Below are 144,179 nucleotides of genomic sequence, written 5' to 3'. Positions count from 1 at the left end.
CCGTTTCCAAAAAGTGACTTAACATATATATTTGAGGAGGGTCTATCTGCTGACCGCAGACTGGGGGGCCACGGCATGTAGTGATTTTAATGTAGTGATGTTTTACTACACACCGTGACCCCCAATAGAGCCATGTGAGAGTTGGGTTGGCTACACCAAAGATTATGGATATACTGACAAGATGTCTCTCCGTCCTAACAAGGGGAGTCGTTGTCCACAAAGCTGCACTGTGGGTTGTCTATCTCCCACCTATCCTGTCTTTGGATTGGTGGATACATCTTATTATTGTAATCTATTGTTTATATTCTATGAGGGTTGTTGACGTCAACCGCCTGTATTCAATGGAGAGAGATGCTAAGCTACTAGCATGAATATGCATAGCGATCTGGAGACAAATCCTATAGTGTTTTATCAAAGTTGTCGGTATGTCACGTGTCCACGTAACAACTTAATCATTACGAAACTTCTGTTAGATCAAGTAAACCTCACGTAGCAAATAAGCCATTCATTTTGTTGATGACCAAATTCAACACTTTCCACATTCGGTTGATATTTGTTTCCACTTGGATACAGTCTACTGTAACCTACTGGCATGACCTAGAGAGATACAACCTTCTGTAACCTACTGGCATGACCTAGAGAGTTACAACCTACTGTAGCCTACTGGCATGACCTAGAGAGATACAACCTACTGTAACCTACTGGCATGACCTAGAGAGTTACAACCTACTGTATCCTACTGGCATGACCTAGAGTTACAACCTACTGTATCCTACTGGCATGACCTAGAGTTACAACCTACTGTAACCTACTGGCATGACCTAGAGAGATACAACTTACTGTAACCTACTGGCATGACCTAGAGAGTTACAACCTACTGTAACCTACTGGCATGACCTAGAGAGATACAACCTACTGTAACCTACTGGCATGACCTAGAGAGTTACAACCTACTGTAACCTACTGGCATGACCTAGAGAGTTACAACCTACTGTAACCTACTGGCATGACCTAGAGAGTTACAACCTACTGTAACCTACTGGCATGACCTAGAGAGTTACAACCTACTGTAACCTACTGGCATGACCTAGAGAGTTACAACCTACTGTAACCTACTGGCATGACCTAGAGAGATACAACCTACTGTAGCCTACTGGCATGACCTAGAGAGATACAACCTACTGTAACCTACTGGCATGACCTAGAGAGATACAACCTACTGTAACCTACTGGCATGACCTAGAGAGTTACAACCTACTGTAACCTACTGGCATGACCTAGAGAGATACAACCTACTGTAGCCTACTGGCATGACCTAGAGAGTTACAACCTACTGTAACCTACTGGCATGACCTAGAGAGTTACAACCTACTGGTAATTCTAAACTTTCTCTCACTTTTATGGGGTATTGTCTGAAGATTGATAATTTAAAAAAAAAAAATTCCGTTTTAGAATAAGGTTGTAACGTAATGTAACAAAATGCTTAAAAGGGGTCTGAATGAGAGCATGTTGTATGTTCTAGGGCAGATTAAAAAATACATATTTTCTTTCTACCGATTGATTGGTTGAAATGTTATGACGTGTATTTGTTCATATAGACACACCCCATGTGTTTAATAAAATCAACTGTATGTGCAGAACTTGAACTGTACTGATGCTTCAACTGTTAGTCTGTGTTAGTCCGTGTTAGTCCGTGTTAGTCCGTCTCAGTCCGTGTTAGTCCATAACAAATTGATGTTTATAATGTGTTATTGTCTGCTTGATTTACTGTAGGGTCTCGTTAGTCTGTCTGGACACAGAGATACTTAGCTCATAATGTGTAGAGAACTGTTCTTTGATGGATAGGCTATTGTTTAACACACAGAGTTATTTTCCTTTATTCAGGACATTTAGAATGACAACACATTACAGAGTAGGTTTGTGGGATTATTCACAAAATTATCTGGTTATGAAATGTCATGACAAAGACATTTTAGTTTCCTTGTTCCACCTGAAATATGAAATGATTTATAGTCCTAGGTCTATGTTGTTGTTAGGTGAAGTTATGGGTCCTACAGTAGGTCTATGTTGTTGTTAGGTGAAGTTATGGGTCCTACAGTAGGTCTATGTTGTTGTTAGGTGAAGTTATGGGTCCTACAGTAGGTCTATGTTGTTGTTAGGGGAAGTTATGGGTCCTACAGTACGTCGATGTTATTGTTAGGTAAAGTTATGGGCCAATTTGTTAAACACTTAGTGTACAAACCCTTATTGTCAGGCTGATGGCAAAGCTAGCCAAAGAGCATGTTACTGGTTGAAGTGTTTTTTTAAGTATAAAGCAGTTGATTTGCGACAATAACACAAACATATTAAGCAGGTGATTCAAGCGAGCCTTACAATTATAATCTTAAAGTAGTGGGAAATACACTCATAATCAATGGAGACTGGAGACTGTTTTTGCTATCAGCCTATGAGAACTCCCCTGAGTTTTCCCCACGGTGGTGAATTAGTGAGTAGACACAGAGCTTAATGTGAGTTTCCTTGAGCAGCACTCCTGATCTTGTGCTGTGATATTCAGAATACATTGTGAAAATCTAAAATCTTTGCTCACCATTTTTGCTCCAGGCAGATATACTACATCCATAACTAGTGGTTTCATCATTACCAGATATACTACATCCATAACTAGTGGTTTCCTCATTACCAGATATACTACATCCATAACTAGCGGTTTCCTCATTACCAGATATACTACATCCATAACTAGTGGTTTCCTCATTACCAGATATACTACATCCATAACTAGTGCTTTCCTCATTACCAGATATACTACATCCATAACTAGTGGTTTCCTCATTACCAGATATACTACATCCATAACTAGTGGTTCCTCATTAGCAGATATACTACATCCATAACTAGCGGTTTCCTCAATACCAGATATACTACATCCATAACTAGCGGTTTCCTCATTACCAGATATACTACATCCATAACTAGTGGTTTCCTCATTACCAGATATACTACATCCATAACTAGCGGTTTCCTCATTACCAGATATACTACATCCATAACTAGTGGTTTCCTCATTAGCAGATATACTACATCCATAACTAGTGGTTTCCTCATTACCAGATATACTACATCCATCACTAGCGGTTTCCTCATTACCAGATATACTACATCCATAACTAGCGGTTTCCTCATTACCAGATATACTACATCCATAACTATCGGTTTCCTCATTAGCAGATATACTACATCCATAACTATCGGTTTCTTCATTACCAGATATACTACATCCATAACTAGTGGTTTCCTAATTAGCAGATATACTACATCCATAACTAGTGGTTTCCTCATTACCAGATATACTACATCCATAACTAGTGGTTTCCTCATTACCAGATATACTACATCCATAACTAGTGGTTTCCTCATTAGCAGATATACTACATCCATAACTAGTGGTTTCCTCATTACCAGATATACTACATCCATAACTAGTGGTTTCCTCATTACCAGATATACTACATCCATAACTAGTGGTTTCCTCATTACCAGATATACTACATCCATAACTAGTGGTTTCCTCATTACCAGATATACTACATCCATAACTAGTGGTTTCCTAGTTAATATATAGTTGAGGAAATAATCCAAACCTAGTTGTGCCTAGTTAGGACATAACGTTAGCTAGCTAGCTAACGGTACTGTACTGTAGCTCATACAACGCCGACGGTCAAACCCGGCTTTCTAATATTTACGTTCATTAACTATAGTAACGTTATGGAAGATATTCACAGAAAACCATCATTGTCTTCGTTATTCATTATTAGTATGTTATATTATTATAATAAATGATTTCGAGACATATTCAGAGCCAAACATCAACCCAACTTAACCTTTTTAACTGTTGTCGCATCCAAACTTGTCACCATCGTTTTCAGTTGTAATTGCAAAGTTCCTGGAAGAAGTCCAGCAACAACGGAGGTTCCTCGATGAACCCACCTTCTAACAAGTTCTTTGAAGAACCTTTTGGGGCTGTTTTTCATTGACCAAGAACCGTACGGTTCTTAGGGGATCTGAGAACAACTCCAGTTGAACCCTTCATTTTTAGAGTGTAGTCGGCTCTATTTACTCTCAGATTAAAACATGATGATTAGCATCAACGATCAAGTCAGCTGCTGCTGCTCCAATACAGTATGAGGTGAGACGGTGAACTGATGTTGAACTGGGCAGTCAGCTGCTGCTGCTCCAATACAGTATGAGGTGAGACGGTGAACTGATGTTGAACCGGGCAGTCAGCTGCTGCTGCTCCAATACAGTATGAGGTGAGACGGTGAACTGATGTTGAACCGGGCAGTCACCTGCTGCTGCTCCAATACAGTATGAGGTGAGACGGTGAACTGATGTTGAACCGGGCAGTCAGCTGCTGCTGCTCCAATACAGTATGAGGTGAGACGGTGAACTGATGTTGAATCATAATGATTAAGTTAATTAAAATGAATTAGTGAAACTGTTAAAAAATAGTATATGTCATATTCAATATTTGACTCTATTGTTATCATATAGAAACATAATGGAATATTGTACATCATATTAAATATATTACTGTATTGTTATCAGATAGAAACATCATGGAATATTGTACATCATATTAAATATATTACTGTATTGTTATCATATAGAAACATCATGGAATATTGTACATCATATCATTGTACATCGCATCAACATACATTATTGTTTCATTCAATTTCACATAATAAAGATATTTAATATTTTCAAGTTCAGAAGTCAGAACCCATCACCTGCTATGTAAAAGAGACAGAAGAATGCACAATGGTCAATGCTATCTGGGATCCTTGGGACATCCCTACCCTAAACCCTAACCTTAACCCCTAACCTTAACCATTTTAAATGTCAACTTCAATGGGCTAGGGATGTCCCAAGGATATATCTCTACCTGAAAATACATGATCTAAGTGATTGATAGTTGGTATTCAGCAGTCATAAAGCCTTATTTCCACCTCACTAATTCTCTCTCTTTTCAGGGTTCACTAGATAGGCATGTTGTTGGATCGGGGCCCAGTCCCCAATGTCATGCTCTTGTACATTTGGTTTGGCACATCTGAGAATGAACCCTGATATTCTAAAAGCAGGGCAACAATGTCAATGTAATTGTACCCAAAAATTGTCAGTTTGTTGCATAAATAAAGATTACTAAATGTTACATGAATTATAAATATGAAATATCAAAAGCAAATGTACACCCCTTTGTTAATATGTATTGGCAATAATTAACTTAAGGGTGAGGCATGTAATAATAAAACATGTATCTTTTGTCAGGCTGAATGTTTGAAATATGAGGTGATTTGAATCATGCTTCTTCAGTAGTGGAATAAAGACAATTAGCACTTGGATGTTGTAAAGAAATGCTGGAGTGATGTAGGATTGTTAATAAAATTGATTATAGACCAATTTATTATACTGCGTCCATGTGTATAGGCTGCAAGTACATTGAAATGAAGCTGTTTTCAAGTCATTGAAAAAACGACCAGAAAAGACCTCTTTTCAACTTTCACTTTCAACTACAACCGAACATATATTGGACATCAGGCATAGTCTTATTTTCAACGTCTTTTCAATGATATTTTGCTAAATGAGAATAGTGCAATGTCAAAACACAGTTTTAACGTGTCCAAATCAATAACCAATAAGCAGAAACAGTTGGCGATATATTGAAAACAAACATTTTGAAGTGTTGTGTTTTGATTCAAGTTTTATTAAATCTCATAAATAGTACTCTTCCATTTCAGAGCCTGGATTTTCCCCCTGAGGCTAATATCCATATCATGTTGAAATCAATAGAACAGGGGACAAACGTTTAGGGTTCTACATTGTGACATCATTAAAATACTCCTTCTACAATGTTTAAACAATCTACATTGTGACATCATTAAATACTCCTACTACAATGTTAAAACATTCTACATTGTGACATCATTAAAATACTCCTACTACAATGTTAAAACATTCTACATTCTGACATTATTTAATCGATATCATGAAACAACTCCTTCATGTATTTTCTGATGTTTAATCAGAGATCTTTTATCAGAGTATCTCTTCCCACATTGATCACAGCCATGAGATTTCTCTCCTGTGTGTGTTCTCTGGTGAATAGTTAGACAGCTAGATGTAGTAAAACTCTTCCCACATTGATCACAGCTAAAAGGTTTCTCTCCAGTGTGTATTCTCTGGTGTGATTTCAGGGTTTGTAGGCCAATAAAACTCTTCCCACATTGATCACAGCCATAAGGTTTCTCTCCTGTGTGTGTTCTCTGGTGTATAGTTAGACAGCTAGATGAAGTAAAACTCTTCCCACATTGATCACAGCTATAAGGTTTCTCTCCTGTGTGTCCCCGCTGGTGTACTATCAGGTTGCTTAGCTGAGTAAAACTCTTCCCACATTGATCACAGCCATAAGGTTTCTCTCCAGTGTGTATTCTCTGGTGTGATTTCAGGGTTTGTAGCAGAATAAATCTCTTCCCACATTGATCACAGCCGTAAGGTTTCTCTCCTGTGTGTGTTCTCTGGTGTATTGTTAGATAGCTAGATGTAGTAAAACTTTTCCCACATTGATCACAGCCGTAAGGTTTCTCTCCTGTGTGAATTCTTTGATGTATTTTAAGGTGTGATGAAGAGTTGAATCTTTTCCCACAGTCAGAGCAGCAGTGAGATTTCTTCCCTGTGGGTCTCTGCTGGTGTTTCTTGAGTAGTTCTGATCTGGAGAGACTCTTCTCTGCCTCTTCAGCATCATGATGTTGTTGAGGCTCCCCAGAGGATCCAAGATAGTCCCGTCTCTCTCCTGTGTGAACAACAAAGTCAGACAGATGGTTAAAGGCCCACAACAGTGGAAATCCACTATTTATTTGAGGTAAAGGGTGATGCCCAGAGCATACCAATGAAGCTGTACAACAATCGACGTCTGTTAAATTTGAAAATTAAGACAGTCAAGATAGCAACAATAGTCAGATTTAGTCTTGTTTTCACAGAAGTAACATCGATGAATGTAGGCTAGAAATAAGTTATTCAAGTTGTTAAAATCCTAAAAAGTGTGCCAGACGACTTTTGGTCTCCAATAAAGGCCTTTATCTGTGTTTGCTAAAATTGCAGCACGAGGGCAAAGCACACACAATATGGTTGCAGAAACTCCTCCCTGCTAATGAGGAAACCGATAGTTATGGATGTAGTATATCTGGTAATGAGGAAACCACTAGTTATGGATGTAGTATATCTGGTAATGAGGAAACCACTAGTTATGGATGTAGTATATCTGGTAATGAGGAAACCACTAGTTATGGATGTAGTATATCTGGTAATGAGGAAACCACTAGTTATGGATGTAGTATATCTGGTAATGAGGAAACCACTAGTTATGGATGTAGTATATCTGGTAATGAGGAAACCACTAGTTATGGACGTAGTATATCTGGTAATGAGGAAACCACTAGTTATGGATGTAGTATATCTGGTAATGAGGAAACCACTAGTTATGGATGTAGTATATCTGCTAATGAGGAAACCACTAGTTATGGATGTAGTATATCTGCTAATGAGGAAACCACTAGTTATGGATGTAGTATATCTGCTAATGAGGAAACCACTAGTTATGGATGTAGTATATCTGCTAATGAGGAAACCACTAGTTATGGATGTAGTATATCTGGTAATGAGGAAACCGATAGTTATGGATGTAGTATATCTGGTAATGAGGAAACCACTAGTTATGGATGTAGTATATCTGGTAATGAGGAAACCACTAGTTATGGATGTAGTATATCTGGTAATGAGGAAACCACTAGTTATGGATGTAGTATATCTGCTAATGAGGAAACCACTAGTTATGGATGTAGTATATCTGCTAATGAGGAAACCGATAGTTATGGATGTAGTATATCTGGTAATGAGGAAACCGATAGTTATGGATGTAGTATATCTGCTAATGAGGAAACCGATAGTTATGGATGTAGTATATCTGGTAATGAGGAAACCGATAGTTATGGATGTAGTATATCTGGTAATGATGAAACCACTAGTTATGGATGTAGTATATCTGGTAATGAGGAAACCACTAGTTATGGATGTAGTATATCTGGTAATGAGGACACCGCTAGTTATGGATGTAGTATATCTGGTAATGAGGAAACCACTAGTTATGGACGTAGTATATCTGGTAATGAGGAAACCACTAGTTATGGATGTAGTATATCTGGTAATGAGGAAACCACTAGTTATGGATGTAGTATATCTGGTAATGAGGAAACCACTAGTTATGGATGTAGTATATCTGGTAATGAGGAAACCACTAGTTATGGATGTAGTATATCTGCTAATGAGGAAACCACTAGTTATGGATGTAGTATATCTGCTAATGAGGAAACCACTAGTTATGGATGTAGTATATCTGGTAATGAGGAAACCGATAGTTATGGATGTAGTATATCTGGTAATGAGGAAACCACTAGTTATGGATGTAGTATATCTGGTAATGAGGAAACCACTAGTTATGGATGTAGTATATCTGGTAATGAGGAAACCACTAGTTATGGATGTAGTATATCTGCTAATGAGGAAACCACTAGTTATGGATGTAGTATATCTGCTAATGAGGAAACCGATAGTTATGGATGTAGTATATCTGGTAATGAGGAAACCGATAGTTATGGATGTAGTATATCTGCTAATGAGGAAACCGATAGTTATGGATGTAGTATATCTGGTAATGAGGAAACCGATAGTTATGGATGTAGTATATCTGGTAATGATGAAACCACTAGTTATGGATGTAGTATATCTGGTAATGAGGAAACCACTAGTTATGGATGTAGTATATCTGGTAATGAGGAATCCGCTAGTTATGGATGTAGTATATCTGGTAATGAGGAAACCGCTAGTTATGGATGTAGTATATCTGGTAATGAGGAAACCGCTAGTTATGGATGTAGTATATCTGGTAATGAGGAAACCGATAGTTATGGATGTAGTATATCTGGTAATGAGGACACCGCTAGTTATGGATGTAGTATATCTGGTAATGAGGAAACCACTAGTTATGGATGTAGTATATCTGGTAATGAGGAAACCGATAGTTATGGATGTAGTATATCTGGTAATGAGGAAACCGATAGTTATGGATGTAGTATATCTGGTAATGAGGACACCGCTAGTTATGGATGTAGTATATCTGGTAATGAGGAAACCACTAGTTATGGATGTAGTATATCTGGTAATGAGGAAACCACTAGTTATGGATGTAGTATATCTGCTAATGAGGAAACCGATAGTTATGGATGTAGTATATCTGGTAATGAGGAAACCGATAGTTATGGATGTAGTATATCTGGTAATGATGAAACCACTAGTTATGGATGTAGTATATCTGGTAATGAGGAAACCACTAGTTATGGATGTAGTATATCTGGTAATGAGGACACCGCTAGTTATGGATGTAGTATATCTGGTAATGAGGAAACCACTAGTTATGGACGTAGTATATCTGGTAATGAGGAAACCACTAGTTATGGATGTAGTATATCTGGTAATGAGGAAACCACTAGTTATGGATGTAGTATATCTGGTAATGAGGAAACCACTAGTTATGGATGTAGTATATCTGGTAATGAGGAAACCACTAGTTATGGATGTAGTATATCTGCTAATGAGGAAACCACTAGTTATGGATGTAGTATATCTGCTAATGAGGAAACCACTAGTTATGGATGTAGTATATCTGGTAATGAGGAAACCGATAGTTATGGATGTAGTATATCTGGTAATGAGGAAACCACTAGTTATGGATGTAGTATATCTGGTAATGAGGAAACCACTAGTTATGGATGTAGTATATCTGGTAATGAGGAAACCACTAGTTATGGATGTAGTATATCTGCTAATGAGGAAACCACTAGTTATGGATGTAGTATATCTGCTAATGAGGAAACCGATAGTTATGGATGTAGTATATCTGGTAATGAGGAAACCGATAGTTATGGATGTAGTTTATCTGCTAATGAGGAAACCGATAGTTATGGATGTAGTATATCTGGTAATGAGGAAACCGATAGTTATGGATGTAGTATATCTGGTAATGATGAAACCACTAGTTATGGATGTAGTATATCTGGTAATGAGGAAACCGCTAGTTATGGATGTAGTATATCTGGTAATGAGGAAACCGCTAGTTATGGATGTAGTATATCTGGTAATGAGGAAACCGCTAGTTATGGATGTAGTATATCTGGTAATGAGGAAACCACTAGTTATGGATGTAGTATATCTGGTAATGATGAAACCACTAGTTATGGATGTAGTATATCTGCCTGGAGCAAAAATGGTGAGCAAAGATTTTAGATTTTCACAATGTATTCTGAATATCACAGCACAAGATCAGGAGTGCTACTCAAGGAAACTCACATTAAGCTCTGTGTCTATTCACTAATTCACCACCGTGGGGGAAAACTCAGGGGAGTTCTCATAGTCTGATAGCAAAAACAGTCTCCATTTACAGGTTGATTATGAGTGTATTTCCCACTACTTTAAGATTATAATTGTAAGGCTCGCTTGAATCACCTGCTTAATATGTTTGTGTTATTGTCGCAAATCAACTGCTTTATACTTAAAAAAACACTTCAACCAGTAACATGCTCTTTGGCTAGCTTTGCCATCAGCCTGACAATAAGGGTTTGTACACTAAGTGTTTAACAAATTGGCCCATAACTTTACCTAACAATAACATAGACCTACTGTAGGACCCATAACTTCCCCTAACAACAACATAGACCTACTGTAGGACACATAACTTCACCTAACAACAACATAGACCTACTGTAGGACCCATAACTTCACCTAACAACAACATAGACCTACTGTAGGACCCATAACTTCACCTAACAACCTAACAACAACATAGACCTAGGACTATAAATCATTTCATATTTCAGGTGAAACAAGGAAACTAAAATGGTGAAAAATAAATAATAAAATGTCTTTGTCATGACATTTCATAACCAGATAATTTTGTGAATAATCCCACAAACCTACTCTGTAATGTGTTGTCATTCTAAATGTCCTGAATAAAGGAAAATAGCTCTGTGTGTTGAACAATAGCCTATCAATCAAAGAACAGTTCTCTACACATTATGAGCTAATTATCTCTGTGTCCAGACAGACTAACGAGACCCTACAGTAAATCAAGCAGACAATAACACATTATAAACATCAATTTGTTATGGACTAACACGGACTAACACGGACTAACAGTTGAAGCTAACAGTTGAAGCATCAGTACAGTTCAAGTTCTGCACATACAGTTGATTTTATTAAACACACGGGGTGTGTCTATATTAACAAATACACGTCATAACATTTCAACCAATCAATCGGTAGAAAGAAAATATGTATTTTTTAATCTGCCCTAGAACATACAACATGCTCTCATTCAGACCCCTTTTAAGCATTTTGTTACATTACCTTACAACCTTATTCTAAAATGGAAACATTTTTTTTAAATGATCAATCTTCAGACAATACCTCATAATGATATCACAATACCCCATAAAAGTGAGAGAAAGTTTAGAATTACCAGTAGGTTGTAACTCTCTAGGTCATGCCAGTAGGTTACAGTAGGTTGTAACTCTCTTGGTCATGCCAGTAGGTTACAGTAGGTTGTAACTCTCTAGGTCATGCCAGTAGGCTACAGTAGGTTATAACTCTCTAGGTCATGCCAGTAGGTTACAGTAGGTTGTATCTCTCTAGGTCATGCCAGTAGGTTGTATCTCTCTAGGTCATGCCAGTAAGTTACAGTAGGTTGTATCTCTCTAGGTCATGCCAGTAGGCTACAGTAGGTTGTAACTCTCTAGGACATGCCAGTAGGTTACAGTAGGTTGTAACTCTCTAGGTCATGCCAGTAGGTTACAGTAGGTTGTAACTCTCTAGGTCATGCCAGTAGGCTACAGTAGGTTGTATCTCTCTAGGTCATGCCAGTAGGCTACAGTAGGTTGTAACTCTCTAGGTCATGCCAGTAGGTTACAGTAGGTTGTATCTCTCTAGGTCATGCCAGTAGGTTGTATCTCTCTAGGTCATGCCAGTAGGTTACAGTAGGTTGTAACTCTCTAGGTCATGCCAGTAGGTTACAGTAGGTTGTATCTCTCTAGGTCATGCCAGTAGGCTACAGTAGGTTGTATCTCTCTAGGTCATGCCAGTAGGTTACAGTAGGTTGTATCTCTCTAGGTCATGCCAGTAGGTCACAGTAGGTTGTATCTCTCTAGGTCATGCCAGTAGGTTACAGTAGGTTGTATCTCTCTAGGTCATGCCAGTAGGTTGTATCTCTCTAGGTCATGCCAGTAGGTTGTAACTCTCTAGGTCATGCCAGTAGGTTGTAACTCTCTAGGTCATGCCAGTAGGTTGTAACGCTCTAGGTCATGCCAGTAGGCTACAGTAGGTTGTATCTCTAGGTCATGCCAGTAGGTTACAGTAGCTTGTATCTCTCTAGGTCATGCCAGTAGGTTGTAACTCTCTAGGTCATGCCAGTAGGTTACAGTAGGTTGTATCTCTCTAGGTCATGCCAGTAGGTTACAGTAGGTTGTAACTCTCTAGGTCATGCCAGTAGGTTACAGTAGGTTGTATCTCTCTAGTAGGTTACAGTAGGTTGTATCTCTCTAGGTCATGCCAGTAGGTTACAGTAGGTTGTATCTCTCTAGGTCATGCCAGTAGGTTACAGTAGGTTGTATCTCTCTAGGTCATGCCAGTAGGTTACAGTAGGTTGTATCTCTCTAGGTCATGCCAGTAGGTTACAGTAGGTTGTATCTCTCTAGTAGGTTACAGTAGGTTGTATCTCTCTAGGTCATGCCAGTAGGTTCAGTAGGTTGTAACTCTCTAGGTCATGCCAGTAGGTTACAGTAGGTTGTATCTCTCTAGGTCATGCCAGTAGGTTACTGTAGGTTGTAACTCTCTAGGTCATGTCAGTAGGTTACAGTAGGTTGTAACTCTCTAGGTCTTGCCAGTAGGTTACAGTAGGTTGTATCTCTCTAGGTCATGCCAGTAGGTTACAGTAGGTTGTATCTCTCTAGGTCATGCCAGTAGGTTACAGTAGGTTGTATCTCTCTAGGTCATGCCAGTAGGTTACAGTCGGTTGTATCTCTCTAGGTCATGCCAGTAGGTTACAGTAGGTTGTATCTCTCTAGGTCATGCCAGTAGGTTACAGTAGGTTGTAACTCTCTAGGTCATGCCAGTAGGTTACAGTAGGTTGTAACTCTCTAGGTCATGCCAGTAGGTTACAGTAGGTTGTAAATCTCTAGGTCATGCCAGTAGGTTGTAACTCTCTAGGTCATGCCAGTAGGTTACAGTAGGTTGTAACTCTCTAGGTCATGCCAGTAGGTTACAGTAGGATGTATCTCTCTAGGTCATGCCAGTAGGTTACAGTAAATTGTAACTCTCTAGTTCATGCCAGTAGGTTACAGTAGGTTGTATCTCTCTAGTAGGTTACAGTAGGTTGTATCTCTCTAGGTCATGCCAGTAGGTTACAGTAGGTTGTATCTCTCTAGTAGGTTACAGTAGGTTGTATCTCTCTAGGTCATGCCAGTAGGTTCAGTAGGTTGTAACTCTCTAGGTCATGCCAGTAGGTTACAGTAGGTTGTAACTCTCTAGGTCATGCCAGTAGGTTACAGTAGGTTGTATCTCTCTAGGTCATGCCAGTAGGTTACAGTAGGTTGTAACTCTCTAGGTCAAGCCAGTAGGTTACAGTAGGTTGTAACTCTCTAGGTCATGCCAGTAGGTTACAGTAGGTTGTAACTCTCTAGGTCATGTCAGTAGGTTACAGTAGGTTGTAACTCTCTAAGTCATGCCAGTAGGTTAGAGTAGGTTGTATCTCTCTAGGTCATGCCAGTAGGTTACAGTAGGTTGTATCTCTCTAGGTCATGCCAGTAGGTTACAGTAGGTTGTGTCTCTCTAGGTCATGCCAGTAGGTTACAGTAGGTTGTATCTCTCTAGGTCATGCCAGTAGGTTACAGTAGGTTGTATCTCTCTAGGTCATGTCAGTAGGTTACAGTAGGTTGTAACTCTCTAGGTCATGCCAGTAGGTTACAGTAGGTTGTAACTCTCTAGGTCATGCCAGTAGGTTACAGTAGGTTGTAACTCTCTAGGTCATGCCAGTAGGTTACAGTAGGTTGTAACTCTCTAGGTCATGCCAGTAGGTTGTAACTCTCTAGGTCATGCCAGTAGGTTACAGTAGGTTGTAACTCTTTCTTGGTCATGCCAGTAGGTTACAGTAGGTTGTATCTCTCTAGGTCATGCCAGTAGGTTACAGTAAATTGAAACTCTCTAGTTCATGCCAGTAGGTTACAGTAGGTTGTATCTCTCTAGGTCATGCCAGTAGGTTACAGTTGATTGTAACTCTCTAGGTCATGCCAGTAGGTTACAGTAGGTTGTATCTCTCTAGGTCATGCCAGTAGGTTACAGTAGGTTGTAACTCTCTAGTTCATGCCAGTAGGTTGTAACTCTCTAGGTCATGCCAGTAGGTTACAGTAGGTTGTAACTCTCTAGGTCATGCCAGTAGGTTACAGTAGGTTGTAACTCTCTAGGTCATGCCAGTAGGTTACAGTAGGTTGTATCTCTCTAGGTCATGCCAGTAGGTTACAGTAGGTTGTAACTCTCTAGGTCAAGCCAGTAGGTTACAGTAGGTTGTAACTCTCTAGGTCATGCCAGTAGGTTACAGTAGGTTGTAACTCTCTAGGTCATGTCAGTAGGTTACAGTAGGTTGTAACTCTCTAAGTCATGCCAGTAGGTTAGAGTAGGATGTATCTCTCTAGGTCATGCCAGTAGGTTACAGTAGGTTGTATCTCTCTAGGTCATGCCAGTAGGTTACAGTAGGTTGTGTCTCTCTAGGTCATGCCAGTAGGTTACAGTAGGTTGTATCTCTCTAGGTCATGCCAGTAGGTTACAGTAGGTTGTATCTCTCTAGGTCATGTCAGTAGGTTACAGTAGGTTGTAACTCTCTAGGTCATGCCAGTAGGTTACAGTAGGTTGTAACTCTCTAGGTCATGCCAGTAGGTTACAGTAGGTTGTAACTCTCTAGGTCATGCCAGTAGGTTGTAACTCTCTAGGTCATGCCAGTAGGTTATAGTAGGTTGTAACTCTTTCTTGGTCATGCCAGTAGGTTACAGTAGGTTGTATCTCTCTAGGTCATGCCAGTAGGTTACAGTAAATTGAAACTCTCTAGTTCATGCCAGTAGGTTACAGTAGGTTGTATCTCTCTAGGTCATGCCAGTAGGTTACAGTTGATTGTAACTCTCTAGGTCATGCCAGTAGGTTACAGTAGGTTGTATCTCTCTAGGTCATGCCAGTAGGTTACAGTAGGTTGTAACTCTCTAGGTCATGCCAGTAGGTTGTAACTCTCTAGGTCATGCCAGTAGGTTACAGTAGGTTGTAACTCTCTAGGTCATGCCAGTAGGTTACAGTAGGTTGTATCTCTCTAGGTCATGCCAGTAGGTTACAGTAGGTTGTATCTCTCTAGGTCATGCCAGTAGGTTACAGTAGTTTGTATCTCTCTAGGTCATGCCAGTAGGTTACAGTAGGTTGTATCTCTCTAGTAGGTTACAGTAGGTTGTATCTCTCTAGGTCATGCCAGTAGGTTCAGTAGGTTGTAACTCTCTAGGTCATGCCAGTAGGTTACAGTAGGTTGTAACTCTCTAGGTCATGCCAGTAGGTTACAGTAGGTTGTATCTCTCTAGGTCATGCCAGTAGGTTACTGTAGGTTGTAACTCTCTAGGTCATGTCAGTAGGTTACAGTAGGTTGTAACTCTCTAGGTCATGCCAGTAGGTTACAGTAGGTTGTATCTCTCTAGGTCATGCCAGTAGGTTACAGTAGGTTGTATCTCTCTAGGTCATGCCAGTAGGTTACAGTAGGTTGTATCTCTCTAGGTCATGCCAGTAGGTTACAGTCGGTTGTATCTCTCTAGGTCATGCCAGTAGGTTACAGTAGGTTGTATCTCTCTAGGTCATGCCAGTAGGTTACAGTAGGTTGTAACTCTCTAGGTCATGCCAGTAGGTTACAGTAGGTTGTAACTCTCTAGGTCATGCCAGTAGGTTACAGTAGGTTGTAACTCTCTAGGTCATGCCAGTAGGTTGTAACTCTCTAGGTCATGCCAGTAGGTTACAGTAGGTTGTAACTCTCTAGGTCATGCCAGTAGGTTACAGTAGGTTGTATCTCTCTAGGTCATGCCAGTAGGTTACAGTAAATTGTAACTCTCTAGTTCATGCCAGTAGGTTACAGTAGGTTGTATCTCTCTAGTAGGTTACAGTAGGTTGTATCTCTCTAGGTCATGCCAGTAGGTTACAGTAGGTTGTATCTCTCTAGTAGGTTACAGTAGGTTGTATCTCTCTAGGTCATGCCAGTAGGTTCAGTAGGTTGTAACTCTCTAGGTCATGCCAGTAGGTTACAGTAGGTTGTAACTCTCTAGGTCATGCCAGTAGGTTACAGTAGGTTGTATCTCTCTAGGTCATGCCAGTAGGTTACAGTAGGTTGTAACTCTCTAGGTCAAGCCAGTAGGTTACAGTAGGTTGTAACTCTCTAGGTCATGCCAGTAGGTTACAGTAGGTTGTAACTCTCTAGGTCATGTCAGTAGGTTACAGTAGGTTGTAACTCTCTAAGTCATGCCAGTAGGTTAGAGTAGGTTGTATCTCTCTAGGTCATGCCAGTAGGTTACAGTAGGTTGTATCTCTCTAGGTCATGCCAGTAGGTTACAGTAGGTTGTGTCTCTCTAGGTCATGCCAGTAGGTTACAGTAGGTTGTATCTCTCTAGGTCATGCCAGTAGGTTACAGTAGGTTGTATCTCTCTAGGTCATGTCAGTAGGTTACAGTAGGTTGTAACTCTCTAGGTCATGCCAGTAGGTTACAGTAGGTTGTAACTCTCTAGGTCATGCCAGTAGGTTACAGTAGGTTGTAACTCTCTAGGTCATGCCAGTAGGTTGTAACTCTCTAGGTCATGCCAGTAGGTTACAGTAGGTTGTAACTCTTTCTTGGTCATGCCAGTAGGTTACAGTAGGTTGTATCTCTCTAGGTCATGCCAGTAGGTTACAGTAAATTGAAACTCTCTAGTTCATGCCAGTAGGTTACAGTAGGTTGTATCTCTCTAGGTCATGCCAGTAGGTTACAGTTGATTGTAACTCTCTAGGTCATGCCAGTAGGTTACAGTAGGTTGTATCTCTCTAGGTCATGCCAGTAGGTTACAGTAGGTTGTAACTCTCTAGTTCATGCCAGTAGGTTGTAACTCTCTAGGTCATGCCAGTAGGTTACAGTAGGTTGTAACTCTCTAGGTCATGCCAGTAGGTTACAGTAGGTTGTAACTCTCTAGGTCATGCCAGTAGGTTACAGTAGGTTGTATCTCTCTAGGTCATGCCAGTAGGTTACAGTAGGTTGTAACTCTCTAGGTCAAGCCAGTAGGTTACAGTAGGTTGTAACTCTCTAGGTCATGCCAGTAGGTTACAGTAGGTTGTAACTCTCTAGGTCATGTCAGTAGGTTACAGTAGGTTGTAACTCTCTAAGTCATGCCAGTAGGTTAGAGTAGGTTGTCTCTCTCTAGGTCATGCCAGTAGGTTACAGTAGGTTGTATCTCTCTAGGTCATGCCAGTAGGTTACAGTAGGTTGTGTCTCTCTAGGTCATGCCAGTAGGTTACAGTAGGTTGTATCTCTCTAGGTCATGCCAGTAGGTTACAGTAGGTTGTATCTCTCTAGGTCATGTCAGTAGGTTACAGTAGGTTGTAACTCTCTAGGTCATGCCAGTAGGTTACAGTAGGTTGTAACTCTCTAGGTCATGCCAGTAGGTTACAGTAGGTTGTAACTCTCTAGGTCATGCCAGTAGGTTGTAACTCTCTAGGTCATGCCAGTAGGTTATAGTAGGTTGTAACTCTTTCTTGGTCATGCCAGTAGGTTACAGTAGGTTGTATCTCTCTAGGTCATGCCAGTAGGTTACAGTAAATTGAAACTCTCTAGTTCATGCCAGTAGGTTACAGTAGGTTGTATCTCTCTAGGTCATGCCAGTAGGTTACAGTTGATTGTAACTCTCTAGGTCATGCCAGTAGGTTACAGTAGGTTGTATCTCTCTAGGTCATGCCAGTAGGTTACAGTAGGTTGTAACTCTCTAGGTCATGCCAGTAGGTTGTAACTCTCTAGGTCATGCCAGTAGGTTACAGTAGGTTGTAACTCTCTAGGTCATGCCAGTAGGTTACAGTAGGTTGTATCTCTCTAGGTCATGCCAGTAGGTTACAGTAGGTTGTATCTCTCTAGGTCATGCCAGTAGGTTAGAGTAGGTTGTAACTCTCTAGGTCATGCCACTAGGTTACAGTAGGTTGTAACTCTCTAGGTCATGTCAGTAGGTTACAGTAGGTTGTAACTCTCTAGGTCATGCCAGTAGGTTACAGTAGGTTGTATCTCTCTAGGTCATGCCAGTAGGTTACAGTAGGTTGTATCTCTCTAGGTCATGCCAGTAGGTTACAGTAGGTTGTATCTCTCTAGGTCATGCCAGTAGGTTACAGTAGGTTGTATCTCTCTAGGTCATGCCAGTAGGTTACAGTAGGTTGTATCTCTCTAGGTCATGCCAGTAGGTTACAGTAGGTTGTAACTCTCTAGGTCATGCCAGTAGGTTACAGTAGGTTGTAACTCTCTAGGTCATGCCAGTAGGTTACAGTAGGTTGTAACTCTCTAGGTCATGCCAGTAGGTTGTAACTCTCTAGGTCATGCCAGTAGGTTACAGTAGGTTGTAACTCTCTAGGTCATGCCAGTAGGTTACAGTAGGTTGTATCTCTCTAGGTCATGCCAGTAGGTTATAGTAAATTGTAAATCTCTAGTTCATGCCTGTAGGTTACAGTAGGTTGTATCTCTCTAGTAGGTTACAGTAGGTTGTATCTCTCTAGGTCTTGCCAGTAGGTTACAGTAGGTTGTATCTCTCTAGGTCATGCCAGTAGGTTACAGTAGGTTGTATCTCTCTAGTAGGTTACAGTAGGTTGTATCTCTCTAGGTCATGCCAGTAGGTTCAGTAGGTTGTAACTCTCTAGGTCATGCCAGTAGGTTACAGTAGGTTGTAACTCTCTAGGTCATGCCAGTAGGTTACAGTAGGTTGTATCTCTCTAGGTCATGCCAGTAGGTTACAGTAGGTTGTAACTCTCTAGGTCAAGCCAGTAGGTTACAGTAGGTTGTAACTCTCTAGGTCATGCCAGTAGGTTACAGTAGGTTGTAACTCTCTAGGTCATGTCAGTAGGTTACAGTAGGTTGTAACTCTCTAAGTCATGCCAGTAGGTTACAGTAGGTTGTATCTCTCTAGGTCATGCCAGTAGGTTACAGTAGGTTGTATCTCTCTAGGTCATGCCAGTAGGTTACAGTAGGTTGTATCTCTCTAGGTCATGCCAGTAGGTTACAGTAGGTTGTATCTCTCTAGGTCATGCCAGTAGGTTACAGTAGGTTGTATCTCTCTAGGTCATGCCAGTAGGTTACAGTAGGTTGTATCTCTCTAGGTCATGCCAGTAGGTTACAGTAGGTTGTATCTCTCTAGGTCATGTCAGTAGGTTACAGTAGGTTGTAACTCTCTAGGTCATGCCAGTAGGTTACAGTAGGTTGTAACTCTCTAGGTCATGCCAGTAGGTTACAGTAGGTTGTAACTCTCTAGGTCATGCCAGTAGGTTGTAACTCTCTAGGTCATGCCAGTAGGTTACAGTAGGTTGTAACTCTCTAGGTCATGCCAGTAGGTTACAGTAGGTTGTATCTCTCTAGGTCATGCCAGTAGGTTACAGTAAATTGAAACTCTCTAGTTCATGCCAGTAGGTTACAGTAGGTTGTATCTCTCTAGGTCATGCCAGTAGGTTACAGTTGATTGTAACTCTCTAGGTCATGCCAGTAGGTTACAGTAGGTTGTATCTCTCTAGGTCATGCCAGTAGGTTACAGTAGGTTGTAACTCTCTAGGTCATGCCAGTAGGTTGTAACTCTCTAGGTCATGCCAGTAGGTTACAGTAGGTTGTAACTCTCTAGGTCATGCCAGTAGGTTACAGTAGGTTGTATCTCTCTAGGTCATGCCAGTAGGTTAGAGTAGGTTGTAACTCTCTAGGTCATGCCAGTAGGTTACAGTAGGTTGTAACTCTCTAGGTCATGCCAGTAGGTTACAGTAGGATGTATCTCTCTAGGTCATAACAGTAGGTTACAGTAGGTTGTGTCTCTCTAGGTCATGCCAGTAGGTTACAGTAGGTTGTAACTCTCTAGGTCATGCCAGTAGGTTACAGTAGGTTGTATCTCTCTAGGTCATGCCAGTAGGTTACAGTAGGTTGTATCTCTCTAGGTCATGCCAGTAGTCTACAGTAGGTTGTATCTCTCTAGGTCATGCCAGTAGGTTACAGTAAATTGTAACTCTCTAGTTCATGCCAGTAGGTTACAGTAGGTTGTATCTCTCTAGGTCATGCCAGTAGGTTACAGTTGATTGTAACTCTCTAGGTCATGCCAGTAGGTTACAGTAGGTTGTAACTCTCTAGGTCATGCCAGTAGGTTACAGTAGGTTGTATCTCTCTAGGTCATGCCAGTAGGTTACAGTAGGTTGTGTCTCTCTAGGTCATGCCAGTAGGTTACAGTAGGTTGTAACTCTCTAGGTCATGCCAGTAGGTTACATTAGGTTGTATCTCTCTAGGTCATGCCAGTAGGTTACAGTAGGTTGTATCTCTCTAGGTCATGCCAGTAGGCTACAGTAGGTTGTATCTCTCTAGGTCATGCCAGTAGGTTACAGTAGGTTGTAACTCTCTAGGTCATGCCAGTAGATTGTAACTCTCTAGGTCATGCCAGTAGGTTACAGTAGGTTGTAACTCTCTAGGTTATGCCAGTAGGTTACAGTAAATTGTAACTCTCTAGTTCATGCCAGTAGGTTACAGTAGGTTGTATCTCTCTAGTAGGTTACAGTAGGTTGTATCTCTCTAGGTCATGCCAGTAGGTTACAGTAGGTTGTATCTCTCTAGGTCATGCCAGTAGGTTACAGTAGGTTGTATCTCTCTAGTAGGTTACAGTAGGTTGTATCTCTCTAGGTCATGCCAGTAGGTTCAGTAGGTTGTAACTCTCTAGGTCATGCCAGTAGGTTACAGTAGGTTGTAACTCTCTAGGTCATGCCAGTAGGTTACAGTAGGTTGTATCTCTCTAGGTCATGCCAGTAGGTTACAGTAGGTTGTAACTCTCTAGGTCAAGCCAGTAGGTTACAGTAGGTTGTAACTCTCTAGGTCATGCCAGTAGGTTACAGTAGGTTTTAACTCTCTAGGTCATGTCAGTAGGTTACAGTAGGTTGTAACTCTCTAAGTCATGCCAGTAGGTTACAGTAGGTTGTATCTCTCTAGGTCATGCCAGTAGGTTACAGTAGGTTGTATCTCTCTAGGTCATGTCAGTAGGTTACAGTAGGTTGTGTCTCTCTAGGTCATGTAGGTTGTATCTCTCTAGGTCATGCCAGTAGGTTACAGTAGGTTGTATCTCTCTAGGTCATGTCAGTAGGTTACAGTAGGTTGTAACTCTCTAGGTCATGCCAGTAGGTTACAGTAGGTTGTAACTCTCTAGGTCATGCCAGTAGGTTACAGTAGGTTGTAACTCTCTAGGTCATGCCAGTAGGTTGTAACTCTCTAGGTCATGCCAGTAGGTTACAGTAGGTTGTAACTCTCTAGGTCATGCCAGTAGGTTACAGTAGGTTGTATCTCTCTAGGTCATGCCAGTAGGTTACAGTAGGTTGTGTCTCTCTAGGTCATGCCAGTAGGTTACAGTAGGTTGTAACTCTCTAGGTCATGCCAGTAGGTTACAGTAGGTTGTATCTCTCTAGGTCATGCCAGTAGGTTACAGTAGGTTGTATCTCTCTAGGTCATGCCAGTAGGTTACAGTAGGTTGTAACTCTCTAGGTCATGCCAGTAGGTTGTAACTCTCTAGGTCATGCCAGTAGGTTACAGTAGGTTGTAACTCTCTAGGTCATGCCAGTAGGTTACAGTAGGTTGTATCTCTCTAGGTCATGCCAGTAGGTTACAGTAGGTTGTATCTGTCTAGGTCATGCCAGTAGGCTACAGTAGGTTGTATCTCTCTAGGTCATGCCAGTAGGTTACAGTAAATTGTAACTCTCTAGTTCATGCCAGTAGGTTACAGTAGGTTGTATCTCTCTAGGTCATGCCAGTAGGTTACAGTTGATTGTAACTCTCTAGGTCATGCCAGTAGGTTACAGTAGGTTGTATCTCTCTAGGTCATGCCAGTATGTTACAGTAGGTTGTAACTCTCTAGGTCATGCCAGTAGGTTGTAACTCTCTAGGTCATGCCAGTAGGTTACAGTAGGTTGTAACTCTCTAGGTCATGCCAGTAGGTTACAGTAGGTTGTATCTCTCTAGGTCATGCCAGTATGTTACAGTAGGTTGTATCTCTCTAGGTCATGCCAGTAGGTTAGAGTAGGTTGTAACTCTCTAGGTCATGCCAGTAGGTTACAGTAGGTTGTAACTCTCTAGGTCATGCCAGTAGGTTACAGTAGGTTGTATCTCTCTAGGTCATGCCAGTAGGTTACAGTAGGTTGTAACTCTCTAGGTCATGCCAGTAGGTTACAGTAGGTTGTATCTCTCTAGGTTATGCCAGTAGGTTACAGTAGGTTGTAACTCTCTAGGTCATGCCAGTAGGTTACAGTAGGTTGTATCTCTCTAGGTCATGCCAGTAGGTTACAGTAGGTTGTGTCTCTCTAGGTCATGCCAGTAGGTTACAGTAGGTTGTAACTCTCTAGGTCATGCCAGTAGGTTACAGTAGGTTGTATCTCTCTAGGTCATGCCAGTAGGTTACAGTAGGTTGTGTCTCTCTAGGTCATGCCAGTAGGTTACAGTAGGTTGTAACTCTCTAGGTCATGCCAGTAGGTTACAGTAGGTTGTATCTCTCTAGGTCATGCCAGTAGGTTACAGTTGATTGTAACTCTCTAGGTCATGCCAGTAGGTTACAGTAGGTTGTAACTCTCTAGGTCATGCCAGTAGGTTACAGTAGGTTGTATCTCTCTAGGTCATGCCAGTAGGTTACAGTAGGTTGTGTCTCTCTAGGTCATGCCAGTAGGTTACAGTAGGTTGTAACTCTCTAGGTCATGCCAGTAGGTTACAGTAGGTTGTATCTCTCTAGGTCATGCCAGTAGGTTACAGTAGGTTGTATCTCTCTAGGTCATGCCAGTAGGTTACAGTAGGTTGTAACTCTCTAGGTCATGCCAGTAGGTTACAGTAGGTTGTATCTCTCTAGGTTATGCCAGTAGGTTACAGTAGGTTGTAACTCTCTAGGTCATGCCAGTAGGTTACAGTAGGTTGTATCTCTCTAGGTCATGCCAGTAGGTTACAGTAGGTTGTGTCTCTCTAGGTCATGCCAGTAGGTTACAGTAGGTTGTAACTCTCTAGGTCATGCCAGTAGGTTACAGTAGGTTGTATCTCTCTAGGTCATGCCAGTAGGTTACAGTAGGTTGTGTCTCTCTAGGTCATGCCAGTAGGTTACAGTTGATTGTAACTCTCTAGGTCATGCCAGTAGGTTACAGTAGGTTGTATCTCTCTAGGTCATGCCAGTAGGTTACAGTAGGTTGTAACTCTCTAGGTCATGCCAGTAGGTTGTAACTCTCTAGGTCATGCCAGTAGGTTACAGTAGGTTGTAACTCTCTAGGTCATGCCAGTAGGTTACAGTAGGTTGTATCTCTCTAGGTCATGCCAGTATGTTACAGTAGGTTGTAACTCTCTAGGTCATGCCAGTAGGTTACAGTAGGTTGTAACTCTCTAGGTCATGCCAGTAGGTTACAGTAGGTTGTAACTCTCTAGGTCATGCCAGTAGGTTACAGTAGGTTGTATCTCTCTAGGTCATGCCAGTAGGTTACAGTAGGTTGTATCTCTCTAGGTCATGCCGGTAGGCTACAGTTGGTTGTATCCAAGTGGAAACAATTATCAACCCAATGTGGAAAGTGTTGAATTTGGTCAACAACAAAATGAATGGCTTATTTGCTACGTGAGGTTTACTTGATCTAACAGAAGTTTCGTAATGATTAAGTTGTTATGTGGACACGTGACATACCGACAACTTTGATAAAAACACTATAGGAGTTGTCTCCAGATCGCTATGCATATTCATGCTAGTAGCTTAGCATCTCTCTCCATTGAATACAGGCGGTTGACGTCAAAAACCCTCATAGAATATAAATAATAGATTACAATAATAAGATGTATCCACCAATCCAAAGACAGGATAGGTGGGAGATAGACAACCCACAGTGCAGCTTTGTGGACAACGACTCCCCTTGTTAGGACAGAGAGACATCTTGTCAGTATATCCATAATCTTTGGTGTAGCCAACCCAACTCTCACATGGCTCTATTGGGGGTCACGGTGTGTAGTAAAACATCACTACATTAAAATCACTACATGCCGTGGCCCCCAGTCTGCGGTCAGCAGATAGACCCTTCTCAAATATATATGTTAAGTCACTTTTTGGAAACGGAACGGAGAAAACAAGGGGTAGCTTGTTCTCTACATCGTCTGATTCTAGACATATCAGTCATCATCCCAGGACCCTCCGTTGAAGAGGTATTGACGAGCCAACTCCGAATATCCAAAGATAAAAACTAATTGAAGGCGGTACTTACTAGTGTTCATCAGATCTCCTGTCTCCTCCTCTTCATCTTTCAATGTGACAGTAATCTCTCCTTCCTTCTTCACTCCAAAAACAGCATCATCCTCTTCTTCCTCTTGTTTAACTGAAATGTCTTTCTCTTCATCTTTCACTGTAACAGCCTCACCCTCTACTTCTTGTTTTACTGAGACATCCTCATCTTCCTTCTCCTCTTTCACGACAATGTTCAGCCCCAGAGCTTCTTTCTCCGTCCAGCAGACCTCCTCTTCTTTAACAGGAGGGGAGTAGTTTAGGGAGCTCATGTTCGGGGATGTTAGCTAGCTAGCTATCATTAGCGACTAGGCTAATGCTAACTTAATCAGCCAGCTACTATAGCTGACTAATACAAAATAACGTAATATTAAATTAAATAGGTTAACAAGTAGATACGACAGAAGTGTGTCTGAAACACAGTAGCTAATATAGACCGAAAGCGTATAAATAGGTTGAATCTTTCGGCTATGTTGGCTAGCAAGCTACCGAGGTGGTTGACGAGCTGTTTATGAAGAACCGTCCACTAGATTATACTTCACGCTGCAGCATCGCCTGAAAGACGCACATCGCCGTCTGCTGACTGGAGGGAAACGCAGTTGAGGATCACATTTTATTTTCAGACAAAGACTATTTTACATGGATTTAATTAAATGATAGTATTATATTGAGACATACAAAGACAGGAATCTGGTGATTGATTAGTGCGAATAAAACATGTTTACTACAGCACATTTAAGGCAATTTTATTAAGTCAAACTAAATCTAAATAAGTAGCCAGCTACTGTCGGTCTATACTGCTCCTACATGGTGTAACAATACATCATGTAGATGTATATAATGAACAGACTAGGTCTATACTGCTCCAACGTGGAGTAACAATACATCATGTAGATGTATATAATGAACAGACTAGGTCTATACTGCTCCTACATGGTGGAACAATACATCATGTAGATGTATATAATGAACAGACTAGGTCTATACTGCTCCTACATGGTGTAACAATACATCATGTAGATGTATATAATGAACAGACTAGGTCTATACTGCTCCTACATGGTGTAACAATACATCATGTAGATGTATATAATGAACAGACTAGGTCTATACTGCTCCTACGTGGTGTAACAATACATCATGTAGATGTATATAATGAACAGACTAGGTCTATACTGCTCCTACGTGGTGTAACAATACATCATGTAGATGTATATAATGAACAGACTAGGTCTATACTGCTCCTACATGGTGTAACAATACATCATGTAGATGTATATAATGAACAGACTAGGTCTATACTGCTCCTACATGGTGTAACAATACATCATGTAGATGTATATAATGAACAGACTAGGTCTATACTGCTCCTACATGGTGTAACAATACATCATGTAGATGTATATAATGAACAGACTAGGTCTATACTGCTCCTACATGGTGTAACAATACATCATGTGGGGCTTTAAGGAGATGAACATAACTGTTTGTACTTATAGGTAACCAGATTGTGACTACAACTAGCTTAGTAAGTCTTTAACCACACTGTGTTGTTACACTGCTGAGTAAAAACTCATGCTTCCTACCCTTTAACTTGTTGTCTGACAATAAAATAAACATTTTACTCAACTGCGTTACCCACTCCAGTCAGCAGATGGCGGTCTGGGATTTTAAGGTAATGCTGTTGGTGTGACGTATAATCTAGTGGACGGAACGCTTCTTTCAACAGTTATTCAGCCACCTCGGTAGCTTGCTAGACAAAATAGCCGAACCAATAAAGCTCTTTAGACGCTTTAGTGTATATTAACCACAGTGTTTTAAACCCACTTCTGTCATCTAGTTAGTTATCCGATTTAATTTCATATTTACAGTGTTGTTGTTATTAGTCAGCTAGCGGGCTGGTTAAGTTAGCATTAGCCTAGCTAGCTAACATCTCCGACCATGAGTTCACTAAGCTACTCTCCTCCTGCTAAAGAAGAGGAGGTCTGCTGGACGGAGAAAGAAACTCTCGTCAAAGAGGAGGAGGAAGAGGAGGCTGTTGAATTACAAAAACAAGTAGAGGGTGAAGCTGTTACCGTGAAAGAAGAAGAGAAAGACGTTTCAGTGAAAGATGAGGAAGACGCGTTCAGAGTGAAAGAGGAGGATGTTACAGTAAAAGAAGAGGAGGAAGAGAAAGAGGAGGAAGCAGTTTTTGGGGTGAAAGAGGAGGAGGAGGAGATTGCTGTCACATTGGAGGAAGACGAGGATGAAACTGGATATCTGGGCCCAGTTTCCCAAAGGCATGTTAAGGCATCCAATGGTTCTAACGATAAACGGGCCCTGATTAACACTAGTAAGTACTGTCTTAAATACAGAGACACAAACTCTGCAGTTGTTGAACTGATGTTTGGTGTTAAAGGGGAAATATGCAATAGCTACATCCATATTTGGACTTTATATTATTTATTTATAGCCATTGATTCTTGAAGAATATAACACATGAGCTTAGTTCAACTGTTGTACCCCATCAGAACCCCAAATAAGCTTTTTTTACTCCAATGTTTAGAAACAATTTAAATGATAAACAAACACTGTAAACACTCAACATGGTTAAAACTATAATGTTGATATCATGGATGGTCAGTCCTTGCATCCGTAGGTCTGTCTATGAATTTGAGAGTAGTTACATTTCTCCAACCCCATCCATCATCTTATAACCAAACTAGTGGTGGAATGACAGCTTTGTTATTGTATGAACTGCAGATTGGTTGATAGATGTGCAGCTGTTTTAAAGGGACAACCTAGGATTTAAACAGCAACAAAATGGCTGCCCAGAGGCTTGGTTTGGTAAACAGCTGAGGGATGGGGGAAGGAGAAGTGTAACCACTCTCAAATTCATAGAGAAAACCATTGTAGAAACCGTAACCCAACACCTAGCGACCTCTTCAAGAAGTTCAGACATCTTGGCGTAACAGTTATAAGGTGTTGGCTTGACAGTCGCTGGACCCAGGTTTGAGTCCAGCTCAGGGCTACCCACTGAATTCACTACACTATGAATACAAGGACTGGCTGGCCATAAGGTCAAAATTATAGTTTTAAACAAGATTTCAAGGCTATACAGTGCTTGTTAACAAACAGTGGCGTTATACAAGCTTATGTTTTGGTTTCTGGTGGGGTAATAAAGTTGAAACATTTGAGGCATTTATTAATATTGAATTTACAATATTCTTCAAGAATCAATGGTTATATAGTAAATGGGTCTTTCTATAACTGCCAGTGTAGATTTCCTGTGGGGGTCAAATTGTTAGAGCTGTTGATAAGTCATTAGCTGTGTTAGAATACTCATACTAACCGTACTATTTGTGATGTTAATTGAGTATATAGTGTGCTTATTGGTCATAGTATGATATAGTTAGTATGCCAAAAGTTCCCGGATGTCGTACTAAATTCGCCATAATATGACGTAAACACGCAGTACGTTAGGGCCCATAATGCAATTCTTCAGGAAATGGGCGTGGCTTCACATTGTTTTCAGATTTGTAGAAAATGGCGGAAAATATTCAACCGAAGTCCAAGGAGAGCCGATACAAATTCATTGTTTTAACTAATTATGACAAATGTTAAGAAAATGTTGAGCAATGTAATAAAGTTATGACTTTTCAAATAAGTTACCTTACACGTTATTTTGGCTGACAATTTGTTAGCATGTTATTACAGCAGTATGGTCCGGTATGTTAACTAGCTAGTTGACGTTAGTTGGCTACTTATACATCAAACTCGTCAGTATATTAACTATATTCTATCTAACTAACTACCCAACGTTTATTGACTTGATTATTCCCGTCATTCTTAGCTTAACTAAATGGTATAGTCGTTGTGCTTTCTCAATGGACATTCGGGTGCTTTCATAAATTCACTCTGACTATCTACTCTGATTTCAGAGCACTCTCGTCTGAGTACCAGAGAGCAGAATAATGAATTTACTAGCGCTCAACACCCGTTGAATATGTCCAGGTGTCAGTAAACGTCGGCAACAAAAACCGTAATTAAATGTTTTCCAGCAGCACAGTTACAGTCACTCTGGATAACATGAAAACTGCCTAACCAGCTCTGCTAGGGCGAGTAAAATGGTCAAAGTCTCATTTGTGTCTGGAAGTAGCTAGCAAGCTAAGGTCAGAACGGTCAAATCAACCCAACTCCTCGGCCGGAGCGGCCAGTGGCTCCGAGAGCGAAACGGGCTGAATTTATAAACGGACAATCTGACAACGGTCTGAATTTATGAAGCACTCTGGTATTCAAGATTGAATTTAAAAACACACCCGAAGTCGTAAAATGTCTAACTAGTAATGTGTTATGATAACTAGCTAGCAAGAGGTTGCATAGCAACAGCATAAACTTCCGGTAGACAGGAGAAGAGCCTCAACTGAAAGGAAACGGTTCGGTTACAGTTTACTACAATTATCTAATAGTATGTAGTATATACTCATTAAGTATGTAGTTACAGTATACTACAATTAACTAATAGTATGTAGTATATACTCATTAAGTATGTAGTATATAGTATACTACAATTAACTAATAGTATGTAGTATATACTCATTAAGTATGTAGTTACAGTATACTACAATTAACTAATAGTATATACTCATTAAGTATGTAGTTACAGTTTACTACAATTAACTAATAATATGTAGTATATACTCATTAAGTATGTAGTATACAGTATACTACAATTAACTAATAGTATGTAGTATATACTCATTAAGTATGTAGTTACAGTATACTACAATTAACTAATAGTATATACTCATTAAGTATGTAGTTACAGTATACTACAGTTAACTAATAGTATGTAGTATATACTCATTAAGTATGTAGTTACAGTTAACTACAATTAACTAATAGTATGTAGTATATACTCATTAAGTATGTAGTTACAGTATACTACAATTAACTAATAGTATGTAGTATATACTCATTAAGTATGTAGTTACAGTATTCTACAATTAACTAAGAGTATGTACTCATTAAGTATGTAGTTACAGTATTCTACAATTAACTAATAGTATGTACTCATTAAGTATGTAGTATACAGTATGTTAGTATGGGTATTCAAACACATATTCGCCTTTTTCCATTTATTTTCAATGCCATTACATTAAAGGCGAAACATACCTACATTCCATAACATTTATAAATTGTTTCAAACCTTTGTTTTAAACCCTTCTCAAAGTTGGTGCCTTGCCGGATTTGTATTTTTTTTTTTTTTTATTTATTTAACACTTCTTGACTTTCCTTGTATTTATGGCAGTGTAGTTCCCTTAAGGGTCAGTCAACTTTGGTACAACATACTGTGGGGAGTCGCGACTTCGGTTGAAGGATCTAACCGTTCAACAGTTTGGGGTCACTTCGGAATGTCCTTGTTTTTGAAAGAAAAGCTATTTTTTTTAACAAAGCTTTTGTAAACAGTGTGCCAGCCTTCTTGTTCTTTAACAAAGCTTTTGTAAACAGTGTTTTTGCATGCAGCAATTCAACCTCCTCCTTCACATCTGACTCCAGTGATCAATCCAGAGCGTCTTCTTTTTTGGGGGAATCCCGATGGACGACGTCATCGAATAGGCCGTCATCTCCACCACCGCCCACTAGTTAATTGTCATTCAGGTTATCAATGGGAAGAGCATTGGCAATATGTCCTGTCTGGTAACTTGTCTCGTTCAATGGATTTACATTGGCAGGTGCACAGGGAGAAACCCCATTAAAACACTTTTGGAAGTCTTTAACAGTATCAAAGTTTGTGGCCTGTGATGTTGATGTTGTTCTTGAGAGAAGATAAGGTCAGGGACTCCTGACTGACTCTCTGTCATGTTGAAATAGGTTCTCCTGTATTTAAATGGTCAATTACAGGTTTAAAACAATTACAGGTGCACCGTACTATCTTATACTATATCATAAATGGTCTTAACTAGTAAACACAGATTCTAGTTCTCATCCAGTTTGACTGGGCCCTGTTTACACCTCCACACAGGAATACACACTCAGAGCCTACTGACTGGGCCCTGTTTACACCTCCACACAGGAATACACACTCAGATTCAACTGACTGGGCCCTGTTTACACCTCCACACAGGATACACACTCAGAGCCTACGAGGATTTTCTAAAAACTACACTTTGCGTGTTTTGCTCACCTCTTTTTTTATAACTACGTTGGAGATGTGGTATCCACTCGGCTCACTGCCTCTCAGATCAAAGGTGGGTCCATCTGCTCCGTTCCCGCAGTGTGGTCTCCCTGAGATCCCAAGTTAGAGGGATCCCTGGAGCACCATTTACACAGGTCACCAGGAGCGGTCACCAAGTCAAGATTCACATCCCCATCGCCAAATGTGGTGGTTAATATCAAATGAGACAAACTTATCACACAAGTCAGAGTTATTCTTAAACTAAATCTTTATTCACTTATAAGGGAGCAGGTCAATACAACACATAAAGTCAATCAATTGGGTGCCCTATGATAATGATGGCTGGTTGACGAATCACCCCCAGATGATTCATTGAGAGATGAATCACCCCCAGATGATTCGTTGAGAGCCACGAGACAAAAGTACAAAGGTCTTTTACAGCCAAGATACACCCCTTTCAACCTACATGACCAACAACAGATGTATAGAACGGGTCACAAGGTTAAGATTTGTATGAAAGATACTTAAAATCCTCAGCCGACAGTATCTGCTGTAAAAACAGTACTCTTTGTGTAGAGACCAGGGTCTGGCCCTGGGGTCATCTCTCCCTGGTACCATATAGAACAGAAACATTAACTCATGCTCTGGAATGCGGTCTCTTTAGGTTTTATCACCCAAAAGACATTGTAAATCTCCTGTCAGTGTTTTCTCCCAGAGGCCCATCCTCAGTAGAACACACAGACACAATAGTTCTAAGAACCCTCTATTCTGTTGCATAAAACAACCATTTGATGCAATAAAAGTATTATAACATAATCTTGCAGTTTTGCTCTCAGTGTCCACTGGAAGTTGACTAGTAACAACAACTGGGACCTAAAAGACACCCACCATGAGACCCACTAAATCTGCCCAAGAAGAGGCAAACAAAAGAAAAACCCACACCAAACTTAAAGACAGGAAGCAAACCAAAAAGGTGGAGCAACTAAAGGTGTTGACTCACCACATCTATCAAGACAACTGGAGCACTGGGCCAGACACTCTTAAATAGAACCTGGACCAGCTCAAGTGAAAAACCTTCCCACTAACGAGATGGACAAGCCAGCACAGGTGTAACACATACTGACTAACGAGGTGACACCAATCAGTGCGTCCTACGTGCTAACGGGCGAGACCTAAAGTCCAACCTCAAAACATAAATGGAAAAACCAAAGCCTGTAACACCTTCCCCCTTAAGACAAACATATCCTATATTTTTGTTGGACAAGTTTGCTCACCACCAACAGAAAACAACTTCCATTTCACATTTTAATCAACTACAATGCTTCACCTTCTACAATATAATCACTGGCTATCAACAATTAAAAACAAGAAAAAAAAACACGTATTTCTAAATAATAATATTATACAATAGTATTATTTTTCTCCTTTTTCTTTCTATAGAATCCTAAAACTCACTAGCTTCTAGAACTCTCGTCTTCCTAAATCCCACTAGCTTCTAGAACTCTCGTCCCCTTGGAACGAGCCCAAATAAAACTCATCTCCAATACAGAAAAACATGCAGTCAAAATAAATAAAGATCCATGGCAACGCACTGGCTAAACGCAAAACACAAATCTTATATCGATTTGGGGGGAAACCAGGTTGAATCTGCTCTTCAAACTAACACAACAAAACAAAAAACACATGGAAATGGAGATATATTTTACCTCACTGGTTAGAGGACAACCTACGGAAGTCAGTCAGCTACATTTCGGAGTGATGCATTTAAATTTAGGGATGGCTAAACAAAGGAATGCAACACTTATGTCATAACTCTTCGATATCATGCTAAAATCATTTGTGCGAGAGGAGGGAGATGAGGTTGCACGTCCTGTTAAAACTAACAGCTCAAAAACCACACGGAATCTGGGAATAATGTGTACATCACTGGTTAGAGGACAATTTATAGAAAACAGCTAGATACATTTTGATTCAAGTGCGTCACCAACGTGTGTAACACAACTCTTTTTTGTTAAATCTCATAAATAGTACTCTTTCAATTCAGAGCTTGTATTTTTCCATGAGGCTGATATCCATTTCATGCTGAAATCAATAGAACAGGGGGCAAACGTTTAGGGTTCTACATTGTGACACTATTAAAATATTCCTACTACAATGTTAAAACATTCTACATTGTGACATATCATTGATATCATGTAACAACCCCTTCATGTATTTTCTGGTGTTTGATCAGATGTCTTATCGGAGAATGTTCACAGCTATAAGGCTATAAGGTTTCTCTCCTGTGTGTGTTCTCTGGTGTGATACCAGATGGTCAGATCGACCAAAACTCATCCCACATTGAACACAGCTATAAGGTTTCTCTCCTGTGTGTGTTCTCTGGTGTGATATCAGGTTGCTTAGCTGAGTAAAACTGTTCCCACATTGATCACAGCTATAAGGTTTCTCTCCTGTGTGTATTCTCTGGTGTGATATCAGGTTGCTTGACATAGTAAAACTCTTCCCACATTGACCACAGCTATAAGGTTTCTCTCCTGTGTGTATTCTTTGGTGTAGAGTCAGAGAGCCAGATGCAGCAAAACTCTTCCCACAGTGACCACAGCTATAAGGTTTCTCTCCTGTGTGTATTCTCTGGTGTTGAGTCAGAGAGCTAGATGTAGTAAAACTCTTCCCACATTGATCACAGCTATAAGATTTATCTCCTGTGTGTGTTCTCTGGTGTGATATCAGGCTGCCTGACTGAGTAAAACTCATCCCACATTGACCACAGCTATAAGGTTTCTCTCCTGTGTGCGTTCTCTGGTGCATTGTCAGATAGCTAGATTGACTAAAACTCTTCCCACATTGACCACAGCTATAAGGTTTCTCTCCTGTGTGTATTCTCTGGTGTTGAGTCAGAGAGCTAGATGTAGTAAAACTCTTCCCACATTGATCACAGCTATAAGATTTCTCTCCTGTGTGTGTTCTCTGGTGTGATATCAGGCTGCCTGACTGAGTAAAACTCCTCCCACATTGACCACAGCTATAAGGTTTCTCTCCTGTGTGCGTTCTCTGGTGCATTGTCAGATAGCTAGATTGACTAAAACTCTTCCCACATTGACCACAGATATAAGGTTTCTCTCCTGTGTGCGTTCTCTGATGAATTTTAATGCCTGCTGGGGAGGTGAATCTCTTCCCACAGTCAGAGCAGCAGTGAGTTCTCTTCACTGTGGATCTCTGCAGGTGTTTATTGAGGTGTTCTGATCTGGAGAGACTCTCCTCTGCCTCTTCAGCATCACGAGGTTGTTGAGGCTCCCCAGAGGATCCACGATAGGTAAGTATCTCTCCTGTGTGAACAACAAAGTCAGACAGATGATTAAAGGCCCACAACAGCGGTAATCCACTGTAAAAGGTGATGCCAACAGCGTAGCCATGATCTTGTACAACAATTGACGTCTGTAATGAATGTTAAAATTATTTGACAATTGTCTTAAAATGACTTCTTTTCACATTAGTAGTAACATTGATGATTGTAGGCTATAAATAAGATATTCATGTTGTTGAAATCCTAAGCAGTGTGCCAGACGACTTTTGGTCTCCAATATAGGCCCCTTTCTGTGTTTGCTAAAATTGCGGCACGAGGGCAATTTGATTGCAGAAACTCCTCCCTGCTAATGAGGAAACCGAAAGTTATGGATGTACTATATCTGCCTGGAGCAAAAATGGTGAGCAAAGATTTTAGTTTTTCACAATGTATTCTGAATGTGAATGGGGAAACTCAGGGGAGTAACCTCCATTTCCAGGTTGGTTATGAGTGCATTTCACACTACTTTGGATTATAATTGTAAGGCTCATTTGAATGTCCTGCTTAATATAATGTTTGCTACAGTATTATGAATTATGTGTAATTATTGAAGAACCGTGTTAATGACAGTATCCATTTGGGTGTTGTCAATAAAGTTAAGTTTACAGATGGGCTGTGTACAGCTGCAGCGATCGGTAAGCTGCTCAGATAGCTGATGCTTAAAGTTAGTGAGGGAGATATAAGTCTCCAACTTGATTTTTGCAATTCGTTCCAGTGATTGGCAGCAGAGAACTGGAAGGAAATGCAGCCAAAGTAGGTATTGGCTTTGGGGATGACCAGTGAAATATACCTCCTGGAGCGCGTGCTATGGGTGGGTGTTGCTATGGTGACCAGTGAGTGAAGGCGGCCTAGCAAAGACTTATAGATGACCTGGAGCCAGTGGGTTTGGCGACGAATATGTAGCGAGGGCCAGCCGATGAGAGCATACAGGTCACAGTGGTGGGTGGTATATGGGGCTTTGGTGACAAAACGGATGGAACTGTGATAGACTGCATCCAGTTTGCTGAGTCGAGTGTTGGAGGCTATTTTGAAAATGACATCGCCGAAGTCAAGGATCGGTAGGATAGTCAGTTTTACAAGAGTATGTTTGGCAGCGTGAGTGAAAGAGGCTTTGTTTGCAAAATAGGAAGCCGATTCTAGATTTAATTTTGGATTGGAGATGCTTAATATTAGTCTGGAAGGAGAGTTTGCAGTCTAGCCAGACACCTAGGTATTTTTTGTTGTCCACATATTCTAAGTCAGAAACGTCCAGAGTAGCGATGCTGGACGGGCGGGTAGTGATCGGTTGAAGAGCATACATTTAGTTTTACTAGCGTTTAACCTGTTAGGGTATAGGGGGCAGTATTTTCACGGCTGGATAAAAAAATGTACCCGATTTAATCTGGTTACTAATCCTACCCAGTAACTACAATATGTATATACTTATTATATATGGATAGAAAACACCCTAAAGTTTCTAAAACTGTTTGAATGGTGTCTGTGTATAACAGAACTCATTTGGCAGGCAAAACCCTGAGACAGATTCTGACAGGAAGTGGATACCTGATGTGTTGAATTGACTTTAAGCCTATACCATTGAAAAACAAAGGGGCTGAGGAATATTTTGGCACTTCCTATTGCTTCCACAAGATGTCCCCAGCCTTTACAAAGTGTTTTGAGTCTTCTACTCTGAGATCTGACTGAAGAAGAGCCTTGGAACGGTGATGGCCCATTAGACACCTTGCGCACGAGTTGATGGTGGGTACTCTCATTCCGAAACGTTTTAAAAGAGAACCCAATGGTCCGCCTTGAATTTTATTCATGTTCTGGATAAAAAAGGCCCTAATGATTTATGCGATACAACGTTTGACATGTTTGAACGAACGTAAATACATTTTTTCCGTTCGTTCGTGAAGTGAAGTCCGGCTGGCTTAGATCATGTGCTAACAACACGGAGGTTTTTGGACATAAATGATGAGCTTTTTTGAACAAAACTACATTCGTTATGGACCTGGGATTCTTTGGAAGTGACATCTGATGAAGAGAATCAAAGGTAATGGATTATTTACATAGTATTTTCGATTTTAGATCTCTCCAACATGGCGGTTAGTCTGTATCGCAATGTGAATTTTTCTGGGCGCAGTGCTCAGATTATTGCAAAGTGTGATTTCCCAGTAAGGTTAATTTTAAATCTGGCAAGTCCATTGCGTTCAAGAGATGTAAATCTATAATTCTTTGAATGACAATATAATATTTTACCAATGTTTTCTAATATTAATTAATTATTTTGTTGTGATGACTTGACTGCCGGTATTGGAGGGAAACGATTTCCAGAACATCAACGCCATAGTAAAACACTGTTTTTAGATATAAATATGAACTTGATAGAACTAAAAATGCATGCATTGTCTAACATAATGTCCTAGGAGTGTCATCTGATGGAGATTGTCAAAGGTTAGTGCATAATTTTAGCTGATTTTATGGTTTTGGTGACGCCTGTCTTTGAACTGACAATACAATACACACAGCTATTGTCAATGTACTCTCCTAACATAACCTAACTTTATGCTTTCGCCGTAAAACCTTTTTGAAATCGGAAAACGTGGTTAGATTAAGGAGATGTTTATCTTTCAAAGGGTGCCAGATAGTTGTATGTTTGAAAAACTTGAATTTTGACATTTATTTGGTTTCAAATTTGCCGCTCTTGAAATGCACCTGCTGTTGATAGGGTGCGCCACGGGTGGCACGCTAACGTCCCACATAGCCCAAAGAAGTTAAGAGCAGTTGGAGGCCACGGGTGGAGTGTTGTATGGCATTGAAGCTCGTTTGGAGGATTGTTAACAGTGTCCAAAGGGCCAGATGTATACAGAATGGTGTCATCTGCGTAGAGGTGGATCAAGGAATCACACGCAGCAAGAGCAACATCGTTGAACAGAGAAAAGAGTCGGTCCGAGAATTGAACCCTGTGGTACCCCCATAGAGACTGCCAGAGGTCCGGACAACAGGCCCTTCGATTTGACACACTGAACTCTGAGAAGTAGTTGGTGAACCAGGCGAGTCAGTCATTTGAGAAACCAAGGCTATTGAGTCTGCCAATAAGAATACGGTGATTGACAAAGTCGAAAGCCTTGGCCAGGTTGATGAAGACAGCTGCACAGTACTGTCTTTTATCGATGGCGGTTATGATATCGTTTAGTACCTTGAGCGTGGCTGAGGTGCACCTGTGACCACCTCGGAAAGTGGATTGCACAGCAGAGAAGGTACGGTGGGATTCAAAATGGTCAGTGATCTGTTTGTTAACTTGACTTCCGAAGACTTTAGAACGGCAGGGCAGGATGGATATAGGTCTGTAATAGTTTGGGTCTAGAGTGTCAGCCCCTTTGAAGAGGGGGATGACCGCGGAAGCGTTCCAATCTTTAGGAATCTTGGACGATACTAAAGAGAGGTTGAACAGACTAGTAATGGGGTTGCCACAATGGCGGCGGATAATTTTAGAAAGAGAGGGTCCAGATTGTCTAGCCCAGCTGATTTGTACGGGTCCAGGTTTTGCAACTCTTTCAGAACATCAGCTATCTGGATTTGGGTGAAGGAGAAGATGGGGAGGCTTGGGGATGTAGCTGCGGGGAGCTGTTGGCCGGGGTTGGGGTAGCCAGGAGGAAAGCATGGCCAGCCGTAGAGAATTGCTTCTTGAAATTCTCGATTATCGTGGAGTTATTGGTGGTGACAGTGTTTCCTAGCCTCAGTGCAGTGGGCAGCTGGGAAGAGGTGCTCTTATTCTCCATGGACTTTACAGTGTCCCATAACTTTTTGGAGTTAGAGTTACAGGATGCAAATTTCTGTTTGAAAAAGCTAGCCTTTGCTTTCCTAACTGACTGTGTGTATTGGTTCCTGACTCTCTGAAAGTTGCATATCGCGGAGACTATTCTATGTTTTTGTGCTGGTCGAGGGCAGTCAGGTCTGGAGTGAACCAAGGGCTATATCTGTTCTTAGTTCTACATTTTTTGAAAGGGGCATGCTTATCTGAGGTGGTGAGGAAATTACAATTAAAGAACAACCAGGCATCCCCTACTGACGGGATGAGGTCATTATCCTTCCAGGATACCCGGGCCAGGTCGATTAGAAAGGCCTGCTTGCAGAAGTGTTTTAGGGAGCGTTTGACAGTGATGAGGGGTGGTCGTTTGACCGCAAACCCATAACGGATGCAGGTAATGAGACAGTAATCGCTGAGATCCTGATTGAAAACAGCAGAGGTATTTGGAGGGCAAGTTGGTCAGGATAATATCTATGAGGGTGCCCATGTTTACAGATTTAGGGTTGTACCTGGTGGGTTCCTTGATAATTTGTGTGAGATTGAGGGCATCTAGTTTGGATTGTAGGACAGCCGGGGTGTTAACCTCACTAGGGTAGGGGGCACTATTTTCACCTCTGGATGAAAAGCGTGCCAAAGTAAGTTTAGATTTGGATAGAAAACACTCTACAGTTTCCAAAACTGTTAAAATAATGTCTGTGAGTATAACAGAACTGATATGACAGGCGAAAACCTGAGTAAAATCCATCCAGGAAGTGGGATTTTGTTGTTGTTGTAGTGTTCCATTGACTGCCTATACAGATTCCATTGACTTAGGTCTCAAATTGCACTTCCTATGGCTTCCACTAGATGTCAACAGTCTTTAGAAATGGTTTCCGGCTTGTATTCTGAAAAATGAGAGTGTAAGACCACTCTGAATGAGTGGACCATTCAGTGTCCCATAGATTTTTCATGCGCGAGATCGACAGCGCGCCTTTCTTGTTTACCTTTTATACTGAAGACGTTATTGTCCGGTTGAAATGTTATCTATTATTTAGGCTAAAAACAACCTGAGGATTGATTATCAACATCGTTTGACATGTTTCTACGAACTTTACTGATACTTTTCTGATTTTTGGTCTGGCTGTTGTGATTGCCTTTGAGCCTGTGGATTACTGAACAAAACGCATGAACAAAACTGAGGTTTTTGGATATAAAGAGAGACTTTACCGAACACAACGAACATTTATTGAGTAAATGGGAGTCTTGCGAGTGCAACGATATGAAGATCATCAAAAGTAAGTGATTCATTTTATCGCTATTTCTGACTTGTGTAACTCCTCTACTTGGCTGGTAACTGTTTGTAATGATTTGTCTGCTGGGCGCTGTTCTCAGATAATCGTATGGTATGCTTTCACGGTAAAGCCTTTTTGAAATCTGACACCGTGGTTTGATTAACAAGAAGTTAATCTTTAACCTCTATGGGACCGGCGGGACGAATTCGTCCCACCTACGTAACAGCCAGTTGAATCCTGTGGCGCAATTTTTAAAACGTTTGAAATACTATTACTTCAATTTCTCAAACATATGACTATTTTACAGCTATTTAAAGACAAGACTCTCGTTAATCTAACCACACTGTCTGATTTCAAAAAGGCTTTACAACGAAAGCAAAACATTAGATTATGTCAGGAGAGTGCCCAGCCAGAAATAATCAGACACCCATTTTTCAAGCTAGCATATAATGTCACAAAAACCCAAACCACAGCAAAAACCATTTTTTACAAATCCGTCAAGGCACCAATTTTGAGAAGGGTTTAAAACAAAGGTTTCAAACCAATTCATGAATGTAATTGAATCTAGGTATGTCTTGCCTTTAATGTAATGGCATGAAAAACAATTGGCTGAATATTATACAATGACTTATCAACAGCTCTAATAATTTGCCTCCACAGGAAATCTACACTGGCAGTTATAGAATATACTATATCTATACTATATCTAAATACTATATCTAAACCTGGTTAAACTATCATTATGACATCATGGATGAATTCTAGAATATACTATATATCCTAGAAACCTGGTTAAACTGTCATTATGACATCATGGATGAATTCTAGAATATACTATATATCCTAGAAACCTGGTTAAACTATCATTATGACATCATGGATGAATTCTAGAATATACTAAATATCCTAGAAACCTGGGTAACTATCATTATGACATCATGGATGAATTCTAGAATATACTATATAGCCTAGAAACCTGGTTAAACTATCATTATGACATCATGGATGAATTCTAGAATATACTATATAGCCTAGAAACCTGGTTAAACTATCATTATGACATCATGGATGAATTCTAGAATATACTATATAGCCTAGAAACCTGGTTAAACTATCATTATGACATCATGGATGAATTCTAGAATATACCATATAGCCTAGAAACCTGGTTAAACTATCATTATGACATCATGGATGAATTCTAGAATATACTATATAGCCTAGAAACCTGGTTAAACTATCATTATGACATCATGAATGAATTCTAGAATATACTATATATCCTAGAAACCTGGTTAAACTATCATTATGACATCATGGATGAATTCTAGAATATACTATATAGCCTAGAAACCTGGTTAAACTATCAATATGACATCATGGATGAATTCTAGAATATACTATATAGCCTAGAAACCTGGTTAAACTATCATTATGACATCATGGATGAATTCTAGAATATACTATATATCCTAGAAACCTGGTTAAACTATCATTATGACATCCTGGATGAATAAATTTGAGTGGTTACACTCCTCCTTCCCCCATCCCTCAGCTGTTTACCAAACCAAGCCTCTGGGCAGCCATTTTGTTACTGTTTAAAAAACCCACACAACCCAGCAATCTGCAGTTCAAACAATAACAAATCTGTCATTCCACCACTGTTTTGGTTATAAGATGATTATGGGGTTGGAGAAATGTAACTACTTTCAAATTCATAGACAGACCTATGGATGCAAGGACTGACCATCCATGATATCAACATTATAGTTTTAACTATGTTGAGGCTATACAGTGTTGATTTACATTGGAGTAAAAAAAAGCTTATTTGTGGTTCTGATGGGGTACAACAGTTGAACTAAGCTCATGAAGCATGTGTTATATTCTTCAAGAATCAATGGCTATAAATAAATAATTTAAAAGTCACAATATGGATGTAGCTATTGCAGATTTCCCCTTTAAAACCTCTTACATCTACACGTTCCGCTAGCGGAACGTCTGCTCCAATATCCAATGATGGGCGGGGCGCGAAATTCAAACTCCTCTAAATCCGAAAACTTACACTTTTCAAACATATGACTATGTTACAGCTATTTAAAGACAAGACTCTCCTTTATCTAACCAAACTGTCCGATTTCAAAAAGGCTTTACAGCGAAAGCAAAACATTAGATTATGTCAGCAGAGTACCCAGCCAGGAATAATCACACAGCCATTTTTCAAGCTAGCATATCATGTCACATAAACCCAAACCATATCTAAATGCAGCACTAACCTTTGATGATCTTCATCAGATGACACACCTAGGACATTGTGTTATACAATACATGCATGTCTGTTCAATCAAGTTCATATTTATATCAAAAACCAGCTTTTTACATTAGCATGTGACGTTCAGAACTAGCATTCCCACCGAACACTTCCGGTGATTTTACTAAATTACTCACGATAAACGTTCACAAAAAGCATAACAATTATTTTAAGAATTATAGATACAGAACTCCTCTATGCACTCGATATGTCCGATTTTAAAATAGCTTTTCGGATGAAGCACATTTTGCAATAATGTAAGTACATAGCCCGGCGTTACAGGGCTAGCTATTTAGACACCCTGCAAGTTTAGCCTTCACCAAAATCACATTTCCTATAAGAAAAATGTTCTTACCTTGCTTGTTCTTCATCAGAATACACTGCCAGGACTTCTACTTCAATAACAAATGTAGGTTTGGTCCCAAATAATCCATCGTTATATCCAAACAGCGACGTTTTGTTCGTGCGTTCTAGACACTATCCCAACGCTAAATCTCGGCCACGAGCATGACGCAAAATATGACAAAAAATTTCGAAATATTCCATTACCGTACTTCGAAGCATGTCAACCGCTGTTTAAAACCAATATTTATGCAATTTATCTCGTAGAGAAGCGATAATATTCCGACCGGGAATCTGCCTGTCTGTAAACTGAGGAAAAAACCGAAAGCCGGGGGCGGGGCGTGTCACGCGCCTAAGGCTTAGTCCATTGACTGACCACTCAGCTTTTGCTCTCGTGTGCTTCAGCCAGGGCTTTGAATGACATCATTCCTGTTTTTCCCGGGCTGTGAGACTCCATTGTTGACGTGAGAAGTGTCACGTAAGAGCAGAGATCCTTTGTAAACGATAGAGAGAATCAAGAAGGGCAAGAAATGTTCAGACAGGGTACTTCCTGAACAGAAGCATCTCAGGTTTTTGCCTGCCATAGGAGTTCTGTTATACTCACAGACACCATTCAAACAGTTTCAGAAACTTTGGAGTGTTTTCTCTCCAAAGCTAATAATTATATGCATATTCCAGTTTCTGGGCAGGACTAATAATCAGATTAAATCGGGTACGTTTTTTATCCAGCCGTGAAATTACTGCCCCCTAGATGTAAGAGGTTCACCACACATCAGTTCAACAACTGCAGAGTTTGTGCCTCTGTATTTAAGACAGTACTTACTAGTGTTAATCAGGGAACGGTTTCTCAAACCCATCTTATTGCTAAGTTCACCGTAAGAACCATTGGACGCCTTAAGATGCGTTTGGGAAACCGGGCCTAGATATCCAGTTTCCTCCTTTATCGATGTGACAGTCATCTCCCCCTCTTCCTCTTTCACTCCATAAACTGCATCCTCCTCTTCTTTTACTGTAACATCCTCCTCCTCTTTCACTCTGAACGCGTCTTTTTCTTCTTTCACAGTAACGGCCTCACCCTCTACTTCTTGTTTTACTGTAACATCCTCCTCCTCTTTCACTCTGAACGCGTCTTTTTCTTCTTTCACAGTAACGGCCTCACCCTCTACTTCTTGTTTTACTGTGATATCCTCCTCCTCTTTCACTCTGAACGCGTCTTCATCATCCTCTTCTTCCTCTTCTTTCACTGAAACGTCTTTCTCTTCTTCTTTCACTGAAACGTCTTTCTCTTCTTCTTTCACTGTAACAGCCTCACTCTCTACTTGTTTTTGTATTGAAACATCTTTCTCTTCCTCCTCCTCTTTGACGAGAGCTTCTTTCTCCGTCCAGCAGACCTCATCTTCTTTAGCAGGAGGAGAGTAGCTCAGTAACCGCATGGTCGGGGATGTTAGCTAGCTAGGCTAATGCTAACTTAACCAGCCCGCTAGCTGACCAATAACAACAACACCGTAAATATGAAATTAAAACGGATAACTAACTAGGCGACAGAAGTGGGTTTAAAACACAGTGGCTAATATACACTAACGCGTCTAAAGAGCTTTATCGGTTCGGCTATTTTGTCTAGCGAGCTACCGAGGTGGCTGACGAACTGTTGCTGCTGTTGAAAGAAGAGTTCCGTCCACTAGATTATACGTCACACCAACAGCATTACCTTAAATTCCCAGACCGCCATCTGCTGACTGGAGTGGGTAACGCAGTTGAGTAAAATGTTTATTTTATTGTCAGACAAAAAGTTAAAGGGTAGGAATCAGGGACATCGCTGGTGCTAAAATATTCATTAGCCCCCCCCTAAATAAATCAATATCAGTCAATATATTTTTTCTGTGATTTCTTTTTTTCGTCAACGTCGCATCTTAAACTTCCTATCAGGCCGGCACTAGGACCCGGGGAGGCTGCTGCTGCACTAGTGACTGTTAGACTTTCTTCAGCAAAGATGGCGGACAGAAATACTAGGAGAGAGGGGTACCCCTACACAGAACTGAACTGGATCAAAGATGGAGGACAGATATACTAGGAGAGAGGGGTACCACTACACAGAACTGATCTGGATCAAAGATGGTGGACAGAAATACTAGGAGAGAGGGGTACCCCTACACAGAACTGATCTGGATCAAAGATGGCGGACAGAAATACTAGGAGAGAGGGGTACCCCTACACAGAACTGAACTGGATCAAAGATGGAGGACAGAAATACTAGGAGAGAGGGGTACCCCTACACAGAACTGAACTGGATCAAAGATGGCTGACAGAAATACTAGGAGAGAGGGGTACCCCTACACAGAACTGAACTGGATCAAAGATGGCTGACAGAAATACTAGGAGAGAGGGGTACCCATACACAGAACTGATCTGGATCAAAGATGGCGGACAGAAACACTAGGAGAGAGGGGTACCCCTACACAGAACTGAACTGGATCAAAGATGGCGGACAGAAATACTAGGAGAGAGGGGAACCCCTACACAGAACTGAACTGGATCAAAGATGGAGGACAGAAACACTAGGATGGAAGCAAATGTAAGGGATTATAACTTCATACCGAAACATGCAAAAACATGTACAGTTGACAGGAATGTTAGTTAATGTAGAGACAAACGATTATGCATTTTTTTTAATCATAAAGTTCATTTACGAAAATCGCGATTTAGCCAGCTAGCTGACTAGCTAACATTAGCCAGCTAGCTGACTAGCTAACATTAGCCAGATAGCTGACTAGCTAACATTAACCAGCTAGCTGACTAGCTAACATTAACCAGCTAGCTGACTGGCTAACATTAACCAGCTAGCTGACTAGCTAACATTAACCAGCTAGCTGACTAGCTAACATTAGCCAGCTAGCTGACTAGCTACCATTAACCAGCTAGCTGACTAGCTAACATTAGCCAGCTAGCTGACTAGCTAACATTAACCAGCTAGCTGACTAGCTAACATTAACCAGCTAGCTGGCTAGCTTTATGGCTGTTGTGACATGAGTATGAAATTGTAATTCTGGTTGTTTTAGGGACTCCTGAAACAACCAGCAAACCAGGCTGTCGTTTTGTGAAACAGTGGATGTATAAAATCTAGCTAGCTGAAGAATTCACTGCAAATTGAATGTACAATTTTGTAAGCTTGCCTTGCTGATATTTGCCATGCAGATAGATGAAATAATGTAGCTAGCTATGTTCTTGCTTATTGTGAGGTGGATGATTAAAATACCTGTATGACTATGGATGTGTAGCTAGCTATCTAGCCGATCTGTGTATGGACCCAAACGTTTGGTATACATATTAGTTCAGAACCTATGAACCTCAGCTATCATAGCCAGTTGTATCAACTTCAAATCAGCCTGAATGACATTAATGAAGCCTATGGATTGAGTAGAATATAATATCATGTTGTGCCAAGGATGCAAGTTGTATATACATGTAGTTATTACCATGCATGAGATCCCCACATTGTAGCCTGTACATTTAATATATTCACTGATCATGTACTCTACCTTGGCAAATAAAGGTGCAGTTTAGGTATGAATGTCTTTGAGATTATTTTTCAGTCATATCCAATACCAGGAGTATCAAATTCCAGTCTTTGAATGACGCTGTGTCTGCATGTATGTTTTACAATTATACACTTCAACAGTGTTTACCAATCTTGGTCCTGGGACATCAATGCTTACACATTGTAACTAATAGACTAGAAACAGGATTTAACTAGGTAATTCATATATACTGCTCAAAAAAATAAAGGGAACACTAAAATAACACATCCTAGATCTGAATGAATGATATAATCTTATTAAATACTTTTTCTTTACATAGTTGAATGTGCTGACAACAAAATTCCTCAAAAATAATCAATGGAAATCCAATTTATCAACATAATGGAGGTCTGGATTTGGAGTCACACTCAAAATTAAAGTGGAAAACCACACTACAGGCTAATCCAACTTTGATGTAATGTCCTTAAAACAAGTCAAAATGAGGCTCAGTAGTGTGTGTGGCCTCCACGTGCCTGTATGACCTCCCTACAACGCTTAGGCATGCTCCTGATGAGGTGGCGGATGGTCTCCTGAGGGATCTCCTCCCAGACCTGGACTAAAGCATCCGCCAACTCCTGGACAGTGTGTGGTGCAACATGGCATTGGTGGATGGAGCGAGACATGATGTTCCAGATGTGCTCAATTGGATTCAGGTCTGGGGAACGGGCGGGCCAGTCCATAGCATCAATGCCTTCCTCTTGCAGGAACTGCTGACACACTCCAGCCACATGAGGTCTAGCATTGTCTTGCATTAGGAGGAACCCAGGGCCAACCGCACCAGCATATGGTCTCACAAGGGGTCTGAGGATCTCATCTCGGTACCTAATGGCAGTCAGGCTACCTCTGGCGAGCACATGGAGGGCTGTGCGGCCCCCCAAAGAAATGCCACCCCACACCATGACTGACCCACCGCCAAACCGGTCATGCTGGAGGATGTTGCAGGCAGCAGAACGTTCTCCACGGCGTCTCCAGACTCTGTCACGTCTGTCACATCTGCTCAGTGTGAGCCTGCTTTCATCTGTGAAGAGCACAGGGCGCCAGTGGCGAATTTGCCAATCTTGGTGTTCTCTGGCAAATGCCAAACGTCCTGCACGGTGTTGGGCTGTAAGCACAGCCCCCACCTGTGGACGTCGGGCCCTCATACCACCCTCATGGAGTCTGTTTCTGACCGTTTGAGCAGACACAAGCACATTTGTGGCCTGCTGGAGGTCATTTTGCAGGGCTCTTGCAGTGCTCCTCCTGCTCCTCCTAGCACAAAGGCGGAGGTAGCGGTCCTGCTGCTGGGTTGTTGCCCTCCTAAGGCCTCCTCCACGTCTCCTGATGTACTGGCCTGTCTCCTGGTAGCGCCTCCATGCTCTGGATACTACGCTGACAGACACAGCAAACCTTCTTGCCACAGCTCGCATTGATGTGCCATCCTGGATGAGCTGCACTACCTGAGCCACTTGTGTGGGTTGTAGACTCCGTCTCATGCTACCACTAGAGTGAAAGCACCGCCAGCATTCAAAAGTGACCAAAACATCAGCCAGGAAGCATATGAACTGAGAAGTGGTCTGTGGTCACCACCTGCAGAACCACTTCTTTATTGGGGGTGTCTTGCTAATTGCCTATAATTTCCATCTGTTGTCTATTCCATTTGCACAACAGCATGTGAAATTTATTGTCAATCAGTGTTGCTTCCTAAGTGGACAGTTTGATTTCACAGAAGTGTGATTGACTTGGAGTTACATTGTGTTGTTTAAGTGTTCCCTTTATTTTTTTCAGGAGTGTATATTACTAAATGTGTTTATTTCTGTGTTACAGGGGCAGTCAAGAAATGGAACAGCAAGGCCACAGAACATGACATAAGCAGAGCTGTGGGAGACCACCTCAAGCCCCTGGTAGAGCCGGGGGTGGTGTTTACCACTCCACCACGCCTTCAGCAGGCTGGAAAAGTGGGATTGATACTAATAGACTAATAGACTAATAAACTAATAGACTAGAAACAGGATTTAACTAGTTAATTCATATATACAGAAATATAATGTTAAAAAACAGAACACTACACTTCCTATGCATCATGTAAAGACTCTAACACTGGTTCATCTCAACATCTAATGTCCTTCATCTGCATTGATCTGATAAAGACAGGATAGGTGGAGTATTTCATCACATTACACTTCATTTCAACCAGTAGAGAATGTGAAACGCTTTATTGAAAAGCTCATTATCCAAGTGTTATAAATACAAGTTTAATCTGTACTTCAATGCACATCTGTTGTGCATTATAAAAACAGAGGAAGAAAGAGGAGGTGGTGAGAGAGGTGTAAAAGACAGAAAGGGAAAGAGGTAAGCACATAGGAGCAGGGAAGGCAGCACATGATTAATGAATCACAGTGCTACATAAATATTCTCTCAGTTCATCACAATTACATAATAGTGTCTCTCGTCGGCCCAAAGGTTCTTAAAAGCAGGTGAGGTGGCGATGATGGGACTGGGGGTTGGCATCCTCTCACATCAAAACATACCTGCAGACGAGAGACAGATGGAGAGAGAGAGCATGTTTAAACCTTGTGTTTTTATTTTTTATTCTAACATTGTTAGTCATCAATCAGGAGGTGAAATGCACAACTGACCTTGGATCATTAACTCTGGGACGACTGCATCTCTTTAATAATACTTCCTGTATAATATAAACTGACCTGGGATCATTAACTCTGGCACTACTGCATCTATATCTGTATTTCAATGTAAAGCATCTCTTTAATAATACTTCCTGTATAATATAAACTGACCTGGGATCATTAACTCCGGAACTACTGCATCTCTGTCTGTATTTCAATGTAAAGCATCTCTTTAATAATACTTCCTGTTGACCTGACCAGGTGACCTCTCACCTCTGATCATGCTGTGCCCTCTATGTAGCCAATTCAGATGCAGGAGGGGTTCACCGACACAGCTGATATAACCTAGAGGATTTAGGGAGAAGAGGAGAGAGGGATGAAGTGAAGGAGAGAGACTGTTATTGAGAAAATAAGGTAGTGAAAGCGACAATGTTCAACAGGAATCTCTGTGTGGCCTCACCTGGTGTCCACACCACACTAAGTGGCTGCAGAGTACTTTATGCTGAAAAACATGAACGGACCCACAAGGACAAACAATACAGTGTAGTTATAGAAATAATGAAGTGTCTTACTATTCTCCATGGTTGGCCCTCTTTCCTATTCTTTGAATGTGGAAGGATCCACAGTTACACACCTGAGCCTGTTTACTGCACAACACAATCCATCAATCAGATTGATTCATGAGTGTGTAGGTGTGGGTTATAGGGTGTCTAATTGTTCTACATTTTTTCAATATGGGTGATTTAAAATAGCCTGTTTTGTTTTTGCACAGACATCACACCCTTACCTACACAGCACCCTCACCTGAGAAGTAGAAATCAAAGGGAGAGAAACTATGAATTGAATAACTGCAGTTGACATAGCTCAGTAAATGGAAGAATACTCTTATTGCAATGTGAATGGCTCTTAAAAGAGCCTTTGGTTGTGCATAGTGTAGTCTATGGTGTTGCCAGGGAACAGCACCCTCTTTGAAGAAGTAGGAGGTGAAGATCTCCTGCACACGGATTGCCTCTCTTGCTGCGTTGTTGGACCCCATCCTTGAGGCATCCTGCAGAGCAGCAGACTTCTCCTCTGGCACACGGCGGAGAACTGCAGATCCCCTCCTGGTCCTCGTGTCCATCCTCATGAAGTTACGCAGGACACAGGTAGCCTTCACACACCTGAATTCCTCCAGGAGGCAGTCCTAGATGGCCCTGGTCACCCAACCTTACAGTGTCCTACACGGTAACTTTAGGCAATCGTTATGAAGGAATCTCCAGTTACAAGGTTTCTGTAGGAATATGGAAGACAATGTAATTACTAGACTGTTACATCACCAGGTCATTGTGGATTACTAAAGTATAATATCCCTGATAACAAATCATGATAACATTGGATTGATAGATGCATGGGCACACATATGTACATGTGTAGCATGTGACAATAACAGGATCATATCAAGCATGGCATCACAAATGAATACATAAATACCACTTGAAGCTTCATAATGAGTTGATCATTTGAATCAGCTGTGCAGTGTGAAGGCAAAAACAAAAATGTGCCCCTCTTTGAGTCCCCAGGACTGAGAACCACTGCTCTTCATTGGGACCTCTTCATATGTAGACTGGCTTTCATAGAGCTCTTTATCTGAGGACAGAAAACCTCACAAGAAACAGACTTCATTATAGTCAAATTACACCACACTGAATATTATGTTACTATTATCTCCGTCCTCACTTCTAGGGACAGGAACTACACAAAAGTACCTGCCCTATCCAGAATAGCCTCCTCTCTCACTGACAGTTGGGGCTGCTATCCTTTCACCCTCCTCCATGGCTGTTAGCTAGCTACCTACAAATGCATTTGGAGTTTGTTTTTTACAGTGATAAATACATCAAGACAGCTAGCTAATATGAAGTTAGGTAGATGGTGATGTTTCATTCACTTAGCTATCTATCTATCTATACAGAATGTGAAGTTGTCTAGATAGCTCATTTAGCAGCTCATTTGAGTTAGCCTGCACTGTAGCTAGTTAGCTAATAATACATTATTTACTTACTTGAATAGGTTCTTCCAGCCATGTGGACAACTGGAAACAGGGCAGTAAAGTTTGTACCAGAGCGTTTTAGAGGATGTTACTATTGAACTATGTACCCATTTAATAACCAGACCTTCATACAAACTTGCTCTGCTGAATTCTTGATGGAGTCACAATGGGCGGCCTAAGAGGCATCTAGTCCATCTGCTGACTGGACGCAGTTCAGTAAAATGTACATTTTATCTTCAGACAACAAGTTAAAGGGTAGGAAGCATGAGTTTTTACTCACCAGTGTAACAACACAGTGTGGCTAAAGACTTAGTAACTGAGCTGTAGTCACGATCTGGTTCCCTATAAGGACAAACAGTTATGTTTTTGTTTTAAATTTACAAAATTAAAATTACAAATTTACATTTTAAAATGTTTTCTTCACTCAAGTATTACAATTGGTTTTTTTTTACGGGTGTAGGGTGGAAGTTGACTCCCCGTAAGAGAGAATTACTGTCAGTCGGCTTCCAGTATAGGTCTGTGCTAAAGCCATCCCCATTCCTCTTAAATCAAAATGTCCAGATAACTTGTTTCATGTGCATCAAAGTTGATGGTGAATTTCAGATGTTCACTGCTTGTATTGATGAAAGAGTAGAATCGATGAAGTTCCTCTGCTGTCCTCTGGAATAGAAGGAATAGATGTAACATCAATGAAGTCATTTTCAGAGCCTGATAAGGTGCTAGAATGAATTGTTAGGGCTGACAATCACATTCTTCTCTAACAACCCCACATATAGACTGGCATAATTAGATGCTATTTTTTTAAACTACAATGACCATAATGCACTGCATGCCGACTTGTCTTGTCTGTGTTTCTTTTACACCTGCTTTGTAAAAGAGACAGAAGAATGCACAACGGTCAATGCAATCTGGGGTCCTTGGGACATCCCTACCCTAAACCCTAACCGTAACCATTTTAAATGTCAACTTCAATGGGCTAGGGACGTCCCAAGTATGTATCTCTACCTGAAAATACATGATCTAAGTGATTGATAGTTGGTATTCAGCAGTCATAAAGCCTTATTTACTTTAATTAACTACTAAAATAGTGGTTTTGTCAGACAGCATAGACAGCAGCTCTACACTTTATTGACTGACTGATCCATTCATCCTTCCATCCCTCCTCAGCCTTCCTCTCCTCTGAAGACCCAGTGAGGGTGGAGCTCAGTCAGAGAGCTGTTGAGGGACTGGTTAGGAAGAACACTTCTACAGCCAGAGAGGTGAGAGGTCACACATGGTTTAGATGGTAAATATTTATGTTCCCTTAGTGGTTCATCACGTCAGCAAAAGGGAATATGTTCCATCATCTATATTTATTTACATTAGTGAAAATTATCCACTGATATTGGTGTAATTTCTCACCCCTTCTGGCTGTATGAACGTTAATTTGCATATTCGGTGGCCAGACTCAAATTCCGAACACAATGCTGGCAGATCTAAACCTAATGCAGCACATTGTGACTTTTGTGCATCCAGACCTAATGCAGTTTGGAGTGATCAGATGACAGAAGTCACATATAGGTGCCAGGTGTAACTGAGGCCATAGATACTCCATATCCATTACTTTGAGTGTTTTATATAATATGACTAAATGTGTTTCTGTGTTGCAGGGGCAGTCAATAAATGGTACAGCAAGGCCACAGAACATGACAGAAGCAGAGCTGTGGGAGACCACCTCAAGCCCCTGGTAGAGCCGGGGGTGGTGTTTACCACTCCACCACGCCTTCAACAGGCTGGAAAAGTGGGATTGATACTGTTTATCATACTAAGATGGACATGGTCAGTCATCGGGTTCATTTGTTTTACAATATGTTCAAATCAAATGAAGCTTTATTTATACAGCACATTTCAGACATGGATGCAACGCAATGGCTTCACAGTGAAAAAAAAACAATGAAAATAAACAGAAATATTTAGTACATTTACATTTTAATCATTTAGCAGACGCTCTTATCCAGAGCGACTTGAATGCATACATTTAATGCATTTTTTTTTTGTACTGGCCCCCCGTGGGAATCGAACCCACAACCCTGGCGATGCACACGCCATGCTGGCATTGCAAACACCATGCTCTACCAACTGAGCCACAGGGAAGACTTTAGTACACAACAAACGTAAGAGGATAAAAAACAGAAGACTAACAACTGAAAGACTAATGAGCATTCTAAGGAAATGCCATTGATTAAAATATTAATTGGATGCAATATCCAACCCAAAATACCAGCTTGTTTTACTACATTGTTTGTTGTTACGTTCCCCAGCAAGAAAAATCTCAAATGTTGCTCAAATAGAAGAGGGAACTAACAAAGAGTCACTGACAACAACCACAACTAAACAGGTGGGGTTTTAGGAGGGTTCTGAAAGAAACTATGAGGGTGTCCACTGAAAGTTGACTAGTAACAACAACTGGGACCTAAAAGACACCCACCATGAGACCCACTAAATCTGCCCAAGAAGAGACAAACAAAAGAAAAACACACACCAAACTTAAAGACAGGAAGCAAACCAAAAAGGTGGAGCAACTAAAGGTGTTGACTCTCCACATGTATCAAGACAACTGGAGCACTGGGCCAGACACTCTTAAATAGAACCTGGACCAGCTCAGGTGAAACACCTTCCCACTAACGAGATGGACAAGCCAGCACAGGTGTAACACATACTGACTAACGAGGTGACACCAATCAGTGCGTCCTACGTGCTAACGAGCTAGACGTGCTAACGAGCTAGACGTGCTAACGAGCTAGACGTGCTAACGAGCTAGACGTGCTAACGAGCTAGACGTGCTAACGAGCTAGACGTGCTAACGAGCTATACCTGCTAAAGTCCAACCTCAAAACATAAATCGAAATACCAAAGCCTGTAACACCTTCCCCTTTAAGACAACAAATATATCCTATGTTTTTGATGGACAAGTTTGCTCACCACCAACAGAAAACAACTTCCATTTCACATTATAATCAACTACAATGCTTCACCTTCACCAATATAAACATGGTGTCTACTGGCTGTCAACAATTAAAAACAAGAAAAACACATATTTCTAAACAATAATATACAATCGTTTTATTTTCTCTCCTTTTTCTTTCGATAGAATCCTAAATCCCACTAGCTTCTAGAACTCTCGTCTTCCTAAAACTCACTAGCTTCTAGAACTCTCGTCCTCCTAAAACTCACTACATTCTAGAACTCTCCTCTTTCTAAATCCCACTAGCTTCTAGAACTCTCATCCCCTTGGAACGAGCCCAAACAAAACTCATCTCCAATACAGAAAAACATGTAGTCAAAATAAATTGTGATCCATGGCAACTCACTGGCTAAACGCAAAACACAAATCTTTTTGACTGCCCATCCTTGAGACAATTAGCAACCAAGTTGTCCTTACCACGGACATGTCTGATTTCAAGAGGAAACTCCTGCAATATCCGTAGTAACTTTCCACCTCACTGCAGAGCTTCTCTCTCTTTTCAGGGTTCACTAGATAGGCATGTTGTTGGATCGGGGGACCAGTCTCCAATGTCATGCTCTAGAACATTTGGGTTGGCACATCGGAGAATTAACCCTGATATTCATTAAAACGCGGCAACAATGTGAATATAATTGTACCAAAAAAATTGTCAGTTGGTTGCATAAATATATATCATTACTAAATGTTACATGAATTGTAAATATGAAATATTTGATTGCACAGTCTTATTTTCGACGTCTTTTCAATGACATTTTGCTAGGTGGGACAGCCCCAATGTCAAAACAAAGTTATAACGTGTCCAAATCAATAACCAATATGCAGAAACAGTTTGTGATAAATTGAAAACCTAAACATAACATGTGCTATGTACACAAACATCTGCCACAATAATAATATTACTTGTATTTTTTAAAACAAGCTCCTTATAAACTGCAGAAGCACCAAAAACGCTGTTGTTTTGACAAGTAGCAATAAATCACTGACATCGATTAGGGGGGAAATCAGGTTGTACATGATGTTGAAACTAACAACTAAACAAAAACACATGGAAATGGGAGATATATTTCACCTCACTGGTTAGAGGACAACCTGCAGAAGACAGTCAGCTACATTTTGGAGTGATGCATTTAAATGTAGGGGTCGCTAAACAAAGGAACACAACACTTATTCATGTATATCATGCTAAAATCATTTGTGTGACAGGAGGGAGATGAAGTTGCACGTCCTGTTAAAACGAACAGCTCAAAAACCACATGGAATCTGGGAATAATGTGTACATCACTGGTTAGAGGACAATTTGTAGAAAGCAGCTAGATACATTTTGAAGTGTTGCATTTTGATTCAAGTGGGTCACCAACGTGGTAAGTGTAACACAGCTCTTTTTTTGTTAGTCACTTTTTGTTAAATCTCATATATAGTAACTCTCTCAATTCAGAGCCTGGATTTTCCCCCTGAGGCTAATATCCATATCATGTTGAAATCAATAGAACAGGGGACAAACGTTTAGGGTTCTACATTGTGACATCATTAAAATACTCCTTCTACAATGTTAAACATTCTACATTGTGACATTATTTCATTGATATCATGAAACAACTCCTTCATGTATTTTCTGATGTTTAATCAGAGATCTTTTATCAGAGTATCTCTTCCCACATTGATCACAGCTAGGAGATTTCTCTCCTGTGTGTGTTCTCTGATGTGATACTAGGCTGGTTAGCCAAGCAAATCTTATCCCACATTGACTACAGCTATATTGTTTCTCTCCTGTGTGTGTTCTCTGGTGTAATTTTAGGCTGTCTGGCCGAGTAAAACTCTTCCCACATTCATTACAGCTATAAGGTTTCTCTCCTGTGTGTGTTTTCTCGTGCTTCTTCATATTCTGTGAAGATGAGAATCTTTTTCCACAATCTGAACAGTGGAATGGCTTCTCTCCTGTGTGTACTCGCTGGTGTCTAGTCAGATGGCAAGATGAAATATAAGTCTTCCCACATTGATCACAGCAATAAGGTTTCTCTCCTGTGTGTGTTCTCTGGTGTACAGTCAGTTCACTAGATGTATTAAAACTTTTCACACATTGATTACAACTAAAATATTTCTCTCCTGTGTGTGTCCTCTGGTGTGATAACAGGTTGCTTGACTGAGTAAAACTCTTCCCACATTCAGTACAGCTGTACGGTTTCTCTCCTGTATGTGTTCTCTGGTGTATAATCAGATAGCTAGATGTAGTAAAACTCTTCCCACATTGATCACAGCTATAAGGTTTCTCTCCAGTGTGAATTCTCAGGTGTACTTTTAGTGATTTTAATCTTAAGTAACTCTTCCCACAATCAAAACAGTGGTGAGATTTCTCTCCTGTGTGTACTCGCTGGTGTATTTTAAATTCTGATGAAGATTTGCAACGTATTCCACAGTCAGAGCAGCAGATATATTTCTTCCCTGTGGGTCTCTGCTGGTGTTTCTTGAGGTGATAGAATCTGGACAGACTTGTCTCTGCCTCGTTAGCATCATGATGTTGAGGCTCCCCAGAGGATCCATGATAGTCACGTCTCTCTCCTGTGTGAACAAGTCAGATAGATAGTTATAGGCTCACAACAGCAGAAATCCACTGAAAAAGGTGATGCAAACAGCTTAGCCATGATACTGTACAACAATTGACGTCTGTAATGAATGTTAAAATTACTTGACAATTGTCTTAAGACAGTCAAGTGAGCAACAATAGTCATATTTAGTCTTGTTTTCACATTAGTAGTAACTAGAAATAAGTCAAAGGTGTTGAACTCCTAAGCAGTGTGCCAGGCGACTTTTGTTCTCAAATATAGGCACCTTTCTGTGTTTGCTAAAATTGCGACAAGGGCGATGCACACACAATTTGATTGCAGAAACACCTCCCTGCTAATGCAGAAACTGCTAGTTATGGATGTAGTATATCTGCCTGGAGCAAAAATGGTGAGCAAGTGGCCTAAGCTGTGCCATTAGAGATTCTGGGTTCGAGTCCAAGCTCTGTTGCAGCCGGCCGCGACCGGGAGGCCCATGGGGCGACGCACAATTGGCCCACCGTCGTCCGGGTTAGGGGAGGGTTTGGCCGGCAGGGATATCCTTGTCTCATCGCGCATTAGCGACTCATGTGGCGGGCCGGGCGCAGTGCACGCTGACCAGGTTGCCAGGTGTACAGTGTTTCCTCCGACACATTGGTGCTGCTGGCTTCCGGGTTGGATAGGCATTGTGTCAAGAAGCATCGCGGCTAGGTTGGGTTGTGTTTCGGAGGACGCATGGCTCTCGACCTTCGCCTCTCCAGAGTCCGTATGGGAGTTGCAGCGATGAGACAAGACTGTAAGTACCAATTGGGGAGAAAAAAGGGGTGAAAAAAATATATATATTTAACAAATGGTGAGCAAAGATTAGTTTTCACAATGTATTCTGAATATTACAGCACTAGATCAGGAGTGCTACTCAAGGAAACTCACATTAAGCTCTGTGTCTATTCACTAATTCACCACCGTGGGGGAAAACTCAGGAGAGTTCTCATAGGCTGACAGCAAATATAGCCTCCATTTACTGGTTGATTATGATTATTATTATCATTTGACACTACTTTGGATTATAATTGTAAGGCTCGTTTGAATGTCCTGATTTAATATAATGTTTGTGTTATTGTCAAATGTACTACTTTATATTTAAAAACGACTTCAACCAGTAAAATGCTCATTGGCTAGTTTTCCATTAGCCTGACAATGAGGTTTTGTCCATTAAGTGTATGCCAAAATGGTCTATAATCTCACCTAACAATAACATAGACCTACTGTAGGACCCATAACTTCACCTAACAACAACATAGACCTAGGACTATAAATCATTTAATATTTCAGGTGAAACATGGAAACTAAAATGTCTTTGTCATGACATTTCATAACCGGATCACCAGATCATTTTGTGAATAATCCCACTAGGCTACTCTGTAATGTGTTGTCATTCTAAATGTCCCGAATGAAGGAAAATAGCTCTGTGTGTTGTACAATAGCCTATCCATCAAGGAACAGTTCTCTACACATTATGAGCTAAGTATCTCCGTTTCCAAACGGACTAACGAGACCCTACTGTAAATCAAGTAAACAATAACACATGATAAATATCGATTTGTTTGGGATGTTGGATCCAACGTGGAGCACGGCATAACTGTCTTTACCGGTGTAATGAATGAAGAACTACATTTGACTGGCATGCAGAAAATGATTTCCTGGATCAGCTGATGATAGTTGAACATGTGACTGTAACTAAACAGCTACAGTATTAAGTATTATGTGTAATTATTGAAGAACCGCATTTATGACATTATCCATTTGGGAGTTGTCAATAAAGTTAAGGTGACTCTCGGTTAGAACCATTGGATTTAGTAAACTGAAATGATTTAGGATTTCTGTGCCCATGAAAACTGTTTTCCCAGCGTAATATAAGGAAACACTAAAATTTACGTAGTTAGAGAGCATTTCAGAGATCTGAATACAAAAAACTGTCCGACAGCAAGATCCAGTATTTAAGTTAAAGTTCATCATATGACAAGCTTAACGTTATGACTATAACTACTGTTCCCTGAAGGAGGGAAACTAGGTACCCAGGTCTGCCCACGTATTCTCGCATACCCCTAGAGCATCGAGCCAGCGGGGTGGTGGCACTGAAATCCTCATCTCTCCCAAGTGGACATTCTCTCTTTCTCCCCTGACCCATCTGTCTATCTCCTCCTTTGAATTCCATGCTGTCACAGTTACCAGCCCTTTCAAGCTTAACATCCTTATCATTTATCGCCCTCCAGGATCCCTTGGAGAGTTCATCAATGAGCTTGACGCCTTGATAAGTTCCTTTCCTAAGGATGGCTCACCTCTCACAGTTCTGGGTGACTTTAACCTCCCCACGTCTACCTTTGACTCATTCCTCTCTGCCTCCTTCTTTCCACTCCTCTCCTCTTTTGACCTCACCCTCTCACCTTCCCCCCCTACTCACAAGGCAGGCAATACGCTTGACCTCATCTTTACTAGATGCTGTTCTTCCACTAATCTCATTGCAACTCCCCTCCAAATCTCCGACCACTACCTTGTATCCTTTTCCCTCTCGCTCTCATCCAACACTTCTCACTCTGCCCCTACTCGGATGGTATTGCGCCGTCCCAACCTTCGCTCTCTCTCTCCCGCTACTCTCTCCTCTTCCATCCTATCATCTCTTCCCTCTGCTGAAACCTTCTCCAACCTATCTCCTGATTCTGCCTCCTCAACCCTCCTCTCCTCCCTTTCTGCATCCTTTGATTTTCTCTGTCCTCTATCCTCCAGGCCGGCTCGGTCCTCCCCTCCTGCTCCGTGGCTCGACGACTCACTGCGAGCTCACAGAACAGGGCTCCGGGCAGCCGAGCGGAAATGGAGGAAAACTCGCCTCCCTGCGGACCTGGCATCCTTTCACTCCCTCCTCTCTACATTCTCCTCTTCTGTCTCTGCTGCTAAAGCCACTTTCTACCACTCTAAATTCCAAGCATCTGCCTCTAACCCTAGGAAGCTTTTTGCTACCTTCTCCTCCCTCCTGAATCCTCCTCCCCCTCCCCCCCCCCTCCTCCCTCTCTGCGGATGACTTCGTCAACCATTTTGAAAAGATGGTTGACGATATCCGATCCTCGTTTGCTAAGTCAAACGACACCGCTGGTCCTGCTCACACTGCCCTACCCTGTGCTTTGACCTCTTTCTCCCCTCTCTCTCCAGATGAAATCTCGTGTCTTGTGACGGCCGGCCGCCCAACAACCTGCCCACTTGACCCTACCCCCTCCTCTCTTCTCCAGACCATTTCCGGAGACCTTCTCCCCTACCTCACCTCGCTCATCAACTCATCCTTGACCGCTGGCTACGTCCCTTCCGTCTTCAAGAGAGCGAGAGTTGCACCCCTTCTGAAAAAACCTACACTCGATCCCTCCGATGTCAACAACTACAGACCAGTATACCTTCTTTCTTTTCTCTCCAAAACTCTTGAACGTGCCGTCCTTGGCCAGCTCTCCTGCTATCTCTCTCAGAATTACCTTCTTGATCCTAATCAGTCAGGTTTCAAGACTGGGCATTCCACTGAGACTGCTCTTCTCTGTGTCACGAAGGCTCTCCGCACTGCTAAAGCTAACTCTCTCTCCTCTGCGCTCATCCTTCTAGACCTATCTGCTGCCTTTGATACCGTGAACCATCAGATCCTCCTCTCCACACTCTCCGAGTTGGGCATCTCCGGCGCGGCCCACGCTTGGATTGCGTCCTACCTGACAGGTCGCTCCTACCAGGTGGCGTGGCGAGAATCTGTCTCCGCACCACGCGCTCTCACCACTGGTGTCCCCCAGGGCTCTGTTCTAGGCCCTCTCCTATTCTCGCTATGCACCAAGTCACTTGGCTCTGTCATATCCTCACATGGTCTCTCCTATCATTGATATGCAGACGACACACAATTCATCTTCTCCTTTCCCCCTTCTGATAACCAGGCGGCGAATCGCATCTCTGCATGTCTGGCAGACATATCAGTGTGGATGACGGATCACCACCTCAAGCTGAACCTCGGCAAGACGGAGCTGCTCTTCCTCCCGGGGAAGGACTGCCCGTTCCATGATCTCGCCATCACGGTTGACAACTCCCTTGTGTCCTCCTCCCAGAGTGCTAAGAACCTTGGCGTGATCCTGGACAACACCCTGTCGTTCTCCACTAACATCAAGGCGGTGACCCAATCCTGTAGGTTCATGCTCTACAACATTCGCAGAGTACGACCCTGCCTCACACAGGAAGCGACGCAGGTCCTAATCCAGGCACTTGTCATCTCCCGTCTGGATTACTGCAACTCGCTGTTGGCTGGGCTCCCTGCCTGTGCCATTAAACCCCTACAACTCATCCAGAACGCCGCAGCCCGTCTGGTGTTCAACCTTCCCAAGTTCTCTCACGTCACCCCGCTCCTCCGCTCTCTCCACTGGCTTCCAGTTGAAGCTCGCATCCGCTACAAGACCATGGTGCTTGCCTACGGAGCTGTGAGGGGAACGGCACCTCCATACCTTCAGGCTCTGATCAGGCCCTACACCCAAACAAGGGCACTGCGTTCATCCACCTCTGGCCTGCTGGCCCCCCTACCTCTGAGGAAGCACGGTTCCCGCTCAGCCCAGTCCAAACTGTTCGCTGCTCTGGCACCCCAATGGTGGAACAAGCTCCCTCACGACGCCAGGACAGCGGAGTCAATCCCCACCTTCCGGAGACACCTGAAACCCCACCTCTTTAAGGAATACCTGGGATAGGATAAAGTAATCCTTCTAACCCCCCCCCTTAAAAGATTTAGATGCACTATTGTAAAGTTGTTGTTCCACTGGATATCATAAGGTGAATGCACCAATTTGTAAGTCGCTCTGGATAAGAGCGTCTGCTAAATGACTTAAATGTAATGTAATGTAAATGTACAACATACTATTAAATCCACTGGCTTACTGGTGTTCTTCCATGCCATCCATGGGAGGGGTGCGTCACTTGAGTGGGTTGAGTCACTGACGTTGTCTTCCTGTCTGGGTTGGCGCCCCCCCTTGGGTTGTGCCGTGGTCGGAGATCTTTGTGGGCTATACTCGGCCTTGTCCCGGGATGGTATGTTGGTGGTTGGAGATATCCCTCCAGTGGTGTGGAGGCTGAGCTTTGGCAAAGTGGGTGGGGTAATATCCTACCTGTTTGGCCCTGTCCGGGGGTTTCATCGGATGGGGCCACAGTGTCTCCTGACCCCTCCTGTCTCAGCCTCCAGTATTTATGCTGCAGTAGTTTATGTGTCGGGGGGCTAGGGTCAGTCTGTCACATCTGGAGTATTTCTCTTGTCTTTTCCGGTGTCCTGTGTGAATTTAAATATGCTCTCTCTAATTCTCTCTTTCGGAGGACCTGAGCCCTAGGACCATGCCTCAGGACTACCTGGCTTGATGACTCCTTGCTGTCCCCAGTTCACCTGGCCATGCTGCTGCTCCAGTTCAAACTATTCTGCCTGCAGCTATGGAACCCTGACCTGTTCACCGGACGTGCTACCTGTCCCAGACCTGCTGTTTTCAACTCTCTAGAGAGCAGGAGCGGTAGAGATACTCTCAAAGATCGGCTATGAAAAAGCCAACTGACACTTACTCTTGTGTTACTGACTTGTTGCACCCTCGACAACTACTATGATTATTATTATTTGACAATGCTGGTCATTTATGAACATTTGAACATCTAGGCCATGTGCTGTTATAATCTCCACCCGGCACAGCCAGAAGAGGACTGGCCACCCCTCATAGCCTGGTTCCTCTCTAGGTTTCTTCCTAGATTTTGGCCTTTCTCGGGAGTTTTTGCTAGCCACCGTGCTTCTACACCTGCATTGCTTGCTGTTTGGGGTTTTAGGCTGGGTTTCTGTACAGCACTTTGTGATATCAGCTGATGTAAGAAGGGCTATATAAATACATTTGATTTGATTTGTGACTATAATTACTGTTCCCTGAAGGAGGGAAACTAGGTACAACATACTATTAAATCCAGACCTCGCTGGAAGCCCCGCATTCCACAGGTGATGAGACTCGGATATATTCCTTAAATGATTTAATCCTTAAATTTAATACCTCACTTCACCAACCCAGGAAGTGGCGGAGCCAAACAGGTGTTGTAACTCGTTCATAACTGGCACGCAGATCGGTAGAAATGGTAAGATAAATTGGCACTTCAAACAGAAATGGAAAAGGTTTGCCTATTTTACCGGAAACTCCAGGAGCATAACGTCAGAATTAACGAAGACCAGCAGCAGGTCGGGAATTGGTTATTTTCTTCTGGTTATATTGACCTCTGGCTTCCTCAAGTCATTTGTGTGTGTTAATTATTTAATCAAACGCTTGAAGCATCAGTTCAGTTCAAGTTCTGCACATACAGTTGATTTTATTAAACACATGGGGTGAGTCTATATGAATAAATACACGTCATCAAATTTCGACCAATCAATTGGTAGAAAGAAAATACTATTTTTTTTAAATCTGCCCTAGAACATACAACATACATGCATTCAGACCCCTTCCCTTTTTACACATTTGGTTATTATAAAATAGATTTTTTTTTTTCAATTATCAATTTTCAGATAATACCTCATAAAGACATCACAATACCCCATAAAAGTGAGAAAAAAAGTTTAGAAATGCTTGTATATATGGCATGACCTAGATATATATATATATATATATATCTAGGTCATGCCAGTAGGTTGTAACTCTCTAGGTCATGCCAGTAGGTTACAGTAGGTTGTAACTCTCTAGGTCATGCCAGTAGGTTACAGTAGGTTGTATCTCTCTAGGTCATGCCAGTAGGCTACAGTAGGTTGTATCTCTCTAGGTCATGCCAGTAGGTTGTATCTCTCTAGGTCATGCCAGTAGGTTACAGTAGGTTGTATCTCTCTAGGTCATGCCAGTAGGCTACAGTAGGTTGTATCTCTCTAGGTCATGCCAGTGGGTTACAGTAGGTTGTATCTCTCTAGGTCATGCCAGTAGGTACAGTAGGTTGTATATCTCTAGGTCATGCCAGTGGGTTACAGTAGGTTGTATCTCTCTAGGTCATGCCAGTGGGTTACAGTAGGTTGTATCTCTCTAGGTCATGCCAGTAGGTTGTATCTCTCTAGGTCATGCCAGTAGGTTACAGTAGGTTGTATCACTCTAGGTCATGCCAGTAGGTTACAGTAGGTTGTATCTCTCTAGGTCATGCCACTAGGTTACAGTAGGTTGTAACTCTCTAGGTCATGCCAGTAGGCTACAGTAGGTTGTATCTCTCTAGGTCATGCCAGTGGGTTACAGTAGGTTGTATCTCTCTAGGTCATGCCAGTAGGTTGTATCTCTCTAGGTCATGCCAGTAGGTTACAGTAGGTTGTATCACTCTAGGTCATGCCAGTAGGTTACAGTAGGTTGTATCTCTCTAGGTCATGCCACTAGGTTACAGTAGGTTGTAACTCTCTAGGTCATGCCAGTAGGCTACAGTAGGTTGTATCTCTCTAGGTCATGCCAGTAGGCTACAGAAGGTTGTAAATCTCTAGGTCATGCCAGTAGGTTACAGTAGGTTGTATCTCTCTAGGTCATGCCAGTAGGTTACAGTAGGTTGTAACTCTCTAGGTCATGCCAGTAGGCTACAGTAGGTTGTAACTTTCTAGGTCATGCCAGTAGACTACAGTAGGTTGTAACTCTCTAGGTCATGCCAGTAGACTACAGTAGGTTGTAACTCTCTAGGTCATGCCAGTATGTTACAGTAGGTTGTACCTCTCTAGGTCATGCCAGTAGGTTACAGTAGGTTGTATCTCTCTAGGTCATGCCAGTAGGTTACAGTAGGTTGTAACTCTCTAGGTCATGCCAGTAGGTTACAGTAGGTTGTAACTCTCTAGGTCATGCCAGTAGGTTACAGTAGATTGTACCTCTCTAGGTCATGCCAGTAGGTTACAGTAGGTTGTATCTCTCTAGGTCATGCCAGTAGGCTACAGTAGGTTGTAACTCTCTAGGTCATGCCAGTAGGTTACAGTAGATTGTATCTCTCTAGGTCATGCCAGTAGGTTACAGTAGGTTGTAACTCTCTAGGTCATGCCAGTAGGTTACAGTAGGTTGTATCTCTCTAGGTCATGCCAGTAGGCTGTATCCAAGTTGAAACAATTGTCATCCCAATGTGGAAAGTGTTGAATTTGGTCAACAACAAAATGAATGGCTTATTTGCTACGTGAGCTTTACTTGATCTAACAGAAGTTTGGTAATGATTAAGTTGTTACGTGGACACGTGACATACCGACAACTTTGATAAAAACACTATTGGAGTTGTCTCCAGATCGCTATGCATATTCATGCTAGTAGCTTAGCATCTCTCTCCATTGAATACAGGCGGTTGACGTCAACAACCCTCATAGAATATAAACAATAGATTACAATAATAACATGTATCCACCAATCCAAAGACAGGATAGGTGGGAGCGAGACAACCCACAGTGCCGCTTTGTGGACAACGACTCCCCTTGTCAGGACGGAGAGACATCTTGTCAGTATATCCATAATGTTTGGTGTAGCCAACCCAACTCTCACATGGCTCTATTGGGGGTCACGGTGTGTAGTAAAACATCACTACATTAAAATCACTACATGCCGTGGCCCCCCAGTCTGCGGTCAGCAGATAGACCCTCCTCAAATATATATGTTAAGTCACTTTTTGGAAACGGAACGGAGAAAACATGGGGTAGCTTGTCTCTACGTCGTCTGATTCTAGACATATCAGTCATCATCCCAGGGCCCTCCGTTGACGAGCCAACTCCGAATATCCAAAGTTAAAAACTAATTGAAGGTGGTACTTACTGGTGTTAATCAGATCTCCTGTCTCCTCCTCTTCATCTTCCAATGTGACAGTAATCTCTCCTTCCTTCTTCACTCCAAAAACAGCATCATCCTCTTCTTCCTCTTGTTTAACTGAAACGTCTTTCTCTTCTTCTTTCACTGTAACAGCCTCACCCTCTACTTGTTGTTTTACTGTAACATCCTCCTCTTCCTTCTCCTCTTTCACGACAATGTTCAGCCCCAGAGCTTCTTTCTCCGTCCAGCAGACCTCCTCTTCTTTAACAGGAGGGGAGTAGTTTAGGGAGCTCATGTTCGGGGATGTTAGCTAGCTAGCTATCATTAGCGACTAGGCTAATGCTAACTTAACCAGCCAGCTACTATAGCTGACTAATAAAAAATAACGTAATATTAAATAGGTTAACAAGTAGATATGACAGAAGTGTGTCTAAAACACAGTAGCTAATATAGACCGAAAGCGTATAAATAGCTTGAATCTTTCGGCTATGTTGGCTAGCAAGCTACCGAGGTGGTTGACGAGCTGTTTATGAAGAACCGTCCACTAGATTATACGTCACGCTGCAGCATCGCCTGAAAGACGCACATCGCCGTCTGCTGACTGGAGGGAAACGCAGTTGAGGATCACATTTTATTTTCAGACAAAGATTATTTTACATGGATTTAATTAAATAATACTATTATATTGAGACATACAAAGACAGGAATGTGTTGGTTGATTAGTGCGAATAAAACATGTTTACTACAGCACATTTAAAACCTCTTACATCTACACGTTCCGCTATTGCGATTGCTCCAATATCCAATGATGGGCGGGGCGCGAAATTCAAACTCCTCTAAAATCGAAAACTTCAATTTTTCAAACATATGACTATTTTACAGCTATTTAAAGACAAGACTCTCCTTTATCTAACCAAACTGTCCGATTTCAAAAAGGCTTTACAGCGAAAGCAAAACATTAGAATATGTCAGCAGAGTACCCAGCCAGAAATAATCAGACACCCATTTTTCAAGCTAGCATATAATGTCACATAAATCCAAACCACAGCTAAATGCAGCACTAACCTTTGATGATCTTCATCAGATGACACACCTAGGACATTATGTTATACAATACATGCATGTCTGTTCAATCAAGTTCATATTTATATCAAAAAACAGCTTTTTACATTAGCATGTGACGTTCAGAACTAGCATTCCCACCGAACACTTCCGGTGATTTTACTAAATTACTCACGATAAACGTTCACAAAAAGCATAACAATTATTTTAAGAATTATAGATACAGAACTCCTCTATGCACTCGATATGTCCGATTTTAAAATAGCTTTTCTGATGAAGCACATTTTGCAATAATCTAAGTACATAGCCCGGCATTACAGGGCTAGCTATTTAGACACCCTGCAAGTTTAGCCTTCACCAAAATCACATTTCCTATAAGAAAAATGTTCTTACCTTGCTTGTTCTTCGTCAGAATACACTGCCAGGACTTCTACTTCAATAACAAATGTAGGTTTGGTCCCAAATAATCCATCGTTATGTTCCATCAAGACGTTTTGTTCGTGAGTTCTAGACACTATCCCAACGCTAAATCTCGGCCACGAGCATGACGCAAAATATGACAAAAAAATTCTAAATATTCCATTACCGTACTTCGAAGCATGTCAACAGCTGTTTAAAACCAATATTTATGCAATTTATCTCGTAGAGAAGCGATAATATTCCGACCGGGAATCTGCCTGTCTGTAAACTGAGGGAAAAACCGAAAGCCGGGGGCGGGGCGGGTCGCGAGCATAAGGCTTAGTCCACTCAGCTTTTGCTCTCGTGTGCTTCAGCCAGGGCTGAATTACGTCATTCCTGTTTTTCCCGGGCTCTGAGACTCCCTTGGAGACGTGGGAAGTGTCACGTAAGAGCAGAGATCTTTTGTAAAAGATAGAGATAATAAAGAAGGGCAAGAAATGTTCAGACAGGGTACTTCCTGAACAGAAGCATCTCAGGTTTTTGCCTGCCATAGGAGTTCTGTTATACTTACAGACACCATTCAAACAGTTTCAGAAACTTTGGAGTGTTTTCTCTCCAAAGCTAATAATATATGCATATTCTAGTTTCTGGGCAGGACTAATAATCAGATTAAATCGGGTACGTTTTTTATCCAGCCGTGAAAATACTGCCCCCTAGCCATAAGAGGCTAATGAGTATATACTACATATTATTAGTTAATTGTAGTATACTGTAACTACATACTTAATGAGTATATACTACATACTATTAGTTAATTGTAGTATACTGTAACTACATACTTAATGAGTATATACTACATACTATTAGTTAATTGTAGTATACTGTAACTACATACTTAATGAGTATATACTACATACTATTAGTTAATTGTAGTATACTGTAACTACATACTTAATGAGTATATACTACATACTATTAGTTAATTGTAGTAAACTGTAACCCGAACCGTTTCCTTTCAGTTGAGGCTCTTCTCCTGTCTACCGGATGTTTATGCTGTTGCTATGCAACCTCTTGCTAGCTAGTTAGCATAACACATTACAAGTTAGACATTTTACGACTTCGGGTGTGTTTTTAAATTCAATCTTGAATACCAGAGTGCTTCATAAATTCAGTCCGTTGTCAGATTGTCCGTTTGTAAATTCAGCCCGTTTCGCTCTCGGAGCCACTGGCCGCTCCGGCCGAGGAGTTGGGTTGATTTGACCGTTCTGACCTTAGCTTGCTAGCTACTTCCAGACACAAATGAGACTCTGACCATTTTACTCGCCCTAGCAGAGCTGGTTAGGCAGTTTTCATGTTATCCAGAGTGACTGTAACTGTGCTGCTGGAAAACATTAAATTACGTTTTTTTTTGCCTACGTTTACTGACACCTGGACATATTCAACGGGTGTTGAGTGCTAGTAAATTCATTATTCTGCGCTCTGGTACTCAGACGAGATGCTCTGAAATCAGAGTAGATAGTCAAGAGTGAATTTATGAAAGCACACGAATGTCCATTGAGAAAACGACTATACCATTTAGCTAAGCTAAGAAGGACGGGAATAATCAAGTCAATAAACGTTGGGTAGTTAGATAGAATATAGTTAATATACTGGCAAGTTTGATGTATAAGTAGCCAACTAACGTCAGCTAGCTAGTTAACATACCGGACCATACTGCTGTAATAACATGCTAACAAATTGTCAGCCAAAATAACGTGTAAGGTAACTTATTTGAAAAGTCATTACTTTTTTACATTGTTCAACATTTTATTAACATTTGTCATAATTAGTTAAAACTTTTGAATTTGTATCGGCTCTCGTTGGACTTCGGCTGAATATTTTCCGCCATTTTCTTCAAATCTGAAAACAATGTGAAGCCACGCCCATTTCCTGAAGAATTGCATTATGGGCCCTAACGTACTGCGTGTTTACGTCATATTATGGCGAATTTAGTACGACATCCGGGAACCTTTGGCATACTAACTATATCATACTATGACCAATAAGCACACTATATACTCAATTAACATCACAAATAGTACGGTTAGTATGAGTATTCTAACACAGCTAATGACTTATCAACAGCTCTAACAATTTGACCCCCCACAGGAAATCTACACTGGCAGTTATAGAAAGACCCATTTACTATATAACCATTGATTCTTGAAGAATATTGTAAATTCAATATTAATAAATGCCTCAAATGTTTCAACTTTATTACCCCACCAGAAACCAAAACATAAGCTTGTATAACGCCACTGTTTGTTAACAAGCACTGTATAGCCTTGAAATCTTGTTTAAAACTATCATTTTGACCTTATGGCCAGCCAGTCCTTGTATTCATAGTGTAGTGAATTCAGTGGGTAGCCCTGAGCTGAACTCAAACCTGGGTCCAGCAACTGTCAAGCCAACACCTTATAACTGTTACGCCAAGATGTCTGAACTTCTTGACGAGGTCGCTAGGTGTTGGGTTACGGTTGCTACAATAGCTTTCTCTATGAATTTGAGAGTGGTTACACTTCTCCTTCCCCCATCCCTCAGCTGTTTACCAAACAAAGCCTCTGGGCAGCCATTTTGTTGCTGTTTAAATCCTAGGTTGTCCCTTTAAAACAGCCGCACATCTATCAACCAATCTGCAGTTCATACAATAACAAAGCTGTAATTCCACCACTAGTTTGGTTATAAGATGATGGGGCTGGAGAAATGTAACTACTCTCAAATTCATAGACAGACCTACGGATGCAAGGACTGACCATCCATGATATCAACATTATAGTTTTAACCATGTTGAGTGTTTACAGTGTTTGTTTATCATTTAAATTGTTTCTAAACATTGGAGTAAAAAAAGCTTATTTGGGGTTCTGATGGGGTACAAGAGTTGAACTAAGCTCATGAGGCATGTGTTATATTCTTCAAGAATCAATGGCTATAAATAAATAATTTAAAACGTCTAAATATGGATGTAGCTATTGCATATTTCCCCTTTAACACCAAACATCAGATCAACAACTGCAGAGTTTGTGCCTCTGTATTTAAGACAGTACTTACTAGTGTTAATCAGGGCCCGTTCATCGTTAGAACCATTGGATGCCTTAACATGCCTTTGGGAAACCGAGCCCAGATATCCAGTTTCATCCTCGTCTTCCTCCAATGTGACAGCAATCTCCTCCTCCTCCTCTTTCACCCCAAAAACAGCATCTTTCTCTTCCTTTTCTTTAACAGTAACATCCTCCTCCTCTTTCATTCTGAACGCGTCCTTCTCTTCTTCTTTCACTGAAACGTCTTTCTCTTCTTCTTTCACTGTAACAGCCTCACGCTTTACTTGTTTATGTAATGTGACATCCTCCTCTTCCTCCTCTTTCACGACAACGTTCAGCCACAGACCCTCTTTCTCCGTCCAGCAGACCTCCTCTTCTTTAACAGGAGGGGAGTAGCTTAGTGAACTCATGGTCGGGGATAATAGCTAGTTAGGCTAATGCTAACTTAACCAGCCCGCTAGCTGAATAATAACAACAACACCGTAAATATGAAATTAAAACGGATAAGTAACTAGACGACAGAAGTGGGTTTAAAACACTGTGGCAAATATACACTAAAGCGTCTAAAGAGCTTTATTGGTTCGGCTATTTTGTCTAGCAAGCTACCGAGGTGGCTGACGAACTATTGTTGCTGTTGAAAGAAGCGTTCCGTCCACTAGATTATACGTCACACCGACAGCATCGCCTTAAAGCTCAGTATAGACCTAGTCTGTTCATTATATACATCTACATGATGTATTGTTACTCCATGTTGGATCAGTATAGACCTAGTCTGTTCATTATATACATGTACATGATGTATTGTTACATCATGTAGGAGCAGTATAGACCTAGTCTGTTCATTATATACATCATCATGATGTATTGTTACACCATGTAGGAGCAGTATAGACCTAGTCTGTTCATTATATACATCTACATGATGTATTGTTACACCATGTAGGAGCAGTATAGACCTAGTCTGTTCATTATATACATCTACATGATGTATTGTTACACCATGTAGGAGCAGTATAGACCTAGTCTGTTCATTATGTACATCTACATGATGTATTGTTACACCATGTAGGAACAGTATAGACCTAGTCTGTTCATTATATACATCTACATGATGTATTGTTACACCATATAGGAGCAGTATAGACCTAGTCTGTTCATTATATACATCTACATGATGTATTGTTACACCATGTATGAGCAGTATAGACCTAGTCTGTTCATTATATACATCTACATGATGTATTGTTACACCATGTAGGAGCAGTATAGACCTACAGTAGCTGGCTACTTATTTAGATGTTGTTTGACTTAATGAAACTGCCTTAAATGTTCTGTAGTAAAAAAAAAAAAATATTCGCACTAATCAATCACCACATTCAGGTCTTTGTATGTCTCAATATAATGGTATTATTTAATTAAATCCATGTAAAATAATCTTAGTCTGAATATAAAATGTGATCCTCAACTGCGTTTCCCTCCAGTCAGCAGACGGCGATGTGCGTCTTTCAGGCGATGCTGCAGCGTGACGTATAATCTAGTGGACGGTTCTTCATAAACAGCTCGTCAACCACCTCGGTAGCTTGCTAGCCAACATAGCCGAAAGATTCAACCTATTTATACGCTTTCGGTCTATATTAGCTACTGTGTTTTAGACACACTTCTGTCGTATCTACTTGTTAATCTATTTAATTTAATATTACGTTATTTTTGTATTAGTCAGCTATAGTAGCTGGCTGGTTAAGTTAGCATTAGCCTAGTCGCTAATGTTAGCTAGCTAGCTAACATCCCCGAACATGAGCTCCCTAAACTACTCCCCTCCTGTTAAAGAAGAGGAGGTCTGCTGGACGGAGAAAGAAGCTCTGGGGCTGAACATTGTCGTGAAAGAGGAGAAGGAAGAGGAGGATGTTACAGTAAAACAAGAAGTAGAGGGTGAGGCTGTTACAGTGAAAGAAGAAGAGAAAGACGTTTCAGTTAAACAAGAGGAAGAAGAGGATGATGCTGTTTTTGGAGTGAAGAAGGAAGGAGAGATTACTGTCACATTGAAAGATGAAGAGGAGGAGACAGATCTGATTAACACCAGTAAGTACCGCCTTCAATTAGTTTTTAACTTTGGATATTCGGAGTTGGCTCGTCAATACCTCTTCAACGGAGGGTCCTGGGATGATGACTGATATGTCTAGAATCAGACGACGTAGAGAACAAGCTACCCCTTGTTTTCTCCGTTCCGTTTCCAAAAAGTGACTTAACATATATATTTGAGAAGGGTCTATCTGCTGACCGCAGACTGGGGGGCCACGGCATGTAGTGATTTTAATGTAGGGATGTTTTACTACACACCGTGACCCCCAATAGAGCCATGTGAGAGTTGGGTTGGCTACACCAAAGATTATGGATATACTGACAAGATGTCTCTCCGTCCTAACAAGGGGAGTCGTTGTCCACAAAGCTGCACTGTGGGTTGTCTATCTCCCACCTATCCTGTCTTTGGATTGGTGGATACATCTTATTATTGTAATCTATTGTTTATATTCTATGAGGGTTGTTGACGTCAACCGCCTGTGTTCAATGGAGAGAGATGCTAAGCTACTAGCATGAATATGCATAGCGATCTGGAGACAACTCCTATAGTGTTTTATCAAAGTTGTCGGTATGTCACGTGTCCACATAACTTAATCATTACGAAACTTGTGTTAGATCAAGTAAACCTCACGTAGCAAATAAGCCATTCATTTTGTTGTTGACCAAATTCAACACTTTCCACATTGGGTTGATAATTGTTTCCACTTGGATACAACCTACTGTAGTCTACTGGCATGACCTAGAGAGATACAACCTACTGTAACCTAGTGGCATGACCTAGAGAGATACAACCTACTGTAACCTAGTGGCATGACCTAGAGAGTTACAACCTACTGTAACCTACTGGCATGACCTAGAGAGATACAACCTACTGTAGCCTACTGGCATGACCTAGAGAGTTACAACCTACTGTAACCTACTGGCATGACCTAGAGAGATACAACCTACTGTAGCCTACTGGCATGACCTAGAGAGTTACAACCTACTGTAGCCTACTGGCATGACCTAGAGAGTTACAACCTACTGTAACCTACTGGCATGACCTAGAGAGTTACAACCTACTGTAACCTACTGGCATGACCTAGAGAGTTACAACCTACTGTAATCTACTGGCATGACCTAGAGAGATACAACCTACTGTAACCTACTGGCATGACCTAGAGAGTTACAACCTACTGTAACCTACTGGCATGACCTAGAGAGATACAACCTACTGTAGTCTACTGGCATGACCTAGAGAGTTACAACCTACTGTAACCTACTGGCATGACCTAGAGAGATACAGCCTACTTTAACCTACTGGCATGACCTACAGAGAGAAAATCTACTGTAACCTACTGGCATGACCTAGAGAGTTACAACCTACTGTAACCTACTGGCATGACCTAGAGAGATACAACCTACTGTAACCTACTGGCATGACCTAGATAGATACAACCTACTGTAGCTTACTGGCATGACCTAGAGAGTTACAACCTGCTGTAACCTACTGGCATGACCTACAGCGATAAAACCTACTGTAACCTACTGGCATGACCTAGATAGATACAACCTACTTTAACCTACTGGCATGACCTAGAGAGATACAACCTACTGTAACCTACTGGCATGACCTAGAGTTACAACCTACTGTAGCCTACTGGCATGACCTAGAGAGATACAGCCTACTGTAACCTACTGGCATGACCTAGAGAGTTACAACCTACTGTAGCTTACTGGCATGACCTAGAGAGATACAACCTACTGTTACCTACTGGCATGACCTGGAGAGATACAACCTACTGTAACCTACTGGCATGACCTAGAGAGTTACAACCTACTGTATCCTACTGGCATGACCTAGAGAGTTACAACCTACTGTAATCTACTGGCATGACCTAGAGAGATACAACCTACTGTAACCTACTGGCATGACCTAGAGAGTTACAACCTACTGTAGCCTACTGGCATGACCTAGAGAGATACAACCACTGGTAATTCACATGTTCAACTATCATCAGCTGATCCAGGAAATCATTTCTCTGAATGACAGTCACATGACAAACATCACGACATGCAACAACAACCAAAGTGCTTCTTCATTCATTACTCAGGTAAAGACAGTTATGCCGTGCTCCACGTTGGATCCAACATCCCAAACAAATTGATGTTTATAATGTGTTATTGTCTACTTGATTTACAGTAGGGTCTTATTAGTCTGTCTGGACACAGAGATACTTAGCTCATCATGTGTAGAGAACTGTTCCTTGATGGATAGGCTATTGTACAACACACAGAGCTATTTTCCTTTATTCAGGACTTTTAGAATGACATCACATTACAGAGTAGCCTAGTGGGATTATTCACAAAATTATCTGGTTATGAAATGCCATGACAAAGACATTTTAGTTTCCTTGTTTCACCTGAAATATTAAATATATAGTCCTAGGTCTATGTTGTTGTTAGGTGAAGTTATGGGTCCTACAGTAGGTCTATGTTATTGTTAGGTGAAGTTATGGGTCCTACAGTAGGTCTATGTTATTGTTAGGTGAAGTTATGGGTCCTACAGTAGGTCTATGTTATTGTTAGGTGAAGTTATGGGTCCTACAGTAGGTCTATGTTGTTGTTAGGTGAAGTTATGGGTCCTACAGTAGGTCGATGTTGTTTTTAGGTGAAGTTATGGGCCAATTTGTTAAACACTTAGTGTACAAATCCTCATTGTCAGGCTGATGGCAAAGCTAGCCAAATAACATTTTACTGGTAGAAATGTTTTTTAAGTATAAAGCAGTTGATTTGCAACAATAAAACAAACATTTTATTAAGCAGGACATTCAAACGAGCCTTACAGTTATAATCCAAAATAGTGTGAAATGCACTCATAAGCAACCTGGAAATGCATTCAGCCTATGAGAACTCCCCTGAGTTTCCCCCACAGTGGTGAATTAGTGAATACACACAGAGCTTAATGTGAGTTTCCTTGAGTAGCACTCCTGATCTTGCGCTGTAATATTCAGAATACATTGTGAAAAACGAAAATCTTCGCTCACCATTTTTGCTCCAGGCAGATATACTACATCCATAACTAGTGGTTTCCTCATTACCAGATATACTACATCCATAACTAGTGGTTTCCTCATTACCAGATATACTACATCCATAACTAGTGGTTTCCTCATTACCAGATATACTACATCCATAACTAGTGGTTTCCTCATTACCAGATATACTACATCCATAACTAGTGGTTTCCTCATTACCAGATATACTACATCCATAACTAGTGGTTTCCTCATTACCAGATATACTACATTCATAACTAGTGGTTTCCTCATTACCAGATATACTATATCCATAACTAGCGGTTTCCTCATTAGCAGGGAGATTGCAACCAAATTGAGTGAACATCGCCCTCGTGCCGCAATTTTAGCAAACACAGAAAGGGGCCTATATTGGAGACCAAAAGCCATCTGGCACACTGCTTAGGAGAGAAACATTAATAACTTATTTCTAGCCTACATTCATCGATGTTGCTTCTAATGTGAAAACAAGATAATATGACTATTGTTGCTCACTTGACTGTCTTAAACCTGTTGAGGACAGACGTTCTGCTAGCGGAACCCCTAGCCAACAGCCAATGGAATCGCATGGCGCAAAATACAAAAACAACAAAAATACAACAATTCAATTTTCTCAAACAATCAACTATTTTATACCATTTTAAAGATATACTTCTCCTTGATGTAACCACATTGTCTGATTTCAAAAGGCTTTACAGTGAAAGCAAAACATTAGATTATGTTAGGAGAGTACATGGAAAATGGCTGTGTGATTATTTTTGTCTAAGGAAGGACATGTGTCAATAAAACCCAAAACACAGCGAAATGAAGCACTAACCTTTGACGATCTTCATCAGATGACACTCCTAGGACATTATGTTATACAATACATGTATGTTTTGTTCGATAACGTTCATATTTATATCCAAAAACAGCATTTTACATTGGCGCGTGATGTTCAGAAAATGTATTTCCCACCAAAAACTTACGGTGAATTTACAAAAATACTCATCATAAACGTTGACAAAATACATAACAATTATTTTAAGAATTATAGATAGACTACTCCTTTATCCAACCGCTGTCTCAGATTTTAAAATAGCTTTACGGAGAAAGCACATTTTTCAATATTCTGAGTACATAGCTCGCCATCACAGCGAGCTATTCAGACACCCGCCAAGTTCGGGGCAACCTAAACTCAGAATTAGTATTAGAAATATTGTATTACCTTTGCTGATCTTCGTCAGAATGCACTCCCAGGACTGCTACTTCCACAAGAAATTTTGTTTTTGTTCGAAATAATCAATGTTTATGTCCAAATACCTCCGTTATGTTCGTGCGTTCAGGTCACTAGCCAAAGGCTAACGCCCGAGCGCAATTAGAGACACAAAAAGTCAAAATGTTCCATTACTGTACTTAGAAGTATGTCAAACGCTGTTTAAAATCAATCTTTATGGTATTTTTAAGGTAGAAATGCGATAATATTCAAACCGGACAATAGCATATTCATTCAACGAGAAAAAGAAGGAACAGCTTGTGACCGCGCATATCCAATCCCTTTGTTGCCAGGCAGGCTACTCAGTAACTGAGCTCCTATAATCTGCCCAGTGACAGGAGAAGGCTCAAACCACTTTCTGACAGCCAATGGAAGCCTTAGAAAGTGCAACGTAACCCCACAGATACTGTAGTTTCTAAAGGGACTAGAAAGAACTACATTTCTCAGATCATTCACTTCCTGGTTGACTTTTTCTCAGGGTTTTTGCCTGCCATATGAGTTCTGTTATACTCACAGACACCATTCAAACTTCAGAGTGTTTTCTATCGAAATCTACTAATAATATGCATATTCTAGTTTCTGGGCAAGAGTAGTAACCAGTTTAAATCGGGTACGTTTTTTTCATCCGGCTATGAAAACACTGCCCCCTATCCACAACAGGTTTTAAGACAATTGTCAAATAATTTTAACATTCATTAAAGACTTCAGTTGTTCTACAGCATCGTGGGTACGCTCTGGGTATCACCTTTTGCAGTGGATTTCTGTTGTTGTGGGCCTTTAATCATCTGTCTGACTTTGTTGTTCACACAGGAGAGAGACGTGACTATCGTGGATCCTCTGGGGAGCCTCAACAACCTCATGATGCTGACAAGGCAGAGAAGAGTCTCTCCACATCAGAACACCTCAAGAAACACCAGCGGAGACCCACAGGGAAGAAATCTCACTGCTGCTCTGACTGTGGGAAGAGATTCACCTCCTCAGCAGGCATTAAAATTCATCAGAGAATCCACACAGGAGAGAAATCATATAGCTGTGATCTATGTGGGAAGAGTTTTACTACATCTAGCCATCTGACTGTACACCAGAGAACACACACAGGAGAGAAACCTTATAGCTGTGATCAATGTGAGAAGAGTTTTACTACATCTAGCCATCTGACTGTACACCAGAGAACGCACACAGGAGAGAAGTATTTTAGCTGTGCTCAATGCGGGAAGAGTTTTACTACATCTAGTCATCTGGCTGTACACCAGAGAACACACACAGGAGAGAAACCTTTTAGCTGTAATCAGTGTGGGAAGAGATACTCTGATAAAAGAAATCTGATTACACATCAGAAAATACATTGTCAGAACAGAAATGACAAGATGATGCTATAATGCAGTTATTGCATCAGAATTGGAGGTTGTTAGATGGGTTCTTAGAACTCTCATCTGTGTGTTTAACAGGAGATTTAACACAGTGGATTTATTTTTTTTACAAAAAGTGACAAACAAAAGACTTGTTACACTTATCGCGTTGGACTTGAATCAAAATGTATCTGGCTGTTTTCTACAAGTTGTCCTCTAACCAGGGATGTAAACATTATTCCCAGATTCCGTGTGGTTTTTGAGCTGTTAGTTTTAACAGGACATGCATCCTCATCTCCTGTCGTACAATTGATTTCAACATGATATCGATGAGTGATGACATAAGTGTTGTGTTCCTTTGTTTAGTGACCGCTACATTGAAATGCATCACTCCAAAATGTAGCTGACTGTCTTCTGCAGGTTGTCCTCTAATCAGTGAGGTAAAATATATCTCCCATTTCCATGTGTTTTTTTAGTTGTGTTAGTTTCAACATCATGTACAACCTGATTTCCCCCCTAATCGATATCAGTGATTTATTGCTACTTGTCAAAACAACAGTGTTTTTGGTGCTTGTGCAGTTTATAAGGTGCTTGTTTAAATAAATACAAGTAATATGATTATTGTGGCAGATGTTTGTGTATATAGCACATGTTATGTTTAGGTTTTCAATATATCACAAACTGTTTCTGCATATTGGTTATTGATTTGGACACGTTAAAACTGTGTTTTGACATTGGGGCTATCCCACCTAGCAAAATATGTTGTAAATACATACATGAAGGAGTTGTTTCATGATATCAATGAAATATCCCACTTAGCAAAATGTAATTGAAAAGATGTTGAAAATAAGACTAAATAAGACCATTCGGTTGAAAGTGAAAGTTGAAGATGTATTTTCTGGTCGTTTTGTCAATGACTTGAAAACAGCTTCATTTCAACGTACTTGCAGCCTATACACATGGACACAGTATAATAAATTGGTCTATAATCCATTTTATTAACAATCCTACATCACTCCAGCATTTCTTTACAACATCCAAGTGCTAATTGTCTTTATTCCACTACTGAAGAAGCATGACTCAAATCACCTCATATTTCAAATATTCAGCCTGACAAAAGATACATTTTTATTATTTCATGCCTCACAATTAAGTTAATTATTGCCAACAGATATTAACAAAGGGGTGAAATTTCGTTTTGATATTTCATATTTACAATTCATTTAACATTTAGTAGTAATTATTAATTATGCAACCGACTGACAATTTTTGGGTACAATTATATTGACATTGTTGCCCTGCTTTTAGAATATCTGGGTTCATTCTCAGATGTGCCAAACCAAATGTACTAGAGCATGACATTGGGGACTGGTCCCTGATCCAACAACATGCCTATCTAGTGAACCTGAAAAGAGAGAGAAGCTCTGCAGTGAGGTGCAAAGTTACTACGGATATTGCAGGAGTTTCCTCTTGAAATCAGACATGTCCATGATAAGGACAACTTGGTTTCTGATTGTCTCAAGGTGGGCAGTCAAAAAGATTTGTGTTTTGTCAGTGCATTACAATTTATTTTGACTGCACGTTTTTCCGTATTGGAGATGAGTTTTGTTTGGGTTCCAAGGGGACGAGAGTTCTAGAAGCTAGTGAGTTTTAGAAAGAGGAGAGTTCTAGAAGCTAGTGAGTTTTAGGATTCTATAGTAAGAAAAAGGATACAAAAATATTTTGATTGTATATTATTATTTAGAAATGTGTTTTTCTTGTTTTTAATTGTTGACACTTCTCGCTCGTTAGCACGTATAGCCCGTTAGCACGTTTAGCTCGTTAGCCCGTCTAGCTCGTTAGCACGTACAGCCCGTTAGCACATCTAGCTCGTTAGCCCATATAGCTCGTTAGCCATTCTAGCTCGTTAGCCCGTATAGCTCGTTATCACGTCTAGCTCGTTAGCGCGTATAGCTCGTTAGCACGTCTCGCCCGTTAGCCCGTCTAGCTCGTTAGCCCGTCTAGCTCGTTAGCCCGTCTAGCTCGTTAGCACGTCTCGCTCGTTAGCACGTATAGCCCGTTAGCCCGTCTCGCTCGTTAGCACGTAGGACGCACTGATTGGTGTCACCTCGTTAGTCAGTATGTGTTACACCTGTGCTGGCTTGTCCATCTCGTTAGTGGGAAGGTGTTTCACCTGAGCTGGTCCAGGTTCTATTTAAGAGTGTCTGGCCCAGTGCTCCAGTTGTCTTGATACATGTGGAGAGTCAACACCTTTAGTTGCTCCACCTTTTTGGTTTACTTCCTGTCTTTAAGTTTGGTGTGGGTTTTTCTTTTGTTTTCCTCTTCTTGGGCAGATTTAGTGGGTCTCATGGTGGCTGTCTTTTAGGTCCCAGTTGTTGTTACTAGTCAACTTTCAGTGGACACCCCCATAGTGTCTATCAGAGCCCCTCCTAAAAAACAAGTTATATTTTGGGTTGGATATTGCATCATATTGTTGATATTTTAATCAATGGCATTTCCTTACAATGCTCATTAGTCTTTCAGTTGTTCTTATTGTTTTTTATCCTCATATTTGTGTACTAAATATTTCTGATTATTTTCATAGTTTTTTCTGTGAAGCCATTGTGTTGCATCCATGTCTGACATGTGCTGTATAAATAAAGCTTGTTTTGATTTGAACATAGTGTAAAACAAATTAACCCAATGACTGACCAATCAACAGACTCTTGGTCCACCTTAGTATGAAAAACTGTATCAATCCCACTTTTCCAGCCTGCTGAAGGCGTGGTGGAGTGGTAAACACCACCCCCGGCTCTACCAGGGGCTTGAGGTGGTCTCCCACAGCTCTGCTTATGTCATGTTCTGTGGCCTTGCTGTTCCATTTCTGACTGTCCCTGCAACACAGAAACACATTTAGTCATATTATATAAAACACTCAAAGTAATGGATATGGAGCATCTATGGCCTCAGTTACACCTGGCACCTAAATGTGACTTCTGTCATCTGATCACTCCAAGCTGCATTAGGTTCAGATCTACCAGGTTGGGCCTTTGACATAGTCTGGACGCAGTCAGGCCACTGATTATGCATAAGCAATGTAAAGAGATGGGGTGAATGAGGGGAAAAATACATTTGACACAAATTACCTTCAGAAATCAAATCAAATGTTGTTGGTCACATACAGGTGTTCAGCAGATGTTATTGCAGGTGTAGCGAAATGCTTGTCCTTCTAGTTCCCACAGTGCAGCAATATCTAATAATTAATATCTAACAATTTCACAACAAATACCTAATACACACAAATCTAAGGTAAGGAATGGAATTAGGAATATATAAATATATGGAATAACAATGTCAGAGCAGCATAGACTGAGATACAGTTTATACATATGAGATAAGAAATGATATGTAAACATTATTAAAGGGCCAATAATTTAATGATGCCTGTTTAACAGTCTGATGGCCTTGAGATAGAAGCTGTTTTTCAGCCTCTCTGTGTTAGTGATGCCTGTTTAACAGTCTGATGGCCTTGAGATAGAAGCTGTTTTTCTGTCTTTCGGTCTCAGCTTTGATGCACCTGTACTGACCTCGCCTTCTGGATGATAGCAGGTGAACAGGCAGTGGCTCAGGTAATAACAAAGAACAAATGTGTGTGTCTGAGGGGAAATTAACTTTCATACAGCCAAAAGGGGTGAGAAATTACACCCATATCAGAGGACCATTTGCACTAATGTAAATAAATATAGGTGATGGAACATATTCCCTTTTGCTGACGTGATGAACCGCTAAGGGGACATAAATATTTACCATCTAAACCATGTGTGACCTCTCACCTCTCTGGCTGTATAGGTGTTCTTCCTAACCAGTCCCTCAACAGCTCTCTGACTGAGCTCCATCCTCACTGGGTCTTCAGAGGAGAGGAATGCTGAGGAGGGATGGAAGGATGAATGGATCAGTCAGCCAATAAAGTGTAGAGCTGCTGTCTATGCTGTCTGACAAAATCACTATTTTAGTAGTTCGTTAAAGTAAATAAGGCTTTATGACTGCTGAATACCAACAATCAATCACTTAGATCATGTATTTTCAGGTAGAGATACATCCTTGGGACGTCGCTAGCCCGTTGAAGTTGACATTTAAAATGGTTAAGGTAGGGGTTAAGGTTAGGGTTTAGGGTAGGGATGTCCCAAGGATCCCAGATAGCATTGACCATTGTGCATTATTCTGTCTCTTTTACATAGCAGGTGATGAGTTCTGACTTCTGAACTTGAAAATATGAAATATCCTTATTATGTGAAATTGAATGAAACAATAATGTATGTTGATGCTAATATGATGTACAATATTCCATGATGTTTCTATATGATAACAATACAGTAATATATTTAATATGCCATAAACTACAGTTTCACTAATTAATTTTAATTAACTTAATCATTATGACACAGCCCTCACTATTGTCATTGGTTACACTAACTGCACTGTTTGTCTACAGAACCTGGTTCCAGTATTCATGACATCACCCTGAGGAAGGCACAGTGATGCTGAAGCGTTGGTAAATACCCATTATCATTATGACACACCCCTCACTACCCATTATCATTATGACACACCCCTCACTACCCATTATCATTATGACATCACCCCTCACTACCCATTATCATTATGACACACCCCTCACTACCCATTATCATTATGACACACCCCTCAATACCCATTATCATTATGACACACCCCTCACTACCCATTATCATTATGACACACCCCTCACTACCCATTATCATTATGACACACCCCTCACTACCCATTATCATTATGACACACCCCTCACTACCCATTATCATTATGACATCACCCCTCACTACCCATTATCATTATGACATCACTACCCATTAAATTGCTGGGAGTTTATACATGGAGTGTGTGACTTTCTTTATTTTGATAGTTTATAGTTTATTCGCCGTTAGTCAGCACCTCCACACAAACTATTTCTCTGGGTGTGCGCCAGCTCATGTATTTTAAGGGTAGGTAGCAACACATCCGCCACGCTGATCCTCAACACAGGGGCCCCTTAGGGGTGCGTGCTCAGCCCCCTCCTGTACTCCCTGTTCACTCATGACTGCACAGCCAGGCACGACTCCAACACCATCATTAAGTTTGCCAATGCCACAACAGTTGTAGACCTGATTACCAACAATGACTAGACAGCCTATAAAGAGGAGGTCAGAGACCTGGCCGTGTGGTGCAAGGAAAACAACCTCTTCCTCAAAGTGATCAAGACAAAGGAGATGATTGTGGACTACAGGAAAAGGAAGACAGAGCACGCCCCCATTCTCATTGACGGGGCTGTAGTGGGGCAGGTTGAGAGTTTCAAGTTCCCTGGTGTCCACATCACTAACAAACTATTGTTGTGTCTTTGGCATCATTAAAACTGAAGACATATTTATCAAATAACTCTGTAATTATTATTACGCGATTAACCTGATTAATCATGTAACTGTAATTAACTAGGAAGTCGGGGCACCAAGGAAAATATTCAGATTACAAAGTTATAATTTTCCTAATATAACTTTCAGATATTTTAATATCTGATCAATTAGTCTTCTGATTAATGACGTATTCTTTACCTCGCGTCAGTCTCATTCCAAACGTCGTAAATTGTTGGTTATCTGCACGAACCCAGTCTTCACTATGAGTCATCCATACATCAATTGTCTTAAAATCATTTATTTACTAACTAAGTAATTCACAGAAATGCATAACAAACAAACAATGGTTACAAAGAAATGATATGAGAATGTGCCCTAGTGGGCTAAACCGGCATGGCGGCTTCTTAGACAAAAGAGGAGTGGGGGTCAGCTGAGAAGGCACTACAGAGTTGATAATTATAACAATTGAAATGCTAATCCTTTGCACATGAACGCTCACTCATTCGGGAGTAATTGCAATCAATATATATATATATTTACGCTCAGTGTGTTATCGGGATCTCTGTTGAAAAGTTTCTGTTGGAGAGTTTGTCCGCTCTCTGTCGTGGTTAGAATGGATAGTTCAGAGTAACATTCATTCATGTCATTATAGAATAGCTGTTTCGGCGGTTGTCGGTCTTCGGGTTCAATGATACCGAATTCCTAGCTGCAGACTAGTAATTAATATCAAAGACTTGTTCTTATTCTGTCGGTATCATTAGTCTAAGAGTTTAACCACGTGGTATGGTTAAAAGTTCATCAAGAGAAATGCATGGTCAAACCTTGGCCCTCTCGTTATCGAGGTAAGCTGGTTTCCAACCTTTAGCCATCTCGTAATTGAGGTAAGCTCGGTCTGGTGATAGAAAACCTAGGTGGGGGTTTTATTCAGAAGAGCAGGAAAAGGCTGTCTCATGACACCGGGTCCTGTCTGTGTTCATGGGCGGTCCTCTGATTTAGTTAAACTCCAAAGGGAATTGGAGTTCTCTTCATTAAACAGTCCAAAATCACATTACACAATTTCACAAATAGCTTCATCCTTATTCATTCATTTTATACAACCATTAGATGTAAGTCTCATACCTGAGACTCTTCTATAAACATGATTATGGTAATGTTGCAGTATTGTCTCTCATGAGTTTCACAAAATTGTACCAAACGGACCAGTTCGGAGCTGGATTCTTCACCGATCTTTTATACTTTCTCCAGAACATAAATGTCGTTCGGTTCTCCAGTTCTGTGAGGTGGAAGAACTCCTTTGTTCTCTATGAAACCCACTCTGTCTCTATACTGTGGCCATGAGGAGAGAATCTCCTCATAGGAATTTACGACCGCTCTTACAGAGCCTGGTGTCAGAAGTATAGAGGTCAGGGGATGGTGCATAGAGCTCCCCAATAGCTGTTCCTCAACCCTCCAAGATCCCCCCCACAGTTCCCCAATAGCTGTCCCTCAACCCTCGAAGATCCCCCCACAGTTCCCCAATAGCTGTCCCTCAACCATTCGAGACTCCTCCCACAGTCCCCCCTAATAAAAAAATACAGTTAATTCCATTCCCCACCTCCAAGAACCCCCCAATGCACCAACAACCAAGAGAATGAACTAAAGAGAAAAAAGGAAAAGACAGAAGAAAACAGCAAACAACAATGCAAAAAAAATATAAAACAAAATAATACATTTAAAACAAAGGACATCAAGGACAACTAAAATCATAACAGCAATGCCAACTGTATATGTTTTTGTGCATGTCTGGCACTATTACATGTATGTGTGTGTTCTTGTATGTGTTTGTTTGAATGAGAGTGTGTGTATATGCATGTGTTCCTGCACGGCATCAGCCTCAGGCAAACCGGCATTAGTTGTAAAAACACTGCCACTTAGTGTCATTCAAATGTACTTTTTATTATGTTTGATTTTGACTTAAAAAAAATAAAAACGTTTATCTTTTGACCATCTCCTATCATCTACCATGAGGTAGTCACCTGGAATGCATTTCAATTTACAGGTGTGCCTTGTTAAATGTTCATTTGCGGAATTTCTTTCTTTCTTAATGCATTTGAGCCAATCAGTTGTGTTGTGACAAGGTAGGGGTGGTATACAGAAGATAGCCCTATTTGTCTATATTATGGCAAGAACAGCTCAAATAAGCAAAAAGAAATGTCCGTCATTACTTTAACACATGAAGGTCAGTCAATGCAGAAACTTTCAGGAACTTTGAAAGATTCTTCAAGTGCAGTCGCAAAAACCATCCATCGCTATGATGAAGCTGGCTCTCATGAGGATTGCCACAGGAAAGGAAGACCCAGAGTTACCTCTGCTGCAGAAGATAAGTTCATTAGAGTTAACTGTGAAGATAACACAACTATGCCTATGAGATGGTTTGATATGAATCGGACCGCAGAGTGAAAGAAATGCAGCCAACAAGTGCTCAGCATATGTGGGAACTCCTTCAAGACTGTTGGAAAAGCATTCCAGGTGAAGCTGGTTGAGGGACTGCAAAGAGTGGGAAAAGCTGTCATCAAGGCAAAGGGTGACTACTTTGAAGGATTTCAAATATAAAATATATTTGGATTTGTTTAACACTTTTTTGGTTGCTACATGATTCCATATAAGTTATTTCATAGTTGTGTTCTCTTCACTATTATTCTACAATGTAGACAATAGTTAAAATAAAGAAAAAACAGAATTTGTAGGTGTGTCCAAACAATTGACCGGTACTGAATATGCATTGTGGAGGAGAATTGATCCTAGATCTGTACAAAGGCAAAACATTTACAGCAGGAACAACTGTCTATGTTAGAGAGCATATACAGTGAGGGAAAAAAGTATTTGATCCCCTGCTGATTTTGTATGTTTGCCCACTGACAAAGAAATGATCAGTCTATAATTTTAACGGTAGCTTTATTTGAACAGTGAGAGACAGAATAACAACAAAAAAATCCAGAAAAACGCATGTCAAAAATGTTATAAATTGATTTGCATTTTAATGAGGGAAATAAGTATTGAACTAAAGCCTTGCCATTACAGATCTTTTTTAAAAGATTGGGGAATTTTTTACAATTAGGAAATAATATGTCATGTTTTACTCGTACCTCAGCCAGCATTGTGAATAGTTAGGAAATAATATGTCATGTTTTACTTGTACCTCAGCCGGCATTGTGAACGGTTAGGAAATAATATGTCATGTTTTACTCGTACCTCAGCCAGCGTTGTGAATGGTTAGGAAATAATATGTCATGTTTTACTCGTACCTCAGCCAGCATTGTGAATGGTTAGGAAATAATAGGTCATGTTTTACTCGAACCTCAGCCGGCATTGTGAATGGTTAGGAAATAATATATCATGTTTTACTAGTACCTCAGCCAGCATTGTGAATGGTTAGGAAATAATATGTCATGTTTTACTCGTACCTCAGCCAGCATTGTGAATGGTTAGGAAATAATATGTCATGTTTTACTCGTACCTCAGCCAGCATTGTGAATGGTGTCTGATGCAGTGACATACTAGACCATGGCAGTAAATCTAATACTTAGGTGTTTTTAGTCATGCATGAAAGGTCTGGGGTGGTTCTGTGGTTATAAGTTACTGACCTTGGAATACATTTCTGGCCATGCTGGCAGGGTCTGACTCAAACCCAATGTCCACCTGGTACACTGACAGGGTCTGAATAAAACCCAATGTCCACCTGGTACACTGACAGGGTCTGAATCAAGCCCAATGTCCACCTGGTACACTGGCAGGGTCTGAATCAAACCAATGTCCACCTGGTGCACTGGCAGGGTCTGAATCAAACCCAATGTCCACCTGGCACACTGGCAGGGTTTGAATCAAACCCAATGTCCACCTGGTACACTGGCAGGGTCTGAATCAACCCAATGTCCACCTGGTACACTGACAGGGTCTGAATCAAACCCAATGTCCACCTGGCACACTGGCAGGGTCTGAATTAAACCCAATGTCCACCTGGTACACTGGCAGGCTCTGAATCAAACCCAATGTCCACCTGGTACACTGACAGGGTCTGAATCAACCCAATGTCCACCTGGTACACTGACAGGGTCTGAATCAAACCCAATGTCCACCTGGCACACTGGCAGGGTCTGAATCAAACCCAATGTCCACCTGGTACACTGACAGGGTCTGAATCAAACTCAATGTCCACCTGGCACACTGACAGGGTCTGAATCAAACCCAATGTTAAGGGGAGGGAAGATTGGTCTAGAGGGTGATGATTATTGTTGTTCTACTGCCTGATTGTTATGCAACAACACTGTTTACAAAAGCTTTGTTAAATCAGCACAACAGTTTTCAGCTGTGCTAACATAATTGCAAAAGGGTTTTCTAATGATCAATTAGCCTTTTAAAATTATAAACTTGGATTAGCTAACACAACGTGGCATTGGAACACAGGAGTGATGATAATGATCCTCTGTATGCCTATGTAGATATTCCATAAACAATCAGCTGTTTCCAGCTACAATAGTAATTTACAACATTAACAATGTCTACACTGTATTTCAGATCAATTTGATGTTATTTTAATGGACAAAAAAAGTGTTTTTCTTTCAAAAACAAGAACATTTCTAAGTGACTCCAACCTTTTGAACGGTAGTGTTAATCATTTTAGAATAAGGCTGTAATGTAACAAAATGTGGAAAAAGTGAAGGGGTCTGAATACTTTCCGAATAAACTGTATTGTTACACCATGTAGCAGCAGTATAGACCTAGTCTGTTCATTATATACATCTACATGATGTATTGTTACACCATGTAGCAGCAGTATAGACCTAGTCTGTTCATTATATACATCTACATGATGTATTGTTACACCATGTAGGAGCAGTATAGACCTAGTCTGTTCATTATATACATCTACATGATGTATTGTTACACCATGTAGGAGCAGTATAGACCTAGTCTGTTCATTATAAACATCTACATGATGTATTGTTACACCATGTAGGAGCAGTATAGACCTAGTCTGTTCATTATATACATCTACATGATGTATTGTTACACCATGTAGGAGCAGTATAGACCTAGTCTGTTCATTATATACATCTACATGATGTATTGTTACACCATGTAGGAGCAGTATAGACCTAGTCTGTTCATTATATACATCTACATGATGTATTGTTACACCATGTAGGAGCAGTATAGACCTAGTCTGTTCATTATATACATCTACATGATGTATTGTAACACCATGTAGGAGCAGTATAGACCTACAGTAGCTAGCTACTTATTAAGATTTAGTTTGACTTAGTGAAACTGGCTTAAATTTTTTATTTATTTATTTTATTTCACCTTTATTTAACCAGGTAGGCAAGTTGAGAACAAGTTCTCATTTACAATTGCGACCTGGCCAAGATAAAGCAAAGCAGTTCGACAACATACAAAAACACAGAGTTACACATGGAGTAAAACAACATACAATCAATGATGCAGTAGAAAAAAATAAGACTATATACAATGTGAGCAAATGATGTGAGATAATGGAGGTAAAGGCAAAAAAATGCCATGGTGGCAAAGTAAATAAAGTATGGCAAGAAAAAACACTGGAATGGTAGATTTGTAGTTTGAAGAAATTTAAAAGTTAAAATATAAATAATATGGTGCAAAGGAGCAAAATAAATAAAATAAATAAATACAGTAGGGGAAAAGGTAGTAGTTTGGGCTCAATTAAAGATGGGCTATGTACAGGTGCAGAGATCTGTGAGCTGCTCTGACAGCTGGTGCTTAAAGCTAGTGAGGGAGATAAGTGTTTCCAGTTTTAGAGATTTTTGTAGTTCGTTCCAATCATTGGCAGCTGAGAACTGGAAGGAGAGACGACCAAAGGAGGAGTTGGCTTTAGGGGTGACCAGAGAGATATACCTGCTGGAGCGCGTGCTACAGGTGGGTGCTGCTATGTGCTGTAGTAAATATTTTTTATTCTCACTAATCAACCAACACATTCCTGTCTTTGTATGTCTCAATATAAAAGTATTATTTAGTTAAATCCATTTAAAATAATCTTTGTCTGTACATAAAATGTGATCCTCAACTGCGTTTCCCTCCAGTCAGCAGACGGCGATGTGCGTCTTTCAGGCGATGCTGCAGCGTGACGTATAATCTAGTGGACGGTTCTTCATAAACAGCTCGTCAACCACCTCGGTAGCTTGCTAGCCAACATAGCCGAAAGATTCAAGCTATTTAGACGCTTTCGGTGTATATTAGCTACTGTGTTTTAGACACACTTCTGTCGTATCTACTTGTTAACCTATTTAATTTAATATTACGTTATTTTTTATTAGTCAGCTATAGTAGCTGGCTGGTTAAGTTAGCATTAGCCTGGTCGCTAATGATAGCTAGCTAGCTAACATCCCCGAACATGAGCTCCCTAAACTACTCCCCTCCTGTTAAAGAAGAGGAGGTCTGCTGGACGGAGAAAGAAGCTCTGGGGCTGGACATTGTCGTGAAAGAGGAGAAGGAAGAGGAGGATGTTACAGTAAAACAAGTAGTAGAGGGTGAGGCTGTTACAGTGAAAGAAGAAGAGAAAGACGTTTCAGTTAAACAAGAGAAAAACGCGTTCAGAGTGAAAGAGGAGGAGGATGTTACTGTAAAAGAGGAAGAGGAGGAGGCAGTTTTTGAAGTGAAAGAGGAGGAGACAGGTCAGATTAACACCAGTAAATACTAATATTTAATAACGGGGCACAAACCCTGCAGTTGTTGAACTGATGAACACAAACGTGGTTTTAAAGCAGCAATGGTTTTTGTTTTGCACACATTTTAAAATGAAAAATCAGAGTCTGGTGTAATTCTGTTACTGTGGAATTGTCCAGCTCCTAACTATACTCAACAAAAAATATAAACGCAACATGCGACAACTTCAAAGATTTTACTGAGTTACAGTTCATAGAAGTCAATTGAAATATATTCATTAGGCCCTAATCTATGGGTTTCACGACTGGGCAGGTTCTGCTGCCATAGGCCCACCCACTGGGGTGCCAGGCCCAGCCAATCAGAATGAGGTTTTCCCAACAAAAGGGCTTTATTACAGACAGAAATACGCCTCCGCACCCCCCTCCCTCAGACGATCCCGCATGAAACATGGGACCAACACTTTCCATGTTGCGTTTATATTTTTGTTCAGTATATAAACTTAGGAACACATGTCAGCGTAGAGCCCTGAACTATAATAATAAGGCAGCAGTTTATCTGGCAGGACAGTGTGGTGTGTAGTGATCAGCAGTTTATCTGGCAGGACAGTGTGGTGTGTAGTGATGTGTTATGGAGGCACTTTGGTGATTCTTCATGTTCATCATTACTATTGTTTCTAAATGAATTATTTTAACACATTGGTTAAAAGTCTCTTGTCACAAAAATGTAATTACATGGAGCAATATACCACATTACTTCTTACTTACATTTCTTGTTTAACAAACACTACCAAACTGCTCATTAGTTTTCTTGTAGTTGTGATTTTTGGTGTGATCAGTCATGGCAAAAAAAGATTTTGGCTGGTAAAAAATCAGTGGCTGGTATATTCTATCATCTGTCTGCTACAGTGGCTGGTATATTCTATCATCTGCCTGCTACAGTGGCTGGTATATTCTATCATCTGCCTGCTACAGTGGCTGGTATATTCTATCATCTGCCTGCTACAGTGGCTGGTATGTTCTATCATCTGCCTGCTACAGTGGCTGTTGGACCAAAATAAAACGAAAACAAGACTTTTGTCAAAGTTTGTAAAAACATTTAACCATTCACTACATTGACTGTCTGACTTTGACCTTCACACAGGAGAGAGACAGGACTATCGTGGATCCTCTGAAGAGCCTCAACAACACCGTGAAGCTGACGAGGCAGAGAAGAGTCTCTCCACATCAGGACACCTCAAGAAACACCAGCAGAGACTCACAGAAAGGAAGCCTCACTGCTGCTCTGACTGTGGGAAACGTTTCAAATCTTCATCAGAACTTAAAAAACACCAGCGAGTACACACAGGAGAAAAACCTTATAGCTGTAATCAATGTGGGAAGAGTTTTACTCATTCAAGTAATCTGAAAACACACCAGAGAACACACACAAGAGAGAAGCCTTACACCTGTGATCAATGTGGGAAGAGTTTTACTCAGGCAAGCAACCTGGTATCACACCAGAGAACACACACAGGAGAGCAGCCATATAGCTGTGAGCAATGTGGCAAGAGTTTTACTCAGTCAAGCAACCTGGTATCACACCAGAGAATACACACAGGAGAGCAGCCATATAGCTGTGAGCAATGTGGGAAAAACTTTTCTCGGGGAGAACGCCTCAAAGAGCACCAGAGAACACACACAGGAGAGAAATCTTATAGCTGTGATCAGTGTGGGAAGAGTTTTACTCAGTCACGCAACCTGGTATCACACCAGAGAACACACACAGGAGAGCAGCCATATAGCTGTGAGCAATGTGGCAAGAGTTTTACTCAGTCAAGCAACCTGGTATCACACCAGAGAACACACACAGGAGAGCAGCCATATAGCTGTGAGCAATGTGGGAAAAGCTTTTCTCGGATAGAACACCTTAAAGGACACCAGAGAACACACACAGGAGAGAAACCTTATAGCTGTGATCAGTGTGGGAAGAGTTTTACTCAGTCAAACAGCCTGAATAGACACCAGAGAACACACACATGATAGAAACCTTATAGCTGTAATCAGTGTGGGAAGAGTTTTACTCAGTCAAACAGCCTGGTATCACCAGAGAGCACACACAGGAGAGACACCTTACCACTGCTCTGACTTTGAAGAGCTTTGTTTCCCTAAGAAACCTGACACAACACCAGAGAACACACACAGGAGACAAATCTTACCACTGCTCTGACTTTGAAGAGCTTTTCTTCCCTAAGAAACCTGACACAACACCAGAGAACACACAGGAGAGAAGCCTTATAGCTGTGATCAATGTGACAAGAGATACTCTCATTCATGTGGTCTGATTAAACATCAGAAAATACATGTAAGGAGATCCACAGAGTGTAGAATGATCTCCAACACCAGACCTGGGTAGTAGAACACAGAGTGTGGAATGATCTCCAACACCAGACCTGGGTAGTAGAGCACAGAGTGTGGAATGATCTCCAACACCAGACCTGGGTAGGAGAACACAGAGTGTGGAATGTAGTGAACATTTTTTTATTCGCACTAATCAATCAACACATTCAGGTCTTTGTAAATGTAAGTATTTAGTTAATATAGCCTGCTAACATGAATTTATTTTAACCCTCTCATGCGTGAGTTCCAAATATCTCTAACGGTCGCCTCAGCGTGAGATTTTTTTATGCACGTGATGTTCGAACGTTCTCTCCATTCCAGAATGTGATTGTTACATAAACAACAACACTGAACGGCTCAGAGGGTACCGTGATTGATTGCCTGCACCGCCATTTGTATCAATAAATCACTGTCAGAAAATGTTTTGTGTGGTAATTATTTGTGTATTTACTGTTTTATTCACGTTTTCAATTCTAGGTGACAAATCATGCATTCCGATTCTTGCGTAGATTGTAATGGGCACATATTATGTGTGTAAAATACTTTTTTGAAGGTTGTACTGATTATGATGAGCTAAGCTGTTTCCAGCAGTGCAGCAATGTTTGTTGACATACAATGCATTCTGGGTTTCTTGTAGCCTACATTCTTCCGGTTAGGATGATCGTGTTGTGCTATAGATACTTCTGTGAATATCTAAACATTGCATCCAAAAATAAACTGCTCACATTCTGGACATAACTTTGTAAGGACTGTGTTTGTGTAAATAGTTTCTGAAAAAAAGTGTGGCCAGCTCAAATGCTGATTGTTGCGTCATTCGAAACTGGCCGTTCAAAATGACTGTTCTAATCACATGGGTGTGATCGTACGCTTCAGGGACCACTGTAGAATGATCACACCCCGTGTGATGGTACGTGTGAAAGGGTTAACTAGGGAAAATGTGTCACCTCTGCAACAGAGTCAGGGTATATGCAGCAGTTTGGGCCGCCTGGCTCGTTGCGAACTGTGTGAATACTATTTCTTCCTAACAAAGACAGCCAACTTCGCCAAACGGGGGATGATTTAACAAAAGCCATTTGCAAAAAAGCACAATCGTTGCACGACTGTACCTAACCATAAACATCAATGACTTTCTTAAAATCAATACACAGAAGTATATATTTTTAAACCTGCGTATTTAGTTAAAAGAAATCCAGGTTAGCAGGCAATATTAACCAGGTGAAATTGTGTCACTTCTCTTCCGTTCATTGCACGCAGAGTCAGGGTATATGCAACAGTTTGGGCCTCCTGGCTCGTTGCAAACTAATTTGCCAGAATTTTACGTAATTATGACATAACATTGAAGGTTGTGCAATGTAACAGCAATATTTAGACTTAGGGATGCCACCGTTAGATAAAATACGGAACAGTTCTGTATTTCACTGAAAGAAAAAAAAATATTTTTTTTTCAAGATTATAGTTTCTGGATTCGACCATATTAATGACCAAAGGCTCGTATTTCTATGTGTTATTATATTATAATTAAGTCTATGATTTGATAGAGCAGTCTGACTGAGCGATGGTAGGCAGCAGCAGGCTCGTAAGCATTAATTCAAACAGCACTTTTGTGCGTTTTGCCAGCAGCTTTCGCAATGCATTGCGCTGGTTTTGACTTCAAGCCTGTCAACTCCCAAGACGAGGCTGGTGTAACCCATGTGAAATGGCTAGCTAGTTAGCCGGGTGCGCGCTAATAGCGTTTCAAACGTCACTCGCTCTGAGACTTGGGAGTAGTTGTTCCCCTTGCTCTGCATGGGTAACGCTGCTTCGAGGGTGGCTGTTGTCGATGTGTTGCTGGTTCGAGCCCAGGTAGGAGCAAGGAGAGGGACGGAAGCTATACTGTTACACTGGCAATACTAAAGTGCCTAAAAGAACATCCAATAGTCAAAGGTATATGAAATACAAATTGTATATAGAGAAATAGTCCTATAATTCCTATAATAACTACAACCTAAAACTTCTTACCTGGGAATATTGAAGACTCATGTTAAAAGGAACCACCAGCTTTCATATGTTCTCATGTTCTGAGCAAGGAACTTAAACGTTAGCTTTCTTACATGGCACATATTGCACTTTTACTTTCTTCTCCAACACTTTGTTTTTGCATTATTTAAACCAAATTGAACATGTTTCATTATTTATTTGAGAGTAAATAGATTTTATTGATGTATTATATTAAGTTAAAATAAGTGTTCATTCAGTATTGTTGTAATTGTCATTATTACAAAAAAAAAATCTAAAATGTCCAATTAATCGGTATCGGCTTTTTTGGGCCTCCAATAATCGGTATCGGCGTTGAAAAATCATAATCGGTCGACCTCTAGACTGTAACTAAACAGCTACAGTATTATGTGTAATTATTGAAGAACTGTGTTAATGACAGTATCCATTTGGGTGTTGTCAATAAAGTTAAGATGACTCTCGGATAGAACCATTGGATTTAGCAAACTCTGAAATGATTTAGCATTTCAGAGTGCCCATGAAAACTGTTTCCCAGCGTAACATAAGCAGCCACTAAAAGTTACATAGTTCGAGTGCATTTTTTTAACTTAGAAATTGCACTGTTGGTTAGAGCCTGTAAGTCAGCATTTCACTGTAAGGTCTACACCTGTTGTATTTGGCGCACGTGACAAATACATTTTGATTTGATAGCAGTAGGACTAGTCTACCTGTCCTGCTCGCAAATGTAGGTCTATAAATGTACCCATTTGGGGATGTCTGATAGTATTTCTGATTGTCTTAACGCACCACCACTAATGATTTGTGGAGCTTCTCAAAGTAATTTTTTCTTCACCTCAAACAGTAAGTAAACAAAGTCTTACTAAAATCAATTGCGAATGACAATAGTTCCTCAAAGTATTTTCGTAAAATATTTCCAGCTCTCGCCCTTTGGATAACCACTCAGCATAAAAGGGAAAAATGTAATTCTCTGATCCAGTGGAAATGTCATAAAATACCTGATTACTTCTTATCCTTTGCACAAATAGCCTACAGCTGTGTCTGTCCAGAACTCACTGGCGGGAAACTGAGAGCCCTGAATATTTTATACAATGTTTCAAGTTCATTGAAGACAGGCCATGTGCAGCAATGTGATTTATATTATATTTATTTTTATCATATTTTCTACCTGCAGGCTGCAATGTTAAATGTTTTTAGCTTTATGTAGGTTTAAAAAAAAAAAACGTAGCAATGGAAATAAAAATGTTTATTTATATTTTAATTTAAATATAATGTAGATTAACCACAGAGAATTGTTGAGATATAAAGACTATTATAATTATTATTACTATTATTATAAATTAAATGAAACTGTTCCAGTAAAATGTGAATATGAAAATCATAACTGGCACCAGATCAGTAGAAATGGTCAGATAAATTGGCACCAAATGGAAAAGGTTGCTGACTGCTGGTGTAGCCTAATACCAGAAACTATAGGAGCATAATGACTGCTGGTGTAGCCTATTACCAGAAACTATAGGAGCATAACGACTGCTGGTGTAGCCTATTACCAGAAACTATAGGAGCATAACGACTGCTGGTGTAGCCTATTACCAGAAACTATAGGAGCATAACGACTGCTGGTGTAGTCTATTACCAGAAACTATAGGAGCATAACGACTGCTGGTGTAGTCTATTACCAGAAACTATAGGAGCACAACGACTGCTGGTGTAGTCTATTACCAGAAACTATAGGAGCATAACGACTGCTGGTGTAGTCTATTACCAGAAACTATAGGAGCATAACAACTGCTGGTGTAGCCTATTACCAGAAACTATAGGAGCACAACGACTGCTGGTGTAGCCTATTACCAGAAACTATAGGAGCATAACGACTGCTGGTGTAGTCTATTACCAGAAACTATAGGAGCATAACGACTGCTGGTGTAGTCTATTACCAGAAACTATAGGAGCATAACGACTGCTGGTGTAGTCTATTCCCAGAAACTATAGGAGCATAACGACTGCTGGTGTAGCCTATTACCAGAAACTATAGGAGCATAACGACTGCTGGTGTAGTCTATTACCAGAAACTATAGGAGCATAACGACTGCTGGTGTAGCCTATTACCAGAAACTATAGGAGCATAACGACTGCTGGTGTAGCCTATTACCAGAAACTATAGGAGCATAACGACTGCTGGTGTAGTCTATTACCAGAAACTATAGGAGCATAACGACTGCTGGTGTAGCCTATTACCAGAAACTATAGGCCCATAACGACTGCTGGTGTAGTCTATTACCAGAAACTATAGGAGCATAACAACTGCTGGTGTAGTCTATTACCAGAAACTATAGGAGCATAACGACTGCTGGTGTAGCCTATTACCAGAAACTATAGGCCCATAACGACTGCTGGTGTAGTCTATTACCAGAAACTATAGGAGCATAACAACTGCTGGTGTAGTCTATTACCAGAAACTATAGGAGCATAACGACTGCTGGTGTAGCCTATTACCAGAAACTATAGGAGCATAACGACTGCTGGTGTAGCCTATTACCAGAAACTATAGGAGCATAACGACTGCTGGTGTAGCCTATTACCAGAAACTATAGGAGCATAACGACTGCTGGTGTAGCCTATTACCAGAAACTATAGGAGCATAACGACTGCTGGTGTAGCCTATTACCAGAAACTATAGGAGCATAACGACTGCTGGTGTAGCCTATTACCAGAAACTATAGAAGCATAATGACTGCTGGTGTAGCCTATTACCAGAAACTATAGGAGCATAACAACTGCTGGTGTAGCCTATTACCAGAAACTATAGGAGCATAACGACTGCTGGTGTAGTCTATTACCAGAAACTATAGGAGCATAACGACTGCTGGTGTAGCCTATTACCAGAAACTATAGCAGCATAACGACTGCTGGTGTAGCCTATTACCAGAAACTATAGGAGCATAACGACTGCTGGTGTAGCCTATTACCAGAAACTATCGGAGCATAACGACTGCTGGTGTAGTCTATTACCAGAAACTATAGGAGCATAACGACTGCTGGTGTAGCCTATTACCAGAAACTATAGGAGCATAACGACTGCTGGTGTAGTCTATTACCAGAAACTATAGGAGCATAACGACTGCTGGTGTAGCCTATTACCAGAAACTATAGGAGCATAACGACTGCTGGTGTAGCCTATTACCAGAAACTATAGGAGCAGAACATCAGAATTTACGAAGGCAAGCAGCAGCGGGAAGAGTACACTAAGGAAGAGGTTTTTCTGATGGTTAGGCTATCTTGTTTCAGAGGGGTGTCATCAATAGCCCATAATGACAAAGTGAAAACAGGTAAAAAACAGAAATACCTTATTTACTGAAGTATTCAGACCCTTTGCTATGAGACTCGAAATTGCTTTCAGGTGCATCTTGTTTCCATTAATCATCCTTGAGATGTATCTACAAGTTGTTCGAAGTCAACCTGTGGTAAATTCAATTGATTGGATATGATTTGGAAGGCACACACCTGTCTATATAACGTCCCAGAGTTGACAGTGCATGTCAGAGCAAAAACCAAGCCATGAGGTCGAAGGAACTCTCCGTAGAGCTCCAGGACAAGCTTGTGTCGAGGCACAGATCTGGGGAAGGGTACCAAAAACAAATTCTGCAGCATTGAAGGTCCCCAAGAACACAGTGACCTCCATCATTCTTAAATGGAATACTCTTCTTAGAGCTGGTCACCCGGCCAAACTGAGCAATTGGGGAAGAAGGGCCTTGGTCAGGGAGGTGACCACAAACCTGATGGTCACTCTGACAGAGCTCCAAAGTTCCTCTGTGGAGATGGGAGAACCTTCCAGAAGGACAACCATATCTGCAGCACTCCAACAATCAGAACTTTATGGTAGTGGCCAGACAGAAGCCACTCCTCAGTATAAAGCATAAGACAGCCTGCTTGGAGTTTGACAAAAGGCACCTTAAGGACTCTAAGACCATGAGAAACAAGATTCTCTGGCTTGATGAAACCAAGATTTTACTCATTGGCCTGAATGCCAAGAGTCAGGTCTGGAGGAAACCTGGCACCATCCCTACGGTGAAGCATGGTGGTGGCAGCATCATGCTGTGGGGATGTTTTTCAGCAGCAGGGACTGGGACACTAGTCCGGAAAGTATTATGTGAAATTATTTTGATGTGATATTTAAATATTGTGTGAAATTATTCTGAATTGATATGAAAGTATTGTGTGAAATTATTTTGATGTGATATGAAACTACAGCAATTTATGTTTCTAGAAACGTATTGCAATTGAGAATCGATACACATTTAGATGGAATATTTGGCTATTTTGTTTCCCAGAGCCAGTCTACCTCTGAAAATAACATACAGTCCTTGGACCTTGAGGAGTAACAGGGGCAGAAATCAGCAGTAGAAACAATAACAAAGCGTACTCCCTGCCCGTTTCGGTAAAAAGCTGAGGGATGGGGCTGGAGAAATGCAACCATCCATGAAATCAACATTCTAGTTTTAACCATGTTTTGAGGACATGCAGTGTTTGTTTATATTTACTGACAGACATTGGAGTAAAAAAAGCCTATATTTTGGGTTCTGATGGGGTACGACAGTTGAACTAAGCTCATGAGGCATTTATAAGTGATTTCTTCAAGAAACAATGAGTACATATCATTAATGTATAAGTCCCAAAATGGATGTAACAACTACTGATTGCCCCTTTAAGAGAACATATTGGGCTAATCTAATAGGAGATATTGAGGACTACAGTATTTCAGGCATTGTCATTGGATGCATTTGATCAATTGTTAATGTTTTGTTGATGGTCCACACTAGATGTTCTACACGCTACAGTGTAGCTTCAGCCATTCCTACAGAACAACATTAAAACCTCTTACATCTAGATGTTCCGCTAGCGGAACATCTGCTCCAATATCCAATGATGGGCGTGGCGCGAATTACAAAGTCCTCGAAAATCCGAAAACTTCCATTTTTCAAACATATGACTATTTTACACCATTTTAAAGACAAGACTCTCCTTTATCTAACCACACTGTCCGATTTCAAAAAGGCTTTACAACGAAAGCAAAACATTAGATTATGTCAGGAGAGTACCCAGCCAGAAATAATCAGACACCCATTTTTCAAGCTAGCATATAATGTCACAAAAACCAAAACCACAGCTAAATGCAGCACTAACCTTTGATGATCTTCATCAGATGACACTCCTAGGACATTATGTTATACAATACATGCATGTTTTGTTCAATCAAGTTCATATTTCCTCTGTTTTGTTCGTGCGTTCAAGACACTATCCGAAGGGTGACGAAGGGTGACGGGCCCGACGCGTTTCGTGACAAAAAAATTCTAAATATTCCATTACCGTACTTCGAAGCATGTCAACCGCTGTTTAAAATAAATTTTTATGCGATTTTTCTCGTAAAAAAGCGATAATATTCCGACCAGGAAACCCTGTTTTTGTTCAAAGACGAAAAAATAAAAACATGGTGCCGCCTCGTGCACGCGCCTCAGTCTCATGGTTCTCTGATCGAACACTATCCAAATGCGCTACTGTTTTTCAGCCAGGGCCTGCAAAGGCATCATTCAGCGTTTTGCCGCCTTCTGAGAGCCTATGGGAGCCGTAGGAAGTGTCACGTTACAGCAGAGATCCTCAGTTTTCAATAAAGAGAGTGTAGAAGGCCAAGAAATGGTCAGAGAGGGCACTTCCTGTAAGGAATCTTCTCAGGTTTTTACCTGCCATATGAGTTCTGTTATACTCACAGACACCATTCAAACAGTTTTAGAAACTTTAGGGTGTTTTCTATCCAAATCAAACAATTATATGCATATTCTAGTTTCTGGGCAGGAGTAATAATCAGATTAAATCGGGTACGTTTTTTTTTTCGACCGTGAAAATACTGCCCCCTATCCATAACAGGTTAAATGTCCTAGTTTATCTAGTCCTGGCTTAATCTAAGCCCTGCAGGGTCTGAATGAAACCTAATGTCCAGTGGGATTGATCTTTTTGAGCCAATTGTTTGTTTCAGTTTTCAGTTGTTGAATCCTTTAACGAATTGTTGATTTCAAAACTTTTCAGTTTCAACAAATGCACTGGGTTGGTTGAAAAGTGATACTGTTTTGACATCATGGAAGATATACTGAATTGATACTGTTTTTCATACTAAGATGGACCAAAATATGTGCTCATTGGTTTTGCAAGAGGGCATAAAAATATGTTGTTCTGCCCCTGAACAAGGCAGTTAACCCACTGTTCCCTGGTAGGCCGTCATTATAAATAAGAATTTGTTCTTAACTGACTTGCCTAGTTAAATAAAGGTTAAATAAAATAAAAAAATAATTAAGTCTGTTGATTGTCAGTCATTGGGTTAATTTTTTTTGCAATATGTTAAAATTAAATCAAGCTTTATTTATATAGCACATTTCAGACATGGATGCAACGCAATGGCTTCACAGGGGGGAAAAAAATTAAAAAATAAAACAGAAATATTTACTACACAACAAACATGAGGATAAAAAACAGAAGATTAACAACTGAAAGACTAATGAGCATCCTAAGGAAAATCCATTGATTTAAATATTTACAATTCGAAGCAATATCCAACCATAACGAGATGGACAAGCCAGCACAGGTGTAACACATACTGACTAACGAGGTGACACCAATCAGTGCGTCCTACGTGCTAACGAGCTAGACGTGCTAACGACCTATATGGGCAAAAGTCCAACCTCAAACATAAATGGAAAAACCAAAGCCTGTAACACCTTCCCCCTTAAGACAACAAATATATCCTATATTTTTGATGGACAATTTTACTCACCACCAGCAGAAAACAACTTCCATTTCACATTATAATCATCTACAATGATTCACCTTCACCAATATAAACATGGTGTCTACTGGCTGTCAACAATTAAAAACAAGAAAAAAACACGCATTTCTAAATAATAATATACAATAGGATTATTTGTTTCTCCTTTTTCTTTCTATAGAATCCTAAATCCCACTAGCTTGTCTTCCTAAAACTCAATATCTTCAAGAACTCTTGTCCCCTTGGAACGAGCCCAAACAAAACTAATCTCCAAGCAAGCCTCTAACACCTTCTTCTTTAAGACAACAAATACATCCTATATTTTTGGCTGACAATAAAAAACATTAAAAAAATGTAATTCTAATTTTTTCAACAATGTAATTTTTTGCTTCTAGAACTCTCGTCCCCTTGGAACAATGTGCAGTCAAAATAAATTGTGATCCATGGTAACGAACTGGCTAAACGCAAAACACAAAACTTTTTGACTGCCCACCCTTGAGACAATCAGCAACCAAGTTGTCCTTATCATGGACATGTCTGATTTCAAGAGGAAACTCCTGCAATATCCGTAGTAACTTTCCACCTCACTGTGGAGCTTCTCTCTCTTTTCAGGGTTCACTAGATAGGCATGTTGTAGGATCGGGGCCCAGTCCCCAATGTCATGCTCTAGTACATTTGGGTTGGCACATGTGAGAATTAACCCTAATATTCTAAAAGCAGGGCAACAATGTCAATATAATTGTACCAAAAGAATTGTCAGTTGGTTGCATGAATAATTTAATATGCAGAAACAGTTTGTGATATATTGAAAACCTAAACATAAAATGTCCACAAACATCTACCACAATAATCGTATTATTTGTAATTTTTAAAACCTTTTTAAAAATGCACAAGAACCAAAAATGCTGTTTTGACAAGTAGCAATAAATCACTGATATCGATTAGGGGGAAAATCAGGTTGTTTGTGCTGTTGAAACTAACACAACCAAAAAAACACATGGAAATAGGAGATATATTTTACCTCACTGGTTAGAGGACAACCTGCAGAAGACAGTCAGCTACATCTTGGAGCGATACATTTAAATGTAGGGGTTGCTAAACAAAGGAACACAACACTTATTTGTCATAACTCATCGATATCATGCTAAAATCCTTTGTGTGACAGAAGGGAGATGAGGTTGCATGTCCTGTTAAAACTAACAGCTCAAAAACCACACGGAATCTGCGAATAATGTGTACATCACTGGTTAGAGGACAATTTGTAGAAAACAGCTAGCTACATTTTGAAGTGTTGCATTTTGATTCAAGTGGGTCACCAAAGTGGTAAGTGTAACACAACTCTTTTTGTGTTAGTCACTTTTTGTTAAATCACATAAATAGTAACTCTTCCATTTCAGAGCCTGGATTTTCCCCCTGAGGCTAATATCCATATCACGCTGAAATCAATTGAATGGGGTAAACGTTTAGGGTTCTACATTGTGAAATTCCTTAAAATACTCCTACTATGTTAAAACATTCTACATTGTGACATTATTTCATTGATATCATGAAACAACTCCTTCATGTATTTTCTGATGTTTAATCAGAGATCTTTTATCGGAGTATCTCTTGTCACACTGATCACAGCTATAAGATTTCTCTCCTGTGTGTGTTCTCTGGTGTAGCATCAGACTGCTAGATGCAGAAAAACTCTTCCCACATTGACCACAACTATAAGGTTTCTCTCCAGTGTGTGTTCTTTGGTGTAATGTCAGCTGGCCAGATTGACCAAAACTCTTCCCACATTGACCACAGCTATAAGATTTCTCTCCTGTGTGTGTTCCCTGGTGTTGAGTCAGATGGCAAGATCGACCAAAACTCTTGCCACATTGATCACAGCTATATGATTTCTCTCCTGTGTGTGTTCTCTGGTGTTGAGTCAGCTGGCCAGATTGACCAAAACTCTTCCCACATTGATCACAGCTATAAGATTTCTCTCCTGTGTGTATTCTCTGGTGTTGAGTCAGATGGCAAGATCGACCAAAACTCTTCCCACATTGATCACAGCTATAAGGTTTCTCTCCTGTGTGTGTTCTCTGGTGTAATGTCAGCTGGCCAGATTGAACAAAACTCTTCCCACATTGATCACAACTATAGGGTTTCTGTCCTGTATGTATTCTCTGGTGCACTGTCAGATCGCTAGATTGACCAAAACTCTTCCCACATTGACCACAGCTATAAGGTTTGTTAATTGTTAAAAGTTTTGTTGTTGGCCAGCTTGTTGATGGTATTCACATCTTACAGTGTAGCTTTATCAATTCCTACATTAAAAAACGGCATTTAAGCTCAGAACTTCAGTAGAATGCTGTTTTAAAACCACGCATCAGTTCAACAACTATTTTCAAGACAGGACTTACTGGTGTTCAGATCTTCTGTCTCCTCCTCTTCTTCTTCCTCCTTCAATATGACAGTTCTCTCTCCTTCCTTCACTCCAAAAAAAGCATCATCTTTATTTTCTTCTTTCAATGTAACAGCCTCACCCTCAACTTCTTTTTGTACTGTGACATCCTCCTCTTCCTCTTTCACGTCAACCTTCAGCCACAGACCCTCTTTCTCCGTCCAGCAGACCTCTTCTTGAGCGTCTCGTCCCGCAAGCGGGATCAACATCCAGCGGAAAACTCTTAGCCACATTAGCATAACGAAATTTAATAATTTTCTTTTTCAAATATAGGACTGTCTCATATTGTTTTATAGATACACCTCTCCTGAATCGACCCACGTCGTCCGATTTCAAAAAGGTTTTACAGGAAAAACAAAACATTAGATTATGTTAGAGGAGTACATGGTGAAAGTAGCAACAGCAATTTTCCGACCAACCACATGCATCACAAATAACCAAAAAACAGCTAAATGCAGCACTAACCTTTTACAAACTTCCTCAGATGACACACCTAGGATGTTACCTAGCATGTTACACAATGCATGCATTCTTTTGTTCAATAAAGTTCATATTTATATATAAAAACAGCATTTTACATCGGCACCTGACCTTGACTAACTATTTTCCCTCAAATGCATCCCGGGAAACAGTGATACAATTTACTAAATTACTATTCGAAAACGTTTTTAAAATGTAATATTGTCATTCTAAGATTTATAGATGAATATCTCTTGAAAGCACCTGTCATACCAGATTTAAAAATAACTTTACTGGGTAATCACACTTTGCGATAAAAGGGGATGCGATACTCAGAAAATTAGCTGGTAAACCAAGCTCGGCGCCATCTTGGAACAATCGCATATCACATCTAATCTTGTATACTATTGTCAATAATCCCTTACCTTTAGTTGTCTTCATCAGAAAGCACTTCCAGGAATCCCAGGTCCACAACAAATGTATTTTCGGTTGAAAAAGTCCATCCTTTATGTTCCATTAGCTTGCTGTTGTTAGCGCGTCTGAAGGCTGTATCCAAATGCTCCGTCGGGCGCGGGACAGCGGTTTCGAAAAATAACTTTTTTCTCCCATTTAGGTTCGTTCAAACATGTCAAACGTTGTATAACATAAATCTTCAGGGCCTGTTTCAACAAGAGAGCCAATAAGATTCGAGGGGGACGATTGTATTGTGTTTCAAAACGTTTCGAAAGGAGGGTAGACAGGGCCGCCGACTTCACAATGGTGATGGCCCTCCTCCTGTGACCAATTTCCACAGCGTCTCATTCATTCAGTTTCCACAGTAGAAGGCTCAAACCACTTTGTAAAGACTGGGTACATCTAGTGGAAGCACTGGAAAGTGCTCAATGAACGATAGCTCACGGTGTGATTAATAGGCAAAGATGTGAAGTTGAGTCCACAATTCAGAATTCCACTTCCTGTTTCAATCGGTCTCGGGGTTTTGACTGCCATATGAGTTCTGTTATACTCACAGACACCATTCAAACAGTTTTAGAAACTTTAGGGTGTTTTCTATCCACAGGTATTAATTATATGCATATCCTAGCTTCTGAGTTTGATTAGTAGGCCGTTGAAAATGGGCACGAATTTTTTTCTAAATGCGCTGTGGCGCCCCCTATCCTAGGGTAACGTCAAGAGGTGAGCTCATGGTCGGGAATGTTAGCCAGCTAACCTAGCTAGTTAGCGACTAGCCTAGTGATAGGCTAATTTATCAAGCCAGCTACCGTTACCTGACTAAACGGAAATATGACATTAAATGGAGAAAATAGTTATAAGACAGAATTATGTTTAAAATACAGTGACAAATATACACCGAAGCAGTCTGAACAGCTTGAATGATTCGGCTAGGAAGCTACCGAGGTGTCTGACCAGATGTTGTTGAAGAAGTGTTCCGTCCACTACATTATACGTCACGCTGCAGCATCGCCTGAAAGACGCACATCTCCGTCTGTTGACTGGAGGGAAACGCAGATAAATGTTGATTTTATTTCCAGACAAAAAGTGCATTTTTACATTTCTTTCATTAAATAATAATATAAAAGTCAGACAACTGCAGATTTGTAATAAGTAATAATAACCTACTTCCACATTCTACCAACCCAACAGATGGTAATACTACAGTGAATATTAACCAATGAGGTGGGTCTTTCCACATTCTACCAACCCAACAGATGTTTCTACTACAGTGAATATTAACCAATGAGGTGGGTCTTTCCACATTCTACCAACCCAACAGATGTTTCTACTACAGTGAATATTAACCAATGAGGTGGGTCTTTCTACATTCTACCAACCCAACAGATGTTTCTACTACAGTGAATATTAACCAATGAGGTGGGTCTTTACACATTCCACCAACCCAACAGATGTTTCTACTACAGTGAATATTAACCAATGAGGTGGGTCTTTCCACATTCTACCAACACAACAGATGTTTCTACTACAGTGAATATTAACCAATGAGGTGGGTCTTTACACATTCTACCAACACAACAGATGTTTCTACTACAGTGAATATTAACCAATGAGGTGGGTCTTTCCACATTCTACCAACACAACAGATGTTTCTACTACAGTGAATATTAACCAATGAGGTGGGTCTTTCTACATTCTACCAACCCAACAGATGTTAATACTACAGTGAATATTAACCAATGAGGTGGGTCTTTCCACATTCTACCAACCTAACAGATGTTTCTACTACAGTGAATATTAACCAATGAGGTGGGTCTTTCCACATTCTACCAACACAACAGATGTTTCTACTACAGTGAATATTAACCAATGAGGTGGGTCTTTACACATTCTACCAACACAACAGATGGTAATACTACAGTGAATATTAACCAATGAGGTGGGTCTTTCCACATTCTACCAACCCAACAGATGTTTCTACTACAGTGAATATTAACCAATGAGGTGGGTCTTTCCACATTCTACCAACACAACAGATGTTTCTACTACAGTGAATATTAACCAATGAGGTGGGTCTTTACACATTCTACCAACACAACAGATGTTTCTACTACAGTGAATATTAACCAATGAGGTGGGTCTTTCCACATTCTACCAACCCAACAGATGTTTCTACTACAGTGAATATTAACCAATGAGGTGGGTCTTTCCACATTCTACCAACCCAACAGATGGTAATACTATGAAGCAACGCTTTCAGGTTAATAAAAGTTGAATTCCCAAATAGCCTCTACAGGTTTGGTCATTATCAGGTATTGGAGCGTTGAAAGATGATGCACAACAACGGTTTCTTCCACGAAACCACGACTCCAATAACCACCGTGGTCAAAATAACTGTAAAGTACTTCACTATTGAAACAACTACCGCTATAATCAACCTGTTCGCAATACATGGGTATTGGGATCTAACCTCATTGATCTGTCAGTAAGCTATGTTTACATGGGTATTGGGATCTGACCTCATTGATCTGTCAGTAAGCTATGTTTACATGGGTATTGGGATCTAACCTCTTTGATCTGTCAGCAAGCTATGTTTACATGGGTATTGGGATCTGACCTCATTGATCTGTCAGTAAGCTATGTCTACATGGGTATTGGGATCTAACCTCATTGATCTGTCAGTAAGCTATGTTTACATGGGATCTGACCTCATTGATCTGTCAGTAAGCTATGTCTACATGGGTATTGGGATCTAACGTCATTGATCTGTCAGTAAGCTATGTTTACATGGGATCTGACCTCATTGATCTGTCAGTAAACTATGTTTACATGGGTATTGGGATCTGACCTCATTGATCTGTCAGTAAGCTATGTCTACATGGGTATTGGGATCTGACCTCATTGATCTGTCAGTAAGCTATGTCTACATGGGTATTGGGATCTGACCTCATTGATCTGTCAGTAAGCTATGTCTACATGGGTATTGGGATCTGACCTCATTGATCTGTCAGTAAGCTATGTTTACATGGGTATTGGGATCTGACCTCATTGATCTGTCAGTAAGCTATGTCTACATGGGTATTGGGATCTGACCTCATTGATCTGTCAGTAAGCTATGTCTAAATGGGTATTGGGATCTGACCTCATTGATCTGTCAGTAAGCTATGTCTACATGGGTATTGGGATCTGACCTCATTGATCTGTCAGTAAGCTATGTCTACATGGGTATTGGGATCTAACCTCCTTGATCTGTCAGTAAGCTATGTTTACATGGGTTTTGGGATCTCAGCTATAGTATAATCCAGCAAAGCAGTCCTACCAGCTAGCAGTGTAATGAACCTTGTCTGATAGCCAATCAACCGTGTCCTAATTAACTACAATGACCATAATCCATAATGCCTACTTGTCTTGTCTGTTTATTTTACACTTGCTATGTAAATGAGACAGAAGAATGTATGATGGTCAATGCTATCTGGGATCCTTGGGACATCTCTACCCTAAACCCTAACCTTAACCCCTACCTTAACCATTTTAAATGTCAAATTCAATGGGCTAGGGACGTCCCAAGGATGTATCTCTACCTGAAAATACATGATCTAAGTGATTGATAGTTGGTATTCAGCAGTCATAAAGCCTAATTTACTTTAATAAACTACTAAAATAGTGATTGGGTTCATTTGTTTTACAGTATGTTAAAATCAAATCAAGCTTTATTTATACAGCACATTTCAGACATGGATGCAACACAAAGGTTCCACAGGAAAAAACAAATATTTAGTACACAACAAACAGAATAATAACAACTGAAAGACTAATGAGCATTCTGATGAAATGCCATTGATTAAAATACTAAGAATTGGATGCAACATCTAACCCAAAACATAAGCTTGTTTTAAAAACACATGGAAATAGGAGATATATTTTACCTCACTGGTTAGAGGACAACCTGCAGAAGACAGTCAGATACATTTTGGAGTGATACATTTAAATGTAGGGGTTGCTAAACAAAGGAACACAACACTTATTTGTCATAACTCATCGATATCATGCTAAAATCATTTGTGCCGAGAGGAGGGAGATGAGGTTGCACGTCCTGTTAAAACGAACAGCTCAAAAATCACATGGAACCTGGGAATAATGTGTACATCACTTGTTAGAGGACAACTTGTAGAAAACAGCCAGATACATTTTGAAGTGTTGCATTTTGATTCCAGTGGGTCACCAACATGGTAAGTGTAACAACTCTTTTTTTGTTAATCACTTTTTGTTAAATCACATACACAGTAACTCTCTCAATTCAGAACCTGGATTTTCCCCCTGAGGCTAATATCCATATCATGTTGAAATCAATAGAACAGGGGACTACCGTTTAGGGTTCTACATTGTGACATCATTAAAATTATCCTTCTACAATGGTAAAACATTCTACATTGTGACATTAATTCATTGATATCATGAAACAACTCCTTCATGTCTGTATTTTCTGATATTTGATCAGAAGTCTTTTATCAGATTATCTCTGGTCACAGCTATAAGATTTCTCTCCTGTGTGCGTTCTCTGGTGCATTGTCAGATAGCTAGATTGACTAAAACTCTTCCCACATTGACCACAGATATAAGGTTTCTCTCCTGTGTGAGTTCTCTGGTGTGAAGTCAGAGAGCAAGATGTAGTAAAACTCTTCCCACATTGATCACAGCTATAAGATTTCTCTCCTGTGTGCGTTCTCTGGTGCCCTGTCAGCTCTCCAGATCGACCAAAACTCTTCCCACATTGATCACAGCTATACAATTTCTCTCCTGTGTGTGTTCTCTGGTGTAGAGTCAGAGTGCTAGATGCAGCAAACCTCTTCCCACATTGACCACAGCTATAAGGTTTCTCTCCTGTGTGTGTTCTCTGGTGTGATACCAGATTGCCAGATTGACCAAAACTTTTCCCACATTGACCACAGGTATAAGGTTTCTCTCCTGTGTGTATTCTCTTGTGTTGAGTCAGATGGCAAGATCGACCAAAACTCTTCCCACATTGACCACAGCTATAAGATTTCTCTCCTGTGTGTATTCTCTGGTGTTGAGTTAGAGTGCTAGATGCAGCAAACCTCTTCCCACATTTACCACAGCTATAAGGTTTCTCTCCTATGTGTATTCTCTTGTGTTGAGTCAGGTGGCAAGATCGACCAAAACTCTTCCCACATTGACCACAGCTACAAGGTTTCTCTCCTGTGTGTGTTCTCTGGTGTAGAGTCAGAGTGCTAGATGCAGCAAACCTATTCCCACATTGACCACAGCTATAAGGTTTATCTCCTGTGTGTATTCTCTGGTGTAGAGTCAGAGCGCTAGATGTAGCAAAACTCGTCCCACATTGACCACAGCTATAAGGTTTCTCTCCTGTGTGTGTTCTCTGGTGTAGAGTCAGAGTGCTAGATGCAGCAAACCTCTTCCCACATTGACCACAGCTATAAGGTTTATCTCCTGTGTGTATTCTCTGGTGTAGAGTCAGAGCGCTAGATGTAGCAAACCTCTTCCCACATTGACCACAGCTATAAGATTTCTCTCCTGTGTGTGTTCTCTGGTGTGATACCAGATTGCCAGATTGACCAAAACTTTTCCCACATTGACCACAGGTGTACGGTTTCTCTCCTGTGTGTATTCTCTTGTGTTGAGTCAGATGGCAAGATCGACCAAAACTCTTCCCACATTGACCACAGCTATTAGATTTCTCTCCTGTGTGTATTCTCTGGTGTTGAGTCAGAGTGCTAGATGCAGCAAACCTCTTCCCACATTTACCACAGCTATAAGATTTCTCTCCTATGTGTATTCTCTTGTGTTGAGTCAGGTGGCAAGATCGACCAAAACTCTTCCCACATTGACCACAGCTATAAGGTTTCTCTCCTGTGTGTGTTCTCTGGTGTAGAGTCAGAGTGCTAGATGCAGCAAACCTATTCCCACATTGACCACAGCTATAAGGTTTATCTCCTGTGTGTATTCTCTGGTGTAGAGTCAGAGCGCTAGATGTAGCAAAACTCGTCCCACATTGATCACAGCTATAAGATTTCTCTCCTGTGTGTGTTCTCTGGTGTAGAGTCAGAGTGCTAGATGCAGCAAACCTCTTCCCACATTGACCACAGCTATAAGGTTTATCTCCTGTGTGTATTCTCTGGTGTAGAGTCAGAGCGCTAGATGTAGCAAACCTCTTCCCACATTGACCACAGCTATAAGGTTTCTCTCCTGTGTGTGTTCTCTGGTGTGATACCAGATTGCCAGATTGACCAAAACTTTTCCCACATTGACCACAGGTATACGGTTTCTCTCCTGTGTGTATTCTCTTGTGTTGAGTCAGATGGCAAGATCGACCAAAACTCTTCCCACATTGACCACAGCTAAAATATTTCTCTCCTGTGTGTGTTCTCTGATGAATTTTAATGCCTGATGAGGAAGTAAATCTCTTCCCACAGTCAGAGCAGCAGTGAGTTCTCTTCCCTGTGGATCTCTGCAGGTGTTTCTTGAGGTGTTCTGATGTGGAGAGACTCTTCTCTGCCTCTTCAACATCATGAGGTTGTTGAGGCTCCCCAGAGGATCCACAATAGTGAAGTTTCTCTCCTGTGTGAACAACAAAGTCAGACAGATGATTAAAGGCCCACAACAGCGGTAATCCATTGTAAAAGGTGATGCCAACAGCGGCGCCATAATGTTGTACAACAATTGACGTCTGTAATGAATGTAAAAATTACTTGACAATTGTCTTAAAATGAGCAAGAATAGTCATATTTTAGTAGTAACCGATGATTGTAGGCTAGAAATAAGTTATTCATGTTGTTGAAACTCTAAGCAGTGTGCCAGACAACTGTTGGTCTCCAATATAGGCCCCTTTCTGTGTTTGCTAAAATTGTGGCACGAGGGCGATGCGCATGCAATTTCGTTGTAGAAACTCCTCCCTGCTAATGAGGAAACCGATAGTTATGGATGTACTATATCTGCCTGGAGCCAAAATGGTGAACAAAGATTTTAGTTTTTCACAATGTATTCTGAATGTGAATGGGGGAAAACTCAGGGGAGTAACCTCCATTTCCAGGTTGCTTATGAGTACATTTCACACTACTTTGGATTCTAATTGTAAGGCTCGTTTGAATGTTCTGCTTAATATAATGTTTGTGTCATCATCGCAAATCAACCGCTTTGTACTTAAAAAAAACACTTCAACCAGTAAAATAATCTTTGGCTTTTCCATCAGCCTGACAATGAGGGTTTGTAAATTAGGTGTTTGGCAAATTGGCCCATAACTTCACCTAAGAATAACATAGACCTACTGTAGGACCCATAACTTCACCTAACAACAAATATACCCATGTCGTGATGTTTGTCATGTGACTGTCATTCAGAAAATGATTTCCTGGATCAGCTGATGATAGTCACATGTTCAACTAACTAAACAGCTACAGTATTAAGTATTATGTGTAATTATTGAAGACCCGCGTTAATGACAGTATCCATTTGGGTGTCGTCAATAAAGTTAAGGTGACTCTCGGTTAGAACCATTGGATTTAGCAAACTCTGAAATGACTTAGGACTCTAACTTTATGGAAAAAGGTTTATTCAATAAAATAGTAAATAACCGATGTGAAATGGCTAGCTAGTGTGGGGTGTTAATAGCGTTTCAATCGGCGATGTGAGACCTTGAAGTAGTTGCTCTGCAAGGGCCGCTGCTTTTGTGGAGCAATGGGTAACGGTGCTTTGAGAGTTGTTGTTGATGTGTGCAGAGAGTCCCTGGTTCGAGCCCAGGTAGGGATTCTCATCGCCAAATGTGGTTGTTATTTTCTTTCAAATCAAATGAGGAGAGACAAACATCACACAAGTCAGAGTTATTCTTAAACTAAATCTTTATTCACTTATAAGGGAGCAGGTCAATACAACACACACATACAAAGAGAATCAATTGAGTGCTCTACAATAATGATGGCTGGTCGACGAATCACCCCCAGATGATTCATTGAGAGATGAATCACCCCCAGATGATTCGTTGAGAGATGAATCACCCCCAGATGATTCGTTGAGAGCCACAAAACAAAAGTACAATGGTCTTTTATAGCCAAGATACACCCCTTTCAACCTACATGACGAACAATAGATGTATAGAACGGGTCACAAGGTTAAGATTTGTATGAAAGATACTTAGAATTCTCAGCAGACAGTATCTGCTGTAAAAACACTACTCTTTGTGTAGAGACAAGGGTCTGGCCCTGAGGTCATCTCTCCCTGGTACCATATAGAACAGAAACATTAACTCATGCTCTGGAATGCGGTCTCTTTAGGTTTTATCACCCAAAAGACATTGTAAATCTCCTGTCAGTGTTTTCTCCCAGAAGCCCATCCTCAGTAGAACACACAGATACAATAGTTCTAAGAACCCTCTATTCTGTTGCATAAAACAACCATTTGAAGCAATACAAGTATTATAACATAATCTTGTTCTCAGTGTCCACTGGAAGTTGACTAGTAACAACAACTGGGACATAAAAGACACCCACCATGAGACCCACTAAATCTGCCCAAGAAGAGGCAAACAAAAGAAAAACCCACACCAAACTTAAAGACAGGAAGCAAACCAAAAAGGTGGCGCAACTAAAGGTGTTGACTCTCCACATCTATCAAGACAACTGGAGCACTGGGCCAGACACTCTTAAATAGAACCTGGACCAGCTCAGGTGAAACACCTTCCCACTAACGAGATGGACAAGCCAGCACAGGTGTAACACATACTGACTAACGAGGTGACACCAATCAGTGCGTCCTACGTGCTAACGAGCTAGACGTGCTAACGGGCCAGACGGGCTAACGGGCCAGACGGGCTAACGAGCCAGACGTGCTAACGAGCTAACGAGCTAGACGTGCTAACGGGCTAGACGTGCTAACGGGCTAGACGGGCTAACGAGCTAGACGGGCTAACGAGCTAGACGTGCTAACGAGCTAGACGAGCTAGACGTGCTAACGAGCTAGACGGGCTAACGAGCGAGACGTGCTAACGAGCGAGACGTGCTAACGAGCTAGACGTGCTAACGAGCTAGACGTGCTAACGAGCTAACGGGCTAGACGTGCTAACGGGCTAGACGGGCTAACGAGCTAGACGGGCTAACGAGCTAGACGGGATAACATGCTAGACGGGCTAACGAGCTTGACGGGCTAACGAGCTAAACGTGCTAACGAGCTAAACGTGCTAACCAGCTTGACGGGCAACAAGAAAAACACATTTCTAAATAATAATATATAATCGAAATATTTATTTATCCTTTTTCTTACTATAGAATCCTAAAACTCACTAGCTTCCAGAACTCTCATCTTCCTAAAACTCACTAGCTTCTAGAACACTCGTCTTCCTAAAACTCACTAGATTCTAGAACTCTCGTCTTCCTAAAACTCACTAGCTTCTAGAACTCTCATCCCCTTGGAACGAGCCCAAACAAAACTCATCTCCAATACGGAAAAACATGCAGTCAAAATAAATTGTAATGCACTGACAAAACACAAAACTATTTAACTGCCCACCCTTGAGACAATCAGAAACCAAGTTTCCTTACCACGGACATGTCTGATTTCAAGAGGAAACTCCTGCAATATCCGTAGTAACTTTCCACCTCACTGCAGAGCTTCTCTCTCTTTTCAGGGTTCACTAGATAGGCATGTTGTTGGATCGGGGTCCAGTCCCCAATGTCATGCTCTAGTACATTTGGGTAGGCACATCTGAGAATGAACCCTGATATTCTAAAAGCAGGGCAACAATATCAATATAATTGTACCAAAAGATTGTCAGTTGGTTGCATAAATAATTATGATTACTAAATCTTACATGAATATTAAACATGAAATATAAAAACCAAATGTACACCCCTTTGTTAATATGTATTAGCAATATTTCACTTAATGGTGAGGCATGGAATAATAAAACATGTATTTTTTGTCAGGCTGAATGTTTGAAATATGAGGTGATTTGAGTCCTGCTTCTTCAGTAGTGGAATAAAGACAATTAGTACTTGAATGTTGTAAATAAATACTGGAGTGATGTAGGATTGTTCATATAATTGATTATTGTACTGTGACTATGTGTTTAGGCTGCAAGTAAGTTGAAATTAAATTGTTTTCTTTTCAACTTTCACTTTCAACTAAAACCAAACTTATATTGAATGTCGGGCATAGTCTTATTTTCAACGACATTGTGCTAGATGGGATATCCCCAATGTCACAGTTTAAACGTGTCCAAATCAATAGTCCAAATGCAGAAACAGTTTGTGATAAATTGAAAACCTAAAATGTACTATCTACACAAACATCTGCCACAATAATCATATTACTTGTATTTACTTATACAAGCACGTTATAAACTGCACAAGCACCAAAAACGCTGTTGTTTTGACAAGTAGCAATAAATCACTGATATCGATTAAGGGGGGAAAATCAGGTTGTACATGATGTTGAAACTAGCACAACTAAAAAAACACATGGAAATGGGAGATATCTTTCACCTCACTGGTTAGAGGACAACCTGCAGAAGACAGTCAGCTACATTTTGGAGAGATGCATTTCAATGTAGGGGTCGCTAAATAAAGGAACGCAACACTTATTTGTCATAACTCATCGATATCATGTTGAAATCAATTGTGTCGACAGAAGGGAGATGAGGTTGCACGTCCTGTTAAAACTAACAGCTCAAAAACCACATGGAATCTGGGAATAATGTGTACATCACTGGTTAGAGGACAATTTGTAGAAAACAGCCAGATACATTTTGAAGTGTTGCATTTTGATTCCAGTGGGTCACCAACGTGGTAAGTGTAACACAGCTCTTTTGTTGTTAGTCACTTTTTATTAAATCACATAAATAGTAACTCTTCCATTTCAGAGCCTGGATTTTCCCCCTGAGGCTAATATCCATATCATGTTGAAATCAATAGAACAGGGGACAAACGTTTAGGGTTCTACATTGTGACATCATTAAAATACTCCTACTACAATGTTAAAACATTCTACATTGTGACATTAATTCATTGATATCATGAAACAATTCCTTCATGTATTTTCTGATGTTTGATCAGAGATCTTTTATCAGAGTATCTCTTGTCACACTGATCACAGCTATAAGTTTCTCTCCTGTGTGTATTCTCTGGTGTAGAGTCAGACTGCTAGATGCAGAAAAATCTTCCCACATTGATTTGGAGAGACTCTTCTCTGTTTATCAGAGTATCTATTCCCACATTGAGCACAGCTATGAGGTTTCTCTCCTGTGTGTTCTATGGTGTACCTTCAGACCACAAGAACTAACAAACCCCTTCCCACATTGATCACAGCTAAAAGATTTCTCTCCTGTGTGTGTTCCATGGTGTACCTTCAGACTGCTAGAAAGAACAAAACTCTTCCTACATAGAGTACAGCTATATGGTTTCTCTCGTTTCTCTCTTGTGTGTGTTCTCTGATGTGATATCAGGCTTCTTGACTCAGTAAAACTCTTTCCACATTGATTACAGCTAAAAGGTTTCTCTCCTGTGTGTGTTCTCTGGTGTCTCTTCAGACAGTTAGAACGAAAAAAAACTCTTCCCACATTGAGTACAGCTAAAAGGTTTCTCTCCTGTGTGTGTTCTCTGATGTGCTATCAGGCTACCTGACAGGGTATAACTCCTTCCACATTGATTACAGCTAAAAGCTTTCTCTCCTGTGTGTGTTATCTGGTGTCTCTTCAGACAGTTAGAATGAACAAAACTCTTCCCACATTGAGTACAGCCAAAAGGTTTCTCTTTAGTGTGAATTCTTTGATGTACTTTAAGTTTTACTGAGGAGTTTAATATTTTCCCACTGTCAGAGCAGCAGTGAGATTTCTTCCCTGTGGGTCTCTGCAGGTGTTTCTTGAGGAGTTCTGATCTGGAGGGACTCTTCTCTGCCTCGTCAGCATCATGATGTTGTTGAGGCTCCCCAGAGGATCCACGATAGTCCCGTCTCTCTCCTGTGTGAACAACAAAGTCATACAGATGGTTAAATGCCCACAACAGCAGAAATCCACTGTTTATTTGAGGTAAAAAGGGATGACCAGAGAGTACCCATGAAGTTGTACAACATTTGACAAGACTATCTTAAGACAGTCAAGACCTAAGCAGTGTGCCAGATGACTTTTGGCCTCCTGCTAAAATTGCAGCGATGCACACGCAATTTGGTTGTAGAAACTCCTCCCTGCTAATGAGGAAACCACTAGTTATTGATGTAGTATATCTGGTAATGAGGAAACCAATAGTTATGGATGTAGTATATCTGGTAATGAGGAAACCACTAGTTATGGATGTAGTATATCTGGTAATGAGGAAACCACTAGTTATGGATGTAGTATATCTGGTAATGAGGAAACCACTAGTTATGGATGTAGTATATCTGGTAATGAGGAAACCACTAGTTATGGATGTAGTATATCTGCCTGGAGCAAAAATGGTGAGCGAAGATTTTCGTTTTTCACAATGTATTCTGAATATTACAGCGCACTATCAGGACAAGATCAGGAGTGCTACTCAAGGAAACTCACATTAAGCTCTGTGTCTATTCACTAATTCACCACCGTGGGGGAAAACTCAGGGGAGTTCTCATAGGCTGAATGCATTTACAGGTTGCTTATGAGTGCAATTCACACTATTTTGGATTATAATTGTAAGGCTCGATTGAATGTCCTGCTTAATAAAATGTTTCTTTTATTGTTGCAAATCAACTGCTTTATACTAAAAAAAAACATTTCTACCAGTAAAATGTTATTTGGCTAGCTTTGCCATCATCCTGACAATGAGGGTTTGTACACTAAGTGTTTAACAAATTGGCCCATAACTTCACCTAACAACAACATAGACCTACTGTAGAACCCATAACTTCACCTAACAACAACACAGACCTACTGTAGGACCCATAACTTCACCTAACAACAACATAGACCTACTGTAGGACCCATAACTTCACCTAACAACATAGACCTACTATAGGACCCATAACTTCACCTAACAGCACGTTGGTTGTTGTTGCATGTTGATGTTTGTAATTTGACTGCATAGAAATGCATGCAAACCAGTGGTTGTATCTCTCTAGGTCATGCCAGTAGGTTACAGTAGGTTGTATCTCTCTAGGTCATGCCAGTAGGCTACAGTAGGTTGTATCTCTCTAGGTCATGCCAGTAGGTTACAGTAGATTGTATCTCTCTAGGTCGTGCCAGTAGGTTACAGTAGGTTGTATCTCTCTAGGTCATGCCAGTAGGTTACAGTAGGTTGTATCTCTCTAGGTCATGCCAGTAGGTTACAGTAGGTTGTAACTCTCTAGGACATGCCAGTAGGTTACAGTAGGTTGTATCTCTGTAGGACATGCAGGTAGGCTACAGTAGGTTGTATCTCTGTAGGACATGCCAGTAGGTTACAGTAGGTTGTAACTCTCTAGGTCATGCCAGTAGGTCAGTAGATTGTATCGCTCTAGGTCATGCCAGTAGGTTACAGTAGGTTGTATCTCTCTAGGTCATGCCAGTAGGTTACAGAAGGTTGTAACTCTCTAGGTCATGCCAGTAGGTTACAGTAGGTTGTAACTCTCTAGGTCATGCCAGTAGGCTAGAGTAGGTTGTAACTCTCTAGGTCATGCCAGTAGATTACAGTAGGTTGTAACTCTCTAGGTCATGCCAGTAGGTTGCAGTAGGTTGTAACTCTCTAGGACATGCCAGTAGGTTACAGTAGATTGTATCTCTCTAGGTCGTGCCAGTAGGTTACAGTAGGTTGTATCTCTCTAGGTCATGCCAGTAGGTTACAGTAGGTTGTATCTCTCTAGGTCATGCCAGTAGGTTACAGTAGGTTGTAACTCTCTAGGACATGCCAGTAGGTTACAGTAGGTTGTATCTCTGTAGGACATGCAGGTAGGCTACAGTAGGTTGTATCTCTGTAGGACATGCCAGTAGGTTACAGTAGGTTGTAACTCTCTAGGTCATGCCAGTAGGTCAGTAGGTTGTATCGCTCTAGGTCATGCCAGTAGGTTACAGTAGGTTGTATCTCTCTAGGTCATGCCAGTAGGTTACAGTAGGTTGTAACTCTCTAGGTCATGCCAGTAGGTTACAGTAGGTTGTAACTCTCTAGGTCATGCCAGTAAGTTACAGTAGGTTGTATCTCTCTAGGTCATGCCAGTAGGTTACAGTAGGTTGTAACTCTCTAGGTCATGCCAGTAGTCTACAGTAGGTTGTAACTCTCTAGGACATGCCAGTAGGTTACAGTAGGTTGTATCTCTCTAGGTCATGCCAGTAGGTCAGTAGGTTGTAACTCTCTAGGTCATGCCAGTAGTCTACAGTAGGTTGTATCTCTCTAGGTCATGCCAGTAGGTTACAGTAGGTTGTAACTCTCTAGGTCATGCCAGTAGGTTACAGTAGGTTGTATCTCTCTAGGTCATACCAGTAGGTTACAGTAGGTTGTATCTCTCTAGGTCATGCCAGTAGGCTACAGTAGGCTGTATCCAAGTTGAAACAATTGTCATCCCAATGTGGAAAGTGTCGAATTTGGTCAACAACAAAATGAATGGCTTATTTGCTACATGAGGTTTACTTGATCTAACAGAAGTTTCGTAATGATTAAGTTGTTTTGTGGACACGTGACATACCGACAACTTTGATAAAAACACTATAGGATTTGTCTCCAGATCGCTATGCATATTCATGCTAGTAGCTTAGCATCTCTCTCCATTGAATACAGGCGGTTGACGTCAACAACCCTCATAGAAAATAAACAATAATAAGATGTATCCACCAATCCAAAGACAGGATAGGTGGGAGATAGACAACCCACAGTGCCGCTTTGTGGACAACGACTCCCCTTGTCAGGACGGAGAGACATCTTGTCAGTATATCCATAATCTTTGGTGTAGCCAACCCAACTCTCACATGGCTCTATTGGGGGTCACGGTGTGTAGTAAAACATCACTACATTAAAATCACTACATGCCGTGGCCCCCCCAGTCTGCGGTCAGCAGATAGACCCTCCTCAAATATATATGTTAAGTCACTTTTTAGAAACGGAACGGAGAAAACAAGGGGTAGCTTGTTCTCTAAGTCGTCTGATTCTAGACATATCAGTCATCATCCCAGGACCCTCCGTTGAAGAGGTATTGACGAGCCAACTCCGAATATCCAAAGTTAAAAACTAATTGAAGGTGGTACTTACTGGTGTTAATCAGATCTCCTGTCTCCTCCTCCTCTTCATCTTCCAATGTGACAGTAATCTCTCCTTCCTTCTTCACTCCAAAAACAGCATCATCCTCTTCTTCCTCTTGTTTAACTGAAACGTCTTTCTCTTCATCTTTCACTGTAACAGCCTCACCCTCTACTTCTTGTTTTACTGTAACATCCTCCTCTTCCTTCTCCTCTTTCACGACAATGTTCAGCCCCAGAGCTTCTTTCTCCGTCCAGCAGACCTCCTCTTCTTTAACAGGAGGGGAGTAGTTTAGGGAGCCCATGTTCGGGGATGTTAGCTAGCTAGCTATCATTAGCGACTAGGCTAATGCTAACTTAACCAGCCAGCTACTATAGCTGACTAATAAACAATAACGTAATATTAAATTAAATAGGTTAACAAGTAGATACGATAGAAGTGTGTCTAAAACACAGTAGCTAATATAGACCGAAAACGTATAAATAGGTTGAATCTTTCGGCTATGTTGGCTAGCAAGCTACCGAGGTGGTTGACGAGCTGTTTATGAAGAACCGTCCACTAGATTATACGTCACGCTGCAGCATCGCCTGAAAGACGCACATCGCCGTCTGCTGACTGGAGGGAAACGCAGTTGAGGATCACATTTTATATTCAGACAAAGATTATTTTACATGGATTTAATTAAATAATACCATTAAATTGAGACATACAAAGACCTGAATGTGGTGATTGATTAGTGCGAATATTTTTATTTTTTTACTACAGAACATTTAAGGCAGTTTCATTAAGTCAAACCAAATCTAAATAAGTAGCCAGCTACTGTAGGTCTATACTGCTCCTACATGGTGTAACAATACATCATGTAGATATATATAATGAACAGACTAGGTCTATACTGCTCCTACATGGTGTAACAATACATCATGTAGATGTATATAATGAACAGACTAGGTCTATACTGCTCCTACATGGTGTAACAATACATCATGTAGATGTATATAATGAACAGACTAGGTCTATACTGCTCCTACATGGTGTAACAATACATCATGTAGATGTATATAATGAACAGACTAGGTCTATACTGCTCCTACATGGTGTAACAATACATCATGTACATGTAAACTACCGTTCAAAAGTTTGGGGTCACTTAGAAATGTCCTTTTTCTTGAAAGAAAATCACATAACAGTCATGATGTAGTGAATGTTTTAATATGGGAACAGTCATGATGTAGTGAGTGTTTTAATATGGGAACAGTCATGATGTAGTGAATATTTTAATAATACTGATGGGAACAGCCATGATGTAGTGAATGTTTTAATTATACTGATGGGAACAGCCATGATGTAGTGAATGTTTTAATATGGGAACAGTCATGATGTAGTGAATGTTTTAATATGGGAACAGTCATGATGTAGTGAATGTTTTAATAATACTGTTGGGAACAGTCATGATGTAGTGAATGTTTTAATAATACTGATGGGAACAGTCATGATGTAGTGAATGTTTTAATAATACTGTTGGGAACAGTCATGATTTAGTGAATGTTTTAATATGGGAACAGTCATGTTGTTGTGAATGTTTTAATAATACTGATGGGAACAGTCATGATGTAGTGAGTGTTTTAATAATACTGATGGGAACAGTCATGATGTAGTGAATGTTTTAATAATACTGATGGGAACAGTCATGATGTAGTGAATGTTTTAATATGGGAACAGTCATGATGTAGTGAATGTTTTAATAATACTGATGGGAACAGCCATGATGTAGTGAATGTTTTAATATGGGAACAGCCATGATGTAGTGAGTGTTTTAATATGGGAACAGTCATGATGTAGTGAATGTTTGAATAATACTGATGGGAACAGTCATGATGTAGTGAATGTTTTAATAATACTGATGGGAACAGTCATGATGTAGTGAATGTTTTAATAATACTGATGGGAACAGTCATGATGTAGTGAATGTTTTAATAATACTGATGGAACAGTCATGATGTAGTGAATGTTTTAATAATACTGATGGGAACAGTCATGATGTAGTAAATGTTTTAATAATACTGATGGGAACAGTAATGATGTAGTGAATGTTTTAATAATACTGATGGGAACAGCCATGATGTAGTGAATGTTTTAATATGGGAACAGTCATGATGTAGTGAATGTTTTAATAATACTGATGGGAACAGTCATGATGTAGTGAATGTTTTAATAATACTGATGGGAACAGCCATGATGTAGTGAATGTTTTAATATAGGAACAGTCGTGATATAGTGCATGTTTTAATAATACTGATGGGAACAGTCATGATGTAGTGAATGTTTTAATAATATTGATGGTAGCAGTCATGATGTAGTGAATGTTTTAATATGGGAACAGTCATGATGTAGTGAATGTTTTAATATGGGAACAGTCAGGATGTAGTGAATGTTTTAATAATACTGATGGGAACAGTCATGATGTAGTGAATGTTTTAATATGGGAACAGTCATGATGTAGTGAATGTTTTAATAATACTGATGTGAACAGTCATGATGTAGTGAATGTTTTAATAATACTGATGGGAACAGTCATGATGTAGTGAATGTTTTAATAATACTGATGGGATCAGTCATGATGTAGTGAATGTTTTAATAATACTGATGGGAACAGTCATGATGTAGTGAATGTTTTAATAATACTGATGGGAACAGTCATGATGTAGTGAATGTTTTAATATGGGAACAGCCATGATGTAGTGAATGTTTTAATATGGGAACAGTCATGATGTAGTGAATGTTTTAATATGGGAACAGTCATGATGTAGTGAATGTTTTAATAATACTGATGGGAACAGTCATGATGTAGTGAATGTTTTAATATGGGAACAGCCATGATGTAGTGAATGTTTTAATAATACTGATGGGAACAGTCATGATGTAGTGAATGTTTTAATATGGGAACAGTCATGATGTAGTGAATGTTTTAATATGGGAACAGTCATGATGTAGTGAATGTTTTAATATGGGAACAGTCATGATGTAGTGAATGTTTTAATATGGGAACAGTCATGATGTAGTGAATGTTTTAATAATACTGATGGGAACAGTCATGATGTAGTGAATGTTTTAATATGGGAACAGCCATGATGTAGTGAATGTTTTAATAATACTGTTGGGAACAGCCATGATGTAGTGAATGTTTTAATATGGGAACAGCCAGGATGTAGTGAATGTTTTAATAATAATGATGGGAACAGTCATGATGTAGTGAATGTTTTAATAATACTGATGGAACAGTCATGATGTAGTGAATGTTTTAATAATACTGATGGAACAGTCATGATGTAGTGAATGTTTTAATAATACTGATGGGAACAGTCATGATGTAGTGAATGTTTTAATAATACTGATGGGAACAGTCATGATGTAGTGAATGTTTTAATATGGTAACAGTCATGATGTAGTGAATGTTTTAATATGGGAACAGCCATGATGTAGTGAATGTTTTAATAATACTGATGAGAACAGCCAGGATGTAGTGAATGTTTTAGTAATACTTATGGGAACAGTCATGATGTAGTGAATGTTTTAATATGGGAACAGCCATGATGTAGTGAATGTTTTAATAATACTGATGGGAACAGCCATGATGTAGTGAATGTTTTAATAATACTGATGGAACAGTCATGATGTAGTGAATGTTTTAATATGGGAACAGTCATGATGTAGTGAATGTTTTAATAATACTGATGGGAACAGTCATGATGTAGTGAGCGTTTTAATAATACTGATGGGAACAGCCATGATGTAGTGAATGTTTTAATAATACTGATGGGAACAGTCATGATGTAGTGAATGTTTTAATATGGGAACAGCCATGATGTAGTGAATGTTTTAATATGGGAACAGTCATGATGTAGTGAATGTTTTAATATGGGAACAGTCATGATGTAGTGAATGTTTTAATAATACTGATGGGAACAGTCATGATGTAGTGAATGTTTTAATATGGGAACAGCCATGATGTAGTGAATGTTTTAATAATACTGATGGGAACAGTCATGATGTAGTGAATGTTTTAATATGGGAACAGTCATGATTTAGTGAATGTTTTAATATGTGAACAGTCATGATGTAGTGAATGTTTTAATATGGGAACAGTCATGATGTAGTGAATGTTTTAATATGGGAACAGTCATGATGTAGTGAATGTTTTAATAATACTGATGGGAACAGTCATGATGTAGTGAATGTTTTAATATGGGAACAGCCATGATGTAGTGAATGTTTTAATAATACTGTTGGGAACAGCCATGATGTAGTGAATGTTTTAATATGGGAACAGCCAGGATGTAGTGAATGTTTTAATAATAATGATGGGAACAGTCATGATGTAGTGAATGTTTTAATAATACTGATGGAACAGTCATGATGTAGTGAATGTTTTAATAATACTGATGGAACAGTCATGATGTAGTGAATGTTTTAATAATACTGATGGGAACAGTCATGATGTAGTGAATGTTTTAATAATACTGATGGGAACAGTCATGATGTAGTGAATGTTTTAATATGGTAACAGTCATGATGTAGTGAATGTTTTAATATGGGAACAGCCATGATGTAGTGAATGTTTTAATAATACTGATGAGAACAGCCAGGATGTAGTGAATGTTTTAGTAATACTTATGGGAACAGTCATGATGTAGTGAATGTTTTAATATGGGAACAGCCATGATGTAGTGAATGTTTTAATAATACTGATGGGAACAGCCATGATGTAGTGAATGTTTTAATAATACTGATGGAACAGTCATGATGTAGTGAATGTTTTAATATGGGAACAGTCATGATGTAGTGAATGTTTTAATAATACTGATGGGAACAGTCATGATGTAGTGAATGTTTTAATATGGGAACAGTCATGATGTAGTGAATGTTTTAATATGGGAACAGCCATGATGTAGTGAATGTTTTAATAATACTGATGGGAACAGTCATGATGTAGTGAATGTTTGAATAATACTGATGGGAACAGTCATGATGTAGTAAATGTTTTAATAATACTGATGGGAACAGTCATGATGTAGTGAATGTTTTAATAATACTGATGGAACAGTCATGATGTAGTGAATGTTTTAATAATACTGATGGGAACAGCCATGATGTAGTGAATGTTTTAATATAGGAACAGTCATGATGTAGTGAATGTTTTAATTATACTGATGGGAACAGTCAGGATGTAGTGAATGTTTTAATAATACTGATGGGAACAGTCATGATGTAGTGAATGTTTTAATATGGGAACAGCCATGATGTAGTGAATGTTTTAATATGGGAACAGCCATGATGTAGTGAATGTTTTAATATAGGAACAGTCATGATGTAGTGAATGTTTTAATATGGGAACAGCCATGATGTAGTGAATGTTTTAATATGGGAACAGCCAGGATGTAGTGAATGTTTTATTATGGGAACAGTCATGATGTAGTGAATGTTTTAATATGGGAACAGCCAGGATGTAGTGAATGTTTTAATAATACTGATGGGAACAGTCATGATGTAGTGAATGTTTTAATAATACTGATGGGAACAGTCATGATGTAGTGAATGTTTTAATATGGGAACAGTCATGATGTAGTGAATGTTTTAATATGGGAACAGTCATGATGTAGTGAGTGTTTTAATATGGGAACAGTCATGATGTAGTGAATGTTTTAATAATACTGATGGGAACAGTCATGATGTAGTGAATGTTTTAATATGGGAACAGTCATGATGTAGTGCATGTTTTAATAATACTGATGGGAACAGTCATGATGTAGTGAATGTTTTAATATGGGAACAGTCATGATGTTGTGAATGTTTTAATAATACTGATGGGAACAGTCATGATGTAGTGAATGTTTTAATAATACTGATGGGAACAGTCATGATGTAGTGAATGTTTTAATATGGGAACAGTCAGGATGTAGTGAATGTTTTAATATGGGAACAGTCATGATGTAGTGAATGTTTTAATATGGGAACAGTCATGATGTAGTGAATGTTTTAATAATACTGATGGGAACAGTCATGATGTAGTAAATGTTTTAATAATACTGATGGGAACAGCCATGATGTAGTGAGTGTTTTAATATGGGAACAATCATGATGTAGTGAATGTTTTAATATGGGAACAGCCATGATGTAGTGAATGTTTTAATATGGGAACAGTCATGATGTAGTGAATGTTTTAATAATACTGATGGGAACAGCCATGATGTAGTGAGTGTTTTAATATGGGAAAAGTCATGATGTAGTGAATGTTTTAATAATACTGATGGGAACAGTCATGATGTAGTGAATGTTTTAATATGGGAACAGTCATGATGTAGTGAATGTTTTAATAATACTGATGGGAACAGTCATGATGTAGTGAATGTTTTAATATGGGAACAGTCATGATGTAGTGAATGTTTTAATATGGGAACAGCCATGATGTAGTGAATGTTTTAATAATACTGATGGGAACAGTCATGATGTAGTGAATGTTTTAATATGGGAACAGTCAGGATGTAGTGAATGTTTTAATATGGGAACAGTCAGGATGTAGTGAATGTTTTAATATGGGAACAGTCATGATGTAGTGAATGTTTTAATAATACTGATGGGAACAGTCATGATGTAGTGAATGTTTTAATATGGGAACAGTCATGATGTAGTGAATGTTTTAATAATACTGATGGGAACAGCCATGATGTAGTGAATGTTTTAATAATACTGATGGGAACAGTCATGATGTAGTGAATGTTTTAATATGGGAACAGTCATGATGTAGTGAATGTTTTAATATGGGAACAGTCATGATGTAGTGAATGTTTTAATATGGGAACAGTCAGGATGTAGTGAATGTTTTAATATGGGAACAGTCAGGATGTAGTGAATGTTTCATGTCAACAACGTAATCACATTTTTATATTAATTTAGCTTGATGAATACTAATTATCTAAATGAAACAAAACGACTGTTTCAAGTTTAGACTCAAGAAATGCTCATACCATAGAATGCCTTCGGAAAGTATTCAGACCCCTTGACTTTTTACACATTTTGTTACGTTATTCTAAAATTGATTAAAATAGTTTTTTTCCTCTTCAATCTACACACAATACCCCATAATGAAAAAGCAAAAACTGGCTTTTAGAATTTTTTGCAAATGTATAAAAATAAAAAAATGGAAATACGACATTTACATAAGTATTCAGACCCTTTACTCATTAATTTGTTTAAGCACATTTGGCAGAAATTACACCCTCCAGTCTTCTTGGGTATGACACAACAAGCTTGGCACACCTGTATTTGGGGAGTTTCTCCCATTCTTCTCTACAGATCCTCTCAAGCTCTGTCAGGTTGGATGGGGAGCTTTGCTGCACAGCTATTTTAAGGTCTCTCCAGAGATGTTCGATCAGGTTTCAGTCCAGGCTGTGGCTAGGCCACTTAAGGACATTGAGACTTGTCCCGAAGCCACTCCTGCGTTGTCTTGGCTCTGCGTTTCGGATCATTGTCCTGTTGAAAGGGAACCTTCGCCCCAGTCTGAGGTCCTGAGCACTCTGGAGCAGGTTTTCATCAATGATCTCTCTGTACTTTGCTCCGTTCATCTTTCCCTCGATCTTGACAAGTCTCCCCGTCCCTGCCTCTGAAAAACATCCCCACAGCATGATGCTGCCACCACCATGCTTCACCGTAGGGATGGTGCCTGGTTTCCTCTAGACGTTACGCTTGGCATTCAGGCCAAAGAGTTCAACCTTGGTTCCATCAGACCAGGGAATCTTGTTTCTCATGGTCAGAGTCCTTTAGGTGCCTTTTGGCAAACTCCAAGCGGGCTGTCATGTGCCTTTTACTAAGGAGTGGCTTCCGTCTGGCCACTCTACCATAAAGGCCTGATTGGTTTGCCCTTCTAGAAGGTTCTCCTATCTACACAGAGGAACTCAGGGAGGTGACTTCTTGGTCACCTCCCAGACCAAGGCCCTTCTCCCGCGATTGCTCAGTTTGGCCAGACGACCAGCTCTAGGAAGAGTCTTGGTGGATCCAAACTTCTTCCATTTAAGAATGATGGAGGCCACCGTGTTCTTGGGGACCATCAATGCTGCTGGTACCCTTCCCCAGATCCTGTCTTGGAAACCTTCGGATAATTCCTTCGACTTCATGGCTTGGTTTTTGCTCGGACATGCACTGTCAACTGTGGGACCTTATATAGACAGGTGTGTGCCTTTCCAAATCATGTCCAATCAATTGAATTTAAAACAAGTGGACTTCAAATCAAGTTGTAGAAACATCTCAAGGACGATCAATGGAAACAGGATTCAACTGAGCTCAATTTCAAGTCTCATAGTAAAGGGTCTGAATACTTATGTAAATAAGGTTTCTGTTTTTAGTTTTTAATACATTTGCAAAAGTATCTAAAAACCTGTTATTGCCTTGTCATTATGGGGTATTGTGATGTCATTATGGGGTATTGTGTGTAGATTTTAAAAAATAACTAATTCAAAGTGCTTTGACCTTTTCAAACATAGCAGAAAGTTAACAATATATGATGCCCCGTCTCCTTACTAATTCAGCCACCTACTGAGATAACTAGCAAGTTAAACTTGGCGTTTATGCAGAATTATGAGTTTTTCATGCAGGATAAATATGTAAAACTCGTCAGAAAAATCTGTCTGCGTTTTGTACCTGTAGAGCTAAGATTCTTGTTATTGTGATTTCTGCTTCAGACATTGTGGAGCTACTTGGTGCTGTTCTCCTGTAAACTACTTTTATCAGCTAAAATGACAGATTCACTTTAAAACAAAACATTAGGAATGGTAGCTGGCTACATTCTTTCTATTACAAAACGTTTAGAAATATGATGATGGCCATGCATCGTTTAAAAAAAAAAGACCTTGATTTTCATTGTAAACTCATTTACTTGTGTGGCTGCCAGCCAAATAGCGTTGAATTTCTGTTTGTCATCTGATGAAAATTAAGCTATTTTCTGGACAAATGTGTTGCACTAATGTATTTTCTGTGAAGGTAAAGCTTTAGTGACACTTAAGTGATCACGCTATTGAACCAAAAAAACACTGATGACTTTCATTATATAACGTGACCCCGGTCAATACACATCTGAACTCAGCTGCTCTCGCTTTCTGTTGTTATTTACAAACAAACACATGACTGGTTCAACTGTTCTGGGGAACTACGGTTAGCTTCATAATGTAAAATAATGTGACAGGTGAAATGAAGATCGCCATCTGCTTTATCTCCTAATGTATTGCACAAGTTGACTACAGGTATTTACTGAAGTGGCTACAAATATTATAATGTATTGAAAAACCATCCCATGGTGGCTATTTCCAAATACCCAGGTATACAGTCTTTATTGTATACCGCTAGGGCTTCTCTCCAGAGTGTATTCTCTTATGTTTGTTCAGGCTCCCAAACTGGGTAAAACTCTTTCCACACTGGGAGCAGTGGTAAGGGGTCTCTCCAGTGTGTGTTCTCTCGTGCCTTTTCAGGTACTTTAAACAACTAAAACTCTTTCCACACTGGGAGCAGTAATAGTAAGTCCTCTCCTGTCTTGTGTGTATTCTCTCATGCCCTTTGAGGGTCTGTGAATGGGTAAAACTCTTTCCACACTGGGAACATTGGAAAGGTTTTTCTCCTGTGTGCGTCCTCTCATGTTCTTTTAGGTGCCCTAACCTGGTAAAACGCTTTCCACAGTGGGAGCAGTAGTAAGGCTTCTCTCCCGTATGTATTCTTTCATGTAATTTCAAGGAACCTAAATGAGAAAAAATGGTTCCACACTCGGCGCAATGGTAAGGCTTCGCTCCAGAGTGGATTATCTTAAGCTCAGGCTTCCTAACTGGGTAAAACTCCTTCCACATTGGGAGCAGTGGTAAGGCTTCTCTCCTGTATGTATTCTTTTGTGTATCTTCAGGGACGCTAAACGAGAGAAAGCCTTTCCACACTGAGAGCATTGATAAGGGGTCTCTCCAGTGTGTGTTCTCTCATGCCGTTTTAGGTCCTTTAACCAACTAAAATGCTTTCCACACTGAGAGCAGTAATAGTAAGTCCTCTCCTCTCCTGTGTGTATTCTCTCATGCCCTTTTAGGTTCCGTGAATAGGTAAAACGCTTTCCACAATGGGAACATTGGAAAGGCTTTTCTCCTGTGTGTTTCCTCTCATGCTCTTTTAGGTTCCCTAACTTGATATAACACTTTACACAGTGGGAGCAGTGGAAAGGCTTCTCTCCTGTATGTATTCTTTCGTGTATTTTCAGGAACCTTAAATGGGAAAAACCCTCTCCACACTTGGTGCATTGGTGAGGCTTCGCTCCAGAGTGTATTCTCTTATGTATGTTCAGGGTTCCTAACTGGGTAAAACTCTTTCCACATTGGGAGCAGTAGTAAGGCTTCTCTCCTGTATGTATTCATTTATGTCTTTTCAGGGATGCTAAACGGGAAAAAACTTTTCCACACTGGGAGCAGTGGTGTCGTCTTGCTGTTTTGGACGCCTCTGCCTCTGGTTCCTCTGAGTTTGGTCTCTCTCCTGCCAAAGACAAAGAGGGTATTTAGTTTAACAGAGAGATCAAAACTGATAACACTGTCTTCCTATTAGGTTTTAAATCATTTTTTACATTTACATTTTAGTCATTTAGCAGACACTCTTATCCAGAGCGACTTATAGTAGAGTGCATACATTTTTATTACATTTTTAAATCACAATCAGATCCTCAACCTGAGACAAATTTTCATCCTAAAACCTTTCATCCTTAAAAATAAACTTGGTTCAGTAAAGAGGCGCATGAACATCAAAACTGTGATTACATGTAGAAGCCAGACAACATAGTTTAAACGAAGCCTTTAAAACTGATAGATTAATCTTTCTCCAAGCAACCGGGGGAGAGTGAGAGGTCAGTTACATACAACAGTGAACCAATCTGTGAGTAAAGCGACGCTGAGACTCGAACCCAACAAGCCATGGATTCCCTCAGAGGAAAAGACAAAGAACAACTTGGAGATGCAAATGAGAGCAACAAACAGCTAAAGGATATCCAGGAAAGCATAGCTCAAATACTCTCAATGCTACAACACCAAAATAAACAAACTGTAGCAATCTGTTGTTAAAAGGGTGGATTTGTTAGAAAGGAAAGTGGAATCTGTCAGATGTGCAGGGTGGGTGCGTGGACAAACAAGACAACAAAATTGGCATCACAATACCCCATAATGACATCACAATACCCCATAATCACATCACAATACCCCATCTGGAAACAAAGGTGCAAACTTTAGAAGATGAGCTGGATCAGCTAGAAAACAGATTGAGACAAAACATGAGAATATTGTCCCTACCGGAAAATGAGGTAAAAAAAAGAGACCTTTCCAGTTCCTTTATCAAGCTGATATTGGAGGAGCTTGGCGTGGCTGTATCACCGGAGGATCTGGAGCAATGTAGATAACAATAGTCAAAGATGCCCAATGCCACTGAACCGGCGTTAAGCAGAAAAACACTAAATACCCTTAAGATGTGGAATTATCAGAACAAAGTCAACATTCTGAGAGCGGGGGGGGGGGGGGGGGGATCCGTTCAACTGTTTTGAGATCTTTGATTCTAACCGCCGTGTCTTTGTGAGACGCAGAGTATGTGAACGGATGATCTCCGCGTGTGCGGTTCCCACCGTGAAACATGGAGGAGATGTGATGGTGTGGGGGTGCTTTGCTGGTGACACTGTCTGTGATTTATTTAGATTTCGAGGCACACTTAACCAGCATGGCTACCACAACATTCTGCAGCGACACGCCATATCACCTGGTTTGTGCTTAGTGGGACTATCATTTGTTTTTCAACAGGACAATGACCCAAAACACACCTCCAGGCTGTGTAACGGCTATTTGACCATGGAGAGTGATGGAGTGCTGCATCAGTTGACCTGGCCTCCACAACCACCCGACCTCAACCCAATTGAGGTGGTTTGTGATGAGTTGGACCACAGAGTGAAGGAAAAGCAGCTAACAAGTGCTCAGCATATGTGGGAACTTCTTCAAGACTGTTGGAAAATCATTCCAGCTGAAGCTGGTTGAGAGAATGCCAAGAGTGTGCAAAGCTGTCATCAAGGCAAAGGATGGCTACTTTGAAGAACCTAAAATATATTTTGATTTGTTTAACACTTTTTTGGTTACTACATGATTCCATATGTGTTATTTCATAGTTTTGATGTCTTCACTGTTATTCTACAATTTAGAAAATAGTAAAAATAAAGAAAAACCCTTCAATGAGTAGCTGTGTCCAAACTTTTGACTGGTACTGTATAGTTAAATGCACTAAAGAGGAACAATGGGTACAGATTGAAGATGCACTCGCTCATCCACACAATAATTGTACGTATCTGTTTTCAAAGGATAAAATATAGAACATTAACAGCTTCATACTTAAGAACACTAGAACAATGTGGAAGAACACTAGAACAATGTGGAAGAACACTAGAACAATGTGGAAGAACACTAGAACAATGTGGAAGAAAATTGAACGTTTCTACAAGAATCAATATGAATCCCTAAAAACACAACGTTCTGGAACAATCCATCTATAGCTTTCAGGATTCACCCATAAATTGGTCCACAGGGAAAACTAAAGGCATAGAAACCGGAAATGACTTGGCAACAGGAAATACATTTATTTCGGTGACAGAGCTATAGAGCAACTTTGGACTACAGTAGATACACTACATGACCATAAATATGTGGACACCTGCTTGTCGAACAACTTATTCCAAAATCATGGTCATTAAAATGGAGTTGGTCCTCCCTTTGCTGGTATAACAGCCTCCACACTTCTGGGAAGGCTTTCCACTAAATGTTGGAACATTGCTGTGCTTCCATTCAGCCACAAGAGCATTAGTGAGGTCGGGCACTGATGTTGGGCGATTAGGCCTGGCTCGCAGTTGGCGTACCAATCCATCCCAAAGGTGTCCGATGGGTTGAGGTCGGGGCTCTGTGCAGGCCAGTCAAGTTCTTCTACACCGATCTCGACAAACCATTTCTTTATGGACCTCGCTTTGAGCACAGGGGCATTGTCATGCTGAAACAGGAAAGGGTCTTCCCCAAATTGTTGCCACAAAGTTGGAAGCACAGAATCGTCTAGAATGTCATTGTATGCTGTAGCGTTTACACCACTCCAGCTGACGCTTGGCATTGCGCATGGTGATCTTAGGCTTGTATGTGGCTGCAATGGTAACCCATTTCATTTAGATCCTGACAAAAAGTTATTGTGATGACATTGCTTCCAGAGGCAGTTTGGAACTTGGTAGCGAGTGTTGAAACCGAGGACAGACGATTTGTACTCGTTACGCGCTTCAGCACATGGCGGTCCCGTTCTATGAGCTTGTGTGGCCCACCACTGAGCGGTTGTTGCTCCTAGATGTTACCACTTCACAATAACAGCACTTACAGTTGATTGGGGAAGCTCTAGCAAGGCAGAAATTCAACAAACTGACTTATTGGAATGGTGGCATCCTATGACGGTGCCACATTGAAAGTCCCTGAGCGCTTCAGTAAGGCTATTCAACTGCCAATGTTTGTCTATGGAGATTACATGGCTGTGTGCTCGATTTTATACACCTGTCGGCAACAGGTGTGGCTGAAATAGCCGAATCCACTAATTTGAAGGGGTGTCCACATACACTATCTATACAAAAGTATGTCATGACTGTAAACGACTTGCTTTAACAATTCAACATTTGCTAAACAGCACCATGTTAGACTACTGCAGCCTCACTCTAGCAACGATATCAAAGTCCTTTTTGACAACGCCAAAATTAAAAGTGTGCGTCAAACGGTTTTCTTGGAATGATTTGTAGCCATGTCTCGACTATCTGTGCATGAGAGTCCATCCAACTCAGTTTCCCTACCAGAAAAAATACGTGATTCCGTAAAGTCAATTTGCGCATGCGATTTCAGGAAGAAACTGAAGAGCAGATGGACTGACCGCGTTTTGCGACTGTCTGCTCACTTGACCGCAGTTAATATTGGCCTAGGAATTGCCCTCCAGTTTAATACAATGGAATTGCAGTATTGAATGAGGGCTAGTCCATTCTGTGAGACATCTAAGTTGTGATTTTGCTGCAAATCCATTGTTAAAGTTTTGTTGTTGGCCAGCTTGTTGATGGTATTCACATCTTACAGTGTAGCTTTATCAATTCCTACATTAAAAAACGGCATTTAAGCTCAGAACTTCAGTAGAATGCTGTTTTAAAACCACGCATCAGTTCAACAACTATTTTCAAGACAGGACTTACTGGTGTTCAGATCTTCTGTCTCCTCCTCTTCTTCTTCCTCCTTCAATATGACAGTTCTCTCTCCTTCCTTCACTCCAAAAAAAGCATCATCTTTATTTTCTTCTTTCAATGTAACAGCCTCACCCTCAACTTCTTTTTGTACTGTGACATCCTCCTCTTCCTCTTTCACGACCACGTTCAGCCACAGACTCTCTTCCTCCTCCTCTTTCACTAGAGTGTATTTCTCCGTCCAGCAGACCTCCTCTTCTTTAACAGGAGAGTAACTTAGTGAACTCATGGTCGGGAATGTTGGCCAGCTAACCTAGCTAGTTAGCGACTAGCCTAGTGATAGGCTAATTTATCAAGCCAGCTACCGTTACCTGACTAAACAGAAATATGACATTAAATGGAGAAAATAGTTATAAGACAGAATTATGTTTAAAATACAGTGACAAATATACACCGAAGCAGTCTGAACAGCTTGAATGATTCGGCTAGGAAGCTACCGAGGTGTCTGACCAGATGTTGTTGAAGAAGTGTTCCGTCCACTAGATTATACGTCACGCTGAAAGCATCGCCTGAAAGACGCACATCTCCGTCTGTTGACTGGAGGGAAACGCAGATAAATGTTGATTTTATTTCCAGACAAAAAGTGCATTTTTACATTTATTTCATTAAATAATAATATAATAGTCAGACAACTGCAGATTTGTAATAAGTAATAATAACCTACTTCCACATTCTACCAACCCAACAGATGGTAATACTACAGTGAATATTAACCAATGAGGTGGGTCTTTACACATTCTACCAACACAACAGATGTTAATTCTACAGTGAATATTAACCAATGAGGTGGGTCTTTACACATTCTACCAACCCAACAGATGTTTCTACTACAGTGAATATTAACCAATGAGGTGGGTCTTTCCACATTCTACCAACACAACAGATGTTTCTACTACAGTGAATATTAACCAATGAGGTGGGTCTTTCCACATTCTACCAACCCAACAGATGGTAATACTACAGTGAATATTAACCAATGAGGTGGGTCTTTACACATTCTACCAACCCAACAGATGTTTCTACTACAGTGAATATTAACCAATGAGGTGGGTCTTTCCACATTCTACCAACACAACAGATGTTTCTACTACAGTGATTATTAACCAATGAGGTGGGTCTTTACACATTCTACCAACCCAACAGATGGTAATACTACAGTGAATATTAACCAATGAGGTGGGTCTTTACACATTCTACCAACACAACAGATGTTTCTACTACAGTGAATATTAACCAATGAGGTGGGTCTTTCCACATTCTACCAACCCAACAGATGTTTCTACTACAGTGAATATTAACCAATGAGGTGGGTCTTTACACATTCTACCAACACAACAGATGGTAATACTACAGTGAATATTAACCAATGAGGTGGGTCTTTCCACATTCTACCAACCCAACAGATGTTTCTACTACAGTGAATATTAACCAATGAGGTGGGTCTTTCCACATTCTACCAACCCAACAGATGTTTCTACTACAGTGAATATTAACCAATGAGGTGGGTCTTTCCACATTCTACCAACCCAACAGATGTTTCTACTACAGTGAATATTAACCAATGAGGTGGGTCTTTCCACATTCTGCCAACCCAACAGATGTTAATACTACAGTGAATATTAACCAATGAGGTGGGACTTTCCACATTCTACCAACCCAACAGATGTTTCTACTACAGTAAATATTAACCAATGAGGTGGGTCTTTCCACATTCTACCAACACAACAGATGTTTCTACTACAGTGAATATTAACCAATGAGGTGGGTCTTTCCACATTCTGCCAACCCAACAGATGTTAATACTACAGTGAATATTAACCAATGAGGTGGGACTTTCCACATTCTACCAACCCAACAGATGTTTCTACTACAGTAAATATTAACCAATGAGGTGGGTCTTTCCACATTCTACCAACACAACAGATGTTTCTACTACAGTGAATATTAACCAATGAGGTGGGTCTTTCCACATTCTACCAACCCAACAGATGTTTCTACTACAGTGAATATTAACCAATGAGGTGGGTCTTTCTACATTCTACCAACCCAACAGATGTTTCTACTACAGTGAATATTAACCAATGAGGTGGGTCTTTCCACATTCTACCAACACAACAGATGTTTCTACTACAGTGAATATTAACCAATGAGGTGGGTCTTTCCACATTCTACCAACACAACAGATGGTAATACTACAGTGAATATTAACCAATGAGGTGGGTCTTTACACATTCTACCAACCCAACAGATGTTTCTACTACAGTGAATATTAACCAATGAGGTGGGTCTTTCCACATTCTACCAACACAACAGATGTTTCTACTACAGTGATTATTAACCAATGAGGTGGGTCTTTACACATTCTACCAACCCAACAGATGGTAATACTACAGTGAATATTAACCAATGAGGTGGGTCTTTACACATTCTACCAACACAACAGATGTTTCTACTACAGTGAATATTAACCAATGAGGTGGGTCTTTCCACATTCTACCAACCCAACAGATGTTTCTACTACAGTGAATATTAACCAATGAGGTGGGTCTTTACACATTCTACCAACACAACAGATGGTAATACTACAGTGAATATTAACCAATGAGGTGGGTCTTTCCACATTCTACCAACCCAACAGATGTTTCTACTACAGTGAATATTAACCAATGAGGTGGGTCTTTCCACATTCTACCAACACAACAGATGTTTCTACTACAGTGAATATTAACCAATGAGGTGGGTCTTTCCACATTCTACCAACCCAACAGATGTTTCTACTACAGTGAATATTAACCAATGAGGTGGGTCTTTCCACATTCTGCCAACCCAACAGATGGTAATACTACAGTAAATATTAACCAATGAGGTGGGTCTTTCCACATTCTACCAACACAACAGATGTTTCTACTACAGTGAATATTAACCAATGAGGTGGGTCTTTCCACATTCTACCAACCCAACAGATGTTTCTACTACAGTGAATATTAACCAATGAGGTGGATCTTTACACATTCTACCAACCCAACAGATGTTAATACTACAGTGAATATTAACCAATGAGGTGGGTCTTTACACATTCTACCAACCCAACAGATGTTAATACTACAGTGAATATTAACCAATGAGGTGGGTCTTTCCACATTCTACCAACCCAACAGATGGTAATACTACAGTGAATATTAACCAATGAGGTGGGTCTTTCCACATTCTACCAACCCAACAGATGGTAACACTACAGTGAATATTAACCAATGAGGTGGGTCTTTACACATTCTACCAACCCAACAGATGTTTCTACTACAGTGAATATTAACCAATGAGGTGGGTCTTTCCACATTCTACCAACCCAACAGATGGTAATTCTACAGTGAATATTAACCAATGAGGTGGGTCTTTCCACATTCTACCAACCCAACAGATGTTTCTACTAGAGTGAATATTAACCAATGAGGTGGGTCTTTCCACATTCTACCAACCCAACAGATGGTAATACTACAGTGAATATTAACCAATGAGGTGGGTCTTTACACATTCTACCAACCCAACAGATGTTTCTACTACATTGAATATTAACCAATGAGGTGGGTCTTTCCACATTCTACCAACACAACAGATGTTTCCACTACAGTGAATATTAACCAATGAGGTGGGTCTTTCCACATTCTACCAACCCAACAGATGTTTCTACTACAGTGAATATTAACCAATGAGGTGGGTCTTTCCACATTCTACCAACACAACAGATGTTTCTACTACAGTGATTATTAACCAATGAGGTGGGTCTTTCCACATTCTACCAACCCAACAGATGGTAATTCTACAGTGAATATTAACCAATGAGGTGGGTCTTTCCACATTCTACCAACCCAACAGATGTTTCTACTAGAGTGAATATTAACCAATGAGGTGGGTCTTTCCACATTCTACCAACCCAACAGATGGTAATACTACAGTGAATATTAACCAATGAGGTGGGTCTTTACACATTCTACCAACCCAACAGATGTTTCTACTACAGTGAATATTAACCAATGAGGTGGGTCTTTCCACATTCTACCAACACAACAGATGTTTCCACTACAGTGAATATTAAACAATGAGGTGGGTCTTTCCACATTCTACCAACCCAACAGATGTTTCTACTACAGTGAATATTAACCAATGAGGTGGGTCTTTCTACATTCTACCAACCCAACAGATGTTTCTACTACAGTGAATATTAACCAATGAGGTGGGTCTTTCCACATTCTACCAACCCAACAGATGGTAATACTACAGTGAATATTAACCAATGAGGTGGGTCTTTCCACATTCTACCAACCCAACAGATGTTTCTACTACAGTGAATATTAACCAATGAGGTGGGTCTTTCCACATTCTACCAACCCAACAGATGGTAACACTACAGTGAATATTAACCAATGAGGTGGGTCTTTACACATTCTACCAACCTAACAGATGTTTCTACTACAGTGAATATTAACCAATGAGGTGGGTCTTTCCACATTCTACCAACCCAACAGATGTTTCTACTACAGTGAATTTTAACCAATGAGGTGGGTCTTTCCACATTCTACCAACCCAACAGATGGTAATACTACAGTGAATATTAACCAATGAGGTGGGTCTTTCCACATTCTACCAACCCAACAGATGTTTCTACTACAGTGAATATTAACCAATGAGGTGGGTCTTTCCACATTCTACCAACCCAACAGATGTTTCCACTACAATGAATATTAACCAATGAGGTGGGTCTTTCTACATTCTACCAACCCAACAGATGGTAATACTGCAGTGAATATTAACCAATGAGGTGGGTCTTTCCACATTCTACCAACCCAACAGATGGTAATACTACAGTGAATATTAACCAATGAGGTGGGTCTTTCCACATTCTACCAACCCAACAGATGTTTCTACTACAGTGAATATTAACCAATGAGGTGGGTCTTTCCACATTCTACCAACACAACAGATGTTTCTACTACAGTGAATATTAACCAATGAGGTGGGTCTTTCCACATTCTACCAACCCAACAGATGTTTCTACTACAGTGAATATTAACCAATGAGGTGGGTCTTTCCACATTCTACCAACCCAACAGATGTTTCTACTACAGTGAATATTAACCAATGAGGTGGGTCTTTCCACATTCTACCAACCCAACAGATGTTTCTACTACAGTGAATATTAACCAATGAGGTGGGTCTTTCCACATTCTACCAACACAACAGATGGTAATACTACAGTGAATATTAACCAATGAGGTGGGTCTTTCCACATTCTACCAACACAACAGATGTTTCTACTACAGTGAATATTAACCAATGAGGTGGGTCTTTACACATTCTACCAACCCAACAGATGGTAATACTACAGTGAATATTAACCAATGAGGTGGGTCTTTCCACATTCTACCAACACAACAGATGTTTCTACTACAGTGAATATTAACCAATGAGGTGGGTCTTTCCACATTCTACCAACCCAACAGATGTTTCTACTACAGTGAATATTAACCAATGAGGTGGGTCTTTACACATTCTACCAACCCAACAGATGTTTCTACTACAGTGAATATTAACCAATGAGGTGGGTCTTTCCACATTCTACCAACCCAACAGATGGTAATACTACAGTGAATATTAACCAATGAGGTGGGTCTTTCCACATTCTACCAACACAACAGATGGTAATACTACAGTGAATATTAACCAATGAGGTGGGTCTTTCCACATTCTACCAACCCAACAGATGTTTCTACTACAGTGAATATTAACCAATGAGGTGGGTCTTTCCACATTCTACCAACACAACAGATGTTTCTACAACAGTGAATATTAACCAATGAGGTGGGTCTTTCCACATTCTACCAACCCAACAGATGGTAATTCTACAGTGAATATTAACCAATGAGGTGGGTCTTTCCACATTCTACCAACCCAACAGATGTTTCTACTAGAGTGAATATTAACCAATGAGGTGGGTCTTTCCACATTCTACCAACCCAACAGATGGTAATACTACAGTGAATATTAACCAATGAGGTGGGTCTTTACACATTCTACCAACCCAACAGATGTTTCTACTACAGTGAATATTAACCAATGAGGTGGGTCTTTCCACATTCTACCAACACAACAGATGTTTCCACTACATTGAATATTAAACAATGAGGTGGGTCTTTCCACATTCTACCAACCCAACAGATGTTTCTACTACAGTGAATATTAACCAATGAGGTGGGTCTTTCTACATTCTACCAACCCAACAGATGTTTCTACTACAGTGAATATTAACCAATGAGGTGGGTCTTTCCACATTCTACCAACCCAACAGATGGTAATACTACAGTGAATATTAACCAATGAGGTGGGTCTTTCCACATTCTACCAACCCAACAGATGTTTCTACTACAGTGAATATTAACCAATGAGGTGGGTCTTTCCACATTCTACCAACCCAACAGATGGTAACACTACAGTGAATATTAACCAATGAGGTGGGTCTTTACACATTCTACCAACCTAACAGATGTTTCTACTACAGTGAATATTAACCAATGAGGTGGGTCTTTCCACATTCTACCAACCCAACAGATGTTTCTACTACAGTGAATTTTAACCAATGAGGTGGGTCTTTCCACATTCTACCAACCCAACAGATGGTAATACTACAGTGAATATTAACCAATGAGGTGGGTCTTTCTACATTCTACCAACCCAACAGATGTTAATACTACAGTGAATATTAACCAATGAGGTGGGTCTTTCCACATTCTACCAACCCAACAGATGTTTCTACTACAGTGAATATTAACCAATGAGGTGGGTCTTTCCACATTCTACCAACCCAACAGATGTTTCCACTACAATGAATATTAACCAATGAGGTGGGTCTTTCTACATTCTACCAACCCAACAGATGGTAATACTGCAGTGAATATTAACCAATGAGGTGGGTCTTTCCACATTCTACCAACCCAACAGATGGTAATACTACAGTGAATATTAACCAATGAGGTGGGTCTTTCCACATTCTACCAACCCAACAGATGTTTCTACTACAGTGAATATTAACCAATGAGGTGGGTCTTTCCACATTCTACCAACACAACAGATGTTTCTACTACAGTGAATATTAACCAATGAGGTGGGTCTTTCCACATTCTACCAACCCAACAGATGTTTCTACTACAGTGAATATTAACCAATGAGGTGGGTCTTTCCACATTCTACCAACCCAACAGATGTTTCTACTACAGTGAATATTAACCAATGAGGTGGGTCTTTCCACATTCTACCAACCCAACAGATGGTAATACTACAGTGAATATTAACCAATGAGGTGGGTCTTTCCACATTCTACCAACACAACAGATGTTTCTACTACAGTGAATATTAACCAATGAGGTGGGTCTTTCCACATTCTACCAACCCAACAGATGTTTCTACTACAGTGAATATTAACCAATGAGGTGGGTCTTTACACATTCTACCAACCCAACAGATGTTTCTACTACAGTGAATATTAACCAATGAGGTGGGTCTTTCCACATTCTACCAACCCAACAGATGGTAATACTACAGTGAATATTAACCAATGAGGTGGGTCTTTCCACATTCTACCAACACAACAGATGGTAATACTACAGTGAATATTAACCAATGAGGTGGGTCTTTCCACATTCTACCAACCCAACAGATGTTTCTACTACAGTGAATATTAACCAATGAGGTGGGTCTTTCCACATTCTACCAACACAACAGATGTTTCTACAACAGTGAATATTAACCAATGAGGTGGGTCTTTCCACATTCTACCAACCCAACAGATGTTTCTACTACAGTGAATATTAACCAATGAGGTGGGTCTTTCCACATTCTGCCAACCCAACAGATGGTAATACTACAGTAAATATTAACCAATGAGGTGGGTCTTTCCACATTCTACCAACACAACAGATGTTTCTACTACAGTGAATATTAACCAATGAGGTGGGTCTTTCCACATTCTACCAACCCAACAGATGTTTCTACTACAGTGAATATTAACCAATGAGGTGGATCTTTACACATTCTACCAACCCAACAGATGTTAATACTACAGTGAATATTAACCAATGAGGTGGGTCTTTACACATTCTACCAACCCAACAGATGTTAATACTACAGTGAATATTAACCAATGAGGTGGGTCTTTCCACATTCTACCAACCCAACAGATGGTAATACTACAGTGAATATTAACCAATGAGGTGGGTCTTTCCACATTCTACCAACCCAACAGATGGTAACACTACAGTGAATATTAACCAATGAGGTGGGTCTTTACACATTCTACCAACCCAACAGATGTTTCTACTACAGTGAATATTAACCAATGAGGTGGGTCTTTCCACATTCTACCAACCCAACAGATGGTAATTCTACAGTGAATATTAACCAATGAGGTGGGTCTTTCCACATTCTACCAACCCAACAGATGTTTCTACTAGAGTGAATATTAACCAATGAGGTGGGTCTTTCCACATTCTACCAACCCAACAGATGGTAATACTACAGTGAATATTAACCAATGAGGTGGGTCTTTACACATTCTACCAACCCAACAGATGTTTCTACTACAGTGAATATTAACCAATGAGGTGGGTCTTTCCACATTCTACCAACACAACAGATGTTTCCACTACAGTGAATATTAACCAATGAGGTGGGTCTTTCCACATTCTACCAACCCAACAGATGTTTCTACTACAGTGAATATTAACCAATGAGGTGGGTCTTTCCACATTCTACCAACACAACAGATGTTTCTACTACAGTGAATATTAACCAATGAGGTGGGTCTTTCCACATTCTACCAACCCAACAGATGGTAATTCTACAGTGAATATTAACCAATGAGGTGGGTCTTTCCACATTCTACCAACCCAACAGATGTTTCTACTAGAGTGAATATTAACCAATGAGGTGGGTCTTTCCACATTCTACCAACCCAACAGATGGTAATACTACAGTGAATATTAACCAATGAGGTGGGTCTTTACACATTCTACCAACCCAACAGATGTTTCTACTACAGTGAATATTAACCAATGAGGTGGGTCTTTCCACATTCTACCAACACAACAGATGTTTCCACTACAGTGAATATTAACCAATGAGGTGGGTCTTTCCACATTCTACCAACCCAACAGATGTTTCTACTACAGTGAATATTAACCAATGAGGTGGGTCTTTCTACATTCTACCAACCCAACAGATGTTTCTACTACAGTGAATATTAACCAATGAGGTGGGTCTTTCCACATTCTACCAACCCAACAGATGGTAATACTACAGTGAATATTAACCAATGAGGTGGGTCTTTCCACATTCTACCAACCCAACAGATGTTTCTACTACAGTGAATATTAACCAATGAGGTGGGTCTTTCCACATTCTACCAACCCAACAGATGGTAACACTACAGTGAATATTAACCAATGAGGTGGGTCTTTACACATTCTACCAACCTAACAGATGTTTCTACTACAGTGAATATTAACCAATGAGGTGGGTCTTTCCACATTCTACCAACCCAACAGATGTTTCTACTACAGTGAATTTTAACCAATGAGGTGGGTCTTTCCACATTCTACCAACCCAACAGATGGTAATACTACAGTGAATATTAACCAATGAGGTGGGTCTTTCTACATTCTACCAACCCAACAGATGTTAATACTACAGTGAATATTAACCAATGAGGTGGGTCTTTCCACATTCTACCAACCCAACAGATGTTTCTACTACAGTGAATATTAACCAATGAGGTGGGTCTTTCCACATTCTACCAACCCAACAGATGTTTCCACTACAGTGAATATTAACCAATGAGGTGGGTCTTTCTACATTCTACCAACCCAACAGATGGTAATACTGCAGTGAATATTAACCAATGAGGTGGGTCTTTCCACATTCTACCAACCCAACAGATGGTAATACTACAGTGAATATTAACCAATGAGGTGGGTCTTTCTACATTCTACCAACCCAACAGATGTTAATACTACAGTGAATATTAACCAATGAGGTGGGTCTTTCCACATTCTACCAACCCAACAGATGTTTCTACTACAGTGAATATTAACCAATGAGGTGGGTCTTTCCACATTCTACCAACACAACAGATGTTTCTACTACAGTGAATATTAACCAATGAGGTGGGTCTTTACACATTCTACCAACACAACAGATGTTTCTACTACAGTGAATATTAACCAATGAGGTGGGTCTTTCCACATTCTACCAACCCAACAGATGTTTCTACTACAGTGAATATTAACCAATGAGGTGGGTCTTTCCACATTCTACCAACCCAACAGATGTTTCTACTACAGTGAATATTAACCAATGAGGTGGGTCTTTCCACATTCTACCAACCCAACAGATGTTTCTACTACAGTGAATATTAACCAATGAGGTGGGTCTTTCCACATTCTACCAACACAACAGATGGTAATACTACAGTGAATATTAACCAATGAGGTGGGTCTTTCCACATTCTACCAACACAACAGATGTTTCTACTACAGTGAATATTAACCAATGAGGTGGGTCTTTACACATTCTACCAACCCAACAGATGGTAATACTACAGTGAATATTAACCAATGAGGTGGGTCTTTCCACATTCTACCAACACAACAGATGTTTCTACTACAGTGAATATTAACCAATGAGGTGGGTCTTTCCACATTCTACCAACCCAACAGATGTTTCTACTACAGTGAATATTAACCAATGAGGTGGGTCTTTACACATTCTACCAACCCAACAGATGTTTCTACTACAGTGAATATTAACCAATGAGGTGGGTCTTTCCACATTCTACCAACCCAACAGATGGTAATACTACAGTGAATATTAACCAATGAGGTGGGTCTTTCCACATTCTACCAACACAACAGATGTTTCTACTACAGTGAATATTAACCAATGAGGTGGGTCTTTCTACATTCTACCAACCCAACAGATGTTTCTACTACAGTGAATATTAACCAATGAGGTGGGTCTTTCCACATTCTACCAACCCAACAGATGTTTCTACTACAGTGAATATTAACCAATGAGGTGGGTCTTTCCACATTCTACCAACACAACAGATGTTAATACTACAGTGAATATTAACCAATGAGGTGGGTCTTTACACATTCTACCAACACAACAGATGTTTCTACTACAGTGAATATTAACCAATGAGGTGGGTCTTTCCACATTCTACCAACACAACAGATGTTTCTACTACAGTGAATATTAACCAATGAGG

At 40.3% G+C, this 144,179-nt stretch overlaps 2 protein-coding genes and 2 pseudogenes across 2 annotated transcripts; 1 reads left to right on the top strand and 3 right to left on the bottom strand.

The window, feature by feature from the left end:
• Window positions 1–33,123: 33,123 nt before the first annotated feature.
• LOC115186612 (zinc finger protein 2-like) lies at window positions 33,124–54,993 on the bottom strand (the record flags this gene model as incomplete). Its single annotated transcript, XM_029746189.1, has 2 exons — window positions 33,124–34,049; window positions 54,855–54,993. Coding segments are annotated over 2 exons (1,065 nt in total), but the record flags the coding sequence as incomplete, so codon positions are not given.
• A 7,044-nt stretch (window positions 54,994–62,037) lies between these two features.
• On the top strand, window positions 62,038–90,932 carry LOC115186427 (zinc finger protein 180-like; annotated as a pseudogene).
• A 10,749-nt stretch (window positions 90,933–101,681) lies between these two features.
• On the bottom strand, window positions 101,682–102,666 carry LOC115186426 (zinc finger protein 436 pseudogene; annotated as a pseudogene).
• A 5,198-nt stretch (window positions 102,667–107,864) lies between these two features.
• LOC115186425 (zinc finger protein 135-like) lies at window positions 107,865–109,536 on the bottom strand (the record flags this gene model as incomplete). The annotated part of the gene is made up of 3 exons (XM_029746058.1): window positions 109,525–109,536; window positions 108,088–109,238; window positions 107,865–108,003 (listed from the first exon to the last, which is right to left on the bottom strand). Coding segments are annotated over exons 1-3 (1,302 nt in total), but the record flags the coding sequence as incomplete, so codon positions are not given.
• Between the last annotated feature and the right edge of the window lie 34,643 nt (window positions 109,537–144,179).

This window comes from Salmo trutta, unplaced genomic scaffold (genome assembly GCF_901001165.1).
Source record: "Salmo trutta unplaced genomic scaffold, fSalTru1.1, whole genome shotgun sequence".
NCBI classification, from domain to species: Eukaryota; Metazoa; Chordata; class Actinopteri; order Salmoniformes; family Salmonidae; genus Salmo; species Salmo trutta.
The sequence above is the reverse complement of the archived record's forward strand: the minus strand, read 5'-3'. Positions and strand labels throughout refer to the sequence as shown.